General features: G+C 43.9%; 1 protein-coding gene across 1 annotated transcript; it reads right to left on the bottom strand.

Moving 5' to 3' along the window:
- Nucleotides 1-63,997: 63,997 nt before the first annotated feature.
- LOC129711340 (guanine nucleotide-binding protein subunit alpha-11-like) lies at nucleotides 63,998-130,632 on the bottom strand. Its single transcript, XM_055658931.1, has 7 exons — nucleotides 129,657-130,632; nucleotides 85,776-85,960; nucleotides 76,777-76,931; nucleotides 74,078-74,206; nucleotides 72,103-72,232; nucleotides 67,782-67,935; nucleotides 63,998-65,383 (listed from the first exon to the last, which is right to left on the bottom strand). The coding sequence occupies exons 1-7, from the start codon at nucleotides 129,808-129,810 to the stop codon at nucleotides 65,196-65,198; spliced, it is 1,095 nt and encodes a 364-aa protein (XP_055514906.1). The 5' UTR covers nucleotides 129,811-130,632; the 3' UTR covers nucleotides 63,998-65,195.
- Nucleotides 130,633-144,179: the final 13,547 nt, after the last annotated feature.

The following is a 144,179-nucleotide window of genomic DNA, read 5'->3' as shown; positions in this document are numbered from 1 at the left end:
CAGAAAGTTGTGCACCTTGCCTGGTCCATCACGGGAACTGACCTCCACACCATCAAAGGGATCTGCAGAATGAACTGCCTGAAGAAGTCAGCTAACATTAAAGTCCCACACCACACTGGCCACACTCTCTTCTCACTGCGACCTTTGGGGAAGTGGTACAGGAGCCTGAGAACTAGTACTTCCAGGTACAGGAACAGCTTTGAGAGTGAAGAGTCGAGAGAGTGTTTAATGTTTAATTGTAATAAGTACTGGCAATAGAACAATTAAATTCTTACTCTCTGGAGCTTAACAGGTTCATTAATGCAATAATACACAGATAAATATATAATAATCAAGAATACAATAAATTAATAACTGTAATACTGCATAACCATAATACTGTAGTACAAAACCAAAGTCCATAGTGCAACCAAAGACACAGCCCATAGAAGATCATTGGTAGGTAGTGGTTGGTGCTGTGTAATGTCCAAGAGCCAGATGGTTGTTGAGTAGGAGCTTTTCATGAACCTGGTTCCCATTAGGGTAGGGAACCACACTGCATAACATTAACTCCAATGCTACTTCGGCATTGATCTACTGTGGACTTTTTTGAGGTTGCACTAGGTATTTTGTCTTATCTGTAGTCAGGTCCCGTCCCAAAACATCAAGTTCAAGTTCAAGTTCACATTTATGTCCCATGCACCAATTAAGGTACAGTGAAATGAGTTACCCTGCAGCCATACAATCAAAAAGAACACAATACATAATAGAATTTAACATAAACATCCACCACAGTGGAATCAACATTCTTCACTGTGATGGAAGGCAATAACGCTCAGTCAATCTTCCTCCTTTGTTCATCGTGGTCGGGGCCATGAACCCTCTGTAATCGCCGCTACAGACGACCCGATGTACGTCGAAACTCCGACGTCGGGATGGATTGGAACACTCGGATTGGAGTTCCCGGATCGGCCACTTTCTGACCGGAGACCGCGGCTTCGCGATGTTATAGGCCGCAGGTTGGCAGTCAGAGCACTTCTTCTGACGAACCCCGGCAAGGGATCGCCCCGTTCCGCGATAGAAAGTCCATGCCGCGCCCACAGCTAGAAGCTCCGCAGACCACGGCTTCTTGATGTTATAGTCTGCAGGCTGGAAATCGGAGAACTTCTTCTAGCAATCCCTGGCAAGTGATCACCCTGCTCCATGATGGTAAGTCCGCTGCGCCTACGACTGAAGCTCTGGGCCGGTCTCCGAGAAAGGCCGCACCAAACCAGTTATTAGGCCGCGAGGAGGGGCGAAGATGCGACAAAGAGAAAAGTTGCATCTCCGTCGAGGTAAGTGATTGAAAACAGTGTCCCCCTATTCCCCCCACACTAAAACATACATTTAGGCATACTAAAAAACAAATTAAGTCGAAAGGACGAACACGCTGCTGTCGAGGCTGCTGCTCGCGGCTGCCACCCGATGAACTTTTTTTCCATGTTCGCAGACAGCACTTTTTTAATTGGTGCCAAAACCTAGCGCCACTTAAATGTGGGCGTAGTCTGCTAATTGGGGATTGTGCTTAGGTATGGCAATACTTTACTGGACTGTATGTAAGAAAATAATTTCACTGTGCGTTTGCACATATAACGATAAAAGCACAATTGAACCATTCTCAAGAGATGCTGCCTGACCTGCTGAGTTACACCAACACAATTTTGGCTTCATTACTATGTATTTTGGCCTGATTATCAAATATTACTGATATGTCTGTTAGGTTAATGTGCCTGTGAAGCTGCAACAAGTAAAACATTCACTGTTTTGTTCCTGATGCATATGATAATTAAAAGACTCCATTAACGTGGACACGATGTACAAGAGCCATGGCTCCACATTATATCCCACGTTTCCTGGGAATGGATATCAACAGGTTTCTAACTTTTTTCAACCATTCCGAGATCCTCTCCAGTAACTTTCTGTTCTTCATGATGCCTGCCCCATAATCAAAAACCCAGGATACTTTTAAAGGTTAAAATAAGCAAGGGATTGCCGTTTCACTAGCTGATAATAAGGCAAGGAGACTGTGGTGGGCAGCTCTCCCAGTGTTACTCAGCTACAGAAGAGGCCCCTCACTGTGCTAAGTATCACCACTGAAGATCACATATGTTGCAACCAGCTGGATAGGTAGATGTTGTTGCAATTAATAAAAAGGTGCGATATTTCACAGTTATGAAGCTGAGGCTATATATGCTAGAGAATTTTCATATCTACTCAACAACAGAACAGCACGGGACACACACACACAGTGGTTTGTCAGGTCGTTAGAGCTTGCTCCGCACCCAAGTATCCTTCCCTCCAGCACATCTTTTATGACACTTTCTTTTAGTTTTGCATGTTGATTACATCTTAATTATGTCATACAAGTGGGGTTCCCCCGGGTGCTCTGGTTTCCTCCCTCATCTCAAAGACGTGCGCGTTTGATGATTAATTGGCCTCTGTAAATTGCTCCAAGTGTGTAGGGCAGGAAAGTGGGAAAACTTGAAGCCAGTGTGAACAGGTGATTAATGGTTGGCATGGACTCGGTGAGTCAAAGGGTCCGTTTCCAAGCTGTACCTTTCAATCAACTAACTATTTTCTATTATACTTGACTTGGTTTAGTTTAGTTTAATTTAGTTTAGTTTAGTTTAGTTCAAAGATACACTGTTTCCAAGCCACCCAGCGATCCCCACACACTAACACTATCCTACACACACCAGGGATAAATTACATTTATACCAAGCCAATTCGGCTTCAAATCTGTACGTCTTTGGAGTGTGGGAAGAAACCGGAGCTCCCCGGAGAAAACCCACGCTGGTCAGGGGGAGAACATCCAAACTGTACAGACAGCACCCGGAGTCAGGATTGAACCCGGGTCTCTGACACTGAAAGGCAGCAACTCTAACGCTGCGACACCGTGCCGACCATGTTGTACATTATGGCTTAGGTTTGACCTTAGTTCCTCAATCATAGTATAAGAATTTAAGTGGTTTGATCTAAGGATTTATTTGATTGGAAAGAGTAGTGAGAAGAACATGTTTCTGAGCCGTGATTATTATGGAAGTAAAAGCCAGCAGGAAGCTCTCCCTATTTCCCCACATTGCATCACCTATTAAAGGGAAAAAACACTGAATCATTGAAGAGGCAGCTCAGTATTGACTTTTTCATTAATATTTTGCAAGGAGACAGCTTTGCTTCAGAAACACAAAATCCCAGAAGATGCCATTGAATTTTCTAGAAGTAAAAAAAAAAACTGAAGTTGGCGATTTTTTAAAGTCCCTCAAGGTGCTTGAAACATTTATGATTTTCCAGATAATAAAAAAAAACAACAGGTATATTGCCAGTAACTCTAATCTATTGATAATGTAATGCCTGAAGTAATCTGAAGTAAACCTCCTCTGGACCCTTTCCAACATCATTCAGTTTAGTTCACAAGGTCAGTAATTATTGCCCTTTGCTAAAGTCATCTGCAAGGACAGAGATGCATTGACCACAAGTGCCCACTCACTAACCCCACTTAGAGATGTAAAGGGCCTGTTCCACTAGCATGCGCCTCCATGCGGCAAGCACGACCTAACGTGGTCGCTTGAGACGTACGGCCTCGCGGGGCCAGTCCCACTTCGATCGTCGGAGCCGTATGGAGTTGTGCGGAGCTAGTCCCGACATCGCACGGGGCTCCGAAAAACTAACTGCGTTTAGAAAATCTGCACAGCAACAGCCTGCCGGCCCGCAGCCACCTTACGTCATGCGCGAACTTCCCGCGGACTTCGCTCGAACTTCATGTCACTCACTCGATGTCTGCGCGGCCCTTCGCATGCTGGTGGGACCGGCCCTTTAGGTCGCGCTTGCCGCATGGAGTCGGATGCTCGTGGGACAGGCCCTTAACACTCCGCCCTTCAAAAAACTGGGAATTCACTACCTGGCAGTATCTCTGCAGCATCATTACACAGACATCCGGTGCACAAGGCAACCCTTTATCACTTTCGCAATGGCAATTAGGAAAGGGCACTAAATGCTGACCTTGTGAATGGTGCTGGAGAGGGTCCCGAGGAAGTTTATGACAATGATCCCAGGAATAATTGGGTTAACATATGAGGAGTGTTTGGTGGCACTGGACCTGTAGTCACTGGAGGTTAGAAGGATGAATGGAGCAACCTCATTGAAACATACAGAATAGTGAAAGGCTTGGATAGAGATTCAGATTCAGTTCAGATTCAGATTCAGTTTCAATTTTAATTGTCATTGTCAGTGTACAGTACAGAGACAACGAAATGCATTTAGCATCTCCCTTGAAGAGCGACATAGCAAACGATTTGAATAAATAATAATAAGTGTCCGGGGGCGGAGGGGGTGGTGATTGGCAGTCACCGAGGTACGTTGTTGAGTAGAGTGACAGCCGCCGGAAAGAAGCTGTTCCTCGACCTGCTGGTTCGGCAACGGAGAGACCTGTAGCGCCTCCCGGATGGTAGGAGGGTAAACAGTTCATGGTTGGGGTGAGAGCAGTCCTTGGCGATGCTGTGCGCCCTCCGGAGACAGCGCTTGCTTTGGACAGACTCAATGGAGGGGAGCGAGGAACCGGTGATGCGTTGGGCAATTATCACCACCCTCTGCAATGCCTTCCGGTCGAAGACAGAGCAGTTGCCATACCATACTGTGAGTGGATGTGGCGAGGATGTTTCCACTAGTGGGAGAGTCTAGGACTATAGAGGCCATAATAAAAGGATGTATCTTTAGAAAGGAGATGAGGAGGGATTTCTTTAGTCAAGCGGATGGTGATTCTGTGGAATTCATTGCCACAGGCTGTGGAGGCCAAGTCAGTGGATATTTGTAAGGTGAAGATATTCTTGATTAGTATGGGTGTCAGAGGTTATGGGGAGAATGGGGTTGAGAGGAAGAGATAGATCAGGCATGATTGAATAGTGGAATAGACTTGATAGGCTGAATGACCTAATTCCGCTCCTATAATTTATGAACTTAATACCTACCTTCCAGAAATAAATACAATAAGCAAAAATTATCGGGGGATCATAACTCCCACTTTACCAATTTTACCTGCAACTTGATTTGTTTAGACTTTTCATTCCAGCTAAATGGTAGCACTGACATATATAGTAGTTTATTGATGGAACAGGCAGCATCTGTGGAATGGACAGATGACCTTTTGAATATGGACTCTTCTTCAGACTGAAGAAGGGTCCCGTTCCGAAATCAACGCCTGTCCTTTTCCCTCCACAGATGCTGCCTGACTTGTTGTGTTCCTCCAGCAGTTTTTTTTTTGCTCAAGATTCCAACATCTGCATTCTCTTGAATCTATAATATTTTATTATTTTCTCCATTCCTTTTGGTCCCAAGGTTTTATAAACTCTCATTTAATTTTCTCTGAGGTATTTACTCCATCTGTATGTCACAGAAAACTTGCCCATTTTATATATTTATTCATTCTGTAAATGGAGCAGTTTTGAAGTCTGATAACTTATATGAGTTATTGTCATCTGAATAAATATAAAGGAAAATGTTCACATCTATCATCACTTGGAGTTGGTTTTGCTGAACTAGATTTTATTTAATTCATGACATAATTGGGCTTTTTAATTACACAAAGGTAACAAGATCAGGTATATTTAAAATAGGATAGACAGAAATATCTTATCCCCCTCCCCCCACCGATTCACCACCGTCTGACCAAATTCCTTTTCATCTCCTTCCTAAAGGAACATCCTTAACTTCTGAGGCTATTACTTCTCGTCCTAGACTCTCCCACAAGTGGAAACATCCTCTCCACATCCACTCTATCTAAGCCTTTCACTATTCGGTATGTTTCAATGAGGTCCTCCCTTATTCTTTTAAATGCCAGCGAGCAAAGGCCCAGTGCCATCAAAAGCTAATAAAATCAAAACCATAAGTTAACCTACTCATTCCTGGGATCATTCTTGTGAACTTCCTCTGGACCCTCTACAGAGGCCAGAACATCCTTCCTCAGATATAGTGCCCAAAATTGCTCACGATACTGCAAATGTGGTCTTACTAACACCTTATAGAGCCTCAACATTACATCCCTGTTTTTGTATTCTAGCTCTCTTGAAATAAATGCTAGCATTGTGTTTGCCTTCTTTACTACCGATTTGATTTGCAGATTAACTTTTTGGGAATCCTGAACAAGCCTTCTTCTTCTTCTGTATGGCGTGCACAGCCTAAAGTTGTTGGACATCTTGTTCTATTTGATCTTTTTTGATTGTGCACTCCAGGTTGCTTGCATTCGTTGAGACAGGGCGGACCACGTGAAGGTTGCAATCTCCCACCCTACCAGCACCCCCAAGTCCCTTTGCACCTTATATTAATTTGTTGTATATCTCTCTACATCACCGTCTACAGTATATCTCTCGTTTCCCTTTCCCCTGACTCTCAGTCTGAAGAAGGGTCTCGACCCGAAACATCACCTACTTATTTTCTCCAGAGATTCTGTCTGACCCGCTGAGTTACTCCAGCTTTTTGTGTCTACCTGCGGTTCAATTTTACTGACCAGAAGATAGCAATCATAGCAGGACGCAGACCAAATATCATGTGATCAATACTTGGTTTGGATTTGAACAGCTACAATCTAATTAAGGAACTGAGATGATACAATCAACTGGTAATGCAGCATTTGCAACATAAGAATGGATTTGTACCCTGACCTCAAGTTCTTGCATCTAATAATTGCTGTATTATAGACTATTATTTATCTCACTTGCATTAATTTGTATTCTCTGCTTCAAGCCACTATTAGAGGTTTCAAGTACTCTGCCACTGTGATATTCTCAGAAGGATTTTTATCCGGGGTAGTTTATGTAAGCCTGTGATACCTGACAAAATCCTTTCAGAAAATGGGAACAAGATCAGACAGCCTGACAGGTTGAAACAAAAGCCCCAAGTGAACTAGTTATGACAAGCGACAGCAAAGAGACGGAATGGAGTAGCAGATTGGGATCTGGGCTTGTCATAATTTAACGATGTATCTGCACTGACTATTAGCTTTTTTCCTGTTATGCACAAGAGCATAACTCACAGCAGCAATGAAATTGCTGAAGGAGAAATGTCTTTAGTCTCAGTCTTTATTTCCCAAGACTGAGACACAAACCCTCTCCTTGTAAATGCTAATTTGTATCACCTGATTCATTGCATTTACTGGCATCTCCGAGACGTTCTGTAAAGTCCTGTGTAATTGTGTTTTTAATAAGCAGCTATCTCTGTTCCCCTTATTTGCTTCCTGGTGATTCATTGATTGCAGTGATAGAAACGGTCAAACAAAGTCGGTTCATTTAATCGCACCAGGGTTTACCTTCTGAGCTCAAGGGAAAACAAATATTAATTTGCAAGTCCAGGAGATAATCCTTCCAACAAAGCCTTTGTTTACTCATTTACTTGGGGTTGGCAGGTATTCATGTCAGTTCAACCATTTACCAACTGGGTGCCACGGTAGATGTTAGTTTTCAGTAGCTAGAGTTCGTTCCACCCCATCCCTATTCAGCGCTGCCCCTTCCAGTAGAGGAGGCTGCCTGTTTAGTTTAGTTTCCTTTAGAGATACAGCACGGAAACAGGCCCTTCGGCCCACTGAGTCCGCACTGACCATCGATCCCCGCACATTGACACTATCCTACTCACTATACAAACCCAAGCCAATTAACCTACAAACCTGTACGTCTTTGGAGTGTGGGAGGAAACCGAAGATCTCGGACAAAACCCATGCGGTCACGGGGAGAACGTACAAACTCCGTACAGGCAGCACCCGTAGCCGGGATCGAACCCGGGTCTCTGGCGCTGTAAGGTAGCAACTCTACCGCTGCGCCGCCGTGGCAACTCCGGTTTATTTCTCACCCCCCCACCGCTACTTTCAGTCTAACGAAGGATCCCGACCCAAAACGTCACCTATTTCTTTTCCTCAGAGATGCTGCCTGACCCGCTGATACTTTGGAGAGTCGAGACGTTAGGGTGTACAAAATTCTTTATTTTAAAACGAAAATACAGTAGTCGCCCGAGTCGAGATAGACAGACAAACTTTAACGAAGCTTCTTCTAATTCGCACGATGCTAGAATGATCGGTTACAGAAAAAACCCATGAAATGAAATTGCCTGATCTCAGACAATGATGAGAAGGCCTACCGGGAGGAGGTGGCTGATCTAGCACTCTGGTGCCAGGAGAACAGCCTCCTCTTGAACATCAATGCTTTGAGAGGCTGGTGAAGAATCACATCTGCGCCTTCCTCCCTCGGAACATGGACCCGTTGCAGTTTGCATACCGTCCGAACAGGTCCACGGACGATGCGGTCTCCCAGGTCTTGCACACCGCTCTCTCCCATCTGGACAGCCAGAAGGGGGGCTACGTGAGGATGCTGTTCATAGACTACAGTTCAGCCTTCAACACGATAGTCCCCACCAGACTGGCCGGGAAGCTACTGGAATTGGGGCTCAACACCTCCCTGTGTGCCTGGGTCCTGGACTTTCTCACCGCCAGGCCCCAGGTAGTCAAGATGGGAGGGAATACATCGAAGTCCCTCACCCTGAGTACAGGATTGCCCCAGGGTTGCGTCCTCAGCCCCCTATTGTACTCCCTGTACACACATGACTGTGTGGCTAGGTTCAGCTCCAATTCAATAATTAAGTTTGCTGATGACACTGTGGTGGTGGGCCTGATCTCAGAGAATGATGAGAAGGCCTACCGGGAGGAGGTGGCTGATCTAGCACTCTGGTGCCAGGAGAACAGCCTCCTCTTGAACATCAAAAAAACAAAAGAGCTGATCATGGACATTAGGAGGGCACATCATCCGAGGACGTACACTCCATTGAGTATAAATGGGGATCCTGTGGATAGGGTGAACTGTTTTAAATATCTGGGAGTCCACATCTCTGAGGATATGACATGCTCATCACACGCCTCAGCACTGGTGAGTAAGGCAAGGCAGCGCCTTTACCACCTCAGGCAATTGAGGAAATTCAGAGTGTCTCCGAGGATCCTCCAGTGCTTCTACGCAGCGGCGGTGGAAAGCATCTTGTCCGGGAACATTACCATCTGGTTTGGGAATTGCTCTGCCAAGGACAAGAAGGCTCTGCAGAGAGTAGTGCGTTCGGCCGAACGCACTATGGGAACTTCACTCACCCCACTGCAGGAACTATACAACAGGAGGTGCAACTCCAGAGCAAACAAAATCATGAGAGACCTCTTCCACCCCTGCAACGGACTGTTCCAGCCGCTACGGTCAGGCAAACGCCACCGTTGCCATGCAGTGAGAACGGAGAGGTTGAGAAGGAGTTTCTTCCCAGAGGCAATTCGGACTGTAAACGCCCATCTCACCAGGGACTAACTCTACAGAACGTTTTTCCTTCTATTATTTATTATGTAAAAGAATATGTGTGTTACGATTGTGTTTATAATTTGTTTGGTTGTTTTGTTGTTTTGTTGTTTGTCTTTTGCACAAAAGTCCGCGAGCATTGCCACTTTCATTTCACTGCACATCTCGTATGTGTATGTGACAAATAAACTTGACTTGACTTGACTTGACTTGAAAAAGGTCCCACGCTCATGTGGCCGTGCCAGCCAATCGTGAGGGTTTAATATTAACAAGGCCACCGCTACAGGAACCCTCCCCCCTCCACAACCTGAGGTGCGGAACCGAGCAGGAGGGCAGACCCAGTGACCAGCACACGTGGTAACAACATAGTGGACGGGCCAGCCAGACAAATTTGTCAGCTAGCAGCATGGAAGTCGCCCGGATTGAAGGGTGGGCCAGGCCATGGATGGTGACGAAAATCCAGCGGCACCAACCCACGGGAACAATGGGACGTGGTCGCCCGGTGGAAACATCGCACAACACCAACGCTCCCGTGGGACCGAATGGAACATTGGCCAACCGCAACCCAGAAGCAGCTGTCCTGTAGTCCATCAACCCATCGTCCGCGCGCTGTGATGCAGCAAACTCCCCGTAATCCACACCATGTTCCGCGGCCGCCACAGCTGGCAGGGCCGAGCGGGACAGGGCATCGGCGACCGTGTTGCACTTCCCAGCCACGTGCTGTACGTCCGTCGTAAACTCCGAGATGACTGCCGGGTGTCGTTGCTGCTGAGCGAACCATGGGTCAGACACTTTGGCCAAGGCGAACGTCAAGGGTTTGTGGTCGGTAAAGGCCGTGAACGGCCTGCTCTCCAGGAAGTAGCGAAGGTGCCGGATGGCCAGGTACAGGGTGAGGACCTCTCGGTCAAATGCGCTGTAGTTGTGCTCAGGAGGCCTCAGCTGATGGCTGGAAAAGGCTAGCGGCTGCCAGCGGCCATCAATGAGCTGTTCCAACACCCCACCCTCGGCCGTATCCACTGTGAGAGGCCACCATCGAGGCCATGGCCAGCGGGTATACCAGCATGGTGGCTCCAGGTAGTGCAGCTTCCGCGCCCTCGAACGCGGCCTCCGCCTCGGTGGATCACACGAGTTCCTGTAGCAATGTTACAAAATTTTGAGATTTAAAAAATCAAGTCTGCAATTTATCCCATCAGATAAAGCATAAAAATAAGTTTAATTTGACACCTAATTCACTTTCATATCTCAAGTAATAAAAAGGTTATGGCCATTTTCATACTCGGAAATTAGCATCTTGTTCCCTATTGATTATCTATGGACATAACAAAAAAGCTGTGATCATGGACAGTCAAAAGCCCATAACCTTCTTAAAAATTAAGAGAACTGAATGAAATTTTCAGTTATCATAGATTGAACCATTCTGAAACAAATATGAAATAATCTTACTTGGATGACCTGAAATTAAAGCATATAATTAGTTAGTTACCCAATTGTAGCTAATTTCAAACTTCAATTACTAGATCTAAACATCTATCCATTTCTTAATAAATGATTAACATTTTTAAATAGCAAAGTGTCCAAATAATATTCACAAATAATTCACAATAAAACATGATTTTAAAATCTCATTTACATCAATTTATAGGCCAAATGGAAGGAATTTAGTGTTCAATTGCTGCAAATTAAAGTCAATTTTAAATCAGCTTTCTAGTGGGATCCTGTGAACGCGCTGGTTTAGAACGTTCACATTGCGCTGGATTTGTGCCTCAAATGCCCAGAAAAATACTGCGGGATATAAAGAGCCCAAAATGAGCTGCTCGCTATAGTAAACTTTGTATAAAGGGGTCTTAAGAAGCCCCTTTTAATGTAAAAATAAGGTACATACCTTTAATTGTTTGCTTTTTAAAACCCTGGGGCTGCGAGAGGTCGCGGGTTGAGAGAGTGATTTTAAAACTATTATAACTATTATACAAGGCCTATAAAACTAATAATACCTTTTGCGACGGGGTCTTTCAGCCATTTTCCGTTAATGATTTACTAGGCTGAACATCTTCGATTGGAACAGCCTAGTAAAAATCGCGTTTTAAACCCGCCCCCTCTAAACAGCGCCAAAATCACACACACGGGCTGGGGCAGATTCTCAGCGACGATTCAGGTAGGTTTTGCAATATACCTAGTTCCTGTGGTTTACCAGCGAGGCACTGGAACAGGGGGCGCATGATTCTGGCCGCCGCCGGCACGAAGCGGTGGTAGACGTTGACCATACTGACAAACACCTGTAGCCCTTCCACAGTGAGCGGCCGGGAGAACTGGCGGATGGCCTCCACCTTGGAGGGTGATGGGGTGGTGCCCTGCGAGGTGACGTTGTGTCCCAGGAACGAAATAGTTTGGAGGCCAAGCTGGCATTTGGTGAGATTGACTACGTCCATCGTCCTGCAGCCGCTGGAACAGCGTCCGCAGGTGCGTGAGGTGTTCCTATTTGGAGCGGCTCGCAACCAGGATGTCATCTAGGTAGGCGTAAATAAAGTCCAATCCCCTACCGACCATGTCCATTAGTCTCTGGAACACCCTGCGTGGCATTTTTCAAACCAAAAGGCATACGGAGCGACTCAAAAAGCCCAAACGGTGAAGTCGGACCCGGCAAGCAGCAGGCGGATGTCGTTCGGCATTTGCTCGAGAAATGCCTGCTCGAAAAGCAGGCAGGGTCGATGGCCGTCCATCAAGGTGAGCATCTCGCTCATCAAGGCGGACAGGATCCGGTCACCTAGGCCGTCCATGTGGAGCAGGCGAGCGGCGCAATCTCGGCGGCTGAGCTGGAAGGTACGGAGCAGTAGGGCCTTGAGGCCATCGTACTTGTCGATCGCCGGTGGTCTTGCAAGTATGGCAGCAACCGCAAGGCCGTCTCTTGGTTGAATGCCCCGACCACGTGGAAATATCGGGTGTCGTCGACGACGATATTCCTAAGGTGGAACTGGGCCTCTATGTGGGCAAACCACCACTCTGCCCAGAACACGGGCAGCTTCAGGCCCACAGCATTTTGCTGGGCGTTGGGGATGGTGGCGGCTTGCATGTCGAAAATCCGAATTCCGGTCAGACTAGCGGGGTCACCAGCTTGGCGAGTCGAGACGTTAGGGTGTACAACATTCTTTATTTTGAAACAAAAAAACCCGCGAGAAATCTCCTGCGCTCATGTGACCGCGCCAGCCAATTGCGAGGGTTCGTTATTAACAAGGCCACCACTAGGTGCCGCTACAATACCAGCGTTTCATGTCTATCACCAGTCCACACACTCTAGTTCATGTGTGTGCACCCGACACTGGGTGAGGAGGGTGCGCCAATTATTACCAATAACCTGAAAACCCTCAGACATTTCTTAATGGAATACTTTCCTTTAGCACAGACAATCTGGGTCCAGGAGCATATTCCTGGGCTAAACTTTTCTATGTTCTAAGTTCAACACTCCTTGCGTTGGCAGAGATTCATCATTCATTCAGATCCAGACCATTAATCCCAGGAGAGTCAGCACAAAGCAATTCTGTCTCTTGTGTAGGAAGGAACTGGAGATGCTGGTTTACACCGAAGATAGACACAAAAAGCATCAGGCAACATCTCTGGAGAAACGGAATATGTGACGTTTCAGGTTGAGACCCTTCTTTAGACTGAGAGTCAGGGCTGAGGGAGACTCTCCCTCTGACTCTTGATCCTATTCTTTCTCAACCATTCCACTGGAGTCCTGACAAGGTTGCACTATGTACAATAGCTTACACTCTCAAGGATTGATTGATTAAAATACTGATACTTTATTGTATATGGGCATAATTCAAAAATGCATACATTACATGTGACTACTCTGTCAGCAGTAAATCTCAGCACATTGTTCCAAATAGACGAGCACATGAATCAAGCTTTAGTATTAAAGGGACGAGCACATTATTTACAAAATGCATAAATAAAACACAAATAAACCACGAGGTGCCTGTATTTATTGGTTGTATTGTTCCATTTAATTTCTGCAGCAAGTAAGAAGATCACTAAACTAAACTTGCACTCAACGTTTTTGTACGTTATCCCAAGTTATAATAGCTTATCATGTATCTCTACACTGTAAGTGGTTCGATTGTAATCATGTATTGTCTTTTCGCTGACTGGATAGCATGCAATAAAAGCTTTTCACTGTACCTCGGTACATGTGACAATAAATTAAACTGAACTGAAACTGAACCGAAAAATGTCATTGTTCTGATCCTAGCACATATGACAATTAAACATTTTCGACTCTTGATTCTACTCAATTCATGGCAGAAGATTTGGACTATTGATACGCATCAGCCCCTTGGGAATTAGATCAAGTCCTCTTTCATCTTGTCAATGGTTTAAAAAGTTGGCATTAACTAGAATAGAACACATATCTAGTTTTAAGGAGGGACTATCTTGGATGGAATGTTACATGGCATATGAAAGGCTTGGATAGAGTGGATGTGGAGGGGAGCTTTCCACGAGGAGAATCTAGGACCAGAGGTCAGAGCCTTAGAATTAAAGGACATTCCTTTAGGAAGGAGATGAGCAGGAATTTCTTTAGTCAGAGGGTGGTGAATTTGTTGCCACAGAAGACTGTGGAGGCCAAGGCAATGGATATTTTTAAAGCATAAAGAGATTGATTCATGATTAGTACGGGTTTCAGGGGTAATGGGGAGAAGAAGGCAGGAGAATGGGGTTAGGAGGGAGAGATAGATCAACCATGATTGAATGGCGGAGTAGACGAAGGGCCAAATGGCCTAATTCTGCTTCGATCACATGACCTTCAGACAATATGTGCCATACACACAGGCCAGTTGGCTCACAATCCTTGCCAACATTATTATTCCACGTGCTTTCTTTTGTCCTTCTTCATCTAGATCTATTACTTAACCCTCTATTCCATTCTCTCTCCAATTCTGGTTTAGCCTCCATTCAAATGTATCCACACTCTCCACTTCAGCCACTCTTGATGGTAACAAGTTTTATACTCTCACCATTATTTGGGTGAAGAAAATATCATATGGATTCTCAATTGGGTTTCCTGTTGACCAGATTTGTAATGATGACCTCGTCCTATTAAATTCCCTCTTTGACCACTCAATCGAACCTTCCATCATTTTAAAGATCTCAAGATCAAAAGAGATCTGGTTTGTTCTTCCTTTCTCTTTAATTTCAAGCAGCTTTCTTGTATGACATCTCCAAGTTGTGCGTTAGATTTTGCAGTCAGGGCAGCACGGTGGTATAGCAGTAGAGCTACTGCCTTACAGCGGCTGATTTCGGAACTCCAAGCCGCTGGAACTGTTCTCTCCGAAGCCGGAGCTCCATCATCCGGCGAGAGTGCCTGAAACACCGGGCCACCACCGCGGCGTCTACGGAGGCCTCAAATAGGCCTCGTCCACGGGTGAACACAGAGGAAGAGGAATTGACTTTTTATCACAGTAGAAAATGTTGATTCCACTGTGGGGGGATGTTTCATGTTCAATTCTATAGTGTGTTGTGTTTTTCTTTTTATTTCTATGGTTGTATGGCAACCCAAATTCTTCTATGTACAGCACTTTGATTCAACACGAGTTGATTTAAATGTGCTATATAAATAAAAATTGATTGATTGACTGATCGAACCGAGAGATCTGGGTTCGATCCTGACTATGGGTGATTGTCAGTCCGGAGTTGGTACATTCTCCCCGCCACCTGCGTGGGTTTTTTCCGAGATCTTCGGTTTCCTCGCACACTCCAAAGAACTACAGGTTTGTCGGTTAATTGGGTTGGCATAAATGTAAGAAAACTGTGTAGGGTAGCCTTAACGTGCAGTGATCGCTGGTTGGTGCGGACTCGATGGGCCGAAGGGCCTGATTCCGCGCTGTATCTCCAAACTAAACTTAAAATTGAGAAACCTCTCTCTGTTTTTGTGACCATAGGAAGTAGAGCCACCTTCTGGCCAGCTGAAGCAACAAGCACTGTCACCGCGTGAAGTGGAAAAGGAATGAAAAGCTTTTAATGGATGTCTAAAAATAGATCATCCATTATTATTACTAGATGAGGAAGCTGTCTTTATGCTGTTAATCGGTGCAAAAATAATCATATTTTTTTGAAGAACATCTGCTGTGAAGAGACAGGGGTCAACAGAGTTTAATGTGCATTAAACTATTCTGCTTATCAAACCATGCCAATTCAACATCTATTGGCAATTATTTAAAAACAATGAGCTAAAAGTATCTGGAGATAATCCGTGCCAGCGAAACTTTCCACTGATATGCAATCATTCTACACTGTCATTCTGTGGCAAGTCTTCCTGTGATCTACAACAAGTTCTTCTAGGGAGCAAATATAGGCCATTCAGTCCCTTGTGCCCAGTCTATTAACCAACAAGATTACAACTGATAAGCAAATAAACTGCTTTACCTGTCTTTGCATTAGATTCCTTTTAGAACCTTACCTAACAGAACTAAGTGTCACTTAATAATTGAGGGTGGAACATTGGCACAGTTGCTGCCTTACAGCGCCAGAGACGTGGGTTCAATCCTGACAATAGGTGCTGTCTGTATGGAGTTTGTACCTTCTTCCTCTGACCTCGTGGGTTTTCTCCTGGTCCTCTGGTTTCATCCCACACTCCAAAGACATACAGGTTTGTAGGATAATTCTGTAAATTATACATTGTCCCAAGTGTATAGGATAGTGCTAGTGCTGGTCGGCATCGACTCGGTGGGTCAAAAGGTTTGTTTCCACTCTTTATCTCTAAAGTAAAGATAAAAGTTCTCTTGATGGTCCAGAACATGGTTTGCAAAAATAGGGTCAGCAATGCATCGTTGGAGATCAGTGGTATCAGTAAATGAAATGAGCCCAGGAAACGTCTTTCCTCCACTGCCTCAACGCATTTTTCTTGTCTTCAACCAAACAGGTGCAATGCCCAATTGCAGAAGTTCACCATTGCTTTCGATGATAAACAAAATCAGCAGAAGCAAAGGATCAATTCAAAACCTTTTCTTCATTGCCTGGCAAGTTCATTGAATGCCGCACAAGGAACTGCACAAGACATGTATTGTCTTGTGTAGGAAGGAATTTCAGATGCTGGTTTACACCGAAGATAGACACAAATTGCTGGAATAAATGGCCTGTTGCCGGGATGTCGCCTGCATGGCCATGAGTAGTCTCCTCAGTCGCCCAAAGAGTCGTAGCATCGTTCTGGTCGCTGCTGGATTTTCAACATGTTCAAAATTTTTAGGCGAAAAGTGTGTTGACGCCAATGAGCTTGACTTCTCCTGACGTAGGTGCTGTCGTAGGTTATCGCCAGGTGATGTAGGTTGTCACCGGTGCTGACTTTGGTGAATTCCATTGCCGACTACCTATGTTAACCTACGTCAACCGGCGACAGGTACCGGCGACTGAATTGTCTTCAATGGTCGCCAACAGGGTCGTAGCTTATCGTAGCTTTTCGCGAGTGGATGTAGGTTGACTTCAGTTGTCGTTGGTTGTCGCCTGTGTGGTCGTGGGTTGTCCTAGGTGTGGTTCAGGCACGTGCCATGAGTAATTACTCAGGGTAGGCACTGGGCAATCAGTCGACCTTTAAAAATCATTTAAAAAACACGCATGCGCAGAAATTTCGTAAAACCGCTCATACGCAGATTGGTCCTGTAGGCAGTCAGTCGACTTTAAAAAAATCTTTAAAAACGCGGATGCGCAGATTGGTCTCCTCTCCTGTGGGCATGTGCAGCACCTTGCGCGCAGTCCGCGATGCAAAGGCCGGATTTCAGCTGCCTTTATTGCCCGTTGTAAGTGAAGGCTTGAAGCAGCGTCCACGGCATGTATTACGCGTACTGCGGATAACTTGCCTATCCTGACGGCAGTGCCTGGTGTGGTCATAGCTGGACGTTCTAATGGGTCGCCGGTTGTCGGTAGATTGCCTTAGCTTGACGTTGACTAGGTGTTAGGTGGTTGTAGCTTGTCATAGACATTGTCGTAGGGTTATGACAGTCGCCGGCAGTCGCCTAAAAAAAATTGCCTAGGTGGGACAGGCCCTTAAGTCAGCGGGACAGGTAGCATGTCTGGAAAGAAGGAATGGGCAACATTTCAGGTCGAAACCCTTCTTCAGATTTAAGGATCACAACCCAAAACGTCATCCATTCCTTCTATCCAGAGATGCTGCCTGTCCCATTGAGATACTCCAGAATTTTCTGTCTACCTTACAGGTGTTGTGTTTCTGCTGACTGGTTAGCACAGAACAGAAGCTTTTCACTGTACCTCTGTACACATGACAATAAACTAAACTCAAATGCTGGTTGACACAAAAAAAAGACAAAGTTCTGGAGTAACCCAGCGGGTCAGGCAGCATCTCAGGAGACCATGGATACATTACATTTTGGGTCGGGATCTTTCTTTGATTATCTGCCAAGCCAGAGTGAGTAGTACACGCTGAATACCATTTCTTACTACAATTATCACAACCCATTAGTCAAGCTTGGCACTTAGACTGTACTCTAAAATGGATTTTAACTGTTCTTAGCATCAAAAAGAAATGGGTCAGTTATTCAGGGGTTCTATCTACACAGTATTATTTTGTTTCCCAGGAGGGTGTAAAGAGAATCATAACTACTTAATTATGTAACTGCCAACTTGTCCAGAGTAATTTGCTCCTTCCCGCACTACTCACCTGCTAAGTGGTATTCTTCAACATCATTCCATAATCTGAAGTGATGCCTTTTATGATGAGATGAGTAATTACAATTGGACACTAGTATCCAGTGTAACGCTGCTGACTTCCAGCAATGTCATTATCTCAAAGCTTGAAAATCAGTTGAATGATATCAATGAAGGAAGATTACACGAAGATTTTTATGGCATGTGGATCATCTTTGTTGCCCACTTCTAATTATACTGAATGCATTCTTCAAAGCTAATTATGTAACAATAGGAACTCAATTAAATGAAGAAAGGTCTCGACCAGGAACTTCACCGATTCCTTCTCTCCGGAGATGCTGCTGAGTTACTCCAGTATTCTGTGTCTATCTTCAATTAAATGTTGGCCAGATAGATTATTATCTCCGCAAATTAGTGTAAATTTAAACTTAAGAAAAACATTTTAAAAAGTTGTTTCCAGCAGCTACAGCTTTATTTTTATTCATGTCAGCAACTATTTCAGGGCGTTATGTCCAATGAGAGTGGGTTCAAAGGAGAAACATGGCAAATTCCTGCATCATCTCCTGTCTGCCTCTCCAGAACGCAGCTGTTTTTCAGTCACTTACCCGGCCTATAGATTGGCATTTACTTTTGCACAAACCATTTGTGGTTAAAAATAACTCGGTTAGAAAATCTCTCAGCAGACGACATTTGAAAGAAATAAAGAAAAAGATCAGTGACAAACAGTTGGCTAACAAGGGGAATTGAAGTGGATTGATGGAACTTGACAAGAGTGGAGGGAACAATGACCGTCATCTGCATAGAATCAGCTTGCTGCAAAAGTGCAGATTGCCTTTAACTGGTTCACTTACTTTCTAACATTTGTCACAGGGCAGCACAAGGGCAGCACAGTGGTGCAGCGGTTGAGTTGCTGCCTTGCAGCACCAGAGACCCGGATTTGATCCTGACGATGGGTGCTGTCTATACGGAGCTTGACCACGTGGGCTTTCTCCGGCTGCTCCGATTTCAACCCACATTCCAAAGACGGACAGATTTGTGGGTCTGAAGAATGGTCTCGACCCGAAACGCCACCCATTCCTTCTCTCCAGAGATACTGCCTGTCCCACTGAGTTACTCCAGCATTTTGTGTCTATCCTCGGTTTGTAGGCTAATTGGCTTATGTAAAATTATATATCTCTGGTGTGCAAGGTAGAACTAGTGTAGGGGGTGAATGCTGGTTGGCGTGGACTCAGTGGGGTTATCCTGTTTTCATGCTGTATCTTTAAACTAAACTAAACAAAACATTTAAATGACACTAGTCTAAGTGGGACCCGTTGGGTCCCATGTTCACACAGGAGGACTGATCCCCCAATGCAATATTCCACCTCTCCACCAATTCCAATATTGCTGGACAGTGGGGTGGGGTGGGGGGGCTTTCTGGAGCATTAGTATGGATGTTGTGGGCCAAAGGGACTGGTTTCCAGAGGGCTAGTATGGACATTGTGGGACAAATGGATTCTTGGGCTGGCAGCTCAGTCACTCAGGCCTGGTGGGCTGGCAGCTCAGTCACTCAGGCCTGATGGGCTGGCAGGCAGCTCAGCTCAGTCACTCAGGTCTGGTGGGCTGGCAGCTGTCACTCAGGCCTGATAGGCTGGCAGTTCAGTCACTCAGGCCTGGTGGGCTGGCTGCTCAGAAACTGACAGAAACTCTGCCCAAAACAGGTGAGAGACTTTGTGAGAGAAAATGGGGAGGGGGTGGAGAATCAATTTTAGACATTTTTCATCTTTTTCAGCAATGAAGGAGGAAAGTCTATCCTGGCCTGGATCTCACAGGGAGCAAATGAAGGGAGGGAGAAAGATACTGGGGCAGGCCAAACAACTTATTTCATTTCATTTCCATTTCATTTCAAGCACAGGGCAGGCCAAACATCATTCCATTTTCATTTAATTTCCAATTCCATTGTAGTTTCAAGCACAAGGCAGGCCGACCAGCTCATTGCATTTTCATTTCACTTCCATTACCATTGCAGTTTCAAGCACAGGGCAGGCCGAACAGCTGATTGCATTTTCATTTCACTTCCATTGCCATTGCTGTTTCAAGCACAGGGCAGGCCAAACAGCTGATTGCATTTTCATCTCACTTCCATTGCCTTTGCAGTTTCAAGCACAAGGCAGGCCAAACTGCTGATTGCATTTTTGTTTCACTTCCATTGCCATTGCAGTTTCAAGCACATGGAAGGCTGAACAGCTGATTGCATTTTCATTTCACTTCAGTTGCCATAGCAGTTTCAAGCACAGGGCAGGCCGGCAGCTGATTGCGTTTTCATTTCACTTCCATTGCAGTTTTAAGCACAGGGCAGGCCAAGTCAAACAGCTGATTGCATTTTCATTTCACTTCCATTCCCATTGCAATTTCAAGCACAGGACAGGTCAAGCCAACCATCTGATTGCATTTTCATTTCACTTCTATTGCCATTGCAGTTTCAAGCACAGGGCAGGCCAAGCCAAACAGCTGACTGCACTTTCACTTCATTTCCATTGCCATTGCAGTTTCAAGCACAGGGCAGGCCAAGCCAAACAGCTGACTGCGCTTTCACTTCTCTTCCATTGCCATTGCAGTTTCAAGCACAGGGCAGGCCAAGCCAAACAGCTGACTGCACTTTCACTTCATTTCCATTGCCATTGCAGTTTCAAGCACAGGGCAGACCAAGCCAAACAGCTGACTGTACTTTCACTTCACTTCCATTGCCAATGCTATTCACATTCTGTGGGCAAATAACACAAAACCACGATTCCTTGATAATTACCATTCCTTCTCCTAGTACAACTCTGAAAGTCCTTATAGCATCCAAAACAGTCCACTTACAGACTAAAACACAAAGTGCTGGAGGAACTCAGTGGTCAGGCAGCATCTGGGGAGGAAATACTCGGCAACATTTTGGGTAAGGTCAGTCTGAAGAAGGAAAATGTAGCCTGTCCATTCCTTCCCCAGATGCTGCCTGACTCTTCCACCTCTAATACCCCACCTCTCACCCCCCCTCACTCCTAGGCTCCACCCCCCCTCCTAATACCACTCTCTCCAACCCCCCACCTCCCCCCTCACTGAGTTCCTCCAGCATTTTGTGTTTTGCTCAGGATTCCAGGATCCACAATTTCTTGTGTCTCTAGTTTTTAATCAGTTTCCTTGCCCATTTTTTTAATCTGCCATTTTTGACGTCTTATTATTTTTATTAATCTGTCTCTTGATAGCATGTTTAATTATTTTATTTTTTAAACTCTCCTTGGAGTCAGAATGCAAATGGCATCTCAAGAAGCATTTCCATTCAAAATGTTAAGGAGGTGCAGAAGAGGGATATTTCTTCTCTCCTTGGCCAACAAGAAATTAATGAAAGCCCAAAACATGATCTTATTCCCGTGTGTTGGCAAAGGCTCTGAAACTAATTGAGGAACCCGGCAAATAATTACGACAAAGCAAACAATTCTGCAAAGTTACTTTCCAGAAACGCCAACCTGAGTAAACAGCTCTGCAGTTAATTTACAAATGCAGCAAATATGATGCTTCATTTAACCAGGCAACATTGTTAGCAATGGTTCCATAATCAGGGCTTTTTTTTGCAGGCCTGTAAAAGTGAACTGGTAAAACACAAAGTGCTAGAGGAACTCCGTTGGTTAGGTAGCATCTATAGAGGGAATGGGTAGGCAACAATTTGGGTCAGATTCTTCTTCAGATCGGTGGCTTTCAAGAGTTTGAACAAGGATAGAAATCTCCAGGTCCTTACCTTTCACTCAACCAGCCTTTGCATCCAACACATCATTCTCCGACATTTCCGCCATCTTTAAGATGATCCCACCACCAGTCACATCTTCCCATCCCATCCTTTTCCACTTCTCATGGATACCATTCCCTGCGCAACTCCTTGGTTCACATATTTTGTTCTGGGCCGCCTCCTTTGCTATTCCTTCAATACAAATTGGGGGAACAGTGGTGAATCTGTGGAATTCATTGCCACAGAAGGCACCCTTTGCATGAAGAAGTTACCTGAAGGAGCCAGGTTAATGGATATTTTTAAGGCGGAGCTTGATAGATTCTTAAGGGGAGTAAGGATGTCAGAGGTTCCGGGGAGAAGGCAGGAGAATGGGGTTGAGAGCGACAGATAGATCATCAATGATTGAACGATGGAGTAGACTTGATGGGCCGAATGGCTTAATTCCGCTCCTATAACTTTTGAACACCTCAAATGCCACTAGGTTGGCTTACAACCCAATGGTATGAACATTGAATTCTCCAATTTGAGGTAACAACAAAACCTATGCCCCCCCCCCTCCCAGTTCCCTGTCCATCTCTGGTCGGTGCCGGCTCGGTGCCGGCTTGGTGGGCCGAAGGGCCTGTTTCCGCGCTGCATCTCAAAACTAAAACTGGGCTTTTATATTCGCCTGCGCGTGTGGGTCTATTTTTATCCATCACAATCGCTGAATAAACGCTTGGTGTCGTTATTGTGACTGCTGACCTCTGCAGAAAAAAGAAAAAAATACATCCAATGTTTCACATGATGTGTTGGCCACATTTCAGTTCAGCTGAATTCACTCAACATCCAAGAACAACCTGTTCCGTATGCCCTGCTGAAACTCCACCTCTTTGACCTCCAGGACAAACTGCACAAGATTGGAACTCCCAACTGTACAATCATGTGTCTTTTCTGACGAGCAATTTGTTTAAACTTTCTGGAGACTTTCTGTACAATGATCATAGTTTTTTAGTTTTAGAGATACAGCACTGAAACAGACCTTTTGTCCAATCACCCTGTACACTAGCACTAACCTATACACTGAGGAAAATGTACAATTTTACCAAAGCCAATTAACCTGCAAACCTGTACATCTTTGGAATGCGAAAAGAAACCGGAGCATCCAGAGAAATCCCATGCGGACACAGGGAGAATGTACAAACTCCGTACAGACAGCACGCATAGTCAGGATCGAACCCGGGTGTCTGGAGCTGTAAGGCAGCAACTCTAACGCTGCACCAATTGTCACTGAAAATCATGTTAAATAAGAAATATTTCACACAGCAATAGCTAGTTGAACATTGAATTGGGTTGAAGTACCAACCTATAACAGCCCACCCACCCATGCCAATATTCCAATCTCCTCTTGTTCTGCAGGATCCCATTGAAGGGCAGGCCCATGGATACTTGCTACCAACCAATAATGTACCCAGAATGGACATTGGTTCTCAGCTGTCCAAATGTGGGCTTGGTTTGGCAACCCAAACATCATCCAACTCGCTTCCTCCTGCCCAGTACCCAGGACCACCATGATCTTTGATGCCCAGGAGTATAGGAGGCTGAAAAAGTGGTAGAACTTGCCCAGTCCATCAAGGGTATTGAATTTCTCACCATTGAAGAGATCTAGAGGACACATTGCCTCATAAAGGCAGCTAAAATCAACAAAGATCCACTCCATAGGTAGACACAAAATACTGCAGTAACTCAGCAGGTCAGGCAGCTTCTCTGGAGAAAAGGAATAGATGACACTTCTGGTCTGGACCCTTCTTCAGACTCTGAGTCTGAGTCTTCCTGAGTCTGAAGAAGGTTCTTGACCCAAAATATCTCCTACATCTTTTCTCCAGGGATGATGCCTGACCAGCTGACTTACTCCAGCATTTTCGGTGTAAACCAGCATCTGCAGTTCCTTCTTACACAAAGATCCACCCTGGCCACACCATCTCGCTGCTACCATTGGGAAGAAGGTACAGAAGACTGAATACAGTGATCTCCAAGTTCTACATATACTATGGTCTTTGTTTTGATTAGTTTAGTTTAGTTTCGGGATACTGTGCGGAAACAGGCCCTTCGGCCCACTGAGTCCTCACTGACCAGTGATCCGCGCACACTGTCCTACACACACTAGGGACAATTTTACATTTACACTGAGCCAATTAACCTACAAACCTGTACATCTTTGGAGTGAGGGAGGAAACTGAAGATCTCGGAGAAAACCCACGCAGGTCATGGGGAGAATGTACAAACTCCGTACAGACAGCACCCGTAGACAGGATCGAACTCGGGTCTCTGGTGCTGTAAGGCAGTAACTCTACTCCACCGACCGACATTGGTTCTGCATAATTATGGTCTTGTTACCTAATATTACTGATTATTAATTTATTTTACTGTTGATGATTGTATACTTATCTATGTATAATTGTGAGTAAGGCAAGGCAGCGCCTTTACCACCTCAGGCAATTGAGGAAATTCAGAGTGTCCCTGAGGATCCTCCAGTGCTTCTACTCATTGGCTGTGGAAAGCATCTTGTCCGGAAACATCACAATCTGGTTTGGGAACTGCTCTGCCCAGGACAAGAAGGCTCTGCAGAGAGTAATGCGTTCGGCCGAATGCACTATGGGAAACACACTTGCCCCCTTGCAGGAACTATACATCAGAAGGTGCAGATCTAGAGCCAGCAACATTATGGGGGACCCCTTCCACCCCAGTAACAGACTGTTCCTGCAGCTATGGTCAGGCAAACGCCTCCGTTGCCATGCTGTGAAAACAGAGAGGATGAGAAGGAGTTTCTTCCCAGAGGCCATTAAGACTATAAACTCCTATCTCACCAGGGACTAACTTACTGTACCAATTCACTGTTGTGTGGTGTCTTTTTAAAATTGGTGTTTTTTCTTTTTTTTCCCCCACAAATTTATGTAATTACTCATTCTGTTCCATTCTGTTTTGTAGTTTTTTTTTTTGCACAATCCGCAAGCATTGCCACTTTTCATTTCACTGCACATCTCGTATGCGTATGTGACGAATAAACTTGACTTAACTTGACTTGGAATTGTGTTAATGGGCCTGTAGAGGTGAAGCAAGTAAGAATGTTGTGGTTTCTTTGCTGCTACATATGGCAATTAAATACTCTTGAAATACTCACAGCCGGAAATGACTAACAGCAGGAATTTGTTTCTCTAGCTAAAGGGTATTGATAGTAAAAGTGCGATGTTCATAATTGATGAACAAATATGTTCATAACAAGCTGCATTGTCTGCAATTTTCATGCATTCATGCTGCTAGTTTCAAATGAAAAGAAGATGGTGGGAGGAACAGACAATTTCAACCTACAGGTTTTTTTTGTTGATCCTGTTAAAACATTCATTCTCCTCAGCAAAACCCACGGATTTAACTTCTGAATCTTTATTTCTCCCAAGTACTTAACAAGGACCATTTGTTACCCAAAGATGTGAATGTGAGATTTTGTAAATCAATTACTCAGGTGGGCATGTCTTAGTCAATATACTGAGGTATATTGTCTTAGTCAATATACAAGATTCTATGTCCGCACTGCTAACTTCATTAATGTCTTCAATAAATTGTCGAGGACAACTTGCTCCAGTGTCCGTCAGGGAATGTTGCCGACTGGCCCAGTCTGCTGCAGGAGCACGTGCTGAGGGACGCACTGAAGCTCGGTGCTGCCGATGCCAAGGCTCTAGGGTCCTTCTGCTGCTGGACAATAGGGGGGTAAGGTATGATGGAGGCACCCCTCAAACGAGGGAAAGGATATCACCCCAGGAGGCCACATAAGTGGCAAAGCTGCTGGGTATAATGATATTTCTGTGAACATGGCCAAATACGACGCTAATACAGTGCAGAAACAGGCCCTTCGGCCCACCGAGTCCGCACCAGCCAGCAATCGCCATACACTAGCGCTATCCAACACACTAGGGACAATTTATAATCTTTTACTAAAGCCAATTAACCTACAAACTTGTACGTCTTTAGTATGTGGGAGGAAACCAGAGCACTCGGGGAAAATCCACATGGTCACAGGGAATACGTACAGACAGCACCGGTAGTCAGGATTGAACTTGGGTCTCTGGCGCTGTAAGGCAGCAACTCTACCTCTGCACCACCATGCCGCTATACACCAATGTAGAGTGTGTGTAGCCTCTGAAAATGTCGGAAGATAACATCCTGGGAGAGAGTCATCAACGTAACAATTTAACAGCATATATTTCTGTGTCTTTTAGATAAATAGAGAAATGCAGGAAGTGGCCCTTCGGCTCATTTAGTCCATGCTGACCTTCAGCCACCCATTACATCCTACATTAATCCAATCCAATTTTATTCTCTCCTTATTGGTATCAATTATTTCCAGATTTTACCAGTGATTGGGGTTGTCAACTGTCCCGTATTAGCCGGGACATCCGTAGGTTGCCATCTGTCCCGTATTAGCCAGGACATAAATTGGTTTGTCCCGTCCAGGACCGCCCTTGCCCCGTATTTGACTGCTACTACTGGCGGGTCGCAGCGCCACGTCCGGTCCCGCATCACCCGTCCCAATATAGTAAAGCCCATGGAGCGCAGCAACAGCGCCTCGTCCACGGCCCCGTCGGTCGGCAGCCCGGCCAGCTGTCAGACCTTCGGACCTTCGCTTACCGCCGACACCACCTTCTCATAGCCAATCATCGGTTCATGAGTTGGATGGGGTAATGGGCTTTGTGCGCAAAGTCCGGCGCCCAGGCCAAAACTCCTCGCTGACCCGCCGGCTGTGCTTTGTGTGCAGTCCAGCACCTGGGCCAACTCATCATTCACCCAGCCACGGCCGTCGGCCAACAAATTGCCATTGGGAATTTGTCCTTTATTTTGACCTTTTGGCACTTATTTGGAAGTGAAAAAGTCAGCAACCCTACCTGTCACCTACACTCCGGGGACAATTTACAGCAGTCAGTCACCAACCAACACGTCTTTGGGATGTGGGAGGAGAGCGAAATACCCAGAGGAAACCCACTGTGATGGATGTTTATGTTAACTTTTATATTGTTGTGTACTTTGTTGCTTTTCACTTAGTATGACTCAAGTAACTCAAATCTCACAGTACCTTAATTTGTACATGTGACAATAAACTGGCCTTGAAACCTTGGTCACATGGAGAACATGCAACTCCATTAGACAGCACCTGAGGTCGAGATTGAACCCAAGTCTCTGGCGCTGTGAGGCAATGGCTCTACAAGCTGCAACACTATACCACTACACCACCGCAACTAATACCACTTTTCAATGCAGACTTTAAAAACAGAAACTGTTGGAAATGCTTAGCAAATCAAGCAGAATCTATAAAAGAAAAAAATCAACTGTCTTTCTCTGCACAGACGCTGCAAGATCATTTCTAGCAGTTTGCACTTATAACTTCTCAGTTTGGTTTATTGAAACGTGAACTGAGGTACAGTGAAAAGCTTTTGTTGCTTGCTACCACCAGACAATCAAGGACATTCCAGGACAAAGACAATGCATGATCCTTTAAAACAATCGAGCTTTTTTTTACGGTGTGGTGAATCTCTACTCTCTGCCAAATAGTCATGATATGGGAATACTGTTTCAAGGGCATGGAGAAATTCGGGATACTGAGTTGGATGATCAAAGATCATAGAATGGCGGTGCAGGCTCCAAGGGCCACCTAATTTCTAAGGGTCACCATTTATGATAAATAAGATGGGTAGTTCAGGATCAAAGATGCTCACCAAGGGTCACCAATAGTTGTGGTATTTAGGATGCTTAGTAGTGGTAGGATGATTTAGTTGCCTGATAACAGCTGGGAAGAAACTGCCCCTGAATCTGCAGGTGTGCGTTTTGACACTTCTAGAAGCTTCTGATTTCAAGCAGCCACAATATTTTGCTATTGAACAAGCTGGAAGCTGTTGGGCTACTGTGGCACAAGTGAACTAAGTTTGAAAAGAACTATCCTCCACTCACTGTATTTATTCTGTTGATGTTCCTGACTAAGTTTGCAAGAGGTTATTGGACTATGGTGAGAGGTGAAAGAGTTAATGGCAACCTGAGGGGCAACTTGATCACACAGTATGGGTGAGTATATGGAACGAGCTGCCAAAGGAGGAAGTGGAGGCAGGTAGTATAACAGCATTTTCAACACATTTGGATAGGTGCATGGATAGGAAAGGTTGAGGAGGATATGGGATCAACAATTTGGACGAGCATAGATGGGGCATCTTGGTCGGCATAGATGTTGGGATAAAGGTTCTGTTTCTGTGCCATATTGTTGTTGTTGTTGTAGTGTTGGTGTATTTGTAGTGTCCATCGTAAGTTCTGATTCCACTGTTGTTTAAATATATATATATTTCCTGACTAAATTGCCATTTGAAAATCTGGTTGAGTGAAGTAGGCAAATATTGGGGTCTTGCTCAGGAGTTCAAAGTTATTGGGTTAAAGAGAGATCAGAACATGGGACAAAAGGGTAGTCAGGAATTGGAACTGTGATGGAGGAGATGGTTTTATAAAGGAGGGAAAGACAAGTATTGGGCTATATCTGACTGGTCTCCCGGCCTGAGAAACATTTTTGAAGATTGTTTGTCCAGGGAATGAGCAATGGTATTAATCTTTGTAGTGAAATGCACAAAGCTCTGCAGCCACAAAGAAGCGCAGCATGAAGAAGGATATCATGTGGTATTCACTAGATAGAGTTATCGAGTCAAAGAGTCATAAATCGTGGAAACAGGGCCTTTATCCCAACTTGCCCACACCGACTAACATGCCCCATCTGCACTAGTCCCACCCGCCCATTATTGGCCCATATCCCTCTAAACCTGTCCTTATCCATGTACCTGTCTAATTGTTCCTTAAGTGTTGCAATCATCCCTGCCTCACCTGCCTCCTTTGGCAGCTCATTCCATACACCCACCACCCTTTGTGTGAAAAAGTTACCCCTCAGATTCCAATTAAATCTTTCCAACCTCACCTTAAACCTATTTCCTCTGGTTCTCGATTCCCCTACTCTGGGCAGGGGACTCATCTACCCATTTCTACACCACTCATGATGTTGATATCATATCAGATGCTCTATTCACCTCGGGATCCAAGCAAATGAATGGAGACATGACCTAGAAAGAGATGCGAGTCACCAACGAGGTGGCTTTTCCACCCACTTCCTATCAGGTCTTTGTGACTCGGTTGAGCAGTGCCACACAAGACTTAACAACATTTATTCTAATGGACTGTTTCATCTTACTGTCCTGCCCTAAATGAATTGAGCATTCAAATCCAGAATCATCATCTCCAATGCATTCATTATTACCTGTGCCTCTATTATCTTAACATTTCATGTCCAAGCACAAGAAAGAATTTATTAAATCGCCCAGAAAGAAGTCAAGGGAATCAGCAGTATGTGGCATGAATATATGCAAGGCCTGCTGCAGACTGCATGAAGACTTGTAAAAAAAAGACACAACCATTACTGTAAGTACCTGTGGTGCTTTGTTTCTCAATTTCTTCCATCACTCCCTCAGTTGCAGACTATTCTGATCTCTATCTCATCTTTAATCTGCCATTTCTCCTCCGCACTTCAATCTTCACACTTGACAGCAAACGTGCCCAGTGAGTAGATTCATGAGATTCCATCTCATATTAAACTAAAGCAAAGAAACCGCACATCATCCCAAGATTTGCAAAACTGTCAGCTGAGAGGAGAACTAGTCTAGTTTTAATGAGATGGCGGGAAAAAAAAGTTTCACTGAAGCATCAAATCATTCTCATTTCATCCATTGCTATTAATGTGATCCTGTAAAGTATGAGGAGGTGATAGTATTGCTGACACATCCCACACACATATCTAATTTACTACTGATTGAACCACAGCACTGTGCAGGTCATTAAACATTTATTGAATTTATCAATGTCACTTGACAGCACCATTTATTTGCAATTTTAAAAGGAAGAGTAAAACTGGCTGAAGAATTGAGGTGTAGTGTGAGTTTAAATACTTTCGGATCTGGGGCCGGTGTTCTGGATTAGCCCGATTGTACAGCTAGTAGAGCTGCTGCCTCACTGTTGCTGTGACCCAGGTTCAGACCCCAATGCACGTTCTCCCTGTGGCCGCACAAGCTTCCTCCGGGTGCTCTGGTTTTCTCGCGTCCCAAAACTGCGGAGATGGGTTAACAGGCCACTGTAAGTTGTCCGCAGTTCGTAGATGAGCGGTAGAATCGGAAGGAAAAGGGCAGCAAATTGGAAAGTAGGGAGAATAAAATTAATTAGGCTACGATCGGTGTTAAAATATATGTTTGGCAGTAGGTGAGGCTCAGCGGGCCAAAGTGTCTGTTTATTTAGGTAAGAAGGAACTGCAGATGCTGGTTCACACTGCAGATGGACACAAAATGCTGGAGTAACTCAGCGGGTCAGGCATTACCTGTGGAGAAAGGGAATAGGTGACATTTCGGGTAAAGCCCTTCTGAATAAGGGTTTCAACCCAAAACATCACCTATTCCTTTTTTCTAGATATGCTGCCTGAGCCGCTGAGTTACTCCAGCATTTTGGGTCTGTTTATTTGCTGCATCTCTCTGAATGACGGCCATTTACTGTGACTCTCTACGGCAGGCGGCCATTGTTGTGACTCTTTCTAACTGCGGCCATCTTGATTCTCACGGGACATATCCTGTTCTTGCTCTATAGTTTTGTTGACCAAGGCACAGAGAATGTTTCAAAATTGACAAAGGAGATTAATTGGGCATTTAAAAAAAAATCTTCCCCTTAATATCTCCGCCTAGGTTCTCTAGTTATTGACCTCTAGGTTAGTAAAAATAGGTCCATCAAGTTCACCATGTCTACATCCTTCATGATTGTTGGATCTCCGTTAAATTTCCTCTCACCCTCCTCTATTCGAATAATGGGAATTCTAGTCCTGCCAACCTATAATCGGTCCAGCAAACTATAGGATCTTAAAAGCTCCTGTATCGTACAGTACTGTGCAGGACCGTGCCAACAACCAGACCATTCTCTCAACCATTCAAAATCTCGTCTGGAATTAAATCCTGTGGGAATTGGGTTTTCACTAATTCAAAGGGGATGAGCTATAAGGAGAGGCGGAGCAGGCCAGGGTAGGAGGCTCAGGGACAATATTATGGAGGCGTGGAAAATCAAGAGAGAACAGACACGGTGAATGCCCAGTGTCATTTGCGCTGAGGAATGGAATCATAATCTAGAGGCTATCAGTTTAAACTGAGAGGGGAAAGATTTAATAGAACCCAGAATGGCAACTTTTTCACACATAGGCTGGTGGGTAAATGGAATGTGCTTCCAGAGGAAGTAGTTGAGCCAGGCAAAATAATTACATTTAAAAGACATTTGGTCAGATAATGGAAGGAAAGATTTCGAGGGATATGTGCTAAGCACAGGTAAATGGGATGAGCTTGGATGGGGAATTTGGGGTAGCATGGATGCGTTGGGCCAAAGGAGCTGCTTCAGCACTGAATGACTGTCGCTCTTAGGGAATATCACTGTTCTGACTTAAAAACCAGTGTGATTAAGTATCTCCGTGGAATATATTTTGGATCTGTACCCCATGTCTAACATCGGTAGTGGGGAAACTGCTAGAATCAGTTATTAAAGATGAGATAGCGGCACATTTGGAAAGTAGTGAAATCATTGGACAAATTCAGCAAGGATTTATGAAAGGTAAATCATGTCTGATGAATCTTATAGAATTTTTCGAGGATGTAACTAGTAGAGTGGATAAGGGAGAACCAGTGGATGTGTTATATCTGGACTTTCAGAAGGCTTTTGACAAGGTCCCACATAAGAGATTAGTATACAAACTTAAAGCACACGGTATTGGGGGTTCAGTATTGATGTGGATAGAGAACTGGCTGGCAGACGGGAAGCAAAGAGTAGGAGTAAACGGGTCCTTTTCACAATGGCAGGCAGTGACTAGTGGGGTACCACAAGGCTCAGTGCTGGGACCCCAGCTATTTACAATATATATTAATGATTTGGACGAGGGAATTGAATGCAACATATCCAAGTTTGCGGATGACACGAAGCTGGGGGGCAGTGTTAGCTGTGAGGAGGATGCTAGGAGGCTGCAAGGTGACTTGGATAGGCTGGGTGAGTGGGCAAATGCATGGCAGATGCAGTATAATGTGGATATATGTGAGGTTATCCACTTTGGCGGCAAAAACAGGAAAGTAGACTATTATCTGAATGGTGGCCGATTAGGAAAAGGGGAGATGCAACGAGACCTGGGTGTCATGGTACACCAGTCATTGAAGGTAGGCTTGCAGGTGCAGCAGGCAGTGAAGAAAGCGAATGGTATGTTCGCATTCATAGCAAAAGGATTTGAGTATAGGAGCAGGGAGGTTCTACTGCAGTTGTACAGGGTCTTGGTGAGACCACACATGGAGTATTACATACAGTTTTGGTCTCCTAATCTGAGGAAAGACATTCTTGCCATAGAGGGAGTACAGAGAAGGTTCACCAGACTGATTCCTAGGACGTCAGGACTTTCATATGAAGAAAGACTGGATAGACTCGGCTTGTACTCGCTAGAATTTAGAAGGTTGAGGGGGGATCTTATAGAAACGTACATAATTCTTAAGCGGTTGGACAGGCTAGGTGCAGGAAGATTGTTCCCGATGTTGGGGAAGTCTAGAACAAGGGGTCACAGTTTAAGGATAAGGGGGAAATCTTTTAGGACCGAGATGAGGAAAACATTTTTCACACAGAGAGTGGTGAATCTCTGGAATTCTCTGCCACAGAAGGTAGTTGAGGCCAGTTCATTGGCTATATTTAAGAGAGAGTTAGATGTGGCCCTTGTGGCTGAAGGGATCAGGGGGTATGGATAGAAGGCAGGTACAGGATACTGAGTTGGATGATCAGCCATGATCATATTGAATGGCGGTGCAGGCTCGAAGGGCCGAATGGCCTACTCCTGCACCTATTATCTATTGTCTATTGTCTAAAACAATTTGCCTGTAACCTCCTGCTTCCTTATTTATTTTTAAAACAAGGCAGTGCAAACCTGCCCTTTCATGTGGCATGAAAATAAAGATTAGCGTTTCTGCCTTCTTGCCAAACTTCCTTCAGCATTTTGTTTTAAGATTTGCAAATACAATCAGCTATACAGATATGACCTGCCTAATCTATAATGAATAGCTAATTAATCCTCCAATCAAACTGGATTTGTTAGCTTTCAATTCTGTCAAAAACAATATTCAGAGCTACTTAGCCCCATTTCAATCATGCAGATTTCGACTACAATTTACCTTGTGATGTATTTTGTACAAATCAGAGTTACAAGTGAAGCAAAGGGTGGCTAAATTGTCTGATTTGACATTTGAGTAATTTTGGCAGATTGCTGATTGTCATATTGCTGGGTACCAAATTGCACTGAGCGCAAGATATTGAGAACTGTAACTTTTCCTTTTTTAAAATTGCAAACCATTGGCCAGATTAAATACTTACATTGTCAACCTTGGTTTACTGAATAGCATGGTCATCCAAGTAACCAGATCTTAGCTAAGTAACCCACTGCAGAAACAGCGCCACCTAACACACCAGTGTTGTTGTTGAAAGGATGCTGAATGTACCAACACACAGGTGAGGAACAAAGTGCAAATCCTTCCTTCTTTCCTTGTTCAAAACATGTGATGTACAACCAGCTGGACAATTCATGTTGCTTCTGAATCAATTCAATTGACACTGGTGGTGTCAGGTTTTGAAAGGAGAGGGCAGTGCGCTTTTTTTTCTACAGGTTTAGCAAAAGTGATCAATTTTGAAATCCATAAGTCTTAGGAGCAGGTACACAAGAATGCTGGAGAAACTCAGAGGGTGCAGCAGCATCTATGGAGCGAAGGAAATAGGCGACGTTTCGGGCCAAAACCCTTCTTCAGACTGATGGGGGGGGGGGGGGGGGAGAAAAGAAAGGAAAAAGGAGGAGGAGACAGCCCGAGGGCTGAGGGATGGGAGGAGACAGTAAGGGCTAACAAAATTGGGAGAATTCAATGTTCAAGTCTTAGGAGCAGATTGGGATCAAGGAAAGAGTGCTCACGTCGCGGCCCGGATTCCACCAATTTTTCCACCACCACACAGAAGAATCACAAGAAACGCAAGAAACCATTGTATGCAGATGCCGAGAAGTGTGTTCAGCTTTGGATGAACAATTTCTAATCTTGTGATGTGGATTCAATAAGAAGAAGGAGCAGATTTAGGACATTTGTCCCATTGAGTCTACTCCATCATTCATTCATGGCTGATCTATCTTTACATCTCAACCCCATTCTCCTGCCTTCTCCCAATAACCTTCTCCCTATAACCTTTGACACCCTTACTTATCAAGAATCGGTCAATCTCCGTCTTAACATGCCAGTAAGTTGCAGATGAACAAGTCGTCTGTCAAAGACCGAGGCTGAAGAATAGATTCTGTGTAATTTTGCTGTAACTTCTGACCACCCTCAACAGTCTTCTAATATTCATATTGTTTTACTAAAAGTTGACGTAATCAATATGTGAAGTTTTACTTTAGTTTGGAGACACAGCATGGAAACAGACCCTTCGATCCACTGAGCTCATGCCGACCATCGATCACCCATTCGCACTAGGTCTACATTATCCCATTTTCTCATCCACTCCCTACGCACTAGGGGTAATTTACAGAGGCAAATTAACCTGCAAACCCACAGGTTAATTTGAGAGTAGACACAAAATACTGGAGTAAATCAGCGGGACAGGTAGCATCTCTGGAGAGAGGGAATGGTGACGTTTTAGGTCGAGACCCTTCTTCAGACTGCTGTCAGGGGTGTAGGCGAGACAGAGATAGAATGTAGTCAGAGACAGTAAGACTGGTGGGAGAACTGGGAAGGGGGAGGGGAGGGGATGGAGAGAGAGGCTATTTGAAGTTAGAGACATCAGTGTTCATGCCGCTGGGGTGTAAGCTATCCAAGCGAAATATGAGGTGCTGTTCCTCCAATTTGCACTGGGCCACACTCTGACAATGGAGGAGGCCCAGGACAGAAAGGTCTGATTGAGAATGGGAGGGGGAGTTAAAGAACTGAGCAACCGGGAGATCAGGTTGATTAAGGCGGGCTGAGTGGAAGTGTTCGGCAAAACGATCTCCCAGCCTGCGCTTGGTCTTGCCGATGTACAGGAGTTAACACCTGGAACAGCGGATACAGTAGAGTTTTTTTGAGTAGTTCATTTGAGACATGGGAGGAAATAGGAAAACCAGGAGGAAACCCACGTAGTCATAGGGAGAACATGCAAACTCGATTTAGACATCACCCGAGGTCAGTATTGAGCCAAGGTCTCTGACGCTGTGAGGCAGCAGTTCTACCAGTTACACCACAACATTGATCAAGCCAAATGGACGGCGTGACCTAATTAATCAACGCAGGCTTTATATTTCTTTTTATTAATATCACCATCTTGATAAGGTTACTGTGGAACTTATGATTATTTTATTTTGTAATCAGTTCTTGGGCTGGGAGGGTCATAATCTTGAGGTCAACAAGGTCAGTATTGTTTATCTTGATAAATGTCAAGATGATTATTAAAGTGTACAGGTTAGAAACGTATCTTAATTAACAATAAGCCTGTTGAACCTTGGTCAGTTTCTGCTGCTGTGCTAGAAAACTGAGGTCAGTAAGAAGTATTTTGGGCCAGTTTAGTGAATATCCATCACACTGGCAGCAGAACAAGTCCACGGCACCCCAAACTATCTGTCCACCTTCTTCCATTAAGAACAACCTACTCCAGAATCTGCGGACCCCACTTCTGACTCTCAGCCCCTTCAGTATTGATGGAAGTACAGGTGCTGCCTGTGTAGAGTTTGCATGTTCTCCCCATGACCGTGTGGGATTTCTCCAGTTGCTCCGGTTTTCGCCCACACTCCAAATACGTACAGGTTTGTAGGTTAATTGGCTTTGGTGAAGGTTGTAAATTGTCCCTAGTGTGTAGGATAGTGCTAGTGTACGGGGTGATCGCTGGTTGGAGTGGACTCGGTGGGCTGAAGGGTCTGTTTTCACGCTGTGTCTCTAAACTAAACTTGGTGGGAAATAAATCACCCTGGACCCGAGGGGGTCACCTGCAAAGATTCATCTGCAAAGGGTCGAATGACCTCCTTCTGCACCTATTTTCTATGTTTCTATGTTTCCATGAAAATAAATGTCTGCAGGCACTTGCTGTGGGAAAATTACTTTCCACATTCCCTGCAACAGGAAACGCACATCAGAATTAATGTGAATCTGTGGAATTCTTTACAGAGATACAGTGAAAAGCTTTTGTTTGCTTGCTATCCATTCAGTGAAAAGAATATACATGATTACAATCAAGCCATCCACAGTGTACAGATACAGGATAAAAGGTAGAATGTTTGGTGCAAGATAAAGTCTGATTAAAGATAGTTCAAAGGTCTCCAATAAGGTAGATGGGAGGTCAGGACCACTCTCTAGCTAGTGAGAGGATAGTTCAGAAGATACAAAATGCTGGAGTAACTGAGCGGGTCAGGGAGCATCTCTGGAGAAAAGGAATAGATGACATTTCGGGTTGAGAGCCCTCTTCAGATGGGATAGTTCAGTTGTCTGATAACAGCTGGGAAGAAACTGTCCGTAAATCAGGAGGTATGTGTTTTCAGACCTCTGTACCTCTTGTTTGATTGGGAGAGGGGGAGAGGAGGAGCGACCAGGTTGAGACTGGTCCTTGAAGGGCCTGTCCCATTATGGCGACCTTATTGGCGAGTTTAGGAGAGTCTGCGCTCGCCACAAGCTCGCAGCATGGTCGACACATGGTTGTAGCTGGTCACTGGTAAGTCCCCTTCATGGTCGAGAGGAGTTCCTGCATAGTGGTTGAAACATTTTCTGTAAGCAAAAATTGGTCGGCATGGAGAAAATCGATAATTTTGAACTCGTAGTGCAGTGGTAGTTGGGTCACCATGTCGTTGTAGGTAGTCGAGGTAGCCATAGGTAATCTCCTTTGCTGACCGGACATTTTAATTGGCTCATTGGGGAAAAAAACGTAAGCACGAGTTTTCAGAATCAAGGAAAACCGACCGGTAATGTTAAATGCCCGCTAAACCTCACAGCTGTGTATCTCTGGCTTATTAAAAGCTGTCTGGCTTCTTAAAAGTGTCTCCACTCCTTCTCTCCCCCCCCCTGCTCTTTTAAAAGGACTTACCGTACACTGTGCTGGCCGTCTTTAACCTTTCTGTTCATCGTGGGTATCATCTTGGCTTTGCACCATGTGAATTTCAGACAGCGCTTCCCCGCTTTCCCTGGCCCCTGCCTTTGCGATGTGTGTGTGTGTGTGTGTGTGTGTGTGTGTGTGTGTGTGTGTGTGTGTGTGTGTGTGTGTGTGTGTGTGTGTGTGTGTGTGTGTGTGTGTGTGTGTGTGTGTGTGTGTGTGTGTGTGTGTGTGTGTGTGTGTGTGTGTGTGTGTGTGTGTGTGTGATCACATCTACTCGAAAAAACGACACACAAACAGGAACATTTTTACCTATTCCTGTAGCGTTTTATCATGTGGCGTCCAGCTTGCGGTTTTTCAGGCGCCCTCAAACTTAAGGTGGAAGACAGTTGCTGAAAAGTCGCGTTAGTGGGACAGGCCCTTTACACCATGAATAATAGCAGTCACCTCTTTCATAACTGGCAGCAGGCATGAGTTCACCTCAATTCAGTTCCTGTTGTGGTTTAAAATGTGCAAACTATCCACAGCTTGTCACAAGATCCCGGTTCTGAGCACATAAGCACTAAAGGGTTATTCTTAGCACTTCAGTAACCCCAAACAATTTGAGAAAAGTTCAATCTTTATCAGAACATTTAGCAGCTGGAATTACTTTTCACTTCATACCAGTGGAAATTGAGGAATCAACTTCAGGGAGACTGCAGGAATACTGACCAGAATGGGATAGTGTAGGAAAGAACTGCATACAGACACAACATGCTGGAGTAACACTCTGAAGAAGGGTCTCGACCAGAAATATCACCCATTCCTTCTCTCCAAAGCTGCTGCCTGCCCCGCTGAGTAACTCCAGCATTTTGTGTCTACCTTCGGTTTAAACCAGCACCTTTCAGCACAAGAAACTGCATATATTAGTTGATACTGAAGATGGACGCAAAATGCTGGAGTAACTCAATAGGTCAGGCAGCATCTTTGGAGAAAAGGAATAGGTGACGTTTTGGGTCGAGACCATTCTTCAGAATGGGAGTCGGGGGGAGAGGGGAACTAGAGATATGAAAAGGTGCGAGTTGTTTGTTCGCACAAAGATTAAAAATTGTAATTGAGTTAAAATCGACGCGTTGGTGTGTGTAGTCACCCTGGAACTGATAGAGGGTCAGCAGCAAGCAGAAGGGTTGTTCGCAACATTTCAGTCATTCCAACAATTTACAAATTTATCAGAACATTTAGCAGCTGGAGTAACTTTTCACAAGCACGAGCCTGGTGTCAAATGCCGATACTGCCATCTCTTGGTTGCACTTTGCTGTATTGCAGATAAAGAGGGAATCTTGATCGACTGAGGAAAATACACTTGGTGCATGTGGAGTTGCCACTTCCAGCTGGAACCCCTCCTGGAGAGTTAATCGTGTGAGTGTCAGACCACATTGCATCTGACCACATGACGTCCGTCAACATGACAGCTCCAAATGTTGTCGCAGCCCTTTCAGCCAACTGTGGAAGGAAGTTACTGTGCCTGGCCCAAACATCATAGAGCGGAGCTCCTGGCCAATCAACCCCGAACCGTCACCCACTCTTTACTGGTCCCTGCTCTCGTGGCACCTCTTCCCTCACTGGGCTAATATTGCTGGTAAATCTCCAGGTTCTTCAGAAAATCTGGCTTCCAAGTCTGATTCTCTTCCAACCATGCCCCCCCCCCACCCCCACCCCCACTCTTATTGACTTTCAGTTCTCTTTTTCCCTCACCACCATTCCCCAATTTCCTCATTCAGTGCCCCATTTCCCCTCTCTCTTACACCATTTCTGACCTTCTCTCCCAGATTCCCTTTCCAATTTCTCCTTGTTGAACACATCCATTCTCCATTCCCCCCTCTCCCTCCCTCCCAATCTCACCCCCTCTCTGAAAACCCACACCCCTCTCCCAAACTCTATCTCCCCTCTCTCTCTTTCCCAAAAACCGCACCCCCCCCCCTCTCAAACCCCCACCCCCGTTTCTCTCTCAAACCCCTCCTCTCTCTTTCCAAATCCCTGTCCCCCCCTCTCTCATACCGCATCCCCGCCACTTTCTTCCTCTCTCAAATACCATCCCTCCTTTTCTCCCAAACCCCCCTCTCTTTCCCAAATGCCAGCCCCTTTCTCTCTCCAAAACCCTAGCCCCCTCTTTCTCTCAAACCCCACCTCCTCTCAATCCCAAAGGCCACCTCCCCCTCTCTCTCAAACCCTATCCCCCTTCTCTCTCCCCCAAATCCCATCCACCCACCATCTCTCTCCCAAAAACCCATCCACCCCACCTCACTCAGAAACGCCGTATCTCCCTATCTTTCCTTCGGCTTTTTTGCCCAAAGTCTCATTGCCCACCCTCTCCATTCTGCACCCTTCGAAAGTGCCCTGGAGTTCCGTGATCGGCTCGGGAAGCGGGACCCAGCGACCTTGGTGCACGGAAGTGGAGGGATGGCAGTCGGAGTCAGCGGACGGCACGTTTGCAATGGTAGCCGCCTGTTTTGGTGGAGGCGGCCACGGGAGGCCCTACAGCAGCAGATTGAACAAGTGAACCGATCTGCAGCTGCACGGAGCAGTGGTAGAAGAAGCCGACGGCATCACACTTATCTCCCTGAGCCACGATCTTTTCAGAGACGTGGAAGTTGCAAGATGGCACCAGAAGGTGGTGACACTTTGCATGTTTCAGAAGACAAACTTTTGTGCTCATGTGTAGGATGACTGGATAACATGCAGAACAAGTATTTCACTGTACCTTTGAACAGGTGACAATAAATTAACTACACTAAAAAAAATTGAACTAAGAAAAATAAACAACTAAAACGGAAAAACTAAACTCAAACAACTAAAAAACCTAAACTAACAAAAAAATATATAAAACACTAAAAAAACTAAACTAACTAAAAAGACCTAAACTAAATTAAAAAAACCTAAACTAAACTAAAAAAAATGAAACTAAAAAAAACTAAACTACATATTCTATTTTACAGATGCTCTCTGGGTCTTTACACTCAGGGCCCACAACAGAAATTTTAGTTCCAGTCCCACTGCGATGCTGACTGAGAGCACCCATTTAGGCCAACTTGATTATGTAGAATTAACCTATAAAGCTGTGTTGATCGTCAATAGCCCAACTCACCATCTTCCATTAAACAAGAAGAACCGATGAAAGGCCATTGACTTGAATCATTAACTCTCCGCAGAAGCTCCAAACCAATGATCACCTGGTTTTCAATTTTTTCTTTGACTCATCGGGTGCACAGTGGAGCACTGGTTGCTGCCCTACAGCGCCATTCCCAGGATGAAAGATCTGGATGGTTTGAATCCGTGATATGGGCCGGTTTCTTCCCACACCCCCCCCCCCCCCCCGGACACTCCTTCCCCCAGAAAGATTGCACTACTGCTACTGTTTGTACATATATATATTTTACTGGTCATTAATCTATGTTCGCTCTTCTGGGTGAGATGCTAACTGCATTTTGTTATCTCTGTACTGCACACTGCACAATGTAGATTGCCCTAAGTGTGAAGGGAGTGGATGTGGAAAGGGGATAACAGAACTGTGATCGATGGTCGGTGTTGACTCTGTGGGCCAAACAGCCTGTTTCCTTGCTGTACTTTTCAATCAATCATTCAATCTGCATTTTACCTTTGTATGTTGTCGCTAATCCTTTCAGAAGTTCAATCATTCACCAAGACCTGAACTGGCTGTATGTCAACTCCATCCACCTCCATATATCTTGATCTTGGCAAGCAAACACTTCCAGAGTAGGGGAATTGAGAATTGGAGGACATAGGTTTAAGGTGAAGGGGGATTTGATAGGAATCTGAGGGGCAACGTTTTCACATAAAGGACAGTGTGTATATGAAGCGAGCTGCCAGAGGAGGTAGTTGAGGCAGGGACTATCGCAACATTTAAGAAACAATCAGACAGGTACATGGATAGAAGAAACTGCAGATGCTGGTTTAAACCGAAGATGGACACAAAAAGTTGGAATAACTCAACGGGCCAGGCAGTATATCTGGAGAGAAGGAATGTGTGACGTTTCGGGTTGAGACCCTTCTTCAGAAGGTCTGAAGTAAGTGGGTAGGACAGGTTTAGAGGGATATGGGCCCAATGCAGGCAGGTGGGACTAGTGTAGATGAAACATGTTAGTTAGTGTGGGCAAGTTGGTATGAAGGGCCTCATTGTTCTAGAAAGTTTCTACCAACATTTGCAAAAGGGAATGAACTTTTCTTGACGGATTTGGTCTCAAGTATGATATTATTTCTCCTTTTTCCTGATTTCTTCATCATTCTCTTGCTCTCTACAGATTGATATTTGAAATGTGTGTTTCCAGCATACAAAGTACCCTTGAGCTTATATTTCATGAATTCCATTGCTTGGCGCATAAATCATTATGCCACATGACAGAATTTCTCAGTCAGTGTTTTTCTATGAATGTTATTATTTATTGGTTGCAAAGACATTGCAGATGGGTCAAAATGTTCTTTGCTTTGCAATTTGTCAAGCTGCCAACAGATGTAGCATGAGCAGGTGTGTGATAGTGTCTGGGCATTCAATGAAATCTGTTGAAATGCACACCACCAGACCTGGCAATCACAGTGTGTGCAGAAACCTTTACAGAGCAGGAAAGATTTGGGAAAATTCATTTCCGACTTTCCTTGTTCCCGCTGCTGACACTCTCCATTGCAGATCTCTGAGAGTAAGTTCTAACACATATTTTGGTCTCCTGCCATCATTACTTACTGAGTGGTATATTTCAATGTGCTTGTGTTAATCCTGGCCAGATTGGAGAGCCTAAGACTTTGAAATGAGGTAAACACTTCAGGGCTGCTGGGAGATTTGGTCAATTTGGAATTGTTCTCTGCAGAACTGGAACAAGATGCGGAGTGGTGCCAGTTTGTCTAGTGCCTAGATACTAGCTGCAGGAAAAGAATAAGAACACCTGCAGACCCTGTCAATCAGGTGCAAAATGCATCGAATGGATTGGTTGACTGTAAACCAAACATACACCTTGTAAATAATGGTAAATAATTGTAAATAATGTTGCAGAGTTCTACTTTGCCGAGTGTTGACTGGATGAGGTTTTGAGCTTGTCTGGGTTTCTTGCAGATCAGGGTAAATGTTGCAATATTTGGTTCCTTGTGAAGCACTATTAGAATACAATGTATTATTGGGCTAGGGAAATGCCTGTTATGTATGGGGTTAATTGATATCTGTAATTGGATCGTAAAGACACCACCCCCATGTGGTTCAGCCCCTCAAGGTCCCGGGACCTATAAAAGTCTGCTGCCACGAGGTCCCGCATCGATCTTCTGGTAGATTGTTAAGGACAGCGTGACCTTCTGGAGTGTTTCTTTTTTTTTTTTTTCCCCTCCCCCCCTTCTGGAGTGTTTCTGTTTGAGCGAGGCCTAAAGGGCTTGAACAGGTAGACATGAGGATCAAACCCGCGCTGGTTAGGTACAGTGGTGGGAACTGTAATTGTTTTTTGATAAAATAAAGATTAGTTGATTAAGTGCTTGAATTAGTATTTTTTGACTGAAACTAGACTTGGGGGAAGCTTAGAACGAGAAATTTACATTGGGGGCTTGTCACAAGTTTGCAATCAAGGGAGTTGAGCTGTTTCTCAATGTTTCTTGTTTAAAGCCTGCACAATCACCCAAATAAATAAATAAATAAATAGTTTGGGTGAATGTGCAGGCTTTAAACAAGAAACATTGAGAAATATCTTTTGGCAAATAATAAAATGTCCTAATTTTGTCCAACTAACAGCTGACAATTATCCCACTACTTAGCTTGCACCTGAGGAAAATTTATTTCAAAACGCATTGATAGTTTACGATTATTTAAATTGTAAATGTAGCTTCAGAAGCGTTTTCATTTTGCATGTTAAAACCCACCTGAGAACCATGGGCGATTTTGCAATTTTGCTGACGGATTTTTCATTTTAAAAACTCTTCATATAACAAATGAATAAAGATTAAAAAAAAGTCAATAATGCCTTACTTTTGATGAAATGCAGCGAGCAAACGCGATAATTCCCGATATTTTGGATCTTTAAATCTCCATGACAAATGTCCGATAAGCACTTCCGCTGGTTTTGCACCTTCAGCTCCCTCTTGAATTTACCTTAGTTTCTATCTTTTTTTTGGACTGTAAATTTAGGTAGCTGTGCCTCACAGTCACCCCGACTGGCACAGTAAATTGCAGCTCAAAAACTGGCCATTTTCGATGTTTTTAACGGGTGTGAAAGTGTGGGTTTTCCCATTCACTAACATGTACCGGAGGTACCAAGTGTACTCCAGTTTAAATTTTTCGGTCACGTGGGTGCGGATCTACACTCCAGTGACCTTTCGTGAAATCACCCTATACTCTAGTCCATTAGAGAATTCAATTGGGCAATTTTAGTTTGATTTGAGTGCCTGCATACGAGGAGGGATACACATTAAAATCAGGAGTTTGAGATGGAATGTTATATTTGCAAAGACATATTTCCGAATACAGAATTTCACATTGAAGTTCAGCCAGTAAGGAATTCGAGTTCCTGTATATAAAACATCGGAGTTAGCGCATGTCCGTGATCGATTCCAAATGGCAGCTGATCAACAGTGAATAGTAACCCTCTGGCCGATTGTTGACTAGTACCTGATAGCGAAGAGTACCTGGGAGACTGGAACCTGATTTACTTGATGAAAAGTAATCTGAATAGGGAAGGGTACTCCTAATTCTGTAGAACTTAGAGAGGAGGGATAGAGGTCCCTGCTATAGAAGTCTAGTCTTAGCAGAGGGATAGTAACATTTGGGAGGAAAAGTAGTCATTTAAGGAGTAGTACCCCTCAGCAAAGAGTAACCTAAGAAGGGGAAAATTTTCGGTATCAGAGGGAGAGGTTCACTGAGTGATAAAAGCGTGACGCGACATCGAGATCGAGTGTTTGTGAACTGTGCGTTAGTGCTTTAAATCATTTTGTAAATTGTACAAATCTAGCTTTTCGTATTGCTATCAGATCGGGATTGTGTAAATATTCTGTGTACGTAAATAAACTTAGAATGCATTAAGATTTAGATTTTGTTAAGTCCGCGGACCGTTATTTGAGTTGCTGCTTGTGCGAGTGTTTACGGATTTAGATACTTGAAGTAAAAGTGTGTGTTGGGTTAAATATTTGCAATTATTTAGAGCTTGGTGTTGTAAGTATCTGAGTCATGGTGGTTCGATCAGGGTTTGTACTCTTTCGATTGCTATGTCGGGGAAGGAGTCATCCCGCTGACCGATTGTGCCACGAGGAAGATTTATTAGAGTGGGATTTATTGGATGATTATAGTTTATATTGTGTGTCTTGGGTTATTGATAATCGGGGGAATACTTTCATTTCTAATTATAATTTTGTTAGCATGGTTCGGATTTGTCTGTCTGTGTGAACTTAAAGTGGATTGAGTGAGAGAGAGATTGCTGTGTGAAAGACTGTGATTGAGAGTTAGACTTGGATTGAGACACCGGAGATCCTTTGTTTGAAAGTAGAGTTGAATGAAGTGATTGTGATTTAACTGATAAGAGAGTTGGGAGAGAGATTGAATACGAGCAAGTGGTTTGAATAATTGAATAGGAGCGATTAAGGGAGTGACTGGGTAACAGTTGAAAGGGAGCGATTGTTAGAGTAGGTTTGAATCTGAGAGACCATTGACCATTGTGTGGAAGGGACTCCATTGACCTTGGAGTCTGAGAGGAAGGAGTGATTTTGAATAGGTGTTAGTGTCTGGAACTTTTATTTTGTATTTTGTAAGTAAGAAGTAAAAAACATAGAAGCTAGCGTAAGATGGAATGGAATGGTAACCAAGGAATGGAAAGGGCACTAGGGAGAGAAGAAACAAACTTACTGTGCAGGAGGAATGGGAGTGGGGAAAGAAGATATTGTACTAATGTGTTACTGAGTTTGTGCCTGCAGGACAGTATATCGACGACATACTATCTGGGGAATGAGGTAAAGAATGCACAGGTGCCTTGAGAACGGGCAGAAGACTGCAAAGGTAATGTAGCTCCCCAGAAACAGGAATCAACTAGCAGGAGGAACTGATACTGTCCTGCCCCTTTAAGACAAATTTGGGAAGGCCAGCAGACAGAGAAAGCTGCTCCTCAGTATCCCTACTCCCTTGTAATTGAAACTAACATCAGAAAAGAAGGAGTAGACCTACCCTAGTGCCCAACTTTAATATCACCTAGCTTTTGAAGAAAGAAAAGGAAAGAAATAACACGGCACGACCTAAGGTGACTTCTGGGACAATCACCACTTTAAAGGACTGACTTCAAATAAAAAACATTTCCTCTGTGGTTTGGGGTAAAATACCTAATTTGCGTCTAAATTATGGTTTTTAGAAATATATTTATAAATTTTGGATTCGGTCTTGAAATTGTATGGTAATGATTTGGAGGGACTTTAAAATTTGAGATTTGGAACAGATTTGTGGAATCTGGATTAGGAATAATTGGAGTTTGATTATGAATTGATATTGTTATTATCTCATCCCCAGAAAAGCAGCCAAAGATGGGAAGGATTGTTCAGAGGACATCAGGAAGGATGGAACTTGGGAAGATCTGGTAACATGGAATTATTTAGGGAATATGAGAGTTGGAATTATGATTGAAATTAAAATGGGAATTGAAATTGAAATTGGAAATAGTCAAAAGAGGAACTGTGAGCAGCAGGACTTCCCTTTAAGAGACTGGACTAAGAAATTATCCAGTCGTTAAGAACTAGTATAAGCGAGAACACCTAGACTGAGAATGATACCAATATAGTAAAGAGTCAACATAGTAAGGAATCATACATAAATAAGAAGAGGTACTGGAGGAAAGACAATGTAATTAGAGGGAGAAATTTGAATGGGTGTAGGAATAGCAGAGCTGATGCATATTTAGCCGATGGATTTGAATTGTTTAACCCTTGATGGTAAAGCGGCTTCTATTATCAAGGTGGAAAGAAATTGTCCCTGAATTCGTCATTTTTAATTGGATTTATGATGAAATTAATGACATATAGAAATTGATTGTTTAAATTTGAACAGCTGGGAATTCCACAGGAATTGGAATGGAATTGTATTATCGGCTACAATGCTGTGGAATGAGAAGGATGAGATGGACACTGAAATTTGAAATAGTAAATTGAAGGCTGAGATTGAATTTGGTTAAATTGGAACATTTATCATGGTTTGCTTTAAATTAGAGTCACACCTTTAAGAAAATCTGGACTGAACCCAGCTGAAATTTATATGAGAACCCGTCATCAGATATACATATTATAACATTGTGTGAATATGAAGAAGGATGATTAGTGTTGATCCTAGGATAATAAAGAGTATATTAGGGAACAGAATAACAATAGGGATACAGTGATAGAGTAGAATACAATAGGGATAGGTATGACAGGGAATTATAGTGAATGTATGGGAAAGCATGGGTGCATGATGGTAACTTGCTTTGTCCCAAGTTTTTCAGGAATTTTAGGTTTTAGGTTTGACTATGAAAGGGATGAAAGAATGGGCAACAACACGGATGGAGGGAATTCGCGCCCACAAAAACTCGGGAGGTGAAGACCCATCTGACGGAAACTGTGAAGCTACATCCATGAAAACTCGGGACGCTTGACAAGATTCTGGGAAGAAACATCATCATCTTGTGTTGCTGATAGATGGGAAATGTAATGGACACACTTATGTATATCTGGTTAGCTGATTATTGGACTCTTTGGGGTTATCATATATGATAAAAAAGAAAGGAATGTTGATCCTGGCCAGATTGGAGAGTCTCTGACTTTAAAATGGGGTCAAAGCTTCAGGGCTGCTGGGAGATTTGGTCAATTTGGAATTGCTCTCTGCAGAACTGGGACACTCTGCAGGACCTCCCACAGACAATTCTGGCCACTTTGATCTCTCATTTGGCTTTATTATTTAAAAACTTTGTTGACTAAGTTCCAATTATATTTCAAATCATCCCGCAGCCTCTGAAGCTCCAGAAAAAAAAACAATCCAAGTTTGTCCTAGGCCTCCTCCATTGTCAGAGTGAGGCTAAATGCAAATTGGAGGACCAGCATCTCACATTTTGCTTGGGCAGCTTACAACCCAGGGGTATGACTCTTGATTTCTCTAACTTCAAGTAATCCCTGCATTCCCTCTCTCCATCCTTCCCCCACCCAAGTTGCACCAGCTTTCATTCTCACCTAGCTACAGTTAACAATGACCTGTTCCCTTTATCATTGTTACTTTTTTACATATCTTTCATTCATTTGCTCTATATCTCACTACATCATCGTCTATATCTCTCGTTTCCCATTACCTTGACTTTCAGTCTGAAGAAATGTCTCGACTCAAAACGTCACCCATTCCTTCTCTACAGTGATGCTGCCTGTCCCGCTGAGTTACTCCAGCATTTTGTGTCTATCCCAGTTTGTCCAATCTCTCTATCATAGCCAATACCTCTAATCTTGCCAGCACCCCTTGGAAGGATCCCTATATTTGAACGCTCTATCTAATCGTGTTGTGAGAGGGCCTTCACCAGAAGTATTGCTACGGTTCAAGAAAGTGACTCAATAACATCTCCCACAGGCAAATAGAGGTCAGCACTTAATGCTGACATTAGACTTTAGAGATACAGTGCGGAAACAGGCCCTCTTCTCACCTCGTCTGTGCTGACCAGCAAACACCCTATACGCTAACACTATCCTACACACTAGGCACAATTTACAATTTGAACCAACGAACCCAATGAACTACAAACCTGTACATAGAAACATAGAAAATAGGTGCAGGAGTAGGCCATTCAGCCCTTCAAGCCTGCACCGCCATTCGATATGATCATGGCTGATCATCCAACAGTATCCCATCCCTGCCTTCTCTCCATACCGCCTGATCCCTTTAGCCACAAGGGCCACATCTAACTCCCTCTTAAATATAGCCAATAAACTGACCTCAACTACCTTCTGTGGCAGAGAATTCCACAGATTCACCACTCTCTGTGTAAAAAACGATTTTCTCATCTCGGTCCTAAAATACTTCCCTCTTATCCTTAAACTGTGACCCCTAGTTCTGGACTTCCCCAACATCGGGAACAATCTTCCTGCATCTAGCCTGTCGAACCCCTTAAGAATTTTGTAAGTTTCTATAAGATCCCCCCTCTATCTTCTGAATTCCAGCGTGTACAAGCCAAGTCTATCCATTCTTTCTTCATATGAAAGTCCTGCCATCCCAGGAATCAGTCTGGTGAACCTTCTCTGTACTCCCTCTATGGCAAGAATGTCTTTCCTCAGATTAGGAGACCAAAACCTCAGTAGTGTGGGAGGAAACCCGAACACGTGGAGAAAACCCACGAGGTCACGGGGAGAACATACCAACTCCGTACAGATAGCACTGGTGGTCAGGATCGAACCTGGATCTCTGGCGCTGTAAAGCAGCGACTCTACCGCTGCACGATTAGTTTCATCAATCTCTCTTTGACATTTTTCTTGAATGATAATGCTCAGAACAGGATTGCACTATTATCTATTTGTGAAATTAACTTAATACCAGTTACAATCTATTTGGAGAAAGCAAATTGTAGCAATTACATACTCTTGTATTTGTTATTCTTTGATGGAAATATTACACTGAGGCTGGAAGTCAAAGCAATTTATTATTGCCACGGCATGAATGTTACAGCTAGCCCTGGCACAAACACTTAGGGTCAAATAATCACTGAGTATTGTGTTTCCATTTATTCCATGACAGTCCTGGCTGAAGTCAGCTAAGTCATCACATTACAGGTTGAATAGAAAAGTCTTTATTCTGTGTGGCTCATCACCCTGAATTCCACCGATTCACCACCACATCATGGCTTAAGAAACTGAATTGAAACTCTTTCATGGGGTCCAGTACCAACCTGACTTTCCCTGTCTACCTGCATATTGAAATCTTCCAGGACCACCATAGCAGTGCCTTTCTCACATGCTAATTGTATGTTCTCATGTAACTTGTACCCTATATCCTGGCTACTGCTTGGGGGCCTGTGTTAATACTGGCCAGATTGGAGAGGCTAGCACCTTAAAATTGAATAAAGGCTTCAGGGCTGCTGGGCAATTTGGTCAATTTGAAAGTGCTCTCTGTAGAATTGGGACAAGCTGCAGAGTGGTGCCAGTTTGTTTCGAGCCTAGATCCAAGCTGCAGGGAGAGAATGGGATCATCTGCAGACCCTGACAATTAGGTGCAAAATGCATAGAATGAATTGGATGAATGCAAACCAGCCATACACTTTGTAAGTAATTGCAAATAATGTTGCAACGCTTTACTTTGCTGAATGTTGATTGGATGAGGTATTTAGCCTTGTCTGGTTTTCTTGCAGATCAGGGAAAATGTTGCGATGTTCGTTTCCTCTGGGAAACGCTGTTTGAATACAATGTATTAGCCAGGCACGGAAATTGCTATCAAAATATGGAGGGGGCCGGGGGGGACACAATTTCTTGGCGGCCGTGCGTGCATGCGCATGCACACACACACACACGCGAGGCTTCGGAGGCTCAATCCAGCGCTAAATGCAGCTCAACTCTGCCTGTCTCGCAGGGTTAACCTACAGCCCTGCCTGGACTGACGGGACACCAGCGCTGCTTCTCCGTGCTGACCGTAAACCTGGGCCTTATTTTCCACAAGTCCAGCCATGCCTTAAGTTAACCTGGCGGGACAGGCAGAGTTAAGCTGGGTTAAGCGCTGGTTCTCTGCGCTGGCTGTGGGCACAGAGCAGCATCAACTTTTGTATCATCTGCAAACTTGCTAATTCTACCCTGTATGTTCTCATCCAAATCATTGATGTAAATGACAAAATGGGCCCAGCAACGAACCCTGAGCACACCACTAGTCACAGGCATCCAGTCCGAGAAGTTACCTGCCATCATCACCCTCTGCTTCCTTTCTTAGCATTCTTAGCTAAAGATGCATTTTAAGAACGACAGAAATATCTGTCCCTATGCATCCTCCCACTTTGCCATCTCGGAACCCAAGCAGCTCTTCCAGATCAGAGAGTGATTCACAAGCACATCTTTGAATTCACTTTTGCTTCACTTCTACTCAGGATGTCCTAAAACATTTTCACCCCTAGACGATGAAGGTACAGTCAGTTGCTATTCAAGAAACAGAGGCACCAAGTGGCGGAGCGGTAGAGTTGCTGCCTTACAGCGCCAGAGCCCGGGTTCGGATGCTCTCTGTTCAGAGTTTGCATGCCCTTCCTGTGACCGTTTCCAGTTTCCCACCACACTCCACAGATGTACAGGTTTGTAGGCTAGTTGGCTTCGGTAAATGGGGAATCTGCTTCAAGAAGGTTGCATCTATCATCAAGGTTCCCTGCCATCTGAGCCATGTTCTCTTCTCATTGCAACCATCAGGCAGAAGGTACAGAAACCAGATTCAGGAACAGCTATTTTCCTACAACCATTAGGTTATTGAACCGAACTGTACAATCCTAATCTTACCTCAGCAATGAAACACCTCAAACCACCTCTTGCACAACTGTGATTTCCAATAGATTTTTTGCATTAATGTCTTGTCTTTATCTTTTCAGTCTTGACTAATTATGTGTCATCTGTGTACAATTGATATTCCTGTGTGTTGTCTGAGTCTGGGTAACAGTGAAGCTGCTGCAAGCAAGAAGTTCACCGTACCTGAACCTTGCTGTTCTTTTGCATATGACAATAAACTCGGCTTGACTTGAAAATGCTATTTGTAAACGGGCCAAGTTCAAAGAATGGAAACTGCTTGCCAGGGTAGAGTGGTTTCTGAAGAGACATTTACCCAATCAAAAATTAATTGTGAAATGCTTTGCAATTTTACTTTGGGCCATAAATTCAGCAGGTAACAGGTCATGAAGAACAAAGACCACAGGGTGGAACAAAAATATGATTACTCAGTTGCGGACTGAATATTGCTGTAACAGATGTAAATTCCCCATTATTCTGCATATGTGCCTGTTCTGGTAGTAAGAGCAATCTTAATAGCAAAAGTCATTCTTTAACTCACACAAACCAAGTTATCATGAATGTTTCACATATCTGTGATGCCTATGTGAGACGAAGGATAACAGAAGGCAAGGATGTTTCAAGTGTACATGGATGGTCATTAAGGACATTTAATTGCAGAGAATAAGGTGGGTGATGGTGGAGCCCAGGGCACAAGGAATCATTGACAGTAAAGGAGTGTCATGTACACAATGTACAGATCAAGAGAAATTGTTGAGGCAAGTAATAAGGAGACCATGTCAGGCTTTCAAGGTGAAATAGAGAACAGTTTGCTGGTTCAAATCCAGGGGCACATGTTAGATTGAACAGTAAAGCAGAAATATTGGTTTCCCGGCACAAACATCGAGCACAATAGGGATTAATGTGTGCGTGCCTGCACATGCATGTGTGGGTGCGTGCATGCGTGAGAGTATAGGATAGACTCATAGATTCATTACTGCATGGGAGGAAGACATTTAGCCCATTGAATCTGGGCCAAGTATGCATTTAACATGCCTCTCCAAAAACCCAGACAAAAATAAGTCCTGGCATGTCTCTGATGTAGTTAAGTTTACTCTCTGTATGATGTTGGATACCAGAATAACGATAACAGCCACGCAGACACTGAGATCTTTTAAGGACGCATATAATATAAACACAATTTTGTTCATTGTGCTACAAAGAGTTTGCTGCCCAACCCTTCTATCTATCTATATTGCTAAAAGTCTGTTCTTGACCGGTTTTGGCCATCTGTGCTGCGATTTCCGAGAGAACACCGCCACCTACGGCCGTCATTTTTGGCCACCTTGCTCAGAGCCCCCCTCCGCCACATGTGTGCCGAGGAATTTTCCCGTCGATTAAAAATGACAGACATATTAATGTTTTTACAAAATTCCCCATTCTCTCTGCTGCCCCCGCTGGCGGCAGGGGGGAGGGACTATAAAACCAGGAAGTGGTGTACCACACAGTCTCTTCAAGATGGAGGAAGGCAGAGGGTCACGTTTCTCTGAGCTGTGAATAACACTGAACACATGTCTACTCAAATGTAAGTGCCCTTAATGGTTCTAAAATGCTTGCAGAAAGTGTCTATTGGTTCTAAAGCTTGCAAAAAAGTGTCTATTGGTTCTACAGCTTGCAAAAAATGTCTATTGGTTCTAAAGCTTGCAAACAAATGTCTATTGGTTCTAAAGCTTGAAAAAAATGTCTATTGGTTCTAAAGCTTGCAAAAAGTGTCTCTATTGGTTCTAAAGCTTTGTCTATTGGTTCTAAAGCTTGCAAAAAAAGTGTCTATTGGTTCTAAAGCTTGCAAAAAAGTGTCTATTGGTTCTAAAGCTTGCAAAAAATGTCTAATGGTTCTAAAGCTTGCAAAAAAATGTCTATTGGTTCTAAAGCTTGCAAAACAATGTCTATTGGTTCTAAAGCTTGCAAAAAAATGTATATTTGGTTCTAAAGCTTGCAAAAAAATTTCTATTGGTTCTAAAATTTCTATTGGTTCTAAAGCTTGCAAAAAATGTCTATTGGTTCTAAAGCTTGCAAAAAATGTGTATTGGTTCTAAAGCTTGCAAAGCTTAAATGTCTATTGGTTCTAAAGCTTGCAAAAAATGTCTATTGGTTCCAAAGCTTGCAAAAAAATGTCTATTGGTTCTAAAGCTTGCAAAAAGTGTCTCTATTGGTTCTAGAGCTTGCAAAAAAAATGTCTATTGATTCTAAAACGGTTCATACTAGTGCTCCAGAAAGCGTGTGGCTTGAAGTTGAACGGCACCATTACTGCAAATGGTGGCTTGGTTGCTTTGGCTTGAAGTTGAAAGGCACTACTTACTGCAAATGGTGGCTTGGGTGTGGCTTGAAGTTAAAAGGCACTACTTACTGCAAATAGTGGCTTGGGAGCTTTGGCTTGAAGTAGAAAAGGCACTACTTACTGCAAAGGGTGGCTTGGGTGCTTTGACTTGACTTGGCTTTGGCTTGAAGTTAAAAGGCACTACTGTAAATACACTTACTTCCTGTTTGCACTGTATATTGATTTTAGATAAAACGCTACCACTTACGACTGATTTTTGGCCATCTTACTCAGTCCCCCTCTGCTGAGCAGGTGCAGAGAATTCTTCCCATCAATGAAAAATAAAAGTGTTATTAGTTTTTAAAAAAATGTTGAGAATCTCTCTCCTGTCAATCACTCCATGAAAGCCACACCTTTTCCAGTGGGGGGGGGGGGATTATAAAACCCGGAAATGTGGGTGTGGCTCAGTCTCTGCAAGATGGAGGAGGGAGAGGTCACGACTCGCTGTCTTTAGTGGCTTTGCACCCTACTTCAAATGGTATGAAACTGCACTTGAATTTGGTGGCCTTGCACCCTGCTAGAAGTGGTAAGAAACTGCACTTGAATTTGGTGGCCTTATACCCTGCTTGAAATAGAATTTCAAGGATTAGCCGTGAGTCAACTACCAGCCCCCACCAGCCGTGAGTGAGTTGCCAGCACAACAGGCTTAATTCACTGAGAGCCAGCCCAAGAATCCATTTGGCGCACAATTTGCATACTAGCCCTCTGGAAACCAGTCCCTTCAGCCCACAACACCCATACTAGCGCTGCAGTTACAAAAACTGGGGCAGTTAAAAGACAAATTAATCAGCAGGCACAGAGAGAAGATGTGGAGCAAATCAGTGCAACAGGCCTCGTTCCAGAGAGGCAACTTCAATGCAACATTTCATATGATTATTCCTTCGTAGGCAGATTTATCTACACATACAGTGATTCAGAAGAATACTGAGTTGTGAATCTGTGGAATGAATTGCCACAGATGGCTGTGGAGGCCAAGTCAATGGATATTTTTAAGATCGAGATTGGCAGATTCCGGATTAGGAAGGGCGTCAGGCGTTACGTGTAGAAGCAACGAGAATGGGGTTGAGAGGGAGAGATAGTTCAGCCATGATTGAATGGCTGAGCAGACTTGATCATGGTCCGAATGGCTTAATTCTGTTCCTACAACTTATTTGGTCTGATGCCAGTTCCCAGACAAGCAATCCCATTGATTTGGCTCGAGATTGATAGACAAAAGTCACCAAATGCTCTTACTTACTTCTTCTGGATGTGAAGGGTTGGACAAAGTAATTATCAAACTATTATCCCTCAAGACAGGCTTCAAGCAGTCAGTAGGCCTCAGCTATATGTATCCCAAAGCCCCGCCCAAGAACAACCCTAGACTTAACACATTTTTTAAATGTTATGACAGAGATATAGAATAATGATTCCATTTGATTTGAATGTTAAAGATGTAAACAACCTATAAAAAATTTTAAACTAATTAATATGTATAGGAAGGAACTGCAGATGCTGGTTTAACCAGCATCTGTAATTCCTTCCTATACATTAAAACAAATTAAAATATATTTAAGTGCAAATAAATACAATCCCCAAAAAAAAGTCAATTATGGAAAGTACCAAGCTGTATTCACCTTTATCGACAAGGTTAGTGAATGAGTGAGGTGCTTTTCCTGTGTCATCCCTCCCTGGGGTAAAGGTAAGGGGAAGGATGCAAAGTGCATGTGGTCAGGCCCTCCTCTGCCACACTGCTCCAATGCTGGGCTCTATGGTGAGATCCATTGATAGACAAGATGCACTGAAGCTCGGTGAAGCCAACGCCAAGGCTCGGACCACAGTCCAGGTTCCTTCCGCTGCTGGACATGGGGGCAGGGTGTGGTGGAGACGCCCCTCAAAATAAGGGAAGGGATTCACGCCAGTGGACCTCAAGAGTGGCAAGGGTGGGAGATAAATTTGTGAAATTTGAGCAATGTATGTGGACTGTATTGAATATTTTGTATAGCCTCCGAAAATGTCGGATGAATTTTTTGCACGGTTCATGTAATGTATACTTATCACCCGAATAAAGTCTATTTTGAAATTTTTAAAAAATTGATAGACCAGACATTCAGATGCATCAGCACCTGAACCCAGCACTCTTAAACCTCCTCTCATGACCACACAGTGGCACAGCGGTAGAGCTGCTGCCTCACAATGATTCTATTTAATACAGTGATTCAGAGAGTCACAGAGTCCTGGGTTCGATCCTGACCTCAGGTGCTATGTGTGCGGAGTATACATGATCCCTGTGACCACGTGAATCGCCTCTAGGTGCCTTGGTTTCCTCCCACATCCCAAAGACACGTGGGTTTGCAGGTTAAATTGCCCTTAGGTGTAGGATAGGAAAGTGTGACTTAGAATAGTGTGAACTGGTTGGTGTGGACCGAAGGGCCTGTTTCCGCGCTGTACCTCTAAACTGAACAAAGCCACAGAAGAACAGGACCAGCTGAGATCTGAACAGTCCGTTATTGGTAATTCCAAGGATATCAGTAACTCCATACTTTGGATTTTAGTAGAAAGCGTAGTCAGAAGGAGGAAGGTGTTTCCAGTTTTGATGATTCATGTTAAAATAAGTTGGAAATGACCATGGCTGGTGGTATCAATTAATATTCGTATAACAACGTTCGTATTAGAACATAAAACAGAGCAGCATAGGAAGCAGACCAGACCCTTCGACCCACAATATGATGCCAATTTGAACTACTCACATCTGCCTGGCAGTGATCTGTATCCTTCCCTTCCCTACATATCCACGTGCCCATCCTAAATACCACATAATGGCGTCAGACTCCACCACCACCCCTGGCAGTATGTTCCAAGCACCCACCATTCTGTGTCAAAAATACTTGCCACATACACCTTTAAACTTTCCCCCTCACCTGAAAGCTAAGCTCTCCAACATTTTTAACCATTTTACAGAAAGATTTGCAATTATAAAGCACTCTTCGTGAGACTAGGATTTTTCAAAATCTCACCCAGCCAAAGAAATATTGTTATAACAGAAAAATTGACAAATTCCCAGTCAGCAACATGATGATCTGCTTTTACTGATGCTGATGAAGGGATAAATATCAGCCCCAGTGATAAATCACTCGCCCTTCTCCAATACAGTACGAGGGCGGCACAGTGGTGCAGCTGGTAGAGCTGCTACATAGAAACATAGAAAAATAGGTGCAGTAGGCCATTTGGTCCTTCGAGCCAGCTCAATACAATCATGGCTGATCATCTAAAATCCGTTCCCCGTTTCTGCTTTTTCCCCATATCCCTTGATTCCTTTAGCTTTAAGAGCTGAATCTCTCTTGAAAACATCCAGCGAATTGGCCTCCACTGCCTTCTGTGGCAGAGAATTCTAGATTCACAACCCTTTGGGTGAAAAAGTTTTGCCTCATCTCCTAAATGGCCTACCCCTTATTCTTAAACTGTGACCCCTGGTTCTGGACTCCCCAAACATCGGGAACATTTTTCCTGCATCTAGCCTGTCCAATCCTTTAAGAATTTTATATGTTTCTACCTCACACTGCCAGAGACCTGGGTGCAGTTTGCATTTTCTCCATGTAACGGCATGAGTTTTTCACTGGGCGCTCCGGCTTCCTCCCACATCCCAAAAGAGTGTGGGTTTGGAGGTTAATTGGCTTCTGTAAAATTGCCCCAAGTATGTAGGGACTGGATGAGAAAGTGAGACAACACAGAACTAGTGCGAACGGGTGATCGATGGTCAGCATTGGCTCGGTGGGCCGAAGGGCCTGTTTCCGCACCATAACTCTAAAATTGAAAGTAAAATCTAAAATTAAAACAGTGCTGCCAGATCCCACATCACTATATGGGAAAAAAGGCCGTTTAATTCTTCATCCAAGAAGCAGTCCCTCCAAAACCATGGCAACACTCCCTTGGCTGTGCATCAGACTGTCAGTCCTGTTAAACGTTTGCCCTTTGAACCGACAACCTTTTGATTCGGAGCTGAGTGTTAACCACTCCAATAGATGTCTTGCAATGTGACCTATAATATTATTTTTTAAAAGATCCAGTTATTCATCCAAGTTACAGAGAAACGCACTTTAATCCATGGATCCAGTGAAGAAAATATATACATATCTGACTTTACAAAACACCATACAAACTATAATGCACGTCAAAGTTTATAGTTATGTTGACAGTATGCTTAAGGATATAAAATAGTCCAACTGCGCATTTTCTCTGCATTATGTAATCTGTTTAAAGTTCTACTGTAGGTATAAATTTAATTAAATTAACGTCTCCACATTGTATGTGGTGTTGCCGTGAACAGCCAATTAAGAGTATCAGCTGATCAGGACCAAAGAACACAGCACAATAAATCCTTTGCCTATGACACTGGAGATTTTAAAATTGGTTATGAAAGTCTAGAATCTTGCAAGAAAGTGCAGACATGAGGTACATTTTCACAAAATAATGTGGAGGAATGTTTTTCTAGGTAATTCAAGATGTAAGAACAAACCCTGGCATTCATATTTAGTTGACAATCACAATGATAAATGTTGTTATATTATCTTCTCCCAATTGTTAACAACAACAACTTGCATTTATACAGTGTCTTTAACTATTAAGTAACGTTAATAGTTCAGCTTTGTTTTTCCATATTGAAAGTGCTTCATAGTGTACCGCAGTTATCGATCTTTAGAAATTGGGAAGGTTTTCATCCATAAAACCAACATTGAAAATTGGCAACTGACATTTTGAGCCTGGTGCAGCATTTGCCGAGTTACCTATTTGAGCGGATGTCAAGATTGGGAAAGCGTGTGATGCTGATGTGGTCAAATAGTCTGCAATGGCTGACCTATGGGGCTAAACAATGGCAGTCGACAGTCTTGGACACTGCTCTCACCCCAACCGTGGACTGTTTACCCTCCTACCTTCCGGGAGGCGCTACAGGTCTCTCCGTTGCCGAACCAGCAGGTCGAGGAACAGCTTCTTTCCGGCGGCTGTCACTCTACTCAACAACGTACCTCGGTGACTGCCAATCACCCCCCCCCCCCCCCCCCCGGACACCTATTATTTATTATTTATTCAAATCGTTTGCCATGTCGCTCTTCCAGGGAGATGCTAAATGCATTTTGTTGTCTCTGTACTGTACACTGACAATGAAAATTAAAATTGAATCCGAATCTTGGAACCAAACCTTGAGAAGAATCCAACAACTTTGGGATTGAGCAACAGGGGTGGAATGTAGGTGATGAAATGAAAAGAATACTAGGTAAAATGGAACCAACCAAACTTGTTAAAGCCCAGTAACAGGAGCTAAGGTCCACATTTACCTTGGCGCAGGTCCTGATTCATGGAGTACAGACAACCATTGAATCCCAGAGGTCGACTGAACAGAAAGAATCCATCATGTCCACTCCAACCAAAGATGGATTCTCAGCCAATCCCTCTTCCAAGCTCTCGGTCTGTGGCCCTGTAGCCTACGTCGGGCGGCACAGCGGTAGATTTGCTGCCTTACAACACCAGAGATCCGGGTTCGATCCTGACTACGGTTGCTGCCTGTACGGAGTTTGTACGTTCTCCCAGTGATCTGTGAAGGTTTTCCCCAGCTGATCGTCTTTCCTCCCACATTCCAAAGACGTACAGGTCTGTAGGTTAATTGGCTTTGGTAAAAAATTGTAAATTGACCCTAGTGTGTAGGATAGTGCTGGTGTGTAGTGTAGTAATTGCTGTGTACACGGTGTGCCAAAGGGCCTGTTTCCGCGCTGTATCTCTAAACTAAACAAAGATGGATACTCAGCCAATCCCTCTCCCAAGCTCTTGGCCTGTGACCCTGTAGCCTACAATACTTCAAGTATTCATCTTGATACTTTTTAAAGATAGGATTTGCTGCTCTCACTTTCCTTTCACGCAATGATTTCCAGAGATGAAATAACAATCTAACCCAACGTCCCCCTAGTAACTCACCTCTCTACGAAGGGAAATAAGTTATTTCTCTTCCCCTGATCACAAAACTTGTGTATACTTTAATTAACTCTCCCATCAGGCTTGCTGTTCCGGGCACTGGGATGCCCTGGGAAGTTGGTCACCTGAAGTTGGATGGCAAAGTACAGCTGTAAAAGTTACCTGGTACCAATGGGCCACATTGCAAATCTGAAACATAGTTCTAAGGCGATCTTTTATCAGTGAGAGGTTCCAGAGAGCAAGTGGTGATATTGCAGTCTTTGCACATAAATTATCCCACAAAATTGCACAAATCTTGCGCAGAATTGCTTTCTTCAAATCTATCAAAATTAATCTCTGCTGAATTTTATGGCATGCACAATCTGAGTTTCAAATTTCAGAGAACTAGTCGTATTTCTGGGGAAAAAAAGTATTTAGTTAGATTTAAAATTGGATTCTCTGTGAACATTTCCATCTTTTATAAATTGTCATTCTCTTCCGTGGCCTAGAAAGTCGAGTTTACCTTAAAAAGTGCACTAGAAAGGTGTGGATATTAGTTTAATAGTAAGATTAAACGAGTACTTACCAGTACGAAGTTTGATCTGTATTTTATGAGGAGTTACGATGAGGGATTACGTGAAGAACCCACCCAGCGCGCAGGCGCGGCATACTTCCAAGCAGCGGTGTGGAATCACAGATAGACACTAGTTGAAGTAAAGATAGTGAAGACCAACGAGACATTAGTCCGAATTTGATCTATATAATGAGGGTGGGAGCGGAGGGCACGTAATCCCTCATCGTAACTCCTCATAAAATACAGATCAAACTTCGTACTGGTAAGTACTCGTTTAATCTTACTATTTTACTTCGGAGTCACGTGAGTGACTACGTGAAGACTTCAAAGGTCTGTGATTTCAAACCGTGTAACAGTTATATCACTCACTGCCGAAAGATCATCGAGGGAGGAAGTGGTAGCTAGAGACCAACAAGTTTGTTTAGTTATAAAAGAAATATTTATTAACTATAACAAAAAACAAAATAGCTCCCATGGGCTTTAAATCATAACTTTGCGGTTTATTAAAAACGGTATCTGCAAAGACGTCCTGTTCCATCAGCGGTTTGTTGTAAAATCGGTGGAATGTCGATTCCCCTGACCATCCCGCTGCTCTGAGGATGTGGTCGAGGGGAACCTGCATCCTATCCGCCGCTGAGGTGGACGCTGCCCTGGTTGAATGGGATTTAAAAACATTTGTGTTAATCCCTGCCATGCTGAGGACCTGTTTCAACCATCTGGATAATGTTTGGCTGGTTACCCGTCCAAAAGGCTTTCTGTGGCTAACCCATAAGGCTTTCTCTCTCCCTCTTAGCGTTTGGGTTGTGTCTAGGTAATGATGAAGGTGGGTCACCACACACAGCCTAGGATCTGGAGGGTAAGCCCGGAAGATCAACGGGGAGTTTGATGTACCTGGTCTACTTTGTTTTACCAACCCCGGCATGGTGAAAGTAATGGTATCTGGGGTGGTCACCATGTAGTTCAGATTAAGCTGATGGAGCGAATGGACCCTTTGAGCTGAGACAAGCGCCATGAGCATGAGGGTTTTGTAAGTGGCCTGTTCCAGGCTCAGGGATCCCACCGGAGGCCAACCTCGAAGGTGTGTAAGAACTACACTCACATCCCACATGTGAGTGTATCTAGGTGTAGGGGGTTTGGTATTAAAGATCCCCTTAAGGAGTCTGATGACTAGAGGGTGGGATCCCACACTATGCTGTTCTATCGGCATGAGGTATGCGGACAGTGCGCTCCGAGCCGTATTGATGGCACTGTAGCTCATCTTGAGGTCATGGTGCAGGTGGGCCAGGAACTCCAGCACATCCGAGATCGAAGTCGTCGTGTAGGATGTCCCTGCGTCCAGACAGTACTGTTCCCATTTCCTGATGAAGGTCAGGTACTGTTTCTTGGTGGAAACTCGCAGGGATGCCGACATGGTGGTGATTGTTCTGTCTGATAACCCCAATCCCCGGTAAGGCCTGTTCAAAATCTGGAAACCAGGAGTTTCAATTTTTGGTGGCATGGATGGCTAATGCCAGTTACCGGGTGAGTCAATAATTGGGGGTGGTGTTGAAGGACCATTGGTGTCTCTACCACCATGTCGTGGAACATTGGGAACCATGGTTGGGTAGGCCAGTCGGGCACGACCAGAATGCCAGAGGCTGAGTCTGCCTGAATTTTCTGGAGTACCCGACTGATGAGGCAGAAGGGAGGGCAAGCATAGAAAAAGAAATTTCCCCAGTCCAGCGTGAAGGCATCTACCGCTGCTGCCTCTGGGTCTGGTTCCCAAGCCACATACATGGGTAGTTGGTGATTTAACCTAGACGCAAACAAATCTATATCTGGCGTACCATATTGCTTGATAATTTTAGCAAATAATTTTGGGTCCAACATCCATTCGATGTTGTCGTTGAATTTTCGTGACCTGGTGTCCGCCACTAAATTTAGTTTGCCTGGTAAATAGGCAGCTGATAGCCAAATATGTCTCTCGACACACCATTGCCAGATTATAGCAGTTAATTTGTCGCAGATACTGATTTAATGCCACCCATGTGCTGGATATAAGATACTGCCGTAGTGTTGTCGATCATAATTCTAACATGCACGTGTCGCATACCAGATGCATATGCTTTTAGCCCATAAAAGGCGGCGAGCATTTCCAAAAAGTTAATGCCCAGTGATTGTAGTAGCGATGCCTCTGAGTTAGTCCATCTGCCACCTGTGCTGTCTTTGGAGTTAGTAGCTCCCCAGCCTAAAGCACTGGCATCCGTTGCAATGGTTATGTTAGGATTGGTTACGGTGATAGGACTGTGACTGTGCCAAATATTGTCAACCCACCACTGAAGTTCTAATTTGGCTTCAGCGGGTAAATCCATTTTGCGATCATAATGCCCCCTATGAAGGCGTAATGCATGAGTCCTTGCTCTTTGTAAATTTTGATAATGCAAGGGCCCATGTTGGGCAGCCGGAAATGCTGCTACTATAGAGCCAATAACTCTGGCTACATGCCGTATTCTAGGTTGTGGTGTGGCAATTAAATGGCTACAAGCTTCAATGAGTGAAACTGTTTTGTTTCTGGGCAGAGTGACAGTCATGTGAATCGTGTCAATAGTGAAGCCTAAGTAATCCATGTTAGTAGTAGGCTCCAATATTGATTTATCTGGGTGGAGGATAAAACCCAAAGTTTCAAGGAGTTGTTTAGTGGCTAACACTCCTGCGACAGCTTGTTCCCGTGTTCTTCCTAATATGAGAACATCGTCCAGATAGGCCACTACTAAATGTTTTAGTTCTCTCAATTTCTTCATGGCCACTTTAAGAATTTTCGTAAATAGTCTGGGAGCTGTCGTTCAACCATTGGGCAAAGCTCGGTACTGCCATAGCTGGCCCCTCCAGATACATTTCCAATATTTAAAGTAATCTTTATGAATGGTTACAAAATAGGAAGAATCTTTGATATCTATGCTTGCAATGTAGTATCCCTTGGAGATCAGTTGTCTGGCAGTGACAAATGTCTTCATTTTGAAATGTTGATACACAACAGACTGATTGAGTGATGTCAGATCAATAATAATGCGACATCCACCATCTTTTTTTGGTTTTTGAGAAAAAATTTGATACAAATTCTTGCGGCTCGTGTGTGGTCATTTCTATGATGCCTTTAGCCACGAGCCGATCAAGTTCAGCTTGTCCTTCTACCTTCTCAACTGCCGAGGGAAGGAACACCCTTTGGGGCATGTGCTGAACTGGCGGTTCTACGCCTGGTTTGAATTCAATCTTGTATCCACTAATACTGTTGAGTATAAACTGATTGTTAGTAAGGGAGCACCAAACATGCTTGAAGAACCTCAACCGTCCCCCTGTTAATACTACACCCTTTGTCTGTGTATGTTGACAGGAACCAGACCCACCTACCTCCATGTTCACTTGTGGAGTCGTTTCCGGTGGGTCTGGCCCAAGGTTGTCCGTGTTGGTGCTGCGGTGGGGCGGCGCATCTTCCCACGGCTCCGCCCTGGGCCCCGCTCTAAAAAAGAGCTCTGGGGGTAGTGGGAGGCGGTCACCAGGCTTTCACCAGCTCGGTATCTGCTGGTGGCTGCCGAGGCGTGCGGCCACCTGGGTGTCTTCCCCCTGCGCGGTCCTGGCCCTGCCCTCATGAGGCCTACTGGTTTTGCCGCCTCTTCCAACTCCTTGAGCCTTTTGGCCAGATCCGCACCAAATAGCAGCGCCTGTCGTTCGGGCGCTGGAGCTTTACAGAGGCCGGCATATGTTGGGTTGAGGGCAGGCCTGATGTTGTCCCGCCGTAGGTTGTTTAGCTCATACGTGGTGCTGCACATCAGTGCGAGGGCATCCTGCTGGGGTATGGTCAAGTCTTCATCCCCAACGGACCGAGCAAAGGCGGTGACGGCTGCTGAGTGGAGCTTCAGGACTCGCTGCATTTTGACCTCGTGAGCCCTTATGTGCTGCCCCAGCTGGTTCCAGATCTGCCCATTTACCGTCTTGACCCTCAGCGCCTCGCAATTTTCGGGCGCGATGTAGTTGTCAAGGGCCTGCTGGACAGCCTTGTCCTGCAGCGGGTTGTTGGACAGCCTGTTTATAGTTGCCGCCATTCTGGGTGGCAACACCATCCCAGTTGTTGGTGGTGCCGCATATCGGCCCACTACACCCAGTAGCTCTTCTTCCGGCACGCCTGCCATGCTGACGATATCCCCCGCCTGCCGGTGGGATAGGCCAGCCCAGTCCTGGCCTCCCTTACTGCCCTCGAATATAGAGGGTACAGAAGGGTGTGGAGAGGAGGAGGCCAAAGCCCGTCCTCCTGGGAGATGCCGCATCTCCTCATTGATCATACGCTCGAGGAGCTGCCTCATGCAGCTTATCCGAGCGTCTCCCCTTTTCGGTGGGGGAGAGTGTTCCCGTTCCTCCGAATCATCGGAGGACACCGGCCGGTCGGTTTTCTGTGTCGCCTTCCTCCCTGTGCGGGGCGTTGAGATCTGCAGCACTGGGGGCGGCTCGGTGTCGGGTGAGCGGGAGCGTTGAAAAAGCTCCTCCGCTGCGAGAGGCTGCCGTCCCGCTATGGACCCGTCCTCGGGTGGAGTAGGGCAGGCAGTCCTCCTGGCTGGTCGCTTGCGAGAGGCCATTATTCTCTCTAGCGCGACTCTGTAACAAAAAAGACACTTACCTGAGGTCTCGTCTTTATGCTGCAGCTGGAGAGCCTGGCTCCAGCTGCTGCCGCTGTTGCACTGCTGACGTAATGCCGCGCCTGCGCGCTGGGTGGGTTCTTCACGTAGTCACTCACGTGACTCCGAAGTAAAATTTAGAGATACATCATGGAAACAGGTCCTTCGGCCCGCCGAGTCTGCATCGACCAGCGATCCCAGCACATTAACATTATCTTACACACACTAGAGAAAAGCCAATTAACCTACCAACCAGTATGTCTTTGGAGTGTGGGAGTAAACCGAAGATGTCGGAGAAAACTCACCTGTTCACAGGGAGAACGTACAAACTCAGTATGGACAGCACCTGTAGTCGGGATCGAACCAGTGTCTCTGGCGCTAAAAGCGCTGGAAGGCAGCAACTCTACCGCTGCGCCACCGTGCCGCCGGTGGTGGTGGATGTGGTGAGTTGTGCCACCAAATCAAAACTTGGTTACGATTGAGGTTTGAAGCCTATCGCCAGAGCTCAGACCTCACATTTCTTTGCACCCAAAATGGAGCAGAATTGGGTCTCATGCGGACAGGTCCAGGAATGCCGTCAGGTACTTTTGCCAGAGTATAAAGAAAGGCTCAGCATGCACAAGGGGCAAAAGGCCGTTCATTTTTACTTCACCACCTTGCTGTCGCTGCACTGGAGGGGTGGCATATCAGGACAGCATTGAAGGCCAGGGCTGGAATAGATCATGGACACTAAAATGGTGGACGCATCATTGGCTGTCTGCCTGCCATTGCAAGTACAGTTTACTTCTTCTGTCATACGATGCTCGCCTTCATTCTTATGTGCCAGAATCATGACATCCCACATCTAATACCACTTTACTTTAACGAGTTTATTCTGGGAACAGTCTGTATCAATGCAGATTATCACTTGGAATATCAATGAACCAAGCCTGGTTTTAGAAATAACATATCAGATGAATGACCTTGTTGAACATTAGCTTGAGCAACAAAAGAAAGCTTTGGTCATCATTTCACCTTCACACCCAGCTTCAGTTTTGGTTAATGCACTGCTAATTCCTAGTGTGCAGGCCCACACAAGTGACATCCAGAAAAGATCTCCTGAATGCCTATTAGTTTGTTCATTGATACATTAATATGGAAGTTGTGTTTCCCAAAACCCGCTTCAACACAGGAAATGCTGAAGAATTCCATGTCATGGATGAAATTGTCTCGAAGGATGGACTGGAATATTTCCACTTTATGTCTACTCTGTGCAGTGGAGGTTAAAGTCCTTGCTTTTGCCAGGGCTACAACGCTTCCTATACACTGTTTATTGGGCCTTTGTTGAGTCATTTTACATCAAGTCCAGGTCAATTAATGTCTTCATCAAGATAGTGTCCCTCACATCCATAAACACTCTGCGGATGTTTTCTGTGTCAGTGGCGCAGGTGAAGTGGTGATACATAGTTCTCTTTGACTCATTCTGCCTCATGTACATCTCCAGGATAAATTCCTTTGCAGCTTCTGCATTTCCTTTTGTCCCTTGAAAGCAAAGAAATTCATTAAACCGGGTTTCAAAAATGACTCGTACAAGCAAGCATGTGGGAGTAAGGACCTGGTCGTTCTGTTTAGAGTGAATTCACACAACATGAAGCACAGGGGAGGACATTTATCCCATTGTGCCGATGTATGCTGTTCTAGTTGGCCAGTTTAATCCTGATATGCGCATGGAATGTGTAAGATAGACACAAAATGCTGGAGTAACTCAGCGGGTCAGGCAGCATCTCTGGAGAAAAGGAACAGGTGACGTTTCAGGTTGAGACCCTTCATCAGACTGAGAGTGGACCATTGTGGAATCCACCTTTCCTGAATCATCGATGCAGGCTCTGCTTTGTTCTGTACCTTCCCATACTCCTGCGTCCCCCTCCCTGACTGTGACCCGTTGAGTCACTCCAAGGAACAAAAGATGGCTCGGCTTGGGGGAACCGCCGTGAGGGGGGGGGGTGGGGGGGATAGGGAACAAAGGACAAATGGATGTCGGATAAGGAGAGAAGAGGAGGTGTGAAATGTAAAGCCAAAGGGCAGGAAATAGGTGGATGGGACAGTGCTGGGGGTTAAGAGCGTTGGTGTAAAGGGAGCAATGCATGCACAATGGCAGGGCACAGGAAAGAGAGAGGGGAAGGGGTGATGTTACTTAACATTCTAGAATTCAATATGCATACCATATAACCATATAACAATTACAGCACGGAAACAGGCCATCTCGGCCCTACTAGTCCATGCCGAACAAATTTTTTTCCCCTTAGTCCCACCTGCCTGCACTCGTACCATAACCCTCCATTCCCTTCTCATCCATATGCCTATCCACTTTATTTTTAAATGATACCAATGAACCTGCCTCCACCACTTCCACTGGGAGCTCATTCCACACCACCACCACTCTCTGCGTAAAGAAGTTCCCCCTCATATTACCCCTAAACTTCTGTCCCTTAATTCTGAAGTCATGTCCTCTTGTTTGAATCTTCCCTATTCTCAAAGGGAAAAGCTTGTCCACATCAACTCTGTCTATCCCTCTCATCATTTTAAAGACCTCTATCAGGTCCCCCCTTAACCTTCTGCGCTCCAGAGAATAAAGACCTAACTTATTCAACCTATCTCTGTAACTTAGTTGTTGAAACCCAGGCAACATTCTAGTAAATCTTACTGTTTGTTTGTAAACTATTCAATATATGCTTGTGCACTGATCTTTATTATTGAGTTAAATGATGTTAGCCAGAGAAATTAAATACTCATTGAGATGATATTGAACTCTGAAAGTGAGAAAATAATTCAGCAATTTAAGATAATTAGAGAATGAACAAGCATTTATACAAAATGCCACATACCGAGAATTCTGGAAATTCAAAATTAAAAAAAAATGTTAATGCTCAGCTAGTCAGATGCCATCCATTAAGAGAAAAACAGACTTAATGTTTAAGGCTGTATGTGTAGGAACTGCAGGTGCTGGTTTACGCCGAAGAAAGACACAAAATGCTGGAGTAACTCAGCGGGTCAGGCAGCATCGCTGGAGAAAAGGAATAGGTGACGTTTCGGATCAAGACCTTCCTTCAAACTACAATAGGTGGCGTCACCTATTCCTTTTCTCCATAGATGCTGCCTGACCCGTTGAGTTACTCCAGCTCCTAATGTTTAAGGCTGCTGACCGTTCTTCAGGTCTTGTTTCACTCTCTCACTTCTAAATAATTGACAAAACTTTCCACAGAATTTCTCATGTGATGCGTGGTGATCTGGAAGCCATGATAGGCGATGCTCAGGAAGATAATCAAATGGAGATAAAGAGTGCATCTTGGAAGATTCGGAGGAGGCGGTGACATAAATAGAGGGATGCCCACAATTTAATAGCTTTGTAAGTTGAACATATGGCCAGGTACATTTGAAGATGTTCAGGAGGCTAAGAGGCGTACAAATATGTTGAATATACAACAGGGGGTGGGGGCTTACATTTACTTTGTAATTACTTGAGGTGATCAGGAAGGCATCGCCTTGTGGTAGCTGTCACGTTCAAGAGAAAATTGTCCAAAGTTTAGAACTTGGAGTTTAGAGATACAGCGTGGAAACAGGACATTCAGCCCTCCGACTCTGCACCGAACAATGATCACCCCGTACACTAGCACTATCCTGCACACTAGCGACAATTTACAGAAGCCAAATAACCTATACGTCTTTGGAATGTGGGAGGAAACTGCAGTAAACGGAGAAAATCCCACACAGCACCCGTAGTCAGTATCGAACCCCAGTCTCGATCGCTGTAGGACAGCAACTCTACCGCTGTGCCACTGTGCGCCCTCTTCTCTACAAATTTAGACATTTTAGTGAAGGAGCAATAAAAATAACAGTGAAAGGACCCGACAAAAGGGAAAGAATTATGTTTTCTATTTACCTTTAAATTCATGTAAGTACTCTGCTAAATGTGACTTAAGAATCTTCTCCTGCAATATATCCATTTTATTCAAGAACAGAATTATTGATGACGTTTGAAAATACTTGGACTTCACAATAAAGTGAAACAGAGCAAGGCTCTCCCTCATTCGATTCTGCAAAAGAAAAGATTCTTTCAAACTTAAGGATTTTAAATATTGTGCTATGACTTATCCTGAGAATAAACATATACGTTTGTTTTATTTAAACCTGATTTAACACAGTAATTTAACATAGCAAAGTTTTCAGTTTGTCAGAAAACTGCACCTCTATCATCTGTAATATACATGCACAGGAACTTTGAATTAACCTTTGTATGTTATGAATTTATATATACACTTAAAATGGTTAGTTAAACTTGTCCTGCCAAAATATTTTGGCCCCTTGAACTGTTCTATTGATTTCAGTCATTACTAATTTCTAGCTTCCTCATGGTGAATAAATTTCTGTTGGTGTTGGTCTTAGAGTCATAGAGTCATACATCTACAGAAACTGGCCCTTCGTCTCAACTCGTCCATGCCAATCAAGATGCCCCGTCTAAGCTAGTCTCATTTACCCATGTTTGGCCCAAAACTAGTTACAATCATAGAGTCACAATCACTATAATACTTTATTAGCCAAGTACGTTTTGCAACATAAGAGGAATTTCATTTGCCAAGTCAGTCATACAAAAAAAAATACAACGGAACACACAAAATACATTATAACATAAACATCCACCACAGTGACTCCTCCACATTCCTCACTGTGATGGAAGGTGAAAAAAAGTTCAAATCTCTTCCCTTCTTTCATATCTCCCTTCCAGCACGGAAACAGACCCTTCGGCCCAACATGCACATGCAGACCAAGATACCTAATCTACACTTGTACCCCCTGCCTGCGTTCGGCCCATATCCCTCTGAACCTTTCTTATCCATGTACCTGTCCAAATGCCTTTTAAGTGTTGTTATAGTGCCTGCCTCAACTATCTCCTCTGGCAGCTGGTTCCATGTACCCACCACTGTTGTGTAAAACAATTAATCCTCATGTTCCTGTTAAATCTTTCCCCTCTCTGCTGAAACCTGTTCCCCCCTGCTTCTTGATTCCCATATTGGGTAAAAGACTGTGCATCTATCCTATCTATTCCCCTCATGATCTTATACACCTCATCCTCCTGCGCTCCAAGTAATAAACTCTTAGCCTGCCCAACCTCTCCCTATAGCTCATGGCCTCAAGTCCTGGCAACATCCTGGTAAATCTTCTCTGCACTCTTTCCGGCTTAAACATATCTTTCCTATAGCTGGGCGACCAAAACTAAACGCAATACTCCAAATGTAGCCTCACCAACATCACTCCATGTTGGCATGTTTTTTTACTGCCCTATTCTCCAAGCTTTTGAGTTCTCTCCCTTGATCTCCAGTGCTCTCTCTCCCTTCACAGAGTGCCATAACAACAGAAAATGCTGGAAATACTCAACATCTGTGGCAAAGGAAATAATATTAATGTTTCAGATCAGATTGACAGTGACTCTGCTTCTCTTTTCACAGACACCCACCATGTGCTTCGTGCATTTTCTGCTATTATGTCAGATTTCTGTTGACTACAGTATTTTAAAAAACCTTTCATTGAATCTTTCTCTGAAAATGACCCAGAGTATACAGCAATTTGTGAAGAATTTCCAGCTGGCTGAGAATTCAAACCGGGCCCAAACATGGTACTTATGGATTGCGGGCTCCACTTTGTCGTGTGCATCTGGCGCCAATACGGATGCTGCACAACTCATGTAAGGGTTGCATGCCGCGGACCCTTGGATAGGTCAGATGTTACGTCTGTTGGAAACAGTAATAACGCTGTGCATGCATAAATTTACAATTCGACGTGGGGACTATAAGGGAGCTCCGATGTGGAGACCACGGGGGGAGCTCCGATGTGGAGACCACGGGGGGAGCTCCGACGTGGAGACCACGGAGCAGCATCCTTGAGAACTGCTGACTGCATTGCGGAAACTGTCGCAAGCGCAATAGCGCACTGCTACCGAGAAGCGCAACTCTGGAATAAAGCAGTGGGCTTCAAGGGTTGCTTACGTAAGAGCAAGTCAGCTATTATGTAAGTCGGAGAGTGCCTGTACATTTAAAATTCTCCTGGTACAAAGCGCCCATCTCTTTCTCCAAGCATTTAGGATTTTCTAAAGTGGGTAGTAGGCCATCCAGGGGAGACCAAGTGGAGGAGATAGGAAGTGTTTAGAGGTTAATGGGTCAAATGTGGGTAAATGGGATTCGTTTAGATTGGGCAGCATGGATGGGTAGGGCCGAAGGGGCTGTTTCCCTCCTGTATGACGTCATGACTCTAACTCTATTCTTCTACATAAATCTTCGTCAGCCACACAATGGCGCAGCGGTAGAGTTACTGCCTTACAGCACCAGAGACCCAGGTTAGATCCTGACTATGGGTGCAATCTGTACGGAGTTTGAACGTTCACCCTGTGACCGTGTGGGTTTTCTCTGGGTGCTCCGGTTTCCGCCCACACTCCAATGATGTGCAGGTTTGTAGGCTAATTAATTGGCTTCTGTAAATTGTCCCCAGTGTGTAGGATAGAAATAGTGTATGGGGATTGCATGTCAGCGTATACTCGTTGGGCAGAAGAGCCTTTTTCCACACTGTATCTCTAAACTAAACTCAACTAAACTCTTGCACAATGTACTGTTTGCCGTCCTAATTTGTCTTCCTAATTCCTTGCCCTACCTGCATGTTAACTTTCAGTGACGTGCACAAAGTCCGCAGTTCCTTTTGAACACAGTCAGCTTTCAAACGTTAACCACTGAAACCGTACTCTGGGCATGAGCAGTGTTACGGACAGTGTTATGTAGCCTGGGCAGGTTAGTAGATCTTTGTCTGCAGATGATTAGTGTAAGACCTATTCTTTTACCCGACTCAGTGAATGAGTTGACAATGACTTGGAGCTTGGCCAGATGCATACTGCAGCTCAACGATTGAGATTAGAGTGACCTTGGCTGTTGAGTAGCAGGGGTTGAACAATTTTTGCATTTGAACCATTTTCTATTCATGTGTTGAAGGTTCATGCCTCAGCGGTGTTCAAGTTCAAGCTCACATTTATCGTCACATGCACCAATTGGTACAGTGAAATTTGAGTTACCATACAGCTATTCAAAATAAAAAGAACACAATACACAATAGAATTTAACATAAACATCCACCACAGTTGAATCAACCTTTCTCACTGTGATGGAAGGCAATAAAGTTCAGTCACTCTTCCTCCGAGTTGGATGGAGCTCCAACACTGGCGGTCCTCGGCAAAAGATCCCAGGCACCGCGATGTTGAAGTCAGCGCCGAGCCCGCAGCTAGAACCTCCGCAGACCGCAGCTCCACGATGTTAAAGTCGGCAGGCCCCGCGGTCGGAGCTCAAACGCTGGCGATCCTCGACAAGGATCCCAGGCTCTGCGATGGTAAATCCGCGGTGCGCCTGCGCGTTACGCCTGCCGGTCGGAAAGGCTGCACCTATCCAGTTGGTAGGCCGCGAGGGGGAAGAAGTTGCGACAAGGAGAAAAGACACATCTCCGTCCAGGTAAGTGACTGAAAAAAACGGTTTCTCCTTTTTCTCCCTATTCCCCCCCCCACCCCCACCACATAAGACATACTGAGGAACATTAAAACATACATTAGCAATTATAATAAATGTTCAAGCCACATTGGTGTCGTAGAGTCATACACTGTGGAAACAGGCCCTTTTGCCCAACTTGCCCACACCAACCAACATGCCACATTCACACTAGTCCCACCTGCCTGTATTTGGCCCATATCCCCCCAAACCTATCCTGTCCATGAATCTGTCTAAATGTTTCTTAAACGTTGCAATCGTACCTGCCTCAACTACCTCCTCCGACAGCTTCTTCCATACACCCTGAGGACCAGGTTATGCTTTGCATGTATTGTGGTTTTCTTAATTTATTGATGTTTTCACAATATACATTATCCATGTGTAGTATATTTTCAGCCCTGTTATACTGCTGCAAGTGAGAACTTCATTTGTTCCATTGTCAGTACATATGATAAATAAACACACTTGACTCGTGACCCTTGACCATGACTTACCATTAAAACTGAACATCAGAAAATGGAGTAGCACATGATTTCAAATATCCAATATGCAGCACCAGGCTTTGCGATTTCCATCAGACACATGGATTTATAACATTACCCAGATATTTCCCAACAAGTTCAATCCTGATATCGGGCATGCAGACACAAGGAACTCCCAATGCAAAAGGATTTGCATCCAACTCACCTCATTCTCACTCTCTTCCAGAACCTGGTCATATTCACTGAGAGAGGCCAGGAATATAACAGACATGACATTCTCAAAACAGTGGATCCACTTTCTTCTTTCAGACTTCTGTCCTCCAACATCGACTATTCTGAGAATTAGACAAGGACTTAGAAACCTTGAAAGTTCAGGGGTCTCCATAAGTAACAAATGGACACAGGTAACCTGTTTAGTTTATTATAATATATTATATTCTAATAACCGGTTTAGTTTATTGTCACGTATACTAATGCCCCTGTCCCACTTAGGAGACCTGAACGGAAACCTCTGGAGACTTTGCGCCCTCCCAAGATTTCCGTGCGGTTCCTGGAGGTTCCCGGAGGTTTTTGTCAGTCTCTCTACCTGCTTCCACTACCTGCAACCTCTGGCAACCACCTGCAACCTCCGGGAACCACACGGAAACCTTGGGTGGGGCGCAAAGTCTCCAGAGGTTTCCGTTCAGGTTTCCTAAGTGGGACAGGGGCATAAGGTAAAGCCTTTCACTGTACCTCAGTATATGCAACAATAAACTTAACTGTATAACAACTTGCATTAAAACATCAGCAGGATTAAAAGTGAATCAATTGAATACATAAAATATAATAATAAATAAACTGGAGATGCTGATTTATACCAAAGATTGACACAAAGTGCTGGAGTAACTCAGTGGGTCAGGCAACATCTCTGGAGAAAATGGATAGGTGATGTTTTGGATTGGGACCCTTCTTCAGACTGATTGTAGGGAGGAGGAACTGGAAGCAAGAAAAAGGACATATCAGATGACAGGGTGGTTCTGCAAGGCCGATAGTTGGCTAGGGTTGGTAAGATCCCAAAAGGGATACATCGTTGCCCATTGTGGAACTGAAAAACCGATTTTTAATGGAGGAGGGGGAGCAGGGAGGAAAGGGGGGGAGGGGAGTGTTATCATGTTACCTAAATCTAGAGAATTCAATGTTCATACCGCTGGGTTGTAAGCTACCCAAGCAAAATATGTGGTGCTGTTCCTCCAATTTATGTGTGGCCTCACTCTGGCAATGGGGTAGGCCCAGGACAGAAAGGTCAGTCTGGGAATGGAAATGGGAGGTAAAATGATGGGCAATTTAACCATTAATCCAGCAGGCCTTGGCAGACGCAGGGCAAGTGTTCAGTGAAACGGTTGCCAAGTCTACGCTTGGTCTTGCCAATGTGCAGCTCGGTCCACCAAGGCCTGTCGGATCTCGCTCCAGCATTATGTATCTATGCATAAAATGCAATGTTGGACATCAAATTCAGTGGCTGTTTTTTTTGTGTGAAAAATAACAATAAATTTCCACTGAAATTTAATTTGGTCAGATGTAGTTCACATAAATCATTCCCGGATAGGTTATATAATGCAGGTTATACACTGCCTTACATAGAATAAACCCTGAAACCTGTTGAGGCAGAGAGGGTACTTTAATTTGCTAACGACTGTTTGCATACAAATCACTATTATTCACTGTATGTTAACACTTTTATCAACAGAAATGGAGCATTTAGCCCTAATCTGCATTAGTTTTGCTAAGTTTAGTTCAGAGATACAACGCGGAATCAGGCCCTTCGACACGCTGAGTCTACACCGACCAGCGATCCCCGTAGACCAGCACGATCCTGCATACACTAGGGACAATTTGACAATCTTTACCAAAGTCAATCAACTTGCAGACCTGTACGTCTTTGGAGTGTGAGAGGAAGCTGGAGCACCTGGGGAAAACTCAAGGGGTTACAGGAAGAACGTACAAACTCTGTACAGACAGCATCCGTAGATATGATTGAACCCAGGTCTCTGGCGCTGTAAGGCAGCAACTCTACCGTTGCCACTATGACATATTAACTCTGCCTTTTGCCTCGCAGATTCTGTATCGTTTGTTCCTATCTAGAGCATTTACAACTACTGAAGACATTTGTTCCTATCCCCCATAAAAGGATGTCTGAATACCTCAAGCATACTTTATGCATATTAAATGAATACTCGTTAATGCCAGTTGTTGGTACTCGGACCCTGAGAACGTCCTGATCAGTTGGTATGTAATCGCTGGCTGCAATGCGATCAATGTCACTTAGGTAACTGAAAGAGAAATCAACACATTAGCCTGAGTTAGAGCAGTTTTCAATTGGTGAATTACTAATATTGCACATACTGTAGAACATTGAACAGCACGGCACTAGAACAGCCTCTTTGGCCCACAATACCTGTGCCAAGACCATCACATTGACCTGCACATATCCCATATCCGTCTATTCCCTGCAGATCCATATCCAAATGTCTTTTAAATGCCACTAATGTATCTGCTTCAACTGGGTCCACTGGCATCAAAGGCCTAAAGGTTTGCATTTGGATCTCTCTTCAGGTGGTGAATTCAACTAATGGCCAACACAGCTCTAAGTGCCAGTTACCATGAATCAGTTGACACAAGGAAATCCAGATACTGGAAACATGATCAAAAACTGCTGGACTAACTCAGTGGGTCAGGCAGCATGTCTGCAGAACATGGATAGGATGACATTTCAGGTCAGGACCCTTGTCGATCGGTAGATGGGTTGACAAAGGCCAAAGATGAAAAGGGGACAAAAACGTATGAGATAAAGAGAGGTGGCATGTTTTGTGAAGCCTGAGGAGGGGATTTAGGTACAAGGGGGCGGAGTGATGGGGAATGGAGAGCAGAATAGTGGGTAAAATGGGTGTGTATCCTGGTGGAGCACCGGGGGTGGTTAAAAGAGAAGTGGGGGGTGCAGAGAGGAGTTGGTGGTTGTTTAGCTAAATGGAGAATTCAATGTTCTTACTGCTGGGATGTAAAGTATACAAGCAGATTGTGAAGTGCTATTCCACCAGTTTGCACGTGACCTCACCTTGGCAATGGAGAAGGCCAGGACAAAAAAGTTGAAGTGGGAATGAGAAGGGAAGTTAAAATGGTTAGCAACTGGGGAGAGCTCCAGCATGCCTTGGCAGACCAATGCAAGTTTAGTTTAATTTAATTTAGCGATACAGCATGGAAACAAACCCATCGGCCCACCGAGTCCATGCCGACCAACAATCACCCCTACATTAGTTCTATCCTACACACTAGGGACAATTTACAAAAGTGAATTACAAACCTACAATCCTGCACGTCTTTGGAATGTGGGAGGAAACCGGATTCCCAGAGGAAACCCTCTCGGTGACAGGGAGAACGTACAAACTCCATACGGTCAGCTCCCATAGTCAGGATCAAACCAGAGTCTCTGGTGTTGTAAGGCAGCAACTCTACCGCTGTGCCACTGTGCCGCACTATGTTCTGCAAAATGGTCACCTGGCCTATGCTTGGTCTTGCTGAGGTACGGGGGGCCACATTGGGTACGCCTAATGTAATAGATGAAGTTAGGGAAGGCGCAATCGCCCATTTAAGCCTGAAATAAAGAGCGATTTCTTCTCCCTGGGGGCTGTGAATATTCTGCTCCAATGGGCTGTGAATACGATGATCTACTAGTTAGTACTGCTGCCACCCAGCTCCAGGGACTCCCGTTCAATCATGGCTGCAGCCTCTGTAGTCTTTGTGGAACTTTCACATTCTTTCTAAGACCAGCTATGCCATTCCCGGTGCTCCAGTTTCCTCCCACATCCCATAAAGCATGTCCGTGGATTAAATGGCTCGGGAGAATGAGCAAACTCCACACAGACAAGTTTCCAAGGTCAGAATCGAACCCGGTTGAACACTGGAGCTCCAAACCACTGCAGCACAGTGTTAATTCGCAGTTTAGCAATCAAGGGTAGGCACAGGTCCACAGTCATGGCTTATAATAGAGGGTTTAACGGATCCGATGAATGGATGGGGAAATGCAAAGTGTCTAGCAAACATCAAAGATGTAATCTCATGGAAACCTTGAAAACTCTTCAAGAAGCACAATTTCACAAAGATCCACTTCTCTTAATATTTAATTGCAGCTTCTGGAGCCTTGAGTAACACTGCCAACAGTGAGGATGGGTGTGCAGGACATGGTTGCCAGGTGATGTTTAATGGGAATGTTCTGATAAAGGGCAAGTGATCAATGGCTACTTCTCGTGCTGGTGAGGCTCCATCAGGCTCCAAATTGCATCACTGTGTTAATGAGGCCACAACCACAAGCATTTTTTTGCTGGAGAATTGATTGCCTAAATAAGGGGTGGAATTGATTGATTTAAAATAATTGATTTGGTTTTATAGAATTGATTTGAAAAAATGGATTTGATTTTGAATTGATTTTTGGTTGAAATTTGATTTTGAATTGATTTTGAAAGAATTGATTTGATTTGAAAGAATTGCTTGCCTATACATGGTGGATAATATTGGAGCAAGTTGCCATTACTAACTTGGCTAGCACCCTATATACATCTTAAGAGTTAGTTGGCAGTAAAGGAAGACATACTGCAATATCTAAAGTAGATTCACGTATGGACTTTACAGGAACTATCGGGTTATCATGGAAACCACATGATATGGGACATTTCACAAGCAGAAGCAGAGTAACTCTAGGGGAGCGAGGCTATGAATTGTGGTGCTCAGGAATTCATACAACCCAATCAGGCAGTACAAACGTACAAAGACAGAGGTGGCCACTGCACAGCAACAGAATGGAACCTCTGAAAGGAGAATATAGTTAAAAGAAGGAATAAAAGCTTACTAATTTGTGGAGTCGAGCAATTGGTACTCTCGGCGGCGTTCATAGCAGATCCTTACTCCCAAGTCGTTCCATAAACTTTTAATTGCATCCGCATGATGTCTATCTAGGGTCGTGATTTTATAAGCTTCCAATTCCTTTATCATGTGGGAATGTTCCTGTTGAAATAAAGGTCAGGACATAAGCAGTGAGTGTGCGCCACATATTTCACTGCCAGGCTTCAGCTGTTCAGTTTTCTATGAAACAAAGAATGGCGGGGCGTGAGTCGCTTCATAACAAGGCAATTTACCAAAAACAGTATCACTTCAAGTACTTACAAAGGAATTTAACATGGAGATATGAGCAATAAGAATGGAATGTAAAATGTTGAAACTGGGACTGAATGATGACTATAATAATGAATTATAGTACTATCTGATCTGCTTGGATAGCATGCAAAACAAAGCTGTTCTCTGTACCTTGGTACACTTGGCAATAACAAAGCTAATACTAAACTTAAACATAATTCTGTTTTAGTTTAGTTTAGTTTAGTTTAGATTAGAGATACAGCTCTTCCAGTTTGCGGATTTTTTCTATTTGCGCAAAAACAGTACGTGATAGCACTACGGATTTTCGCCAGGTTACTCACCGTTCTCCTATGCTGCGAGTGCAACAAGTTTCTTTCCGATCGGTGGTATATTGAAAAAGTTATCGAGGTTTAAAAATCTTAAAAACCGCGCATGAGCAGATTACTTCAGTCAGCGCCACGCAGGTTGGTCTCTTCTCCTGTCAGTCAATGCCAAGGCCGGAGTGGCGACACCCCTTCCTGCCCCACCGGTGGCGGCCTGTCCTGCCTCACTCACAAACTCCTGTCTCTGCTCCTCACAATAACTTGTCTATTGTCTCCCCCACCGGTGGCCACGGGGGGGAGTTCAGCGGAGATCTTGCTATTGAGGGAGTGCAGCGTGGGTTCACAAGGTTAATTCCCGGGATGGCGGGACTGTCATATGCTGAGAGAATGGAGCGGCTGGGCTTGTATATCTTGGAGTTTAGAAGTGTGAGAGGGGATCTCATTAAAACATATAAGATTATTAAGGGTTTGGACATGCTAGAGGCAGAAAACATGTTCCCGATGTTGGGGGAGTCATTTAGAACGGAGATGAGGAAACACTTCTTCACACAGAGAGTTGTGAGTCTGCGGAATTCTCTGCCTCAGAGGGCAGTGGAGGCCAGTTCCCTGGATACTTTCAAGAGAGAGCTCTTAGGGCTCCTAAAAGATAGCGGAGTCAGGAATATGGGGAGAAGGCAGGAATGGGGTACTGATTAGGGGTGATCAGCCATGATCACATTGAATGGCGGTGCTGGCTCGAAGGGCCAAATGGCCTACTCCTGCACCTACTGTCCATTGAAAGTCCCTGCATAATGGCCAATCTTGGCCGACATATTGTCAATGGTCCACTGATGGGCCACAGTGATACTTATGTTCACTAGCCGTGATGGATTTGGTTAATTCACCCTTGACGAAGAGATCAAGTACCTAACAATGTACCTCCACAACAATGATCTTATCACTCATCTTTCAAACAAGTCTAAACAAGTTATCACAAAAACAAAGCAGATTGCACACAATTTGGGCTATCATGTCAATGTTCCCCATATGTTCAAATGTATTAAGTTTATGGAGTTCAATGCATGGTTAATACTTTATTGCATCAAGCTTCAGCCCAATGAGCAAGACAATTAAATTATACATCTAATGTTGTGTGTGTGTTTTTGGCCAAGACATTTAATGCAATTTTGTACATGATCCCAATTTCATTAGCAGTGGATTTACATGGGCACTGCTTATCAAACCTTGCTTATCCAAATGTTTTCTAAACAGTTAGCAATGAATAGCTACTCAGAATGCTCTATGCATCTGGAACATGAAGTAGCTATTACTACTAAGAGGGGTAAATGTTTAATGGAGATGCGCGGGACAAGTTTTTTAGAGAGTGGTGAGGGCCTCAAAACATTGTCAGGGAAGGTGGTGGAGGCAGATACGATAGTGGCGGTGAAGAGGTTTTAAGATAGGCATATGGAAATGCAGGGAATAGAGGTATACGGACCATGTACAGGCAAATGATAACTTGGCAACATAACTTGGCAGCATATTTGGCACAAACATTGTGGGCCGAAGGACCAATTCCTGTGCTGTACTGTTCTAGATTCTATGCTTATTCTTAGGGAATGAGATAACTCTGGAAAAGGATTGGTAATTCCATTCTTTTCCCATTCCATGGGAAGCTTGCTCCATTAAGGAACACAACTTGGCAACAATAACAACTTGTATTCACCAAACACTTTAACTCCCCATCTCATTCCCTTACTGACCTTTCTGTCCTGGGCCTCCTCCACTGTCAGAGAGAGGCCCAATGCAAATTTGAGGAACAACACCTCATACAGTATTTCGCTGGGTCAGCTCGCAACCCAACGGTATGAATATTGATTTCTCAAACCAAGTAACCTTTGCTTTCCCTCTCCCTCCATCCCTACCCCATCCAAATTCTCCGAGTGACCTCCTGATTCAATATTACTGATTGTATCCCTCGTTGTCACCTCCCCGTTAGCTAACAATGTACCATTCTACATTTCCTTGATCATCATCCCCTTTGATCTGTGTTTTCACACCTTACCTTTCCATATCCCTAAGTCTCCCTCTCCCCTGACTCTCAGTCTGAAGAAGGGTCTTGACCCGAAAATTCATCCATTCCTTCTCCCTAGGAATGCTGCCTGTCCCGCTGAGTTACTCCAGCATTTTGTGTCTATCTTCAGTGTAAACCAACATCTGCAGTTCCTCCCTAAACAACTTGCATTTACTTGCACCTTTAAAGTATGAAAATATCATAAGAGACTCAAATCAGAGGCTGTGATCCATTATCCATTTTGTCTAGAAATAAATCAACAAAGAATAAGCCAGGAAGTATGCTGATTTTGAAAGATAAAATATCAGAAAGCATTTAGCTGTGAATTTTAATATTCATTGACAGGAATGTAAGTGATAAGGACCAAGTGATACAACCCACTCCTCTTCGATCTTTATTTCCTTATCTCACACTTTATGTCATTTTATCTCTGGCCTTTGTCCAACTATTTGCCAATAAACTTCCTCCCTCACCTGTGTCCATCTATCACTGTTTAAGAGGGAACTGCAGATGCTGGAGAATCGAAGGTTACACAAAAAAGCTGGAGAAACTCAGCGGGTGCAGCAGCATCTATGGAGCGAAGGAAATAGGCAACGTTTCGGGCCGAAACGTTGCCTATTTCCTTCGCTCCATAGATGCTGCTGCACCCGCTGAGTTTCTCCAGCTTTTTTGTGTATCCATCTATCACTTGCCAGGCTTTGTCCTGCTCTTCCAGCTTTTTCTCCCCACCAACACAATCAGTCTGAAGAAGGGTCCTGATCTGAAACGTGACCTATTTATGTTCTCCAGAGATACTGTCTGACACACTGAGTTATTCCAGCACTTTGTGTCTTTTTTTCTAAACCAACATCTGCAGTTCCTTGCATCCCCTGATATTTCCTGAAAGCTTGCATCCCCCAAACTTGGTAATATCCTCGTAAAGGCTATTTGCACCTTTTCCAGTTTAATGACATTCCTCCTATAGCTGGGTGACCACAACTATATAGAACACTCCAAATGGGGCCCTACTGACATCTTGTATACCTGAAGATGTAACTTGATGGCCCAACTCCAGTACTCAATACCGTGACTGTTGAGTCCAAGTGTGTCAAACACATTATCATCATCCTGCCTGCTTCAACATCTTAGTGCAGCTGCCTCAGAGCGCCAGAGACCCGGGTTCGATCCTGACCTCCGTTGCCGTCTATGTGGAGTTTGCATGTTTTCCCTTGGCCCCATGGGTTTCCTTAAGGTATTCTGGTTTCCTCACACATCCCAAAGACGTGTGGGTTTGTAGGTCAAATGGCCTCAAATTGCCCCTAGTTTGTTGGGAGGAGATGTAAAAGTGGGTTAACACAGAACTAATGTAAACGGGTGATCGATGGACCGCATGAAGGTGGTGAGTTGAAGGGCCTGTTTCCTTGCTGTATCTCTAAACTAAACCTACGTCATCACCATATTTCGCTTGGGCAGCTTACGACCCAATGGTATTAACATTACTTTCTCTAATTTCAAGTAACTCCTGCATTCCCTCTGCTCCTACCTCCCTAGTCAGTTCTACCTGTTCCACTGGTCACATCCTCGTATCCCTCTTGTTATCATACCTTCCCCAGCCAATTGACTTCCTCAGGTCTTCTGTTGCCGGGCCTGATTTGTTCTGGCCTTTTCTCGCCTCCAATTTATGTCCCCTACCCTGTCCCCCCCTCCCCCTCCCCCACAGCTCCACTTTCAGTCTCAAGGGTTCTGACACGAAAAATCACCTTCTCCTTTTCTCCAATGGTGCTGTCTGACCAGCTGAGTTACTCCGGCATCTTGTGTTTATCTTCAGTGTAAACTTCAGTTTCTGCAGTTCCTTCCCACATACTGTGTTACCGCCTTCCTGGGACTAAGCACCTGCAATCTTAAGATCTCTCTGTTCAACAAAACACTTCCTGCAACTTACTATAAACCTTGTGTCTCTCAATCGAGCTTTGCTCAGCTTGTTAGCACTTCACAATAGCTCTGGGCAATGTTTGTTCCATGACCCCAAACCTGGTTTCATCATCACCAGAATTATTTTAAAAAATAACAGGAAACCAAATGAACGAGATTAAAAAAAAAACATTTGTTGTGTCATTCAAAATAAATCAATTCCGTGATGTATGACAGGACCTACAGTACCATATTCCTGATACGAGTATTAATGAAAGAGATACCTTATTACTTGCTCGAATTAAAGTGAGAACAAAAGAGATCTGTTAACCTTTCCAGCTGTTATTTATTTTATCTTCATGGAAGATTTGGAGGGAGGGTTTGTACATACATGAGTCTTAAGCTCTAAACAAAATATTTCCCATGAGTCTCAACTCATTCCAATCTTTATTGTCTCTTATTCATGGCTCATAAGTGGTGGGTTATTTAATAGATCTTACTGGTAAACAAGAGAGAATTCATGAGGGGAAATGGCACAATTGAGAATATAGAACAGGCACAATGTCTGTCTTGCATTGCTTGATGGTGAAGTAACTCAATCTGAGCAAAGGCATTCAGCCAAAAAGGCACCATTTCTACCAGCAGCTTGTAAATTATTGCACGTGTAACTTCATACTAAAATGAAAATGATGCTAGTTAGGAAAGAGTTAATGGTTTAGGTCAAAATCCAGTTTATTTTGCTACCCCTTGCTTCACCTGCTTAAGGTTTACCAGCATTTTCTGGTTTTGTTTCACATTTCCAGCATCTGTAGTTTTTTTTTAACTTTAAAAGCTAAGGACGTGTCTTCCTTCTTCCAAGATTTTTGAGCGGTGCATTCCACAGTGAATTGTCCAATATATTAATGTCAAGTTTTACCAAAACAGTTGAAACGTAACCAAACATATGAACCAAAAGGCAGATTTTTATAAAATAAGGAACATAGAACATAAAACAGTGCAGTACAGAAACCGGACCTTTGGCCCATAATGACCATGTCGTACAAGATGCCAAGATAAACTAGTCTCCTCCGTCTGCACATGATCCACATTCTTTCATTCCCTGCATATCTAAAAGCCTCTTAAACACCCTATTCATATCTGCCTCCACCATCATCCCTGACAAGGCATTCCAATTGAGTTTAGTTTAGTCATGTATACCGAGGTACTGTGAAAAACTTTTGTTGCTTGCTAACCAGTTAGCAGAAAGACAGTTCATGATTGCATTCGAGCCATCCACAAGGAACAGCCATAGGTACAACTAGCATAATTAAAGTAAGAAATGCTGCTGCAGGAGTAGAGGTTTAAAAGAATGGAGTGATGCGCGATTGCAGATCCACCTCTGTGACCCACACACAAAGAGTCGCCTGGCTTGGGCACCATCTTGGAGGTCGGGTGGTGAATCTGTTGAGTTCATTGCCGCAACCTCTGTGAAGGTTAAGGTTTTGGGTATTTTTAAGACAGATTGCCAGATACTTCATTAGTAAGGGTGGCAAGGTTCATGGGGAGAAGCAGGAGAATGGGGATGAGAAGGAAAGATAGATCATCCATGATTGAATGACTGAGTGGACTCGATAGGCTGAATTGCCTAATTCTGCTCTATGACTTATGAATACCTAAACCATTGTCCGGGGCATTCACAAAACAAAGTGCTCTGCTCTCGATAGTATGGCGGAGGAGTCCTGCTTTTGGGAGTAATTCAGTGAGCTGAGCTTTATCCACCTTTGCCCGGTTAGAAGACAGTTAAACGTCATGTAACTGTTTTTAAAATAACAATGACTTCTCCTGGTGTCTGGCCAATGTTTCTTCTTTAAACACAAGCAGGAGAAAAGATTAACCGTTCATTCATCCTATTACTATTAGTGGAATGATGAAACCAAGAGATGGACACAAAGTGCTGCAGTAACTAAGCGGGTCAGGCAGCATCTCTGGAGAAAAAGGATGTAACTTTTCGGGACGGGGCCCTTCTTGAAACCAAGAGGTTGGTCCCATGTTTACCGATGAAACACTCACTATACTCCAAAACACTCACCCTGAAAAAAAATCCCAAAAGTAAGCGACTGAAGGTATTGAGACAGAAGAAGCAATAGCAGGAGCGCTAGAGTAAGCTTTAATAACATTTTGCATAATTTAAATATTTTGCTTTAAATATTTTCCCCTTCCAATTACTAAAGACAAGGCTGGAGGTAGTATAGTACCACAGTATCAGGCGACTGAATCATCCTACCACCACCAAAGAGCAGTGCTGAACTACTATCTACCTCTTTGGTGATCCTACGATCATTCTTGATCGGAGTTTGCTGGCTTTACCTTGCACTAAACGTTATTCCTTTATCACATATCTAAACACTATAAATGGCTCAATTGTAATCATGTCCTGTATTGTCTTTCTGCTGACTGGATAGCACGCAACTAACGTTTTTCACTGTACCTCGGTACACGTGACAATAAACTAAACTGAACTGTTGTACCAAACGTCGATTAGGCGACCATTTCTCTGAGCACTTGCACCAAGGCCTGCTGGATTTCTTGGTTGCTAACCATTTTAACACCCCTTTCCATTCTTATTCTCATTTTTATTTCAAAACAAGGAACTGAGGTGTTGGTTTACACAAAACAACACAAAGACTCTGAAGAATTGTCCCGATCGGAAACTGCCCGAGCCACTGAGTTTCTCCAGCACTTTATGTCCTTCTGATCTAGGCCTCCTCCATTGCCAGAGGGAGGCTGCATGCAGACTGGGGGAACAGCACCTCCTATTCCACTTGGATAGCTTACTACTAGTGCTGCCTGTACGGAGTTTGTACGTTCTCTCCGTGACCACATGTGTTTTCTCTGAGTTCTTCGGTTTCCTCCCACATTCTAAAAGCGTACAGGTTTGTAGACTAATTGACTTGGTATGAATGTAAAATTATCCCTAGTGTGTGGGATAGTGTTAATGTGCGGGGATCGCTGGTCGGTGCGGACTCGGTGGGCTGATGGGCCTGTTTCCGTGCTGTATCTCTAAACTAAAATAAACCAATGTAGAAAAACAACCCTGGAAATTCATATCTAATATGTAACCCCCAACTATCCTATATAGAATGGCCTGAATGTTCTACTTAACTTCCAACATTCAATTTAATTGAAATCAAAGGAATTGAATTTCAGAGGCAGATAGAATGCTGAAGTAATATGTCTCATTTAACCTTTCAAGATAAATTTTGAAGCAAGACAAAGGCCTGGAGCAACTCATCGGTTCAGGCAGCATCTATGGAGGGAATGGACAGATCACCTTTCGTGTCAAGGCCCTTTTTCAGACTGATTCCACAATCATGGAGACTGTATGCTGCGTAGTACTTAGTTCTGGAAACTCTGTGGCCTGACCCACTGAGTTCCTCCAGCACTTTGTGTTTTGTTCCAGCATCTACAGTTCCTTGTGCCTCCATGAATTGTGAAGGTGTAGATCTAAATTACTCAACAGCAAATACGTGGCATTTAAGTTCAATGGAATAAACATGGATTATCAGTAATGGCAATCATAAGACATCTGCTTTGTTGTTAAAAAGCTTTATGTTCTCCTGTGCATTTTAGAGAAGATTTGCCAGGTTTACCCAGGCCTTGTTGATGTGTGACTGTGGACCCAAATAAAAGTGGTTGGGTTTGAAACAGCCTAACAAGCAACGTGGGATTCAATGTAAATACTGCCCTTCTTTAGACTTTAGATACAGCGCAGAAACAGGCCCTTCGGCCCGCACCGACCAGCAATCACCCAGTACACTAACACTATTCCACATACACTGGCAACCTACACACCTGTACGTCTTTGGAGTGTGGGAGGAAACCAGACAAAACCAACCACAGGATGTGACCACAGGAAGAACGTCCAAACAGCACCGTGGTCAGAATCAAACCTGGGTCTCTGGCGCTGTAAGGCAACAACTCCATCACTGCACCACTGTGCCACCCCTTCTTCATGCCACCCACAGCCCAATAAATAATTCATTTAAAATTCCAAACTTATGCTGCCAGTCTTGCAGAGAACCTGGCAATGCCAATGACCTCCATCAATTAAGCTGCCTATGCCAGTATTGTTTCTCCTGTAGTTTCCTGATGTACACAGGAAGGGTTCACAGCCAGGTGATATTGATGCCTTCCCCTTTCTTTGCCCATTGTCTACGTTGCTTGGATTGAGGCTTGAATAAAATATGTTTTTTAAAGATAGACACAGCCATTATACTTTTGTTTAGTTTAGTTTACAGATACAGTGCGGAAAACACCCCCTTCATCGGCCCACCGAGTCCATGCCGACCAGCGATCCCTGCACATTAACACTATCCTACACACACTAGGGACATTTTTACAAATATACAGTTCCAAGAACAAAGCAACAGAAGATAAGTCATTTTATAACATTAATCATCTTGATCTTACCTTATTTTCCTGATACTGATATTGGATATTCAAACTGTCCATTGCTCTTGTTATGGACTGCATCGCAGTGATTATATTTTGGTAGACCAACTTTGCAAAGGCTTTTCGATCTTCCTCAGAATATCCCGATCCATGAATAATTCTCATCTGTTTGATGAACGTGCTTTTGCCACTTTCTCCGGTGCCTGGATTACAACAGATACCAAGGTACATATTAGATTGGCGACTCCTTGGAAAATGAAGCAGTCTGTCCTTTTCCGCGGCTGGATCCAGACAACGTTCTTGAGATTCAATGGCTATCTGTTGCTGAGTTCCCCCATCCATCAACACCCTGGAGTCATCATTGATGTCTAGTGTGTGGGATAGAACTGCAGATGTTAGTTTACACCAAACGGCCCAAGTGTTGAGTATCTTACACTTCCTGACACACTGAGGCCTTCACTTTCCACCATCTGAAAGGCCTGAGCCAGGTATGTGATGAACAAACAGTCTGTAGCTGCACTGGCTCCCCTCCCCATTCAAAAACAAAAGAAAGATGTATTGACAACTGACCACGCTTAAAACTATTCTAAATGTAGGGCTGGTTGGACACAGTTACAAACCATTTTTATGGCTTTTGTGCATTTATTAATATCAACTTGATAATGGGATAACACAGAACTAATGTGAATGGGTAATCAGTCTGCAAAGTCTCAGAAGGCGAAAGGGCCTGTTTCCATGTGGAACCTTTCAATCAATTCATTCATCAATCATATTTAATAGGTGCCTCTCATTAACTCGTATTTAGACTAATTAATTATAGTGATAAATTAAGTACTATTGTGCTTTTCATCATTTATAATCAGCGGTCATGGTCAATTCTAAGTCACCCTGACAACAATCAGGCAACAGCATAGACAAGCGTCAAGAGTCATGAGTGTTTAATTGTTAAATGTACACAAACAGAAGAATGAATCTCTGACTTGCAGGAGCATAACGGGTCTGTTAACACAGTACACAATTGATTACATAATAAAGGTAATGGATCAGAATTGATGACAGTTACAGGTTACTTAATGAAAATGTTGTAAATCAGAAAGAGGGAATTTTATTGATATTTTCATTTCCTTTTTTTATATTCCACTTTCCTCTTTTACACCTTTCTATATCACTTTCTAGCTAAGTGGTTTAGCGTGTTGGTGGTTCCAATCACCATTCATATATATTCTTAGCCTTATACTTCCACATGGAGAATGTGATATTGAAACAGACCAGTATTGTGGGCAGATCACTCTTTCAACACAGTTGCATGACTTCTGGAGCCATAATACTAGGTGTTGTATTTTGGGAAGTCTAACATGGGCAGGGCCCACACAGTGAATGGGGAGCTCTGGGGAGGGTTATTGAGTGATATACAGCAGGGGGTTCTAGGAGTGCAGGTGCATGGTTCCTTGAAGGTGGAGTCACAGATAGATAGGGTGTTCAAAAAAGGCATTTGGCACCTTGGTCTTCATCAGTCAGTGTATGGAGCATAAGAGTTGGGAGGTCTTTTTGCAGTTGTATAAGACGTTGGTGAGGCCACATTTAGAGTATTGTGTTCAGTTCTGAGCACCGCTTTATAGGAATGATGTTGTCAAGCTGGAAAGGGGACTGAGAAGATTAGCAAGGATGTTGCCAGGAATGGAGGGTCTGAGCTATAGGGAGAGGTTGAGTAGGCTGGGACACTATTCCTTGGAGCGCAGGATGAGGGGTGATCTTATAGAGGTGTATAAAATCATGAGAGGAGTAGATCGGGTAGATACACAGTCTCTTGCCCAGAGTAGGTGAATTGAGGACCAGAGGACATAGGTTTAAGATGAAGGGGAAAAGATGTAACAGGAATCTAAGGGGGACCTTTTTCACATGAAGAGTGGTGGATGTATGGAACGAGCTGCCAGAGGAGGTAATTAAGGCAGCGACTATCCCAATGTTTAGAAACAGATAGACAGGTACATGGATAGGACTGGTTTGGAAGGATATGGGCTAAACACAGGCAGGTGGGACTAGTGTAGCTGGGACATGTTGGCCAATGTGGGCAAGTTGGGCCGAAGGGCCTGTTTCCACTCTGACTCTATGACTATGACTAAGTACATGGGAGAGAAGGGTATTGAGGCTGATTCACTGAGTTTGATGATTGAGCCATTGTGGAAGAGCACAGAAGCTTGTCAGCTTAAGTAGGAGGTGATTTATTGGGAGCCTTCCAGAGTATTAATAAAACTTGAAAATAAAAGTGGAAACAAGAGACCTGGTTCAAATCTAAAAAGGATAAATTCACGCACAATAGGAGAAAGCTTTTCTTTAAGCATGTTATCTATCTTCTATCTATACATTACTAAAACTCTCATATTGTTTATGATTCTGTCTGTCTGCGTGCGTGCATGCGTGCGTGCCCATATGCTCCCGGAACCATGGCTAAAAGGTACACGATAGTGCTACAATTTTTGGACCACCTTACTCGCAATTGTCATGTGGTATGTTTTTAAGCTTTGTTCAGATTGATGTTATATTTTACAAGTTATTCACATTTTTAACTTTACAAAATCCAGTTTGAAGTTGAAATTGCAGTGGCAGTTAGCAGCTATGACATATCTCATTGACATAAACTGCCCCTCAGCAGTATTCCACTGGCAGTTAGCAGCATATGGCGTCACAATGGAATCTCATTTACATAAACTGCCCGTCAACAGTGTTCCACCCAGTGCAATGAGAGATTTGTTACATTGTTGTAAGGAGAGGGAGGGAATGGAGGAGGGGAAGAGGAGAAATGTTATTTAAACATTGTCTTTAGCAGGGGAGTGGGATAGGGGAGAGGTGATGAGTGGGGGAGCAGGGAGATAGAGTGAAAGGAGGGGATAGGGAGAGTAGAGTGGTTATGGAGGGAGGGAGGGTAGTTGAAAGGAGAGTGGGGGAGGGGAGGAGAAAAGGGGAGGAGGAAAGGGGAAAGGGGTAGGAAGAGGGATGGCGAGGCGCACTTGGGGAGGGTTGCCGTGACTCGTGTCACAACTGGGATCTCTGGCATCACAATGGGAACCTGTCAGCCGCACCTGCGCAGTTAGGGGCTATGGGTGAGTGGTGGAATATTGCGTTCGGGGACCAGCCCTCTCATGTGACAGGGACCCAACGGGTCCCACTTGGTCTAGTTCAATTTAAATTTGTAAAGAAATGATTGTATGCAATTTTAGTCACAATAAAGTTCCTTGAAGTAATTTAAGGGTGTATTGAATGCCAAGATGGTGGTACTGAGAGGGAAACCTGAAAGATCTAAACCGAAAAGCATAAACATTTAGAAAATGGAAGAGATCGTTTGGCCCATTATGTTGACGCTTATAATGGAGGATCAATCAATATTATTTCTCAGCTCTTGGTCCGTAATCTTGTTGGTCACAGCGCTTCAAGTGCTCCTCTGGGGGTTTAAAAATACAGCATGGAAACAGGCTCTTCAGCCCATCAAGTTCATGTTGATCATCGATAATCCATTCACGCTAAATCTGCGTTATCCTGATGTGATTCCTGCTTTTACAATCTGCCACACAGCTAGTTCCAGGGCCCCATATAATTTAGGTTATTTTATTGTGACGTTCACCAAGGTGCAGTGAAAAGCTTTTCGTTGGATGCTGACCAGTCAGTGGAATGACTGTACATGATTACAATTCAGCCATACACAGTGCGCAGATACATAATAAAGGGAATAATGTTTAGTGCAAGATAAAAACCAGTAAAGTCCAATTAAAGATAGTCCGAGAGTCTCCCATGAGGTAGATAGATAGTAGCTCAGGACTGCTCTTCAGTTGTTGATGGGATGGTTCAGTTGCCTGGTGACAGTTGGGAATAAACTGTTCCTGAATCTGGAGGTATATGTTTTCCAACTACTGTAGCTCTTGTCTTTGACGGGAGAGGGGAGAAGAGGGAGTGACCGGGATGAGAATCCTTAATTATGCTAATGGCCTTGCCGAGGCAGTGTGAAATGTAGATGGAGTCAATAGTAAGTAGGTTGGTTTTGTGATGGTCTGGGCTATACTGTATGTCCACAACACTGTTAAGTTGAAATATTTTTCCTCAGCTCTCTCAAAACCTTTTACTAAACACATCAACGTATCCTGAATAATTTTCTCTCTGTTAAGGGTGGTGCGTACTTACTTTCTAGGCCTGTAATAATGTTCTACACCTCAATTAAATCTGTTCATTTGTTCCTGAAAAAACACACGGTCCAGCCAGTTTTTCCACACAACCATAATGCTACTACCCTGGCAATAGTCTCATAAAACCTTTCTACAGATTTCAGAGCGCTGACCCATTCTTCCCATAGTAATGCAAGCAAAACTAGACGCACAATTCCAACCATTGCCTGACTTGTGTTTTATATAGTTCTGGCACTAAGAACTTTCTGCTCTTTTATTCTATATCGCAGCCAATAAAGATGAACATCTCATATGCCTGCTTAACATTATTTTATTGAACTGCCCTGCTATCACAGGGATCTATAGACACACAGTCCAAGGTCTCTCTGTTCCTTCACAGTCCTCAGCATCTGGCCATTTATCATGGATTCCTTTGCCTTGATTTCCCTCTGAAATACATTATCTTTCTCATTTGTATTCCTATGAAAACATATCAATCTAGAAAAGATCAAGTTGATTATGGATGAGGTCAATATAGAACCATTCTTAACACCCGTTCTCTTCTGCCGCAAAATAGGGGAAGTGCATATGCTATTAAGTCTACATTTAACTCTTTTAGGAGGAAATTGGTTTGGAAAGGAGCCTGGAACTGCACAGAAAATTACAATACAAGAGAGTCTTTCTGCAATGCAATGTTCATTTTATGCAGATAGACAAAAAAGCTGGAATAACTCAGTGGGCCGGGCAGCATCTCTGGAGAGAAGGAATGGTTGACGTTTTAGTTCAGGTTGAGACCCTTCTTCAGTCTCGACCCAAAATGTCACCCATTGTTTCTCGCCAAAGATGCTGCTTGTCCAGCTGAGTTACTCCAGCTTTTGTGTCTCTCTTCGGTTTAAATCAGCATCTGTAGTTCCTTTTCATTTCGTGCAGTTGGTTGCAGGACATTGACTGAAGGAAAGAGCAAGTTGAGTTGAGTTTAGTTTATTGTCACGTGCACCAAGGTACAGTAAAAAGCTTTAGTTTCATGCTTATCAGTCAGCGGAAAGACTATACATGATTACAATTGAGCTATCTATCCTGAGATGTTGCCTGACCTGCCGAGTTACTCAAGCACTTTGTGTCTTTTTTAATATAAACCAGCATTTGAGTTTAGAGTATTGTCACGTGTATCGTGGTACAGTGAAAAGCTTTTTGATGCGTGCTAACCAGTCAGCGTAAAGACTCTACATGAATACAATCGAGTCGTCCACTGTGTACAGATACATGATAAAGGGAATAATGTCTTGTGCAAGATAAAGTCCAGTAAAGTCCGATTGAAGATAGTCCAAGGGTCACCATTGAGGTAGATAGTAGTTCAGGACTGCATTGTAGTTGTTGGTAGGATGGTTCAGTTGCCTGATAACAGCTGAGAAGAAACGGTCCCTGAATCTGGAGGTGAAGTCATTATGGATGAGGGTTTGAGACTTGAGGATTTGAGACTTCCCAGATGTTACTTAGTTTCGAAAATTACAGCAGCGCCTTTACTTCCTGAGGAGGCTCAAGAAAGCCCACCTGTCCCCCCGGATCCTGACCAACCTTTACCGCTGTACCATAGAGAGTATCCTGACCACCTGCTTCACGGTATGGTACAGCAGCTGCACTGCTGCGGACAGGAAGGCACTACAACGGGTGGTGAAAACCGCGCAGCACATCATCGGTGCCCCGCTCCCTGCCATGGATGCCCTCCACCGAAAATGGTGTCTGAGACGGGCTGGGGAGATCATCAAAGACCCCTCACACCCCAACCATGGACTGTTTGCCCTCCTCCCATCAGGGAGGCGGTACAGGAGCCTCAGGTCACGTACTAGTAGGATGAGGAACAGCTTCTACAACAACACAATCACATTGCTGAACTCGGAGTCCCACCGATAGATTTCTCTGGTCCCTCCGTCCCCATTATTTAATTATTCTGTATTTCTTGATTATTCTGTATCTTCTCTCTTTCTATTATTTTTTTTCCTTATGTACAACTACTACGGACTGACGCAAAACTGCATTTCGTTGTACTCATACTTGTATTTGTGCGATGACATTAAAGTTGAATTGAATAGAAAGATAGAAAATTACTAAATATCCAGAAATTGAGTAACAAAAACTGGAATTACTGATTATCTGAAATACTTGAACTCAGTTTTGAATCCAGAAGGCTGTACTGTGTCCAGTTGGAACACAAGTTGTTGTTCTTCAAGTTTATATCAGGCTTCGAGGGAACAGTGCAGAAGGCTGGAGACACGGAGGTCTGAGTGGAAAAAGTCAGGAGAATTCAAGTTACAGATAATCAGAAGCATGTCATGCCTGAGAACTGAGTGGGGATATTTGCTAAATGGTTACCGAGTCTACATTTCCCCAGGGTAGACCACCATCGGGAAAACCTTTTATCTGATGAACCTAAAATGCTGCCTATTATTCTCTCTCTATCTTTTCATAAGATCTTGCATAACTTATTATATCCAGCATTTTCTTTTTATGTTTCCTTTATATGATGATGATGATGATGATGATGATACTTTATTGTCACATGTACATAGGTACAGTGGAATGCTTTGTATTCTTAAGGTCATAAGTGATAGGAGCAGAATTAGGCCGTTCAGCCCATCAACTTTACTCCGCCATACAATCATGGCTGATCTATCTCTATCTCCTAATGCCAAATTCTCCTGCCTTTGCCTCATAACCCCTAACACCCATAGTAATCAAGAATCTATCTAGCTCTGCCTTAAAAATATCCATCGGCTTGGCCTCCACAGCCATCTGTGTGGTTTTGTATACAACCTGGTGACATCCTACAGCAGACCTCATCTAGGCAGGTTCCAGCATCAACAGTATTTAGTTTTTGGAATATCCTTTATTTCACCACTTGTGATTTCCAGCTGATGGTTTCATCAATTAAGTTTAAGAAAATAGGAGACAATCGGATGTCAAACTGGGATTTATTTTGCTGGCATGATAAAATGTTTCATAAAACCCGAAGTAGATACAAAATTCAGAAGTAACTCAACGGGACAGGGATGGGTGAAGTTTCGGGTTGAGACCTTTCTTCAGACTGAAAGTCGTGGGAAAAGGAAATAGGTGCAATAGATGGGGATTTAGAGAGCTATAGAACAAATGAATGAAAGATTTGCAAAAAAGTAACGATGATAAAGGAAACAGGCCATTGTTAGCTGTTTGCTGGGTGAGAACGAGAAGCTTATGCGACTTGGGCGGGGAGGGACAGAGAGAGAGGGAATTCAGGGGATACTTGAAGTTGGAGGAATCGATAATCATACCACTGGGTTGTAAGCTGCCCAAGTGAAATATTAGATGCTGTTCCTCCAATCTGCGTTTATCCTCACTCTGACAATGGAGGCGACCTAGGGCAGAAAGATCAGTGTATGAATGGAAGGGGGGTTTAAAATGTTTAGCAACCGGAAGATCAGGTAGCGTTTCGTTTGGGCCTCAAAGGGGTCCAAATGACAAATAAATTGTATTGTGTGTGTATTGTGTATTGTGAAATGTCATAAAATGTCATCTCTGCGAAATGTCATAAAAACCCAATACTGAAATCAAAGAGGCCTACAAGGAAATAGATGCAGGAATTTACACCAATTAGTTTTAGTTGTTGGGCAGTCATGCTAGTGCTGGAAACAATTGTGCAACAGCCAGAAGACTGAGTTTTAACAAGAATATGTTAGAGGAATAACCAGTTTAACTCCATTCCATTCCCATCAGTCGGCAACAAGGAGTTCAAATATGACACCGATGGAATTAAAAGAATTTGAGTCACGTCAGTATTTTTGCTGGAATCAAAGCGATGAGGTGTTTCGGGCACGTTCTCCCTTGCCTTCTGAATGCGGCCAATTGTTTTAAGATCATTAAAATATTAAAGATATTTAGCTTCAAGAGAAAGGGAGGGTTGAATTGCTGAATGACTGAACTATTGCTAATTGCTCATAGCAATTTGGCCAACATGTACATGTGGATCATTTGACCCTGAAAAATAAAAGAAATACAAATGCTTGAAATACCAACAGAAGATGCTGGAAACATTCAGCAGGGCATGCAGCAGCTGGAGAGAGAAACAGAGTTAACGTTTCTGATCAAAGACCCTTCATCATCTGATTCTTTCCTCATTACCCATTGTACAGTTCAATGTTCATAAGTCATAGGAGCAGAATTAGGCCATTCGGCCCATCAAGCCTACTCCGCCGTTCTATTATTACTTGTTATATTTCCCTCTCAACCCGATTCTCCTGTCGTCTTCCCAAAACCCTTGACATCCTTACTAATCAAGATTCTGTAAAACTCCACCTTAAAAAGACCCAATGCCTCTAAGACTATGTTTGGCCATGAATTCCACAGATTCACCACCCTCTGACTAAAGAAGTTTCTCCTCATCCCCTTTCTAATGGTACGTCCTTATGTTCTTAGACGTCCTCTGGCCTTAGACTTTCCCATTCATACCCGTGTTCACCTATTATCTGCCATGCTTTGTCCTGCCCCTCCTGGTTTCTCCCCTCCACTCCCCAATCAGTCTGAAGAAGGGTCCCAATCCGAAACATCACCTATCTATGTTCTCAAGGGATGCTACCTGACCTGCTGAGTTACTTTGTGTCTTTCTTTTTGTTAAATTAAGTCATGTCTCTGTAGATGGTTTACAAAATATATAATAGCCCTTTCCAAAGATCGTTGGGCATCTACTACTTAGTAATTGAAATGATCCACTTAAAAACTTACGAATATATAGGGCGGCACAGTGGTGTAGAGGTAGAGTTGCTGCCTTACAGAACCAGAGATCCGGGTTCGATCCTGACTCTGAGTGCCTTCTGTACAGAATTTATACATTCTCCAAGGTGCACAAAAATGCTGGAGAAACTCAGCGGGTGCAGCAGCATCTATGGAGCGAAGGAAATAGGCGACGTTTCGGGCCGAAACCCTTCTTCAGACTGATGGGGGGGGGGGGGGGGGGGGGAGAAGGAAGGGAAAAAGGGAGGAGGAGGAGCCTGAGGGCGGGGGGATGGGAGGAGACAGCTCGAGGGTTAAGGAAGGGGAGGAGACAGCAAGGGCTAGCAAAATTGGGAGAATTGTACATTCTCCATGTAGGTTTTCTCTGAGTGTTCCGGTTTTGTCTCACACCCCCAAAACATACAGGTTTGTAGGTTAATTGGCTTGTATAAAAATTGTTAATTGTACCTAGCGAGTAGGATAGTGTTAGTGTGTGGGCTGATCGGTGGTCAGCACAGATTCGGTGGGCCAAAGGGTCTGTTTCCGAACTGTCTTCCTAAAGTCTAAATCTTGAAAGTCTGAAGTTTAAATACGCAGAAGATTTAAACTGTGGAAGAGACAGTATGTGCAGAATAATATACTTCAGAAGCAGCAACTAGCCCACCCACAGGCATCCTTCCTTATAACTATCCTTAACGCAAAGTTAATCGTACATCATGGCAAGGATAATTAAAAGACCCAAGTCTCCATTGTGTGTCGAGATTAGCAGGGGCTAGACTGTTAATTGATACAATACCAAGTTACCTCACTCCAAAGTTAAGGTTTTATTATGCTGCAGAAAGCGTAAAGAAGAAAATAAATTAAAGAGATTCTGTGGGGAAAAATATATAAACTAGAACGTACATAATGCAGAAGGAATTTTCAAAAGGACGAATACTTGTGTATTGTGGATTGTGTATTTGGAATTTAGAAAGATTAAGACAGTAGCAATACAGATAAACTATGATAATAGTCTTGTAAAATCACGCAAGAGGGCAACATACCCTTCATCTCTGTGTAATTTCTGAGAATTATACTATTTATCCTGTTTCTGAGAGAATTATACTATTTATGCCTATTCTTTCTTGCCAATTGAATAACCCCACATTATCTTCCCAGTTCCAAACGTATTTCTATTATCGTCTTGAACGCTGCTATTGAACCTTTTGCCAGACAGTATTTTCCAGGTAAAAGACCCAAATGAGGCTGCCTGGACCCGCTGAGTTACTCCAGCACTTTGTGTCTTGTTCTGTAAACCAGCATCTGCAGTTCCATGTTTCTGCACAGTATTTTCCAGGTTATCAATGCATTAACCCGATAACCAATTGTAAGAAAAACTTCAGGCTTAGAAAGGAAAGAAAGATTACCCAGCCTTTGGAAACATTATGTTAGCACCATGTGAAGGAAATCACATAGATGTTAGATAAGATTGCTTGCATTTTATCAATGGTTCATGCATATTTTAAATAATTTCTTTAATTACTTCCAAGAAAATCTTTCACTTTGTGTCATGTTTATGTGTACAATATAATCAAGTCAGATATGTGGTATTTAATGAGAGTAAACATTTCTGCATAAAATAAATCTAAGTGACCTAAAGGAATAATGTCAATATATTGTCAGAAGAAGGGTTTCGGCCCGAAACGTTGCCTATTTCCTTCGCTCCATAGATGCTGCTGCACCCGCTGAGTTTCTCCAGCTTTTTTGTGTACCTTCAATGTCAATATATTGTCTAGCTCGTCACAATAGCTCATTCCATCTGGATTTGATATTGCATCATAATATTTTGCTGAGACATTTTGACCCAAAAATCCTTAGAAGCAATCTAGCAATAAAAAGAGATTTATTTATTAGGTTACCAATATTAGTAATAAACCAGATAAAACACATTTGGTTTTCTCCATTTTGAAATCATAATTAGACCATCCCAAAACCACAACAGCCTGTGGATTTGTAGGTCAATTGGCCTCTGTAAATTGCCCTGAGAGTGTAAGGAGTGCATGAGAAAGTGGGATAACATGAAACTAGTGTGAAAGGGTGATCGATGATCAACATGGATTCGGTGGGCTAAAAGGCCTGTTTCCAATGCTGTACCACTAAAAAATAATTCAACCAGCAATTATGAAGAGAGCGGTTCTAATCGAAAGTAATCAACATGAAATATTAACTTTGATTCTCTGTCCATCGATATTCCATAACATGCTGAACATTTCCAGCTAATTATATTTTATTGCAGACTTACAGCAACTGCAGCATTTTACTTTCGTCTCACGAGAAACGCTACTGTAACATTTATACCTTTGCACTAAGCTGGCTTTGTATTAAATCAATGTTTTGATCACCCGTAATAAAACCTTTGCAATGAGTTTCTTCTCCTTGTAGGAAGCTGTATTGATTTTTATTATACGCTAAAAGTCCATAACGAATTTACTTCAAAAAGATTTATTTATGGAGAGATTTACACGCCAGGCTGCTGAAGCACCGAGTGGTTGTTCAACAAGTGGTCTTCCGGAGGAGACGGTTACGATCTGAATCAAAGGAACAAGGGCTTCTTCAAGCTGCCATTGATCAAAATCATCGGTTCAAACAGTTCGGAGTTTGGTTGAGTAAATCAATTAGGTTGGAACCTGCTGCAGCGAATGCGAATCAAATATTGATGGGTGGCACAGTGGTGCAGCGGTAGAGTTGCTACCTTACAGCATCAGAGACCCGAGTTCGATTCTGACCACGGGTTCTGGCTGTACAGAGTTTGTACGTTCTCCCCTTAACCTTGTGGATTTTCCCCAGGGGCTCTGGTTTTCTCCCACACTCCTAAGACATACAGGTTTGTGGGTTAATTGGCTCTGGTAAAAATTGTAAGTAGTCCGTAGTGTGTAGGATAGTGTTTGCTTATGAGGTGATTGCTGGACAGCATGTGCTCGGTTGGCCAAAGGGGTTGTTTCCATGCTGTATCTCTAAACTAAAAACTATCTGTAAACCAAACTAAATTAGACCAAAATTCTTTACTGATTAGGATTAGGTAAAGTGGAATTTAACAATTATAAAATGGTAGATGGCTAGCATGATAATTAGCATGGGGTTATTAAAAGATTCCTTTAAAGTATCTTATATTTGGAGAATTCCATGTCCAATTTCCCACCACTGTTTTTTTTTATGATAATGATTTAAAACGGTGGTTGTGCAGTGAATGATGATCCAATATTACCTATATTGATTCCAAATTCAATGGACTGAGTCAATTTTATGTCACTTGACCATCCGTTAAAACAAAGCTGGACTTTTCATTCCATTGATGTACTGTGCATTCCTACAGTGTACATGACAAATCCAGTTTTGGGAAATTTATTGGCTCAATGCTAAGATGCAAAGCACTCCAATAATTCCTTGCGTATGCAAGTTCGTGTTAAATTGGATGGATGTTGCTCAGATCAATATACTCTATATTTTGATGTAATATGCTGTGGCACAAGGTATGGTTTTGCTCATCAGTGCTAGTTATTCCCGATGTGCGCAGCTCCTAAACTTCAATTAAACCAAAAAAAATCCAAAATGATGCACTGAAAGGAAAATCAGAGGGCAGAAAATCAAACACGGGCAGGTGGGACTAGTGTAGAAGGAGTACCTTGGTCGGCACGGGCAACTTAGGTCAAACGACCTGTTTCCATGCTGTATGACTCCCTGTCTCTGATGTTACGACAACTAGCAATTCAAGAAAGCCCCTCTTTGATAATTAAATGTTGACCTTAGTTCAGGCATGGCTCAGATCCCACAGGTGAATGTGTTTGCAACTCCCATCATCAAGTGAACCCACATCCCAGATATAGATTGTAGCTACTTCATATCTCAGCCTTGGAAGATATGAGTGCATTTGAATGAGATGGTCACCTTTTCAAAGTGGGAATATTTTTGCTCCTGAGATATTATGGAACAAATTAACTAGAATATTCTCACCTGATGGAAATAAAAAAGTCGGATTGTCTTGCTTTTGGAAATGGAAGATTTGAGATACTTTATTTGTTTTTTAAGATCACTTTTATTATTCTCCTGTGGGATCTGAGTACATCTGAAAGAACCTCAACATTTAATTATCATCACGGAAGTATCAATGAGGGGCTTTCATGAATGGCTTGTTGTAACAGGTGCCTTGACTGACAAATTTGCTGGAATTCTTTGAAGAAGTAAATAGCAGGACAGACAAAGGAGAGTCAGTAGATGTTGTATACCTAGATTTTCAGAAAGCCTTTGATAAGGTGCCACATGGGAGCTGCAAAGGAAGATGAGAGCCCATGGTATCAAAGGGCAGATACTAGCATGGATATCAGGTTGGCTGGATGGCAGAAGGCAAAGAGTGGCAATAAAGGGGGGTTTTCTGGTTGGCTGCCAGTGACTAGCGGAGGCCCGCACGGCTCGGTGCTGGGGCCGCTGCTCTTCACGTTGTATACTAATGATTTGGATGAGGAGATTAAAGGTTTTGTGACCAAGTTTGCTGAAGATATGAAAATAGGTGGAGGGGCAGGTAATGTAGAGAAAGCAGGGACTCTGCATAAGGACTTGGATAGGTTGGGAGAGTAGGCAGCCAAGTGGCAGATGGAATACAGTGTAACAAAGTGTGGAGTCGTGCATTGTAGTGGTAGGAATAAAGGAGTAGATTACTTTCTAAATGGGGAGAGAATCCAGAAATTGGAGGTGCAAAGGGACTTGGGAGTGCTGGTGCAGGATTCCTAAAAAAGTTAATCTGCAAGTTGAATCAATAGTAAACAAATCAAACGCAATGCTAGCATTGATTCCAAGAGGGCTTGTATACAGAAACAGGGATGTAATGCTGAGATTCTATAAGGCGCTGGTCTGGCATTTGGAATCTTGTGAGCAGCTTTGGGCACCATATCTGAGAAGGATGTGCTGGCTCTGGAGAGGGTCCAGAGGAGGTTTACAAGAATGATCCCAGGAATGAGTGGGTTAGCATATGATGAACGTTTGACGGCACTGGGCCTCTCCTCGCTGGAGTTTAGAAGAATGACGGGGGACCTCATTGAAACGTACAGAATAGTGAAAGGCTTGGATAGAATGGATGTGGAGAGGATGGTTCCACTAGTGGGAGAGTCTCGGACTAGAGGTCATAGCCTCAGGATGAAAGGACATTCTTTTAGGAAGTAGATGATGAGGCATTTCTTTAGTCAGAGGGTGGTGAATCTGTGGAATTCTTTGCCAAAGAAGGCTGTCAAGGCAAGGTCAGTCAATATTTTTAAGGCAGAGATAGATCGATTCTTGATTAGTACGGGTGTCAGAAGTTATGGTGAGAAGGCAGCAGAATGGGGTTAGGAGGGGTAGATAGATCAGCCATGATTGAATGGTTAAGTAGATGTTGATGGGCCGAATGGCCTAATTCTACTATCACTTATGATCTTGTGAACGTAAATGTCATAGTCATACAGCATGAAAACAAGATCCTTTGACCTAACCAGGCCGTGTCAACCAAGATGCCTCTTCTATACTAGTCCCACCTGCCTGTGTTTGGTCCATATCGCCCTACATCTTTCCAATCCATGTGTAATTTAAATGCTGCGATAGTACCTGTCATATCCACCTGCTCTGTCAGCTCGTTCCATATACGCACCACCCTCTGTGTGAAAATTAAATCTTTCCACCCCTCGCTGTAACCCACAGTGTAATCCCACAGTGATGTTGGGAAAATCTAAAATCTTCAACCATTGAAGAAGGGACAGCAAACTGTTTGTAAGTCAGGATTGATGTAAGTGAGAACAAGCAATGGGTGGTGTTTCCTGAATGCTTTCCCTTTCCCTTGGTCCTTATTGATGTGAAGGGTCATATGTTTTGAGAGAGCTGTTGACGAAACTTTGGCGATTTCAACTATTGTAATATTTTTCAGCTGGTACGAACTGCAGGTATTGTGTGGAGGTGGTGAATATTCCAGGTGGCAAATAGGTCTCCAATCTTGTAGGCTTTAGCTTCAACAACTTGCTGAAGCTGCACTCATTTAGGAGATTTGAGAGATACAGCAAGGAAACAGGCCTTTTCCCCCGCCGAGCCCACACTGACCATCGATCATCCATTCGCACTTGTTCTATACTATCGCATTTTCTCATCCACTCCCTACACACCAGGGACAATTTGCAGAACCAACTTCACCATCAAACCCACACGTCTTTGGGAAGTGGGAGGAAACCGGAGCACCCGTAGGAAACCCATGTGGTCACAGAGAATGTGCAAACTCCGCACAGACAGCGCCCGAGGTCAGGATCAAGCCCAGATCTCTGGCGCTATGAGGCAGTGGCTCTTCCAGCTGTGCCAGTGTCCCACCCCTAGTTCTCTCCTTGATTTCCAACAACATCAGACCCTAGTTACAGCAAAGGCTCAAAGAAATGTTCTGACATTATACATTGCTTGGACTATCTAGACATTGAGGCAAGCTGTTCCACATGGCATTTTGTTGCCATGTTTAATCTTTGATATACTGTGTGAACACACTTGCCTGTTTATGCATGTTTAAACCAAATGATCCCGGCATGGTTTCAGCTACAGGGAGAGGTTGGATAGACTTGGACTGTTTTCATTGGAACATCGGAAGTTCAGGGAAGACCTGATGGATGTATCTAACATTATGAGAGGCATAGACAGTCAGAAGCTATTTCCCAGGGTGGAAATGTCCAACGCCAGAAGGCACGGCTATAATGTGAGAGGGGGGAAGTTCAATGGAGATGCACGGGGAACGTTTTGTTTTACTTAGAGAGTAGTGGGGGCCTGGAACGACTTGCCAGGGATGGTGGTGGAGGCAGATACACTTGTGGCATGTAAGAGGCTTTTAGATAAGGAAGTGTACATAAAAGAGGGATATGGATCACGTGCAGGCAGATATCAGTTTAACTTGGCACCGTATTCGGCACAGACGTTTTGGGCTGAAGAGTGTGTTCCTTGCTGTACCGTTCCATGTTCTATCTTCTAAATCAAAGTGCTTAAAATGACTGAATATTAGTGGATAACTGCTGTTTAGCATCATGATCAAGGATCATTTCCATCACTTTACCTAGGAGTGAACAGTAGATTTATGTTGTGATAGACAATATATATTAATGATCTGGATGAGGGAATTGAATGCAACATCTCCAAGTTTGCGGATGACACGAAGCTGGGGGGCAGTGTTAGCTTTGAGGAGGATGCTAGGACTTGGAAGGTGACTTGGATAGGTTGGGTGAGTGGGCAAATGTATGGCAGATGCAGTATAATGTGGATACATGTGAGGTTATCCACTTTGGTGGCAAAAACAGAAAAGTAGACTATTATCTGAATGGTGGCCGATTAGGAAAAGGGGAGCTGCAACGAGACCTGGGTGTCATGGTACACCAGTCATTGAAAGTAGGCATGCAGGTGCAGCAGGCAGTGAAGAAAGCAAATGGCATGTTAGCATTCATAGCAAAAGGATTTGGGTATGAGAGCAGGGAGGTTCTACTGCAATTGTACAGGGTCTTGGTGAGACCACACCTGGAGTATTGCGTACAGTTTTGGTCTCCTAATCTGAGGAAAGACATTCTTGCCACAGAGGGAACACAGAGAAGATTCACCAGACTGATTCCTGGGATGTCAGGATTTTCATATGAAGAAAGACTGGATAGACTCGGTTTGTACTCACTAGAATTTATAAGATTGAAGGGGGATCTTATAGAAACTTCCAAAATTCTTAAGGGGTTGGACAGGCTAGATGCAGGAAGATTATTCCCGATGTTGGGGAAGTCCAGAACAAGGAGTCACAGTTTAAGGATAAGAGGGAAGTCTTTTAGGACCGAGATGAGAAAATTATTTTTTACACAGAGAGTGGTGAATCTGTGGAATTCTCTGCCACAGAAGGTAGTTGAGGCCAGTTCATTGGCTGAATTTAAGAGGGAGTTAGATGTGGCCCTTGAGGCTAAAGGGATCAGGGGGTATGGAGAGAAGGCAGGTATGGGATATTGATTTGGATGATCAGCCATGATCATATTGAATGGCAGTGCAGGCTCGAAGGGCCGAATGGCCTACTCCTGCACCTATTTTCTATGTTTCTATGTTTCTAGACACCAAAAGCTGGAGTAAGTCAGTGGGACAGGCAGCATCTCTGGAGAGGACCAATGGGTGACGTTTCAGGTAAGGGGAGTGGAAAGGTTGAGACGGATGATGTCACACCGGCAATTAGAAATAGAATGGTCCAGAGAGGGTGGAACGCCGTTCTGGGGAGTCCAAGAGGAGGGAGACGGGAGAAGGGGTTGTGATAATCAGCTCATTGAATTTGACCATATGAGTAGCTACCTCCACCTCCAAGGAAAATGCAAGTGGTGTTTCTCATTTTCGTTTAGTTTAGAGATACAGTGTGGAAACAGACCCTTCGGCCCACCAAGACCACAACGACCAGTGATCACCCATACACTAGTTGTTCCTAAAATCTTGGGATCATTTTGCAGAAGCCAATTAACCTACAAACCTGTACGTCTTTGGAATGTGGGAGCAAACCAGAGAAAATCCACGCGGTCACGGGAAGAACGTACAAACTCCTTATAGACAGCTCCTTACATTCAGGAATGAGCCCGGGTGTCTGGCGATGTGAAACAACAACTGCTTCACCACCATGCCGCCCCCGTGTTTGAACGCGCTAAAGTCCCACAAAAAGCGACGAAAGAACAACTTAATTCACTTTTGACCAAAACATATTTTTCCTCTTTTCAAGATGTACATGACAAGTGGATTATACCTGGACTTGTTTAACTTCATATCTGTATGTTTCAATATTAACATTGGCGTTCTGGAATAGGGTTGAACCTGTAGACTTAAAAACTTGAAGAAAATGTACAAGAAACTCATCTGAGTTGATATCTCTGAAACGAAGTGTACTTGAATCTAATCTATAAATCTGTCTGGAGGAAAATATTTTAAGAAATTTGGCATACGCCACAGACACGAATGACTTCAAACCCACAATCAGATGTTCAAAATCATGCATCACTTTGGACATCTAGTTGTGTGTTTGAAGTTAAATGGAGGAAGTCAAATTTACACAATTTGCACCACTTATAAGGTTTGGTAGATGTGAGACAGACTGGTGATATCATCTCTACTCTTGCTGGTTGGTGCTGCCTTCACTTTGACATCCAGATTTTATGGTGTTATAAAATCAAAGCCCTAATTGGACTTTGATCAAAGTCAACCTAGTTTTGTGAAAGGAAAATCATGTTTGGCCTATTTATTGGAATTTGTTGAAAATGTAACAAGTTTAGTTTAGTTTGTAGATACAGTGCAGAAACACAGAGTCCACGCCGACTGGCGATCATCCTATACACTAGTACTATCCTACACACTAGGGACAATGTACAATTTTACCAAAGCCTATTAACCTACAAACCTGCACGTGTTTGGAGTGGGAGAGGAAACCAGAGCACCCGGAGAAAACCCACACTGTCACAAGGAGAACATACAAACTCTGAACTCTGACCATAGTCAGGATCGATCTTGGGTCTCTGGCGCTGTACAGCAGAAACTCTACCAGGCCGCCCTGGATTGTGGATTAAGGGGGAATGGGCAGATTTACTTGCGATTTCCACAAGACATTCGATAAGGTGCAGCATCAAAGGTTAGAAGAGCTCATGGTGTATGTGGTAACGTACTAGAGTGGTTGGAAGATTGGTTGGCTGGCAGGAAGCAAAAATAGGCATCAATGGGTCTATTCCGGTTGGGAAGTTATAATAAGGCTGTGATTATTGGCAAGGCCTCAACTTTACAAATGATATGAAATAACTTGGGAGCAAGGACCAAAGAAATGTTTGCTAAATTTGCAATTATAGGAAATTTATATTCCCAAATTATGGGAAATAAGAAGAAAAAGAGATTCGGAGGCTGGAAAGAGTTACAGATGGGTTAAGAGAATGAGCAATATTTTGGCAAATGGAGACACGAGGAACTGCAGATGCTGGAATCATGAGTAAAACACAAAGTAGTGGGTCAGGCAGCATCTCTAGAGGGCAACGTTTCAGGTCAGGACTCTTCTTCACAATGACGAAAGGTCCTGACCTGAAACATCACCTATCCATGTTCTCCAGGAATGCTGCCTGACCGACTGGGTTGCACGAGCACATTGTGTTTTTCGGGCAGATGGAGTTTGATTTCGTACATTATGGCAGTAAAAATAAGAAAGAAAAACAAATTATCTGAAAGCGAGAGATTGCAGAACTCTGAGATAAGAAGGGATCTGAGCGTCCTCGTGTATGATAAACAATTAGCCGGAACACCAAGTAATTAGGAAAACTATCGGAATGTTTACTGGGGGAGTTTCATACAAATGTAGCGAGCCTCTGCTCCATATAAGGTAGTAGTGAGACCACATCTGGAGAACCATGTACAGTATTAGTCTCCCTATTGAAGGAACAAAGCAAAAATCACGGAATCAGGTCAGAGAATGATACCTGGAATGGATGGATTTTTACATAAAGAAATTTGAAAAGGCAAAGCTTGTATCTGCTTGAGTTTAGAGGAGGCAGAAGAGACTTAATTGAAAGGGCGGCACTGTAGCATGGCGATAGAGTTGCTGCCTTACAGCACCAGAGACCCGGGTTCGATCCCGACTATGGCTGCTGACTGTACGGAGTTTGTACGTTCTCCCTGTGACCACATGGGTTTGCTCCGGGTACTCCGGTTTCCTTCCATATTCCAAAGATGCGCAGGTTTGTAGGCAAGTTGGCTTCCGTAAATCGTTCTAGTGTGTAGGATAGAACTAATGTGATTGCTGGTCTGCATGGACTCGGTGGGCCGATGGGCCTCTTTCCACGCTGTATCTCTAAAACTAAAGCACTTTTAAAAAAGATCCTGAAAGGTATTGACAAGGTGGATGCAGAGAAAATGTTTTCTTTGTGAGATACTCTGGAACGAGGGGAGAGACATTTAAAAAATGTAAGGTAATTTTTTTCTCTCTCTAAGTAGTTTGAATGGCTTGGAAACTTTCTTCCTCAAAAGGCAGTGGAGACAGAATCCTTGAATAGTTTACGGCAATGGTAAATAGATTCTCGATAACCAGGAGGATGTATGGTTACCATTGGTAGTTAGAGATACAAGGTCCCTTCCATTGACTCCATTTATACCTCACACTGCCTTGGCCAGCAGCATAATCAAAGACGAATTGCATTCTGGCCACTCCATCTTCTCACCTCTCCCATCAGGCAAAAGGTATGGAAGTGTTAAAACGCCCACCATCAGATTCAGGGACAGTTTCTCTCTAGCTGTTATCAGCAACTGAATCATCCTACCACAACCAGAGAGCAGTCCTGAACTACTATCTACCGCATTGGAGACCCTCGGACTATCTTCAATTGGACTTTACTGGATTTAATCTTGCACTAAACATTATTCCCTCTATCATGTATCTGTGCACTGTGAATGACTCGATTGTAATCATGTAAAGTCTGGATAGCACACGACAAAAGCTTTTCACTGTACCTTGGTACAGTTGACGTTACAAGGTGACGCCCAGGGAGTGCTGATCTGTCAGGCTCTCTCCTTCTGAATGAGATGTTAAACTCCAGTCTTGTCTGATCTCAAGAAAGATCACATGAAGGCACTGGGCCTGCACTTGCTGGAGTTTAGACACTAAAAGCTGGAGTAACTCAGCGGGCCAGACACCATCTCTGGAGAAAAGGAATCGGTGATGTTTCGGGTCGAGACCCTTCTTCAGACTGAGAGTCAGGGGAAAGGAAAACGAGAGATATAGGCGGTGATGCAGAAAGATATTGAACAAATTAATGAAAGTTGTGTCAAAAAGTAATGATGATAAAGGAAATAGGCCATTGTTAGCTGTGGCCTAGGTGAGAACGAGTACAGAAAATGAGACTCAACTGATGGATGATTTAGAAGGATGAGGGTGGACCTCATTGAATCTTACCAAATAGTGAGAGGCCTGGATACAGTGAATGTGGAAAGGATGTGTCCACTGGTGGGAGAGCCTAGGACCAGAGGGCACAACCTCAGAATAAAAGGAGTTACCTGTAGAAAGGAGATGAGAAAGAATTTCATTAGTTAAAGGGTGGTGAATCTGTAGAATTTATTGCCATGGGTGGCTGTGGAGGCCAAGTCAATGGATATTTTTAAGGCAGAGAATGATAGATTCATGATTAGGACTGGTATCAGAGGTTGGGGAGAAGGTAGGTAGAATGGGGTTGAGAGGGAAGATAGATCAGCCATGATTGAACGGCGGAGTAGACATGATGGGCCAAATGGCCTAATTCTGCTCCTAGAACATATGAACTTAGACAACTTCATAGAAAAGCAGGAATCATTCAATATTCTTAAAGAAATAGATCTTATGCAATATCATATTCTAGGAGATTGTGCATGTACACATTTCTTTATGGAGGTGGCACAATGGCGCTGTGGTAGAGTTGCTGCCTTACAGCGCCAGAGACCCAGGTTCGATCCTGACTACAGGAGCTTGTACGTTCTCCCCGTTACCACGTGGATTTTCTCTGGGTGTTCCGGCTTCCTCCCACGTTCCAAACACGCACAGGTTTGTAGGTTAATTGTCCTCTGTAAAATTGCCCCTAATGTAAGATAGGACTAGTATAAGGGTGGATGCTGGTCAGCGCGGAAACAGTGGGCCGAAGAACCTGTTTCCACGCTGTATCTCTAAACTAAACTAAACTTTACATTAATGTCTGTACTCAGAGCATTTAATTAGGAACGAAGGCCTATGGACGATTCTCACACATTCCCACATTCCAAAGGCATGCGGGTTTGTAGGTTAATTGGCCTCTGTCCATTACCCCTAGTGTGTAGGGAGTGGATCAGAAAATGGCCACCTTCTGTATTGTAATAGGTAAAAAGTCATACCAAGGCCCTACCTTTTAATTGCAAAGATTGAGGTGATAGTCAATAATCTCTGAGACTGCGGACGGCACAATGGCGCAGCGGTAGAGTTGCTGTCTTACAGCGCTTGAAGCGCCAGAGACCTGGGTTCGATCCCGACCACGGGTGCTGTCTGTATGGGGTTTGTACGTTCTCACTTTGACCACGTGGGTTTTCTCTGAGATCTGAGGTTTCCTCCCACACTCCAAAGACGTACAGGTTTGTAGGTAAATTGGCTTGGCGTAGGTGTAAATTTGCCCCTAGTGTATACAGGGTAGTGTTAATGTGCGGGGATCGCTGGCCAGTGCGGACACAAAGGGCCTCTTTCCATGCTGTATATCTAAACTAAACTCAACTTTTGACAATCAGGAAGATCTACTTTTATCTTGTCCTACATTCCTCCCTCATATAACACCACCCAGAATTGATTAACAGGACATTCAGTTCATTGTTGCTTCGTGAGTTTGCAAGTGTAATGCTGAACGTCAAAGTTATTCTTCATAAATCGCTTGGATTCCACAGGATCTCGTGATTTATGTGTTTTCTCTAACTCCAATGACCAGTTTCAATACCACAGTTCAGCATATAAAAATGTTGTTAATGTTATCTATTATTTTTCTACTTTAATATCAACTAGCAATTTAGAAATATTTAACTTAGATTAAGAAATCTTGGTAAGGAGCCAAAGTGCATGCCTGCACAGTATTTTGTGTTGTAAGAAAGAACAAAATTAAGGGATGAGGATAGGCCTTGTCTTTTAAATTCTATTATTTTACCAAACACATTTGTTTACAGATAATCTGTGTGTTCACAATTTCAGAATTAATTGCACTGAGATTTTAAAACAGATATTCCTCATCTTAAGCAGAACACCAAGTACCGGTGCTATTCAATTGGTCAGGCAGCATCCAGGAAGGGAATAGACTGATGAGATTTCGGGACCCTTTTTAAGATTGGAGTAGTAGGGAGGGGGGGTTAAAGCTGGAAAAGGGAGGCGGGGGTTGGACAAGGCTTGGCAAGTAATGGGTGGATACTGGTGATGGGACAGATGGTTTGAGAATGTAACAACGTCTAGTGGTAATAAGGGGGTAGTTGTCAGTCCACAAAATAAGTTGATAAGAAGGGGCATTCAGATAGGAGGCACACTATGGTGGGTGGCATTTTGGGGCAGGGTGCACATTGAGGCAGAGGTCACAGCGAAGTGGGAGGGGGGTGCACTACGATAGAGGGCACCGAGACAGGAGTTACTTAAAGGTAGGGGAGCATCGAGAGAGGAGCCACACAGAAATAGGATTCCCAATGGGCGGCATGGTGGCACAGCTGTAGAGTTATTGCTTTACTGCTAGAGACCTGGGATCGATCCCGACTACGGGTGCTGTCTGTACGGAGTTTGTACATTCTCCCCATGACCTGTGTGGTTGTCTCCGAGATCTACGGTTTCCTCCCACACTCCAAAGACCTACAGGATTAATTGGCTTGATGTAAATGTAAAATTGTCCCCAGTTTGTGTGCATTGGATATTGTTAATGTGCGGGGATCGCTGGACAGTGTGGACGCGGTGGGCCGAAGGGCCTGTTGCCGCACTGAACTAAACTAAACATTGAAACAGGGGCTACGGTAAGGGAAGTAAAACAACCATCCATTGGAAGCCATTCCTCATTGGATTGTTGACGGATAGATTCGTGAATGATGAATCAATACAATGCACATTTTAGCCGATAGCAAGGAAGAGAGAAGAGAACAGTGATTTGGGGCTGTCAGTTTATTGTAACATTGCTACAAGCTCTCAACTACAAATGAAGGCATTTCTCCACAGTATGAAGAAATCCTGCCCTGGGCACCAGTCCATCAGCTCTTATCCTATTAATTCTATTCTTTGCAAAAGAAAAAGTCAATCTAACCCATAAGATGTAAACTAGGACTGGGCTGGGCTGAGAAAGGCAAGATAACATTTTTTATCTTAACGTAAAGGTTAGGCAATAGAAAAAGAAAATCAGAATGTAATAACAAGGAACTGCAGATGCTGGTTTATACCAAAGACAGACACAAAATGCTGGAGTGGCTCAGCGGGTGAGGCAGCATCTCTGGTGAACATGGGTAGGCAACGTTTCAGTTCGGAGCCAGCCTTTTGTTTCTATCTTTAGAAAAAAAGTCATCTTGTGTTATTGAAAAAAATGATAAGGAGAATAAAGAAGGGATAAATGGTGCAAAAGATTTGAGAAAGCACATGTAGATAGTAGATGCTTCAATTTCACTTGGGAATGTTCCTTGGATTTTTCAATAAGAATTATTATTGCTGCAGAAAAGGTGTTTTTGGTGCTTTCTACACACATCAAGTGAGCAGAAAATTATCAGAGGCAGTTATCTAAAGAAATCTCTTTACACTTGCTGAGAGTCTAACCTATTCCCAGAGTTCTTTAAATTGAGTCTTTAATGAGTTTTTTTCATCTGGTAATACATATCTTTGTGCTCTCTGGGCTCTGTCTCACTTCTGTGGCCTGCTTTGGAATGAACCAAAGACCTAGAGAAAGGCAATGCAATTGTACAGAGATTTGACAGCTTCTCTCACTTCAGGTCATTTTCTCAATTTACAAGATTCTCAAGAAGTTCATAAGTTATAGGTGCCGAATGAGGCCATTCAGCCCATCAAGTCTACTCCATCAGTCTACTCCATTCATGGCTGATCTATCTTCTCCTTTCAACCCCATTCTCCTGCCTTCTCCCCATAACCCTGACACTCACACTAATCTAGAATCTGTCAATCTCAGCCTTAAAAATGGGGTGGAAGATTGCAACCTTCACGTGGTCTGGCCTGCTTTGACAAATGCAATCAATCAAGTAAGATCAAATAGAACAAGTTGTCCTACAACCTTAGGCTGTGCACGCCATACGCAAGATGAAGAAGCCTTAAAAAATATCCATTGACGTCCTCCGCAGCCATCTGTGGCAATGAATTCCACAGATTCACCACCCTCTGACAAAAGTAATTCCAAATCCTTCTGTAACAATTGGGCAGTCAATATTAATTATTTCTAACCCTGCAGAGTCTTGCTTTGAAAGATTCTTTATCTGATCAGGCCAGAAAAATTGCTCCAGGAACCACAGGAACTGATACTCAGCTCAGTTTCCAGCAGTATTCCAGACTCACTCAAGCTTTAGCTTCTCAAGTTGAACACAAAAGAAATTCTCACAACAAAACCATAATATAATATTTTAAAATTCGTTATTTGAGTTGAGTTGAGTTTATTATTACCTGTACTAAGGAACAGTGAAAATCTTTTTTGTTGCGAGCTGCCCAGTCGGTGGAAAGACTTTACATGATAGCAATCAAGCCTTCCACAGTGTACGTATGCAGGATAAAGGGAATAACAATTAGCACAAGATAAAGTGCAGTAAAGTTCAATTAAACAAAGTCAGAGAGTCTCCAATGAGGTAGATGGTAGCTCAGAACCGCTCTCTAGTTGGTGATAGGATGGTTCAGTTGCCTAAAAAATGCCGGGTAGAAACATTCCCTGTACCTGAAGGTGTATGTTTTCCGTACCCCTTGCTTGATGGGAGGCAGAGAGGAGGGAATGAGATTCATCCTCGATAATGCTGGGGGCCTTGCTAAGGCAGCGTAAGATGTAGATGGAAGGGAGATCGGTTTGCGTGATGGTCTGGGCTGCATCCTAAAACCAAAACCCAGCCACCATTGGCAAGGTTTACTGCAGATACATTGTTCATAAGTTCATAAGTGATAAGAGTTGAATTAGGCCATTCGGCCCTTCAAATCTACTCCACCATTCAATCATGGCTGATCTATCTTTCCCTCTCAACCCCATTCTCTCCCCGTAACCATAACCAATAGCATCCATACTAATCAAGAATCTATCTATCTCTGCCTTAAAAATATCCACTGACTTCACCTTCACAGCCTTGCGTGGCAATGAATTCCACATAGTGGATTCACTACCATATAGTGGCTTTTGAAATGGAATTGAAACTCTTTCCTCACTCTGATCATCCTGATCATTGGTTGAGATACTGCTGTCACTCTGAAGTTCCCCGTTTACAGGTAGTTCTACTACAACACAATAGTTGTGTTCCTAAGCAACCACATGTTATAGAAAATCGCATCATAAAAATAATCGTGTCAATGGGGGGAACGTGGTTTATGGGGCTTGAGAGTTCAGACTCACAATAACAAAGTTATTTTTCCTGCAAGATTTTCAAGAGTAAAGGCCCTTTAAATAACAATTAGTTTATTTTTTTGTTAAAATAAAGCTGCATTTTACATTGCTAAATAATGGAGTAGCATTGCACAAATGTCAAGGAAGTGATCACTTATCAATATCAATGGCCTCCTCAGTTAAAGTAGCTGTGTTCTTGATGGATAATGGTGTCACATCACTGCAGGTAGGTTACATGGAAACAGTTTTTTTCCCCCCTGGAGATTTATCTTCCTAAAACAGCTTTTTTTCCTGATTATCAATTTAGAAAGTAACTTTTAAGTGGTTCTCCACTTCCCGATCGAAAGCACATTGTAACCAATTCGGCCCGTTTAATTTTAAAAAAAGAGTCCCTCATTCATCAATCGGGTTATATCCAATTCACAACATGTTATTTTATCTGCTCACACGATGTAGATATCATGGACAATATTGTCTGCTATTAATTATAACTCTGGAGACTATTGAGGTTCAACCACTTCCAAAGGTCTAGAGTCACAAATAGGTCAATCTGAATAAGGTTGGCAGATTTCCACCCCCAAAGGACATTAGTAAAGCCGAGGGGTTTTACAAACAAGTAATATCATGGTGACCATTAATGAAACAAGCTCTTTTCTTAAATAAATATGCATTTAGTTACTCTATTGCCATGGTGGGATTCAAGCTCACATCTTTGGGTCAATAGTCCAGTATTTAGGCTTTTATCCAACAAATTACCCTGAAGAATTGTTCCAACCCAAAACGTCACTCATCCTTTTTCTCCTGAGATACTGCCTGACTGGCTGAGTTACTCCAGCACTTTGTGTCCAAATTAACCTCAATGTTACACATTCCAAGATCAAAGCAAGTTATTGGTGATTCTTCAGAAACAAAGAACTACAGATGCTGTTTTGCACAAAAGGACACAAAGTGCTGGAGTAACTCAGTGGGTCAGGCAGCATCTCTGGAGAACTTGAATAGGTGATGTTTCAGGTTGGGACTCTTCCTCAAACTAAGACTTTGAAAAAAGGTCCCAACCTGAAACATCACCTATCCATGTGCTCCAGCAATGCTGCCTGACCCACTGAGTTACTCCAGCACCTTGTATCCTATTGGTGATTCCGCTATTTTTTTTACTGTTCTTTCTGATTTTTAATGACATATCAATTACCATTTCATATTTACATTGTCTCTCCAAAAGGAAGTTGTTTCCATCTTTTCTCCCACATAAATTTGATTATCCATTTTTCCTGTTGGCTTCTGAATGTAGCCTCCTCTCTGCCAGTTTACTTAATGGTATTTTTCATCAGGCGTAGTTTAGTTTGGTTTAGTTTAGAGATACAGTGCAGAAACAGGCACATTGGCCCACTGAGTCTTCACAGACCAGCGATCGGTAGTCATGAAATGCTTTGAGAAGCTGGTGAAGAATCACATCTGCGCCTTCCTCCCTCGGAACATGGACCCGTTGCAGTTCGCATACCGTCCGAACAGGTCCACGGACGATGCGGTCTCCCAGGTCTTGTACACCGCTCTCTCCCATCTGGACAGCCAGAAGGGGGGCTACATGAGGATGCTGTTCATAGACTACAGTTCAGCCTTCAACACGATAGTCCCCACCAGACTGGCCGGGAAGCTACTGGAATTGGGGCTCAACACCTCCCTGTGTGCCTGGGTCCTGGACTTTCTCACCGCCAGGCCCCAGGTAGTCAAGATGGGAGGGAATACATCGCGTCCCTCACCCTGAGCACAGGATCGCCCCAGGGTTGCGTCCTCAGCCCCCTATTGTACTCCCTGTACACACATGACTGTGTGGCTAGGTTCAGCTCCAATTCAATAATTAAGTTTGCTGATGACACTGTGGTGGTGGGCCTGATCTCAGACAATGATGAGAAGGCCTACCGGGAGGAGGTGGCTGATCTAGCACTCTGGTGCCAGGAGAACAGCCTCCTCTTGAACATCAAAAAAACGAAGGAGCTGATCATGGACTTTAGGAGGGCACATCATCCGAGGACGTACACTCCATTGAGTATAAATGGGGATCCTGTGGTTAGGGTGAACTGTTTTAAATATCTGGGAGTCCACATCTCTGAGGATATGACATGGCCTCAGCACTGGTGAGTAAGGCAAGGCAGCGCCTTTACCACCTCAGGCAATTGAGGAAATTCAGAGTGTCTCCAAGGATCCTACAGTGCTTCTACGCAGCGGCGGTGGAAAGCATCTTGTCCGGGAACATTACCATCTGGTTTGAGAATTGCTCTGCCAAGGACAAGAAGGCTCTGCAGAGAGTAGTGCGTTCGGCCGAACGCACTATGGGAACTTCACTCACCCCCCTGCAGGAACTATACAACAGGAGGTGCAACTCCAGAGCAAACAAAATCATGAGAGACCTCTTCCACCCCTGCAACGGATTGTTCCAGCCGCTACGGTCAGGCAAACGCCTCCGTTGCCATGCAGTGAGAACGGAGAGGTTGAGAAGGAGTTTCTTCCCAGAGGCAATTCGGACTGTAAACGCCTATCTCACCAGGGACTAACTCTACAGAACGTTTTTCCTTCTATTATTTATTATGTAAAAGAATATGTGTGTTATGATTGTGTTTATAATTTGTTTGGTTGTTTTGTTGTTTGTCTTTTGCACAAAAGTTCGCGAGCATTGCCACTTTCATTTCACTACACATCTCGTATGTGTATGTGACAAATAAACTTGACTTGACTTGACTTGACTCTCCATACACTAAAACCCCTGTCCCATGGTACAAATTCACTCCAAGAGTTCTCCCGAGTTTGCCCTGATTCGAACTCGGAGATTTAAGGTAATGGCCACTCATCAGTACTCGGGGCTCTCCTGGACATTTTTCAACATGTTGAAAAATCTTCACGCGTCTTCCCGTGCTTACCTGCCGTTAGCGAGTCTTCCCGAGACCTGCCTTTAGCATTAAGAGACGTCCCCGAGCACCGACGTACCCGCTACGTTCATTCTCCGTGCTTACCACAAGTTTGATTTTTTTTAAACTCGGGAGAGCTCTTGGAATGAACTCGTACTGTGGGACAGGGCTTTAACACTATCCGACACACTGGAGATAATTTATCATTTTTACTGCCAATTCAAAATCATTGACTGAATGACATAACCTGTTACACAATGTCCCACTTAGGGATAGTCTTTAAACCATTGAGGGCCCCATTGTTATAGCATCAATAAATTTTGCATCGTGAAACTGTTGTGCAGACTGCAGATGCTGGAGTCTCGAGAAAAACATAAAGTGCTGGAAGAACTGAACAGGTCAGGCAGCATCTGTGGAGAGAATGGACGGGTGACTTTTCAGGTCAGGACCCTTCAATGGGTCTGGAAAAGGGACCCGACCCAAAACATTGTCTGTCTATTCCCTCCACAGATGCTGCCTGACCCTCTGAGTCTTGGTAATGTTATGCAGTTTTTTAATTGCCAACTGCCGTTTGTGGTGGAAGATGTAATAGCCCATAAATTCCCATATTTTACAATGATTGCTAACTTTCACTCAATGATGACCATCTATGACTTTAGAGATACAGCGTGGAAACAGGCCTTTCAGCCCATCGAGTCCACGCCGACCAGCGATCACCCCCGACACTAACACCATCCACATTCTAGAGACAATTTACAGAAGCCAATTAACTGACAAACCAGAACGTCTTTGGAGTGACTAGCAGTCACTAATGCTGTGCAGGGAAATGTGGCAGATAATGCAAGCACGCTGCAATATGGTTTGAACACCAGATCATTTCCTCATATAATTACATGAAATGTTTCACATTTACTTTTGTCCAATCTCTCATGAATTTCCAGCTGTACGGCTTCAGTGATTTTGAGTGTCATCTTAGATTATGTGTTTCAATTTGGACATTGAGTATAAAAGTCATGATGTAGCTCTATAAGCCTTTGCTTAGGTGCATTTGGAGTATTGTGTGCAGTTCTGGTCGCCCCATTACAGGAAGGATGTGGAAACTTTGGAGAGGATGCAGAAGAGGTTGACCAGTATACTGCCTGAATTAGGGGATTTTACTTCGGAGTCACGTGAGTGATTCCGCGAAGAACCTCTGTCGTTATCCAGGGAATTATCAAACAGAGCAGACCAGGAACACCTAATCCAGTCGTGGAATTCCGGGCTTACCCGCCAGACACACGGTTATGTGCCATGACCCTATTATCCTACATAGACACAACCAAAATATTCGAGGGAGATGAAAAGCCTTGTGGGTCAGTCATAAAAAACCTTATGGTCCGGTGACGAGCCATTTCGAGATGGCTCAAGCAGGTGCTAAAAGCTGCTGGGATAAAAACTAACATGTACAAATTTCATTCCACCAGGGCAGCATCCACGTCGACGGCTAAAAGAATGGACGTGCCTATAAACCACATCCTGGCTACAGCAGGATGGTGGGGGGAAAGACCGTTCAGAAATTTTATAATAAGCCATTGGCAAAACCTGTTTTATTTGCAGGAAAGATTTTACAAACTGCAAATATTTAATTTAAGCCCAGGGGAGCAATTTAATTTCTTTGTTGTTATTGTTAAAAAATACCATTGTGTTTCTACAAACAGATTCATTGGTTGGTTATGATAACACACTTCCTCCCTCAAAGACTTCGGCAGTGATGTAGTAATAACTATTACACGGTTTGAAATCACAGAGCTTTGAAATCTTCACGGAATCACTCACGTGACTCCGAAGTAAAATAGTAAGATTAAACGAGAACTTACCAGTTTGAAGTTTGATCTGTATTTTATGAGGAGTTACGATGAGGGATTACGTGCCCTCCGCTCCCACCCTCAATAATATGGGTCAAATTCATAAACTGATGTGTCTTTACTATGTTTACTTCAATAACTGTGTCTATCTGTGATTCCACACCGCTGCTTTGAAGTATGCCGCGCATGCGTGCTGAACGGGTTCTTCACGTAATCCCTCATCGTAACTCCTCATAAAATACAGATCAAACTTCAAACTGGTAAATTCTCGTTTAATCTTACTATTTTATCTACAAGGAGTGGTTGGACAAATCTGGATTGTTTTCTTTAGCACACTGGATGTTGAAGTATATAAAATTACGAGAAGCATAGATAGGGTAGAGAGGAGCACCTTTCTCTCCGGGTGGAAATGTCAAAGACTAGAGGGTGAGAGAAACAAAGTTTAAAGGATATGTGCAGGGCATGTTTTTCACATCGAGGATGATGGGGTGTCTGGAATGCGCGGCCATGGGTGGTTTAGTTTAGTTCAGAGATACAGCGCGAACACTGGCCCTTCGGCCCACCAAGTCCGCGTCGACCAGCGATCCTAGCACTATCCTACACACTAGGGAAGCCAATTAACCTACAAACTAGTACGTCTTTGGAGTATGAGAGGAAACCAGAGCACCCGGAGAAAACCCACAATGTCACGGGGACAATGTATAAACTCCGTACAGATAGCACCCATAGCCAGGATCGAACTCGGGTCTCTGGCGATGCAAGACAGCAACTCGATCGCTGCGCTCTCATGCCTTCCACAGTGGTGGACACAGAGACAGTAGTATTAAAGAGGCTTTCAGATAGGCACATGGCAATGCAGGGAAATGGATCATCTGCAGGCAGGTGACATTAGTTTATCTTTGCATTATATTCAGCACAGACATTGTGGGTCAAAGGGTTTATTCCTGTCCTGTAAATTTCAAAGTGTAGGAAGAAACTGCAGATGCTGGTTTAAATTGAAGATAGACATAAAAAGCTGGAGTAACTCAGCGGGACAGGCAGCATCTCTGGAGAGAAGGATTGGGTGACATTTCAGGTTGAGACCCTTTTTCAGTCTGAATTTGGGCTTGACATTTCAGTCTGACATTTCGGGTTGAGAAATAAGGGTCTCGACACGAAACGTCATGTATTCCTTCTGTCCAGAGATGCTGCCTGTCCCGCTGAGTTACTCCAGCTATTTGTGTTTATCTGCAAATTTCAATGTTCTATGTTCTGGCATGGGACTTCTGACCAACAGATGAAATTGCTATGACACAGAGCTTGGAAGGGACCCTCAAAAATCAACTAAAGCAATCAGTCTATTTGCACCCCATCCCCTCAATTCATCAAGGGTGATCTATGACAACAATGCATTACACAGGAGGCATTTCATTGAAATAACCTATCTTCTAGGACCATAGTATCTGAACTCTATTCTTTACCATCTAAAGAACAAGGCCATCAGACAAACATGAATATCACCAGACCCTGTCTAAGTCACTTATTATCCTGACTACATCATGGTTCCTCTCTCTGAGAACACTATCAGTGCTTTTCAGTGAGACTACAGTAGTTTAGTTAAGTTTAAATTTACAGTGTGAAACTGGCCTTTGGCCCACTAAGTCTGTGCTGACCAACGATCACCTGCATACACTTGTTCTACACTAGTTATCCCAGTTTTGCACCCTACACACTAGAGGCAATTTACATATGCCAATTAACCGACAAACCTGAAAGTCTTTGGAAGAGCAACAACTTACTAAAAATTAAAATTAAAGAATAAACAAAATCACTTAACTATGCTTTTTACTCAAATTCAGCAATCCCCAATCAGATATTTTTCCATCGGACTCAGTGATGAGACCAGCAACAGGATTAGAATGGGATGTCAACTGCACACATGAAAACCAATGCATCCTAAGCCACATTGCCAATGGTGAAGAGTAAAGAGTTAACACTGTTTCATTGTCATATGCCCCAAACAGGTATTCTTACTTGGAGCAGCACAACAGAATATGTAAATATAGTACTCTGTAAACAATATAATAAACAAAAAAAGGTTCAAAGAGAAAAAAATATATATATATCAGGGAAACATAGAAAATAGGTGCAGGAGTAGGCCATTCCGCCCTTCGAGCCAGCAATATGATCATGGCTGATCATCCAAATTTAGTATCCCATTCATGCTTTCTCCCCATATCCTTTCTCCCCATTTCCGTAGCTTTCTCCCCATATCCCCATAGCATGGCTTAAGAGCTATATCTAACTCTCTCTCCCGAAACGTCACCCGTTCCTTCTCTCCAGAGATGCTGCCTGTCCCGCTGAGTTGCTCCAGCATTTTGTGTCGTTTTTCAGTATATATATATGTACCATATATATGTGTGTGTGTATAGATTGAACTATGTATATATATGTGTGTGCGTGTGTGTGCGTGTGTGTGTGTGTGTGTGTGTGTGTGTGTGTGTGTGTGTGTGTGTGTGTGTGTGTGTGTGATATATGTATACATATATATTGAACTATGTATATATATGTATGTACACACACATTAATCAAACAAACAATAATTGTGCAGAAAGACAAAACCAATGCCCCCAAGTCTATGTAGTTAAGAGCTTATTTGGAGGTTGTGGTGTTTAATAGCTGTAGGGCTGGAGCCATGACACTAGTTAGATAAATGCCGAGTTAGATATGGGAAGATTGCGTTATATAGAACTAGATGGTATGTTTGTATGAATATTAAATTATCTCCAGATAACTAATCAATGTAATGTTTTTTCTTTTTTTTTATTTAGTAAGTGAACCACACGGTCTTATCCCAATTTTTTTTATTTATTTACTTCCCCTATCTACTTATTTTTTTTATTTTGATTGCTGTTGTTCTTACTTTGTTTTAGTTATGGTGATGGTGTTGCACTGTATTGTATATATCTGTTAAAAATCAATAAATATTTAAGTGAAAAAAAAGGGCTGGATGGGATGGCTGTTCCCAAACCTGGACATTACAGTTTTCAGGCTCCTGTATCTTCTTCCCGATGGCAGGAGAGGTATGAGTGGGTGGCCAGGGTGGTGGTGTGGGGTGGTGTTCACACTGGAACCACCAGACACAACCAAGATAACCCAGGTTTTATTCCAATTCTACTACGTATAAACATAATGAACATCCATATTATTGTGGGAAATATTCTCCTTATGGAGTGTACATGGGAGAATATTTTTTTGTTTCATGATACCCCAAACATCTGCAAGAGCTGGAAACACAAGGAACTGCAGATGCTGGAATCTTGAGCCACTAAATGCTGGAGCACCTCAGCAGGTCAGGCACCATCTGTGGAGGGAATGAGAGATGACATTTTGCATCTGGACCCTTCTTCAGACTGACTCAGTCTTGAATCAATGTGAAGGAGTCCCCCAACACAAAACATCGTCTGTCCATTCCCACCAAAGGTGCCAACCGAGTTCCTCCAGAACTTTTGTTTTTTTTGTTGTTTTTTGTTTTAATCCACATGAGCTTGCAACCTTCCACTGCATTCAGTCATTCGAGGCCAGCAAAAAGGCCAGGCTTTACAACCCACTTTGTACCAAGTTAGATCATTGCAATCAGTGCAGTTCTTTGAGGATACACAAAAACGCTGGAGAAACTCAGCGGGTGCAGCAGCATCTATGGAGCGAAGGGAAAAGGCAACATTTCGGCACGAAATGTTGCCTGTTTTCTTCGCTCCATAGATGTTGCTGCATCCGCTGAGTTTCCCCAACATTTTTCTGTACCTTCGATTTTCCAGCATCTGCAGTTCCTTCTTAAACAGTTCTTCGAGGAACCTGAATGGTGTCAGCTACTGGAAAGAGGATCCGGTAAAGGAAAGCCTGGAGTGACTTTCACGATTCGCTGCTACCCAGGACTGTACCACCCTGCTGGAATGCACAATGAGCAATGGTTATGCCGTGACTCCCTGCAGCTGAAAATCTGCCAAGATCCACTTCCCAGGAGGACACCTGGAGGATCGAATGTAGAAACAAAGAACTGCAGATGCTGGTTACCCCAAAGATAGACACAAAGTGCTGGAGTAACACAACAGGTCAAGCAGCATCACCAGAGATAAAGGATGGGTGACTTTTTTCTCTCCAGAAAACAAGAACCTTTTTCTCCAGAGATGCCGCCTGGCCCGTAGAGACATCCAGCACTCTGTGTCTACTTGAAGGAGGATGGGACCCAAACATCTTCAGCTTACCGCAGGCAAGAGAATGAATTAAAAGCCTTGGAAGAGGATGGAAAGAATCAGATGTTGTCATGTTGAGATTCTGTTGAAAAGCATCCTCCCTTCTGTTCCAAAAATGAAATGGCCTTTAATAAGTATTGTTTTTATATTTAATTATTACTTACTTTGTTGTTGCTACTGGTACTTTCTGGCAATTATATAAATGTTTATTTGAAGATACGTTCTTGCTAAAATGCCATTTCATTGTATGGAACAGAATGGAGGATGCTTTGCAAAAAAAATCTCAACATGTTGTCAACATCTTTCTCAAACGATGTTTCACCTGAAACATGAATTTAGTTTTTCTCTCTCTTCAAGTAAGCTGCTTGACCTGCTGAGTGTTTCCAGTTTAAAATGCCAATGTAGCTGAGACAGGCAACCCCTTGCTTGGCCTAAAGTCTCCTATTAACTGGTTCTTTCACCAGAGTCTCTGGATCAAACCCATCCAGCACTTCACTCTATCAAAGTCTTTGCTACCTGTACCTTTGTGGTTTCCCCCTTTGGTACAATCTCTAGTGCCCACCTGTGTGGTATCTCACCACCCACGTCGATATACCTATGTGGTGACACTGCCAATCCACAGTGCCCTCTGGGTGGTATTTCACTGCCCATTTCTACACACACTTGGGTTTTACCTCACGGCCCATCACTACACACATCTGTGTGGTACCTCACTGCCAATTGACAATGTCCACCTGGTTGGTAGACGAGGATGTCATCCAGATAAATGAAGCCAAAAAGGTTCAGCATGTCCTGGAGCGCATCATTAACCAGAACCTGGTCAGGCCGAAGGGCACTTTTTGTTATGTTGAAGTGCGTTTTTTATGGGTTTATTTAATGTCTTTATGTGGGGGAAGAGGGTACGGTAAGGGGGATACCATCCTTCAGTCGCTTCCTGGAGAGGATGCGAATATTATTCGAGTCGCATCCTTGCCCCCCCCCCCCCCCAACCCCCCAGCGACCTACATACTGGATTGGCGCGGCCTTCCTACCGGGACCGACCAGAGCTCCAGCAGCAGCAGCAGTGGCGCAGCATTGGAAACATCGTGGGGCGGGCGATGCCTTACCGGGAGTCGCGTTTGGCACTGCGGAGTGCTGGGCCTGCTGCACCGACATCGCGGAGCTGTGGTTCGTGGAGCTCCCAACGCGGGCGGCGCTGATCAACATGGCGGAGTCCTGCGACTCCGCCCGGCTCGGCCTGTGGACTCGGGAGCCGCGGACTCCGGTGGGAGGTGGCTGATCTGGAGGTCCGGGCCGCTGAGGATGTTCTCCGTCGGGGTTCGGCGTCGGTGTTCCATCATCCCGGCGTGAGGGCCTGAGCATCGGGACGTCCGGGGGGGCGACTGCGGGTGCTCGGGAGGCCCGCGACCACGGGTGAACATCTGAGGGGAGGCTGGCTGGACTATGGTACCTTCCTCAACTTTGGTGCCACTGTGTTGTGTTGTAGTTATGTTGTGTCGTCGACTTCTGTGTTCGTGCATTTTTAAACGTTTAATATGTTTTATTTATTTATTATTTATTTAGTTTTTATGATACTTGATTGTAAGGAAAATTCATTTCATTGTCTCTAATATGAGATAATGACAATAAATTGAATAAATACAATTACGAGGTACTCGTAATGCTGGGTGTGTTGAAGGCTGTCTTCCACTTGTTTCCTTCCTTGATGCGAACCAAATGGCAGGCATTGCGTTGATCCGGCTTGGTAAACATGTTGGCATGCTGCAGGCAGTTGAAGACAGAGGAGATGAGTGGCAAGGGATAACAGTTCTTGACAGTGATGTCATTCAGGCCTCGATAGTCAATGCAAGGGCGGAAGAGGATGATGGATGAATTAAACCAGCTGCCAGAGACTCCAAAATGTATCTCTCCATGGCGTTGGTCTCAGGAGCAGAGAACAAGTACAGACGAGTACAGTGGGGTGGGGAAGTACTGGATAATAACTCAATAGCACGATCATAATGGCAGTGAGGAGGTAAAGAGATGGCTCAGAACTTACAGAAGACCTCTTTCAGGTCAAGATATTCGGATGGTACTTTGAACAGGTCAAGATTTTCACTGGAGATCTTGCCAGTGACCAGTTTACTGTGGGGTTGTGAGTAGTCAGCCAAGGCCAACACAGAACGACAGGGGCATGAGGTGAATTTAGCAGGAGCAACTGAATTCTCTCCGGTGGTATCCATTAATACAAAGTTCTAGAGGGAGAGTAGAGAGTGAAGTCATATAAATTATTCTTCCATCAAGTGCACTGGCTTGGCAGGGTTCTTCTACTTTAACGGTAGGAATCAAATATTTCCGATTAACAGTGATATCAATGCTATCATCTGCCCCCGAGTCAATCAGAGCATTAAGTTTCAATAGCGGGTCTCCAAAGCGTACCATAATCAGAGTCAGTCTGGTGGGAATAGGAAGGAAATAAACCTTGCTCACCCATAATCCCTCTCTTGCTGGGGAGTGTTGGCTTTTACCGAGCAAGCAGCGATGAAGTGTCCGCTACCTCCACAACACCTCTCCCGTATGTGTCTCTGGCGCCCGGCCTCGCTCAGCCTGGTGCGGCCAATCTGCATATGCTATCCCTCCACTGGATCAGGACCGGGATGCATGGGGCTTCTTCCTGAGGAAAGTGAGACAATCGGCTCACCATGACGAGAGGATTGTGATGGGCAAGGACACGGTTTGAGAGCCGCTGATAGATTGTCTCGCTTTCGCTCTCTGAGCTGTTTATCTAACCGGACGGTTAAATCAATCAGCGCGTCCAGATCTGAGGGAAGATCCCGAGAGGCCAACCCATCCTTCAGGTTCTCGTTGAGGCCATGGATGAAGATACTGAGCAGAGCGGTATCACACCAATCACTCTCTAAAGCAGTGGTTCGAAAATCAATAGCGTAATCAGCAAATGAGCGTACCCTCTGGTGGAGATGCAGCGCCCTCTGGGCTGCCTCTTCTCCGACCAAAGGGCGGTCGAAAATCATTCTCAGCTCTGCCAAAAAACTGGCAGTCCTAGCTGTCTCTCCCAAGCAAATAAATGTACCCCAGGCTGGGTGGCACATCACTGCCCATCTCTCCATCCATCTCTACACACACCTGGGTGGTAGTACAGCACTGCCCATCACTACACACACCTGTGTGGTCCCTCACTGCCAATCATCTTTGCTGCCAACACTACCCATCTCCAGTGCACACCTGTATGTCATCTCTGTCAATCTCTACACTTCCATATGGTACCTCAGAATCTTTGGAGCCACCTATGCAGTAACTCACTCTGCCAACCTCCATAACTACCTGTGTGGCACGTCAAGCTGTACATCAGTGCCCCAGATCACCAAGGTATGACAGCCCACAGCTATGGCTGGTTGGGAGTCATTATTTACTATCCTTCTTGAACCACAAGCCCCATTCTGATCCCTCATAGAAGCTTGATCTGGGAATAGCAGGTGCGAGGTGCACATCTTAATGAATCCACATAGAGCATTAATATTTCAAATTATGATCAATTTCCAATCCTCAATGTCTTAATTTCTGGTGTTGGTTGAGCAAGTGAGTATCAAACATTAAAACATAGAACAGCACAGGAATAGGCTCTTTGGCCCACGATCTCCATGCTAACATGATGCCAAGTAAAAGTAATAGACACTAGACAATAGGTGCAGGAGTAGGCCATTCGGCATGTGATTCCTGACTTCTCTTCATATCCCTTGACTCCGCTATCTTTAAGAGCTCTATCTAACTCTCTCATGAAAGCATCCAGAGAATTGACCTCCACTACCTTCTGAGCCAGAGAATTCCACAGATTCACAACTCTCTGGGTTAAATCATATTTCCTCATCTCTGTTCTAAATGGCCTACCCCTTATTCTTAAACTGTGGCACCTGATTCTGGACTCCCCCAACATTGGGAACATGCTTCCTGCATCTAGCATGTCCAATCCTTTAATAATCTTATATGTTTCAATAAGATGTCCTCTCATCCTTCTAAACTCCAGAGTATACAAGCCCAGCTGCTCCATTCTCTCAGCATATGACAGTCCCGCCATCCCGGGAATTAACCTTGTGAATCTACACTGCACTCCCTCAATAGCAAGAATGTCCTTCCTCAAATTTGGAGACCAAAACTGCACACAATACTCCAGGTGTGGTCTGACTAGGGCCCTGTACAATTGCAGAAGGACCTCTTTGCTCCTATACTCAACTACTCTTGTTATGAAGGCCAACATGCCATTAGCTTTCTTCACTGCCTGCTGTACCTGCATGCTTACCTTCAGTGACTGATGAACAAGGACCCCCCAGATCTCGTTGTACTTCCACTTTTCCCAACTTGACACCATTCAGATAATAATCTGTCTTCCTGTTTTTGCCACCAAAGTGGATAACCTCACATTTATCCACATTAAACTGCAACTGCCATACATCTGCCCACTCACCCAACCTGTCCAAGTCACCCTGCATCTTCATAGCATCCTCCTCACAGTTTACACTGCCACCCAGCTTTGTGTCATCTGCAAATTTGCTAATGTTACTTGTAATCCCTTCATCTAAATCATGAATATATATATTGTAAATAGCTGCAATCCCAGCACCGAGCCTTGCGGTACCCCACTAAACACTGCCTGCCATTCTGAAAGGGCCCGTTAATCCCGACTCTTTGGTTCCTGTCTGCCAACCAATTTTCTATCTATGTCAGTACCCTACCCCCAATACCATGTGCTCTAATTTTGCCTTCTAATCTTTACATGCACATTATTCATGTCCCTCATTTCCCTGCATATCCATGTGCCTATCTAGTTTAGTCTTTAGTTTATAGCTAAAGCATGGAACATGCCCTTTGGTCCACCATCCATGTCGAATTACAAGGTTAATTCCCGAGATGGTGGGATTGTCATATGCTGAGAGAAAGGAGCGGCTGGATTTGTATACTCTGGAGTTTAGAAGGATGAGAGAGGATCTTATAGAAACATACAAGATTATTAAGGGTTTGGACACGCTGGAGGCAGGAAACATGTTCCCGATGTTGGGGGAGTCCAGCACCAGGGACCACTGTTTAAGAACAAGGGGTAAGCCATTTAGAACGGAGATGATGAAACACTTTTTCACATAGAGAGTTGTGAGTCTGTGGAATTCTCTGCCTCAGAGGGCGGTGGAGGCCGGTTCTCTGCACGCTTTCAAGAGAGAGCTAGATAGGGCTCTTAAAGATAACAGAATCAGGGGATATGGGGAGAAGGCAGAAACGGGGTACTGATTGGGGATGACCAGCCATGATCACATTGAATGACGGTGCTGGCTCGATGGGCCGAATGGCCTACTCCTGCACCTATTGTCTATTCTCTATTGAATATTGGTCACCCGTTCATACCATTTCTGCGTTATCCAACCTTCTCGTCCACCCTCTAAATGCTTGGGACAATTTACAGAGGACAATTAAACCATAAACCCGCACGTTTTGGAGATGTGGGAGAAAGAGGAGCACACGGAGGAAAGCTATGTGGTCACAGTGAGGACGGCCAAACTCCACACAGACAGCAGCTGGGGTCAGAATCCAACCCAGGTCTTTGGTGCTGTGAGACGGTGCCACTGTGCCGCCCTCAAAGCCTCTAAAATGCCACTATCATATCTGCCCACTACCTCCTCTGGCAGCGTGCTTCAGACACCCACCACCCGTGGTATAAAAGAACCTGGCCCGCACATTCCCTTTAAACTTTGCCCCACTTACCTTAAAGCTATTCTCTCTAGTTTAGTTTAGTGATACAGAGTGGAAACAGGCACTTTAGTCCGCTGAGTCCGCACTAACCAGCGATCCTTGCACACTTACACTATCCTATACACACTAGGGGACAATTTACAATTATACCCAACCAATTAACCTACAAACCTGTATGTTTTTGGAGTGTGGGAAGAAACCCGAGATCCTGGCATAAACTCAAGCGGGTCTGGGGGGAGAACGTACAAACTTCGTACAGACAAGCACCCTTAGTCTGTATCGAACCCGGGTCTCAGGTGCTGTAAGCCAGCAACTCTACCGCTGCGCCTCCGTGCCACACAGTCTTTGACTTTTCCACCCTGGGAAACAGGTTCTGACTGTCTACCCTATTAATGCCTCTCATGATTTTTTAATATTTCTATCAGGTCTTCCCATGGCCTCCAATGATCCAGAGAAAACAATCCAAGTTCTGAAGAAGGCCAGTACAATCAGAAGAACAACAATCCTTCTGGTTTCAGCAAGCATTCTGAAGAAAGGTCCCGACCAATAACGTCACCTATCCATGTTCTCCTGACCTGCTGTGATACTCCAGCATTTTGTATCCAGGATTGTCCAACATCTCCTCATCGCTAATGCCCTCTAAAGGGCCCGTCCCACTTTCACGATCTAATTCACGACCTTTATTAGTCGTGGACATTTTTCATCATGCTAGAGAAACGCCCCGACTTACTTGATGCCACCAGTACCTACAACTAGCATCACGGCCTGCTATGACCTACCTATGACCTCCTACGAACTTGTGACGACCATGCTTTGAGTACGAGTCAAGGGCAAGAGGTTGTGAATTAGGTCATGAAAGTGGGACAGGCCCTTAAACCAGGCAGCATTAGATTCATACAATGTTTTATCAGTGTGCAGATTAACAAATAGATCATTTATAATGTTCCTTCTTGACTCGCGGGCTTAGGGTGTACCTTACTAAAATCACATTGGAATGAGGCGCCTTCTGACAGGAAAGCTTGTGGCGTTTGATTCAAGTTAATGTTTGATTCAAGTTAGTTAGCTTGTGTTACACATCACACTCTTGCAATTAAATGTCAGGCGTGGCTCAGCGAATACCTGCCTCTGAGTCAGAAGACTGATCCTCCAGGCCCAGTGCTGAGGCTAGACCAGGGTTTCTCCAACTGTGTTCATATATCATTGGAAAGATGCACTGGAAGAGTTGAATAATGGATGGAATAAAGCCCATTTAGAGTTGGGCAATGGGAGCTGTTGGTAACTCAATTAAAGGGGGGGGGGGGGGGGGCAGAAACATGATGGGGTGGAACGGTGGTCCATTGAATGATTAATATTTAAAGTTGGCATTCAAGGGGTTAAACTTGTAAATGAGTAGTGGTGGAAATTACCGAATGGGAAGATTTCATAGAAACATAGAAAATAGGTGCAGGAGTAGGCCATTCGGCCCTTCGAGCCTGCACCGCCATTTGATATGATCATGGCTGATCATCCAACTCAGTATCCCATCCCTGCCTTCTCTCTATACCCCCTGATCCCTTTAGCCACAAGGGCCACATCTAACTCCCTCTTAAATATAGCCAATGAACTGGCCTCAACTACCTTCTGTGGCAGAGAATTCCACAGATTCACCAGATGTGTAAAAAATGATTTCCTCATCTCGGTCCTAAAATACTTCCCTCTTATCCTTAAACTGTGACCCCTAGTTCTGGACTTCCCCAACATCGGGAATAATCTTCCTGCATCTAGCCTGTCCAACCCCTTAAGAATTTTGTAAGTTTCTATAAGATCCCCCCTCAGTCTTCTGAATTCCAACGTGTACAAGCCGAGTCTATCCAGTCTTTCCTCATATGAAAGTCCTGCCATCCCAGGAATCAGTCTGGTGAACCTTCTCTGTACTCCCTCTATGGCAAGAATGTCTTTCCTCAGATTAGGATTTCGAGTCACAGAGGTGTACAACGCTGAAAAGGCCCTTTGGCCCACCTTGTCCATACTAACCAAGTTATCAAACGCATGCAAATAATACAAGTAAATGCAGCACATTTGTTTACGTTTGTTTTATAGCCGCTTTATAAACACTTCCTATCCATATATTTACCCAATATATTTGAAATGAAACTTCAAAAAAGTTCAGAAACCTCTGAGACTGGAGACCAATAGTAGTACTGGGCGAGTGTGGGGTGCTGTTATTTATCAGGGATGCCCTTTATTTTTCTACCTGAGACATAAAATCACGGGTTTAAGAAGGAACTGCAGATGCTGGAAAATCGGAAGGTAGACAAAAAATGCTGGAGAAACTCAGCGGGTGCAGCAGCATCTATTGAGCGAAGGAAATAGGCAACGTTTCGGCCCGAAACGTTGCCTATTTCCTTCGCTCCATAGATGCTGCTGCACCCGCTGAGTGTCTCCAGCATTTTTTGTCTACCTACGTTAAACCACGGACCCATTTGACCTCTCGCACAGATCCCACTCCGTTGACTGTCTGACTGTCTGAATAGCTGCGTTACAGCGTCCACCGAACGCTTTGGGGCGCTGTGAGATGGTGAAAAATCAAAGTCTACTTTCCGCATCGCTTTCATTAGCCGGTGATACTAACTTTGCCGATCGAGGTACCGCATGGGTGCGAGGAGTCACTGTCTATCACCCGACTCCAACTCCAACACAGTTCTAATCAACGACTGACTCACAAACCACAAACTATGCAACCCTTCTTTCAACAACAATACATTAAAAAGCTGTTAAAAGTTCGACAACCAACTTCCTCTGTAGAACGTAACAGACATTTCGGTTGCCGTGGAAATTGAGGTGCAAGGGACTGCAGATGCTGGAATATGGAGCAAAACTGCTGGAGGAACTTCTTAAAGGAGGGCCCCAACCAGTCTGAAGAAGGGTCCCGACCCAAAACTTCACCTATCCATGCTCTCCAGAGATGCTGCCTGGCCCGCTGAGTTACTCCAGCACATTGTGTCTTTTTCTCCCCCACAACACAAAAACAAGGTCAATTTCCCCGCAACAGATGCTGCCTGGTCCGGCTGAGTTCCTCCAGCACTTTGGCTTTTTGCATCTGCAGTTCTTTGTCTCCCTCTCCAGATGCTGCCTGGTCCGCCTGAGTTCCTCCAGCACTTTGTCTTTTTGCATCTGCAGTTCCTTGTGTCTCCCTGCCTGGGTCTGCAAGGTTCACTTAATTGAGTCTGGGAGTCGCTTACCCAACAGCAGTAGCTTGAGGTCCCGCTTCCGTCTCTTCTTTTGCTGAAGCAGCGCCTGGTTGATCTTTTTGTTGATGTCAAACGCCACCTTCTCGTCCTCTGTCATGCAGCAGGAGCAGGGGCAGCGAGGCAGGAGGCGCCGACGAGCGGCCATGTGAGCAGGGAAGCCCCGAAGCCTCGCTGTCTCACTGTCTCTCCCCACACACACACACACACACACACAACTCACTCACAGAGCTGAAACTGGGTGTAGATCGCCAAACTTCGCCTTGAATCTGCCAAGTAGAAACTTTCCCCCAACACAGAATCGACTCCAGCGACCTCCCTGCCGGTAACAGGCCGGCTATGGAAGCTTTTTGAAAGCTTCTTCTTCAGTGTGAGCAAGAGAGAGAGAGAGAAACTCCTTTAAAACTCGCGGATTGGAAGAAAATCTAGTTTCAAAACGACAGCCAAGAATCTCTGGCACGCCCACAATGAAATCATACTGAATCTGTGGCTGTCGAGTGAACTCATTTGGCGCCGGCGACTTCATCCCACTTGGAAAGTCTTGAACGACAAGTCGAGTGTGATAGATCTGGAACCAGCGTTGTGTAAACCGTGCCAGCCTTGGCGGGATGCTGGCCACAGGGGTTCAAAAGTTTACTGTGAAATTGTCTCTGCATACAGGTCAGTAAGAATATTGCCGTACATAAGTACAATCCCCGGTTAAGTACAGAATGCATAGAGACAGCTCACTATATGCAAGTCACCAGGATTTGGCACCATTTTCACCTTCTCAGCTGCAGTTGCCTCCAACTGGTCAGCCCGCAAACTGTCCTCCCTCTCCTCACCAGCCATAAGTTCAAAAGTTCATAAGTGCTAGGAGCAGAATTATGCCATTCGGCCCATCAAGCCTACTCCGCTATTCAATCATGACTGATCCATCTCTTCCTCCTAACCCCATTCTCCTGCCATCTTCCCATAACCTCTGACACCCGCACTATCTTCCCATAACCTCTGACACCCGCACTAATCAAGAATCTATCTATCTCGGCCTTAAAATATATCCATTGACTTGGCCTCCACAGCCTTGAATGAATCAGAATCACCACCCTCTGACTAAAGAAATTCCTCCTCATCTCCTTCCTAAAGGAACATTCTTTAATTCTGAGGCTATGACCTCTAGTCCTAGACTCTCCCATTATTGGAAACATCTTCAGCCTTTGTTCCCCTGGGGAGGCGCCTCCCACAGCCAACCTTGAGGGCACGGAAGATAAGACCTCACGGTTCTTCTTACTGACCCGTTATCCAGCGTCCGCAGCCGTCGCAGATTCCCTCCACCCTCCTCCCCGGTTCCCAATCACATCACATCAATGCCTCTACTTCCTGAGAAGATTACGGAGATTCGGTAGAGAGAGGATTCTCTTGAACCTCTACAGGTGTACAGTGGAGAGCATATTGGCTGGTTGCATCACGGCCTGGTTCGGCAACTTGAATGCCCAGGGGAGAAAAAAACTGCAAAAGGTTGTGAGCACTGCCTAGTCCATCACTAGCTCTGACTTCTCCACCATCGATGGGATTTACTGGAGTCGCTGCCTCAAAAAGGCAGCCAGCATCATCAGAGACCCACACCACCATGGCCACCATGGCCACACACGCATTTCACCCCTGCCATTGGGAAGGAGGTATAGGAGCCTGACAACCATAATGTACAGGTTCATGAATAGCTTCTTCCCTACAGCTCTGAACCACAAAGGTGATTATTGTTATTATTGGATAATTATTGCTTTTTTGTGTGTGTACGCACAGTGCCCTCCATAATGTTTGGGACAAAGACCCATCATTTATTTATTTGCCTCTGTACTCCACAATTAGAGATTTATAATAGAAAAAATCACATGCGGTTGAAGTGCACATTGCAGATTTTATTAAAGGCCATTTTAATACACTTTGGTTTCACCATGTAGAAATTACAGCTGTGTTTATATACCCCCCCCCCCCCCCCCCCCCCCCCCCCCCCCCCCCCCCCCCCCCATTGCAGGGTACCATAATGTTTGGGACACATAGCTTCACATGTGTTTGTAATTGCTCAAGTGATCCTTAATGCAGGTATAAAAGAGCTCTCAGGAGCTTGTCTTTCCTCCAGTCTTTCCATCACCTTTGGAAACTTCTATTGCTGTTTATTAACATTAGGACCAATGTTGTGCCAATGAAAGTCAAATAAGCCATTATGAGACTGAGAAACAAGAATAAAACTGTTAGAGACATCTAATGGCTTACCAAAATCAACCATTAAGAAGAATGAGAGCACTGTTGAGCTTACTAATCGCTAAGAGACTGGCAGACCAAGGAAGACCTCCACAGCTGAAGACAGAAGAATTCTCTCTATAATAAAGAAAAATCCACAAACATGTATCCGACAGATTAGATACACTCTTCAGGAGTCAGGTGTGGATTTGTCAATGACCACTGTCCGCAGAAGACTTCATGAACGGAAATACAGAGATGCAAACCACTGGTTAGCCGCAAAAATTGGATGGCCAGGATACAGTTTGCCACAAAGTACTTAAAAGAGCAACCACAGTTCTGGAAAAAGGTCTTGTGGACAGATGAGATGAAGATTAACTTATATCAGAGTGATGGCAAGAGCAAAGTATGCAGGAGAGAAGGAACCGCCCAAGATCCAAAGCATACCACCTCATCTATGAAACACGGGGTGGGGGTGTTATGTCCTGGGCATGTATGGCTGCTGAAGGTACTGGCTCACTTATCTTCATTGATGATACAACTGCTGATGGTAGTAGCCTAATGAATTCCGAAGTGTATCGACACATCCTATCTGCACAAGATCAAACAAATGCCTCAAAACTCATTGGCCAGCGGTTCATTCTACAGCAAGACAATGATCCCAAACATACTGCAAAAGCAACAAAGGAGTTTTTCAAAGCTAAAAAATGGTCAATTCTTGAGTGGCCAAGTCAATCACCAATTGAACCCAATTGAGCATGCCTCTTATATGAGGAAGAGAAAACTGAAGGGTACTAGTCCCCAAAACAGGCATCAGCTAAAGGTGGCTGTAATACAGGCCTAGCAAAGCATCACTAGAGAAGACACCCAGCAACTGGTGATGTCCCTGAATCGCAGACTTCAAGCAGTCATTGCATGCAAAGGATATGCAACAAAATACTAAACATGACGACTTTCATTTACATGACATTGCTGTGTCCCAAACATTATGGTGCCCTGAAATAGGGGGACTATGTATAAATATTGCTGTAATTTCTACATGGTGAAACCGAAATGTATAAAAATAGCCTTTATTAAAATCTGACAATTCGCCACATGTGGTTTTTTTCGATTATAGATCTCAAATTGTGGAGTACGGAGCCAAATAAATAAATGATGGGTCTTTGTCCCAAACATTATGGAGGGTACTGTATGCATGCGTGTATATGTATGTGTATTTGTAAGTATGTGTATATACACACACACTGAAATGTTTTCTCGTTTATTATATTGTTTACAGTGTACTATGTTTACATATTCTGCTGTGCTGCTGCAAGCAAGAATGTCATTGTTCTATATGGGACATGTAATAAAACACTCTTGACTCTCTCTTGATGGTCTTCGGGGATGAGCAGGGCCCGGCCTCGGCAGCTTCCTGCTCACAGAACCTTCCCGCCGCCACTGCTCACCAGGACCTGTGAGGAGACTTTGAGGTTTAGTTTAGTTTAGAGATACTGTGCGGAAACAGGCCCTTCAGCCCATCGAGTCCGCACCGACCAGCGATCCCAGTGCATTAACACTGCCCGACACACACTACGGACAATTTACATTTGGGAGTGGAGATGTCAAGAGGAAAAGAGAGGGAATGGAGATAAGGAGAGTGTATGGAGATGGAGAAAGGAGTGAGTGGGGGGTTGGAGACAGGACGAATGGAGAATGGAGGTGGCAGGTGGAGGGAGGAGAGGATGAGGGAAGATGGTAGGAGGGAGACGGAATACCGTGATCAATTGGGAAGATAGCAATGTGAGCAGAAAGATCACAGGAATGTAATGGGGTGGATGGATGGAAGACACGGGAGATGAGGAGGAGAGGTGGGATGGAGTGGGTGGAGGGAATGGATGGAGAGGAGGAGGGAATGGCTGAAGTAAGAGAGCAAATAGGGGAAAGAATAAGGCAAGGGAATAAGGGTAAGGATAGAGTAGGGATACAACAGTGTGAAGGTGGCACAGTGACACAGCAGTAGAGTTGCTGCCTTATAGCGCCAGAGACCCGGGTTCGATCCTGACTACGGGTGCTGTCTGTACGGAGTTTGTATGTTCTCCCTGTGACCGCGTGGGTTTTCTCCAGGTGCTCCAATCTCCTCCCACACCCCAGATACCTACATGTTTGTAGTTTAATTGGCTTTGGTAAAGTTTTTAATTATCCCCTGTGTGTACAATAGTGCTAGTGTACGCAGTGATTGCTGGTCGGCATGGACTCGGTGGGCCGAAGGGCCTGTTTCCATGCTGCATCTCGAAAATTAAAGTCTAAAAGAAAGATGAAGGGGGAAGGAGAGGAGGTAGGTCTGGTGGCAAAGGTAGCTTGCCACGGTGGAGAGAGATTTACTTGTGTTTGCGGAAATAAATGTTGGAGAGACAATTGAAGGAATAAAGTTATGAACTCTTGCTATTGTGACCCACATCAACCAACAGTGCCAACAACATAAGGTTAACTGGTCCATCACTTCATTGTTGATTGTGGGACACTGCTGGTGCAGAACATTTCACTTCAAAAGCAGCAACCGTGCTTCAAAGGTTAATCCATTGTATAAAAGCAATCCAAGACATTTTGGCCTTTTCACCTAAAACACCTCTCACATTCAGAGCTGTAGTTCCCATCAGGCAAACTGAGTTTTTAGTCACTGAACAGAGATGTACCTTGTTATTCTTTACCTTGTTTGCATTAAAGTAGCCTCATAGTCGTACAGCATGGAAACAGGCACTTCACCCCAACTTGTCCGTGCCGACTGATGCCCTATCCAAGCTCGTCCCATTTGCGAATTGTAAAGAACAAATGAATACCGACACCCAGATTACTTGCATTCCAAATAAAGCTCTTAAAAACATTGTGTTTATCTTCGGTGGAAACCAGCATCTCAAGCCAAGTCAAGCCAAGAGTTTATTGTCATATGTACCAGATAGGACAATTAAATTCTTGCTTTGCATCAGCACAATGGAATACAGTAGGCACGAATACAGAACATATCATATCAGTGCATCCATATTCCATTATATAATAAATATATACACACATCAATAAATAAGCAGATAAAGTGCAAATAAACAGATGATGGTCTATTGATGTTTAGAGATTTGTTTCAGTTGAGTTTAATAGCCTGATGGCTGTGGGGAAGGAGCTATTTCTGAACCTGGACATTGCAGTCTTCAGGCTCCTGTACAGACCTTCTACCTGAAGGGAGCGGGAAGATGAGTGTGGCCAGGATGGAGTGGGTCCTTGATTATGCTGCCAGCCTTTTTGAGGCAGCGACTGCAGTTCCCTTCTACACCGCTGGGTTACTCCAGCATTTTGTGTCTAAAAAATGCACGTTTTTCATTTAGAAATATTCAGAATTTGCAGTCAGTTTAAAATTATTCTTAATTTGTTCACTAAGAATGTGTCGTTGATATCCTGCCTAAATGATACCACATGAGACAAACACTTGTTGTGTAGGAAGGAACTGCAGATGCTGGTTTAAACCAAAGATAGACACAAAAAAGTGGAGTAACTCAGCGGGACAGGCAGCATTTCTGGAGAAAAGGAATGGGTGATGTTTCGGGTCCAGACTCTTCTTCAGACTGTCTTCTTAAGTCTGAAGAAGGATCTCGACCCAAAACGTCACCCATTCCTTCTCTCCAGATTTTTTTGCCTATCTTCGACAAACACTTATTGGTGACTATGACAGCATGAGTTTAGACTTATAGATGTATTTGGAAGACAGTTCCCTGATAATAAGAGTGGGGGATATAAATCATCAGTTGTAGGGGATAAAGAAATTCTGATCAAGGATTAGGAAGCCAAATGCTACGTGAATGGACCCCACCAACTCTGAAAATTACTTGGTGTGCATCACAGAAGAATCATTTCATCAGCTGAAGAGTACCTGCCAGAATTTGTTTATTAAATCAGGCAAAACAAGAGATACAAAGTTTACACAAAAAAGCTGGAGAAACTCAGCGGGTGCAGCAGCATCTATGGAGCGAAGGAAATAGTCAACGTTTCGGGCCGAAACCCTTCTTCAGACTGATCGGGGGCAGGGGGTGGGCGGGGACAAGAAAGGAAAAAGGAGGTGGAGCCCGAAGGCTGGGGGATGGGAGGAGACAGCAGGGGGACTGAGGAAGGGGAGGAGACAGCAAGGACTAACAAAATTGGGAGAATTCGATGTTCATGCCCCCAGGATGCAGACTCCCCAAACGGAATATGAGGTGCTGTTCCTCCAATTTCCGGTGCTGCTCGCTGCGGCCATGGAGGAGACCCAGGACAGAGAGGTCGGAGACGGAGTGGGAGGGGGAGTTGAAGTGCTGAGCCACCGGGAGGTCAGCTTGGTTATTGCGGACCGAGCGGAGGTGTTCGGCGAAACGATCGCCCAACAAAGTGCTGGAGTAACTCAGGCAACATCCCAGGAGAAGATGGAACGGTGACGTAGCGGGTCATAAACATAGACATAGAAAATAGGTGCAGGAGTAAGCCATTCGGCCCTTCGAGCCTGCACCGCCATTCAATATGATCATGGCTGATCATCCAACTCGGTATCCTGTACCTGCCTTCTCTCTATGCCCTCTGATCCCCTTAGCCACAAGGGCCACATCTAACTCCCTCTTAAATATAGCCAATGAACTGGCCTCAACTGCCTTCTGCGGCAGAGAAATCCAGAGATTCACCACTCTCTGTGTGAAAAAAGTTTTCCTCGTCTCGGTCCTAAAAGATTTCCCCCTTATCCTTAAACTATGACCCCTTGTTCTGGACTTCCCCAACATCGGGAACAACCTTCCTGCATCTAGCCTGTCCAACCCCTTAAGAATTTTGTAAGTTTCTATAAGATCCCCCCTCAATCCTCTAAATTCTAGCGAGTACAAACCAAGTCTATCCAGTCTTTCTTCATATGAAAGTCCTAACATCCCAGGCATCCCACCCGTCTTCAGACTTCAGCCTAAAGACGGGTCCCAACCTGAACCGTCATCTATTCATGTTCTCCAGGGACGCTGCCCGCCCGCTGAGTTCCGCCCGCATTTTGTTGTAAACCATCATCTGCAGTTCCTTGTTTCTATAAAAGCAGGCAGTGCAGCTGCCCAAAAAGTCAATTGCATAAATTGATTCCCTTGGTGCTAAATGGGATTGTTTGTATTTGGTAACAATATCCTTTCAATAAAGGTAGACACAAGGAACTGCAGAGGCTGGTTTACAGAAAATCAATAAGTGCTGGAGTTACTCCAGCATTTTTGGGGGGGGGGGGGGTCCTTTCTATAAATGATTGCTGTGAAGGGAGATTCAACTAAAAGAGTAAAAACGTTTGCAGGCAAATAATTACATTTGAATGTTATCAAAAGCAACAAGAGGGAATTCTGTCCGGAAACTTCACCCAAACTTTGTCTTCTGAGATGCTGCCTGACCCGCTGAGTTACTCCAGCACTTTGTGTCTCTCTTTGGTATAAACCAGCATCTGCAGTTCATTTTTTCTACACTTTCTCCATAAGTGCCAGAGACCTAGGTACGGAGTTTGTACGTTCTCCTCATAACCTGTGTGGGTTTTCTCCGGGTGCTCCAGTATCTTCTCACACTCCAAAGTGTACAAGTTTGTAGGCTGATTGGCATGGTTTAATTGTAAATTGTCCCTAGTGTGTGTGGTATAGTGTTAGTGTGCGGGGATTGCTGGTCGGCGTGGACTCGGTGGGCCGAAGGGCCTGTTTCCGCGATCTATCTCGAAACTAAGTGGGAATTATTTGTTTCTGACACTTTCCTTTTTGATAAGGGATAGATCACCTGAAATGTTAGGAACAATCTATGGGCCAGTCAGTAACCATAGAGAATGAAACAGACTGAGTGTCTCAGAGGAGTGACCTACAATCAAAAATTAACAGCTTTAAAGAAATTAAGCCAGAAGAAAAGAAACAAAATTTCTGCTGAGGTGAAGGACAAGTATGATGGAATACGAAAGGAATGATGTTGTAAGCCAAGAGATGATTGTACGATAAGCATAGGAACTAAAGCTAATCTAGAGACTAAAACTAAAGAAAGGGTCTGGACCCGAAATGTCGCCCATTCTGACTCCCCAGGGATGCCTCCTGACCTGCTGAGTTACTCCAGCATTTTGTGTCCACCTAACGCTTGCCAGGCTTTGTCCTGCCCCAACTGGTGTCAGAGGTTGTGGGGAGAAGGCAGGAGAATAAGGTTAGTGAGGAGAGATAGATCAGCCATGATTGAATGGTGGAGTAGACATGATGGGCCAAATGGCCTAATTCTGCTCCTATCACATATGATCTTACGACACTGTTCCAGCTTTCTCTCTCCCCCCGAAGGGTCATGACCCGAAAAGTCACCGAGTCATGTTCTGCGGAGATGCTGCCTGGCCCGTTGAGTTACTCCAGCACTTTGTGTTGTGTTTTTTTGGAGCTTTCAATGGTTTGTGAGAATTTCCCTCCTCCCAACCTGTCACCAATTTCTCACCCTCAAGATCGGGTCAAGTTGAGTTTATTGTCACATGCGTAAATACAATGTGGTACATGTATAATGAAAGTATTAATCTTAAAGAAATGTGTGGGTCCAATGAAACCGATCAGTGCTTTAGTTCCTCTGCTTATCGTACAATCATCTTTTGGCTTGCAACATCATTCCTTTCGTATTCCATCATTCTTGTCCTTCACCTCAGCAGAAATGTTGTTTCTTTTCTTCTGGCTCTTTAATTTTTTAAAAGCAGTTAATACATGATGTCAAGTCAAGAGCCAAGAATGTTTTATTGTCATATGTCCCAGATAGAACAATGAAATTCTTACTTGCTGCAGCAGAATATGTGAACATAGTACACAACGGGAGAAAAAAAAAGGTCAGTGTGTATATATACACATACTCACACACTCAATAAACAAAGTATTATAGTGCAATAAAAGTAGGCATGCAGGTGCAGCAGGCAGTGAAGAGAGCGAATGGTATGTTAGCATTCATAGCAAAAGGATTTGAGTATAGGAGCAGGGAGGTTCTACTGCAGTTGTACAGGGTCTTGGTGAGACCACACCTGGAGTATTGCATACAGTTTTGGTCTCCTAATCTGAGGAAAGACATTCTTGCCATAGAGGGAACACAGAGAAGGTTCACCAGACTGATTCCTGGGATGTCAGGACTTTCATATGAAGAAAGACTGAATAGACTCGGTTTGTACTCACTAGAATTTCGAAGATTGAGGGGGGATCTTATAGAAACTTACACAATTCTTAAGGGGTTGGACAGGCTAGATGCAGGAAGATTGTTCCCGATGTTGGGGAAGTCCAGAACAAGGGGTCACAATTTAAGGACAAGGGGGAAATCTTTTAGGACCTAGATGAGGAAAACATTTTTCACACAGAGAGTGGTGAATCTGTGGAATTCTCTGCCACAGAAGGTAGTTGAGGCCAGTTGATTGGCTATATTTAAGAGGGAGTTAGATGTGGCCCTTGTGGCTAAAGGGATCAGGGGGTATGGAGAGAAGGCAGGTACAGGATACTGAGTTGGATGATCAGCCATGATCATATTGAATGGCGGTGCAGGCTCGAAGGGCCGAATGGCCTACTCCTGCACCTATTTTCTATGTTTCTATAATAATAATAGTCTATTGTAGTTCAGAGCTTATTTGTCATGTTTAATAGCCTGAGCTGAAGGGAAGAAGCTGTTCCTGAACCTGGACGTTACATTTTTCAGGCTCTTGCATCTTCTTCCCGATGGCTATGGTGAGATGAGTGTGTGACCAGGATGGTGTGGGTCTCTGATGATGTTGGCACATTTCATTGAGATTAAGAATTTCATTGTACTTGTACCACATCGTACTTGTGCATACGACAATAAACTCAACTTGACTCACTCCTGAGGGTGAGTAATTGGAATTAGGAAGGAAGTTCTCACAAATCAAAGAAGGCTCCCAAAAAAATGACCCAAGTGCTGGAGTCACTCAGCGGGTCAGGCAGTATCTTTGCAGAACATGGATAGCTGACGTTTCGGGTTGGGATCTTTCCTCAGACTAATTGTGGTGCGGGGAAGGCGGGGAGGGGGAGAAAGTTGGAAGAGAGGTGGGACAGGACAAACCCTGGCAAGTGATAGGTGGTTACAGATGAGGGGGGGGGGGGGGGGGGGGGGGGGGGGGGGGGGGGGTTGATAGATAGATGGTTGGGCAAAGACCAAAGATGAAAAGACAAAAAAGTGTGAGATCAGGTTAGAAGAGGTGTGAATTGTGACAACAGAGATAATAATATAAGTGGAAGGGGATGAGGGAAGGGAGAAGAGGGCGGCTGGTGACACCATGGCGAAGCAGTAGAGTTGTTACCTTACGGTGCCAGAGACCCAGGTTCAATCCCGACTACGGGTGCTGTCTGTACGGAGTTTGTACATTCTCCCCATGACCTGCGTGGGTTTTCTCCGAGATCTTCAATTTCCTCCCGCACTCCAAAGGTGTACAGGTTTGTAGGTTAATTGGCTTGGTATAAATGTCAAATTGTCCCTAGTGTGTGTAGGATAGTGTTAATGTGCGGGGATTGCTGGTCGGTGCGGACTCGGTGGAACGAAGGGCCTGTTTCTTCACTGGATCTCTAAACTGAACTAAAGAGGAGAAAGACGTGTTAATCCAGATGGGGCACAGGGATGTCAGGTGGTAAATTAAGGCTCTCATTGTCCTGTGATTAAAGGACAGTAAACAACAGAAATGTCACCTCCCACCCAGCACCTACACCTTCCCATTTCCCTTCATGAAATTGGAATAGACGGATGGAGATGGAAGTCCCTGCTCCAAATCAGTGGCCCGCATACACACATTAGCATTACTTTCTACACCTGACTGGATAAAACCTTTTAAAAGCACCCTTTGCCAAACAAAACACCTTTCAATGGCTGAAAGGAACGGTCAGAATGAATTCATTAAAAATTAAAAATGTTTGAATGCAAGTAATCAAACGAAAATAATCTCTTATTGGGTTTCATGCGGCAAGTAGCGACTCAAACTACTCTGTCACTATGAATAACATTGTCTGATTCCTTTGAAGAGATGCTTGTGGAATTTCTTTGTCACCAGCCATAAATCTCTGACATACTAATAATTATTTTTGCAGGTTTAATTGAAGGTATTGAGCAAGAAATCTGGAGCAGTTACATCACCTTTGTTAAAATGGAAGGGGAAACTACAAGAAACATATTTACTTCCGAGTACTTTCCCACGTTCCGTCATGACACTGATTTTCTTTCCCCCAGCGTGAATTGCCATGTTAGCTTTCAGACAGATCTGAGAATGTTACAGACAGACAGGGGTCAGATTCCCGTTCTCCTCAGGTGATTTACAGTACATTCATTATGTGATGAGTACAACACACACTTAACATCAACACTGGGGAGCTGGCAGCAAACACGAGCCTAGATCCTAGTTAATGAATAACAACTCATTAACCAAAAATCCATTTAATTGTCGATCAGTCTGAAGAAGGGTTTCGGCCCGAAACATTGCCTATTTCCTTCGCTCCATAGATGCTGCTGCACCCGCTGAGTTTCTCCAGCACTTTTGTCTACCTTCGATTTTCCAGCATCTGCAGTTCCTTCTTAAATCCATTTAATTCTACTCTCTTTCCATCCAAGATCAGCTAATAGAGGTCAAATTTAAAATTAAATGTGGTGTAATTGCTTCGCCGGCCAAGACATATTTTGAACATTACTTTTTCCCATATAGAAGGTGGTGCAGCGTTAGAGTTGCTGACTTCCAACACCAGAGACATGGGTTCAATCCTGATTTACGAGTGCTGTCTGTATGGAGTTTGTACGTTTGTGCTCCGGTTTTCTCCCACACTCCAAAGACACACAGGTTTGTGGGTTAATAAGCTTTGGTAAATTGTCCCTAGTGTGTGTAAGCTGGAGCCAGTGTATAGGGATCGCTGGTCGGTGCAGTCTCGGTGGCCCAAGGGGCCTGTTTCCACTCTGTGTCACCAACCTTAACTAAACTAAAGATGGAAAGAGAGTGCCATCTAAACCTTTACCCACCTTACATGCAATACCTTGCAAAATCCATCATGATCTGTTATCAAAACCATTCGATTTAAGTTCTTGGCTGGTTGTGCTCACACATGCATTACTCCTACAGATGATGGAGATCTGGATAACCATAAAGATACTGCCAAATACTGAGAAATGTTAACTCTCATTCTGAGTAAACAGATTCTGACGTGGGAAATATGTGGACATTTTCTGTTTTCATATTATAGTGCCTTCGTTGGGCTTTGGTACGGATTTTGTGCCAACCTCAATGGGCATATTGCACCACTACAGATGGTCTACTAATATAGGATGATAATACAATAGTCAGAGAGTTATACACCCCCTTCACCTGTATCGACCTATTACCTGCCATGCTTTGCCCTGCCTCTATCGTTTTGTAACTTTCTTCTCCCTCACCCCCTGCAAACAGCCTGAAAAAGGAACTCAACCATAAACATCATCTATCCATGTTCTCCAGAGTCGCTGCCTGGCCCAGAGTTACTCCAGCACTTGGTGTCCTTTTGTACATCGATCAGCATCTGCAGTTCTTTGTTTCTACAGAAATAGGCCCTTCAGCCCAATTTGCCCATGCCAGCCTACCTGAGCTAATGTCATTTACCTGCATTTGGCCCATATCCCTCTAAACCGCTCCTACCCATGCACCTGTCTAAATGTCTTTTAAACATCATAATTATACCAGCCTTGATCAGCTTGTTCCACATACCCACTGTGTGAAAAGGTTGCCCCCCATGTCCCCATTAAATTGTTCCCTTATAAACTTAAATCTGTGTCCTCTAGGTTTAGACTCCTTTACATAAAGGAAAAGACTGTCCATTCACCTTACCTATGCCCCTCGTGATTTTATATACCTCTATAAGTCATTGTTGAAGACAAGGTAATTATACACATCTTATATAATACTACAATATGCATTCAGTCAACAAATATTTGAAATCAATTTCATTAGAGCCTGATGTTTTTCCTGCTTTACAATATCTCTGGTCAGCCTGTCATACAAAGGTATTTATCATAAAGCATGCAAGTATTGCAGCACATTGATACAGCTTGTCGGGCTGCTACTTCACACCTTCAATAACCCGGGTTCAATTCTGACCTCTGTTGGTGTTTGTGTGGAGTTTGCATGGCCCCCTAGTGTGCAAGTGAGTGCCAAATTCTGCAGATGAATTGGGGGGGAATGGGGAAAATAAAATGTAACTGCTTATGAGTGTTTGATGGTCAGCAGAGACTCTGGGGTAGGAGATTGAAACCTTCACATGGTCCGCCCTGTTTGGACGAATGCAATCAACCTGGAATGCACAATCAAGGAAGATCAAATAGAACAAGTTGTCCTACAACTTTAGGCTGTGCACGCCATACGCAAGAAGAAGAAGCAGAGACTCTGATCCGAAGGATCTGTTTCCATGGTCTACAACTCTAACATTATTATCATTACCTCAAGTGCTTTTGCATTTGTTTCTGCAAAGGCAACAAATAATTTATATTTATGGGTACTATTGCAATGTTTAAGAAACATTCAGACAGGTACATGGGTAGGACAGGTTTAGGGGGATATGGGCCCAACGCAGGCAGGTTGGGCTAGTGTAGATGGGACATGTTTGGTTGGCGAGTTCAAGTTGGGCCGATGGGGCTGTTTCAAATGCTGCATGACTATGACTATCTCATATTTTAAGAAAAGGTGATTAGTAATTGTTCAAAATAAATGAAGCACTATTTTTTTCTCACATTCTAGGTACATTTGAATATAAGGGAAGAGTATACAGTTAATGGCAAGACCCTTAAAAGCATTGATGTGCAGAGGAATCTTTGAGTCCAAGTTCATAGCTTACTGTCGAGGGCAGCACAAGTAGATAGGGTGGTAAAGAAGATATATGGTATGTTTGTCTTCAATGCTGGTGGCATTGAGTCAGGAAGACATGGTGTGGATCTATAAGACTTTGGTTCGGCTGCATTTGGAGTATTGTGTACATTTCTGGTCACTCCATTACAGAAAGGATGTGGTGGCAATTGAGAGGAGAGGAGGTTTACCATAATGCTGCCGGGATTAGAAGGGTTCAACTACTAGGTTGGATAAACTTGGATTGTTTTTTCCTGGAACATCAGAGGCTGCGGGGAGACGATAGAAGTATATAATATTATGAGAGGCATAGGATAGGATAGACAGTCAAACCCTTTTTCCCAGGATGGAGATTTCACCGTTTCTATAAGGGCATAGCGAACAGGTGAGAGTGGTAAGGTTTAATGTAGACGAGTATGACAAGTTTGTTTCACACAGAGTCGTGGGGGATT

The sequence above is a fragment of the Leucoraja erinacea genome, chromosome 29 (genome assembly GCF_028641065.1).
Source record: "Leucoraja erinacea ecotype New England chromosome 29, Leri_hhj_1, whole genome shotgun sequence".
In the NCBI taxonomy this organism is placed as follows: domain Eukaryota; kingdom Metazoa; phylum Chordata; class Chondrichthyes; order Rajiformes; family Rajidae; genus Leucoraja; species Leucoraja erinaceus.
This window is presented reverse-complemented; position numbering and strand designations above follow the sequence as displayed.

Coding starts and splice junctions, on each gene's coding strand:
- LOC129711340 (XM_055658931.1), bottom strand. CDS start 129,810: ATGGCCGCTCGTCGGCGCCTCCTGCCTCGCTGCCCCTGCTCCTGCTGC. Junction 76,932..85,775: donor ATCAGTATCAGGAAAATAAG/GTAAGATCAAGA, acceptor TTATTTCAACAG/GAACATTCCCACATGATAAA. Junction 72,233..74,077: donor ATGCATAAAGTATGCTTGAG/GTATTCAGACAT, acceptor TCTAATTCTCAG/AATAGTCGATGTTGGAGGAC.